Raw genomic sequence first — 144,179 nt, forward strand, 5'->3', positions numbered from 1 at the left:
GAGGTTTTAAGCGCATGGATGAGGCCAAGGGAAAAGGGAAAATTGCATGACCCAATGACCTACAAACTCTTAACCCCTGGCCTGAGTCCTGGACTCCTCCCCGTGAGTGCTCAAAAAAAGCCTGAGTCAAACATTACGTTTGGACTTTGTCTCTGTGACCCTTACACGTGTTGTCACTCCAGGTGCTTGCTGTTACCCTTCATTTCAATACACCTAAGGGAGTGAGGGAAGGACAGTGGGGGAGAGATGAGAGCTACTGAGGATGGATAGTCTTGTTGATTAAAATTAAACACACCCCCTAGGAATTTTTTTGCTGATTCTCATTATTTCTTCTTCTTTTTTTTTTTTTTTACCCCATTCCTCCAATCCTTCCTGTATATGCTGACGAAGGGAGAGGTGGTGAACGAGTGAGAGACATGTTGACAAGAGGGTGCTAAGTGGATTTGAGTTATGGGCAGTTGGGCGATGTGTTTGTTTAACCATCTGGTAGCAACTCCCTCTCTTTTGTGATGGAGTGCCTGAGGAAGGAAAGAGTCCAGTCCTAATATGGGTGCATACATAAGGCATACAGTGTTGATTTGACAAGGTCAAGCTAAAGGAGAATAGCTTACCTGAGAGATCCATCGTACTTGAGATTAGCTCATCCTAAGTACAACATTTGGGCAATTGTTCACTGGAAATCACATCCAGCTGTTACATTGTTGCTCATTGTGTTGTGATAATGAAGCTGATATTGTTTCATCTTATCAGTCTGTGAAATATTATCTTGAAGACAACTAGCAAAGCAGGACCCACCACAAAACTACCAGTGACTAATTTTTGCAAGTGTGTATTTTAAATCAACATAAAGACAGAGTTTGAGTTTTAAGTATTGTGTACTCCTGCAACGGTGTAATAATGATTACTAAGTACAGGTTAACAGTTACCTCAAATGTTATTCATCATTCAGTATACTCCAAAACAGAACTGTTCTGTATTAGAATCCAATATATTTTGTTTACAGTGTGGGATTTTAGGTTAATGGATACATCATATTAAGGAGAAGAGCAAATAAAGTGCATATGTCAATACAATGAGATGATAGCTCCTCAAGAAAGACATCAGTGCAAGAGACAACCTTTAATATGGTCATGTTTTAAGAACAGACTCAGACTAGCACAGTAATGCACACATACACCCAATAGGAAGCTTTTGTCTCTTCTCTTGTCTCTTTACACTGCGTGATGAGTGAGTTGTGTCTTTTGCACACGCTAACGAGAGTACTTTTCTGAAGACACTTGAGCCTAAAGGTTCCACTCAAGAGAGCATTGCCTGGTCATCTCTTTAAAAAATGTCAAACAATTTAGTAATAAAGGCTGGTAACACGAACTAGAGATACAAATTGACTTTCTGCGTCTGAAAAATTGCACAAGTACAGAAATGCACTGATTCTTTCTAATAGCCAGCAGTTAGAGACTCCTGTGGTTTAAAAAAAAAATCAGGTTGCGTGGAAGTCTGTGGAAAAAGTGGCCCTCCTTTTCCTTTCCTTTGAGCAACATGGGGTTTATTTTGTAAATTATGGTCCCCATTAGTCAAAAAGGAGGATAAAGCAGGGTATTCTATACTGTATACTTTACAAGTATATATGCAGTGAGCATGTAAAGTCACTTGGTTTCTGATTCACATTGTTACCTTGCTCATCACCTCTGGTTGCAAACTATGAGGATGGCAAAAATACTCAGCTCATGGCTTCATAATATCACTTAACTGTCATGGTGGTCAGAGCAGAAAAATGTTCATCAAACTCATATATCATTTTGTTATTGTTTTTTATTCTAATAAACAATTGAATCTACAAAAGTAATTTTAGTTTACTCCAAACGCTTTTCTAGATATCCAGGAATCACTGAGTCAAGCAACTGCCAACATCACATCAACAAAAATTCAACTGGCTGCACCAAAGCTACGTCCACACTAATGCGTTTTCATTTGAAAACGCATCATTTTCTCTCCGTTTTGGCCTCCCGTCCACACTGAGACTGCGTTTTTGCGCTCTGGAAAATGCATACATTTGAAAACGGTGCTTTCGCGTCGCAGTGTGGACAGCATAAATGCAGACTTTCTAAAACCATGATGCATGTTAGTCATATGATGCAGTCATGTGACCAATTAAACATTATACAGCAGTTATTTTAATTGTTTGTTTTGACAGCCCTATTAAAGATTAGTCTGTAGATGCTCCAGATAGCTTTTCTTCAAATTCTTTAACTCTTACTCACTTTTGCAACTTTGTACTTTTGTGTTACTCGCAACAACAACTTCACCTCATTGTTAGTCCATTTAAAAAACTCGGCGCCTTTCCTCAACATTTTGCCGCAACGTTTTAAAGAGCCGCAAAGTAAATAAGTTGCAGACAGAAATGAGGCAGGTTGAATCTTCTTGGGTTTCACGCATGTGCAGCACTGGAACGTAAGCGTTTTCGGCCGTTTCAATGTGGACGCACAATTCTGTGAAAACGACTGAAAACGATAGTGTGGAGGCGGAGCGTTTTCAGACGAAAACACCATTTTCAAATCTATCCGGGCTAGTGTGGACGTAGCCCAAAAATGGTCAGGCATCTTGAGATCAAAGGTAACAATTTAGTCTAGTGTTCAGAATAGAAATCATTAAAAAATTTCAACTGTCAAAGGATATATAAGGTATGTGTTCAGCTAAAATTTATGCTGAATTACGATACTCATTTGCAGGAAAATATCGAGCCATTTTTGTCTCCTCCAGCTGACAAACAATTTCACATAGCTCCTTCCTTTACTAACAGCTTAAGGAGTTATTGTTTATAACAGCCTTTTTTGCGCCACGGACCGGTTTATGCCCGACAATATTTTCACAGACCAGCCTTTAAGGTGTCGCGGATAAATACAACAAAATAAAACTAGTACTGGTACCGAAAAAAAGAAGATTTATTCATAACACACATGAAAAGACCCAGGGAAACCGATTTAACAATTAAAACGATAACAAAATAATGCAGAAAACCGATAAAACCCCCGAAAACCATACATTTCACACCTGAGCCTCAACTCTCGCGGCCCGGTACCAAACGACTCACGGACCGGTACCAGTCCAAGGCCCGGGGTTTGGGGACCGCTGGTTTATAACACTGAACAACACTTTAGGGGAAATTCAGATTACATTAAAGATCCCGTTTTAATTACAGTTTCGTATTAAGCAGTTATCATAAATGTTAACCTGTCCTCCACACACATTAGCAATAGCCATTTAGCTATTAGCAGTTAAAATAGCTTTTTTCACAATTTTAGGTAGCTGCTGAGGTTGACACTCAAAAAAATAAGGGAGCTGCCTTTTTTCTAGAATAGAGCCACAGCCCCTTAGATTATGTATGCATGACATTTCCAGCGAAAGCACCAGATCCTAGGTTTCTTCTTATTGAGTCCATTGCACTTATGGACTGCATGCATTTGTAACTCTCTTTTTGTAGTGGCCATTGCTCATCTTCAGCAATTACAGTTGAGGTGTAGGTAACCAAATTAGGCACCACTTACTGAAGCGGTGACATGGAGCTCTGAGGTAATTACTCTGCCTTTTAATAACGCGCCCAGGAAACTCGCTTTTCTAATCTCAGCATCTTGAATTATTAAGCAGCTGTTTCCCCCTTGTTGTTGCTAGATCACTTTCTCTCATGAGCAGACTGTCCAGTGCTACTAGACAGGCACAAGGAGTTCTGTAAGACATTTCACACATAAATGGGCGACCGTGGATCAGGGGGTTGGGAATCGCATCTGTAACCGGAAGGTCGCCGATTCGATCCCTGGGCTCTCTGTCCTGGTTGTTGTGTCCCTGGGCAAGACACTTTACCCTACTTGCCTACTGGTGTTGGCCAGAGGGGCCGATGGTGCGATATGGCAGCCTCGCTTCTGTCAGTCTGCCCCAGGGCAGCTGTGGCTACAACTGTAGCTTCCCTCCACCAGTGTATGAATATGAGAGTGAATGAATAGTGGTATTGTAAAGTGCTTTGGGTGCCTTGAAAAGCGCTATATAAATCCAATCCATTATTATTATAAATGCTGACAAAAATAACATGAATATTTAAAAAAAAGTTATTTTAAAATGAGCACAGATTGAACTATTACTAAACCTGTTTCCACCACTTTCCAAGACTGAGCAGTTAAATTTGATTTTATATCCAACTGACCCATTTTTCATTTATTTATTGAGCTATTATTATGCTTTCTGTTAGAAACATATTTGTATGGGGTCACAAATTAGTGTTTTAATTGCTATTAAGAATCACATTTTACAAAAAAAGTGCATGCCCATGCTACAGTATTGTTTGGCCTCGGTCGTGCTCTTGACAAACTGATGTACTTAGTATTAAAAATGTTCTAAAATGTCACAATGTAAAAATGCTAACATATTCTAAAATTGGATCATTTTGTCCACTTCTAGTTGCTTGCTATGCACAATTAAACTAGGTTTTGTGGATATAAATGTGGTTTTATTGTTGTGAAATTAAAATGATTTGATTCTTTCATAAGTTTTGTAAGTGCATTAAGGCTACAACCACATAATTTTAGCCTGTTAGCCAGATGCCAAGGAATGTGATGGTACTATAATGTCTTGTGCATAATTCAACTTTTGTGGATATAAATGAGATGCTATTGTTGTGAAACAGAAATGATAAGATGCTTTTATTAGGTGTTGCAACAGGTCATTTTAGCCTGTTGCTAGGTGGTTGCTAGAAAACATGATGACATCATAATATCCAGTATAGATAAAAGCCTTCAGGGGCCTCAAATGTACCAGTCTGCCAAGCTTTGTTGCGTAGCTCCTGATGGTCTAGGAGGAATTTTTGGAAAGAAACAAACACAAGGATTTTGTGTATTACCATAAGAGAAATAAATAAATATGTGTATCTTCACAGTTTGATGAATACGTTTGAGCTGATCATAACGGCAGTATAATGTAGAAATATGTACAATAATATGGCGTATTTTCAGGCAGCTGCAGAAGTGTTCCTGCAAAAATGAGCCTGCAAAAGTGTTGAAAGGCAAATTATGCATTTTTTATTAGCTAGATGGTAATAGCTAGCTGGATGGTTTTAGCTACTGGAAGCAGCTAGATGGTCTTTTGGTGGAAGCAATCAAAGCAGTAAAATTACAGGTGACATACATTTTACTCAATTCATCTGCGATCTTTAAAGATAAGCTTGCAAGCCAACCAAAGTTTACCTTTAGACTTTAGCTTTTTAGTCAACATACTGTAGAATACAGGCAACTACTTTTTTATACAATTTATGAAAATATATATATTATCCTAACCAACACCAGCTATGTGCTACATAATATGAGCATCAATAAGAAGTTAAGAAATGAACTGATGTGGTATGTTCAGATGGTTTTGTTAGCATGTTTTTCTATTAAACCTGCTCTGCAGTGATGTCAAAGTCCGGCAGTGTGGACTCAAGAAAACCACCGCCGGTTAAAAGTTTGCTATTTTGTTCCAAAAGGAAAACAGCCCAGTGGGCAAGACCTTTTTCTCCTCTTTTCACTTTCCACTAACACTAGTGACACAAAAGCTAATAAAAACTGTATCATGTCTACAGAGAGAGCAGCGGCAAATTAGTTAGTGTTGGCAATCACAAAGCATCGACCCTCTGCGAAGTCCAAGAGTTTGGATCGATGAAAGTCATTCTCTAACGGGGAAAGCTGGAAGTTTAAAATCCTGATTTCTGCTTTAGCACCTCATTCTGTTTTTCACCTCCTCCATCTTTGAGAAATGTCAAGAGAACAATAACTGTATAAAAGGTCAGCGGCGTACTAACAGACCCTTCCAAGCTTTCATTACATTTGCTGTTGGCTATAGCAGAGGCGCTTGGGCAACAGTGCTGACATTTGGTTTGTTTTTACACCATGTTGAGTCTCACACAGTTGTAGCTCCTAATAATGTCAGAGGGAAAGATCTTGGGGCAGCTTGGTTGTGTTTACGGCTACTGTGCAGGGATAGAAATAGCATTATAATTCATATCGCAAGGCTCGCATTGACAACACAATCAATATTCAAGGGATTGCTTTTAAAGTCAGAGGAAATACCTTTTCTAGATTACATTTTTGCCTTTCTTTCTCTTGCATGAAGATTGCTGCATGATTATTAAAATACATGTTTTATCTGGAAGACTGAACTGTAAAGGATCACTATATATTTCAACATTCCAGTTTTTTGGTGGTCTTCTTTTCTTTGTGTTGGTCTACTGGTGAAAAGTTGGTACTGTTCAACCTTTATTTTGCAATTACTGTGATAAAAGTGATATATAATGATTTGTGGTAGCCAACTTCTGAAGCAGGAAACATATTCAAAAATCAGATGCATACCTAAGGATGAAGATATCCATGTGGTGAACAGAAAATAGGGGGCCTTCTGTAATTTATCACCTACTGTGACCATATGAAGACATCAAACCCTAGTGAGGCCGAAACCATCACAAAAGGGTCAGCGGCTAGGTGAAGCTCAAAAAGAAAGAAAGACGAGATGAGATTATCTCCATGTCCATCCATCTCTGTTTGAGATTGTCACACTCCATAAATTAAGCTCAAGTTATGTTTTCATACTCGGTCCTTCCAGTCACCCGCTGTTTGCCTTTCGTCTCTTTCCACATTACCCACAATGCCAAAAGAAGAAAACAGGCACAAACATTTCTTCCCTTGAACACGTAATTCAGCACTGAGATGATCTTTGCGCCTCAGCTGATCAAGTGACTGCGTCAAATCACAGCACAAGTTAATAAAGTTTAGGCTGCTGCGTGTAAATTGTCAGTTTGCCTTGGCTGGGTGCTCAGAGGTTATGGGGGGAAAAAAACACAGGCGGGTGACTTAGTTGACACTCCTTTCAGGTCAGAGGTTAATGAATGATTATTTCTCTTTCCCAGCAGGCGTTACCCACTCTCCTGTGGCCAGGAGGGTGAAAGGAACTCAATTTAGGCAAGGTAAATCTTGGGAGGGAGATAATGTGCTGTGATTTAATCAGGACTGAACTAATTGCTGTAGACAAGGAAAACATAACCAAGAGGAATTGGTTTATTGATCCCTGTTTAAAAAAGAAAGAAAAATCACTGACCCGCAGAGGATTCAGTGGGTGCTGATCCATTTAAGGGCTTTAATGGCCAGTGATTACAGGCCATTATCAGTGAAAGTCAAACCTTTGTAACTGTAAATAATTCACAAGATGGACTGACAAAATGCTTCATTAACAGGACTGAAAGTAACTGTTCAGAACGGGGACGTTTTTGAAAAATAAAAACCTTTTTAATATTTTATTTTTCCTTTTACCCCACTGATGTAACAGCTTTGAAACACATTATTGTGTGAAACTGTCCGTGTGTTTGACCTGAGCTCAAATCACTCCTCACAACTCCTGACCCAGAACCCTGCTCACGGAAAACTGCCGAAGCAAAATGAGAGGAGAGACAGAGTTCAAGCTAGATTTGATTTCACTTCTGGGCCAGGTGTGGGCTTTGTACTTGCCACGAACCATACCAGGGCTCTAACCTTCACATGTAGCGCTCTATTATTTATACCCACCTCTAGAGGCTGCATGAAAATATAACTGCTAATGCCTAACTCAGAAATCGAAGAGATCTCCAGCTCTTTCTCCACATCTGCTGTCTAAATGTCAAAAGTATCCGGATGCTTATCAGTGTTGGTATAACATTAGAGGTACTGCAAGGTGTGGAACAATTTTTTGACCCTTTTGTAGAAAATTAATGAGATAGTACAAAACAAATCACAGTTACAGATACAGGATGCATTTTGAAATCCCGTTATTTGCATTCCAACATTTCCAAAACTTGTTTCTTAATTTGTTCACAGTTGAAACCCAAGATGCACAAGTTAACTAAGTCTGTGGGACAGTGCTTCAAAAAAATAGCCGGATGCTGTGTAGGCGATTGTGTCACCGCCAAAATGAGAGCAGCTTTGATGAACTGACAGCAGAACATGAACCTCTGATTTTCAATGAAATGCGGTAACAAAATTCATAAACTTTTTGTTAACACCCCTCTTATCCTTTAACATTTTTTTAGTGCTCACTCAGTAATTTTTTTTTAATGGAAGTGCACTGGAGCTTACTCTGTGCCACCAGGCTTACCACTGGTAAGCCTGTTTATTAATATGAACCTGCTGTTTCACCAGATGGTTTGTATCTGTTTTATCTGGTTAGGTGTCATTTAGTAGTGTGAAGAGTGGTTCCAGAAGCAGCAAGCCCAGGCAGAGTCCCAAGTAAATGGTTACAACATTCAGATAAGCTATCCCGAACTTCAATGTTTGTTATAAATATGACTTTGGACCAGATTCAGTTGGAATGATTTTTTTTTTTTACATATTTAGCTGTAAAATTCAATTCATGTGTAAATGTGTCTTGGAGTAGATTTACAGGTACAAAAAGCAAGACGTGGAATTTATCTCCATAAATATAATCTGCATCTGCTTATTGAATCATTGATGAGCTCAGAAAATTTGCAGAAAACATAAGCATATCCACTCCACTGGCCTCACTTTAAAATTTCAGCAGCAGCTCAAACTTTTGTCTGAAGTGGAGCAGAGGAGCTTCATTTCTCACATTGGCTGTGGACAGTTGTCCTTTGGGTTAATGGCTCACTGAAGGCCTGAATCAAACCCAGATGAAAGCAACCTAAAGGGCCCTCATTTTTCCCCATTAATCTTCCTTGTTTTCTTTAAGGTGATCTTTTCACCCTGTTTTTAAGTACCTGTCTGTTTTGCAGAAGGGGGCTCGTCCAGGGTCTAAGGGGCCAACTGGAGGCCTGTCCGATCCCCATCCCCTACTCTCGAAGCAGTCCCAGGAGCTCAGAATCAGGCCCCCAGGTTTAATGGCTTTTGTAATGGCAAATTATAAGCCGCTACAAGGGTAAGATTAATTGAAGGGTGGTCTCAGGCCATTGCTTGGCTCGGGCTACAGTGTAACCTGAGACGTTAGCGTCGCACAAAAAAATGCAGGCGGCTGTCCTGTTGGCCAAAGGCATCGCATACTCGTGAACTCTCATGACATGACGTTTTACCGGCGTCTATATTTTGATTGCCCAGCGGGGCCAAAAAAAAAAAATCATTATCATTTGTAAAATTAAGCAATTGTTTTGTCAGGTTTTTCAGCACCACAATCATTCCTTTGCTAATAGACTTGCTGTGAGTCAGTAACCACTTACTTCACTCCCAGGATATGCGGTTACAATACTCAGTGTTACAATTTGGTCCCGGAAAGCACAAAACTAAAGATCCAAATCATCTCTATTACAGTAAGAGTTGTGATTTAGATTGCAATATATGAGGGAGTAAAAGGGAAAAACAACTACAGGATCAATTTGTCAGAATAACCACAACGGGTCCCGAGACTGTTCTCATTAGTCTCAAAGGGATATGAAACACAGCTCATGCTTTGAGTAAAGCAACAAAGAGACCAAGGCCGGAGCATTAAGTAGATAATGATTCCCAACACAACAGTCAGAGCACACAAGGACTCTTATTTTCCCTCTTTTTTATCCTCATGTTTTTCTTGGACAATAGTTCATGACCACAACTAAATGAGTTTATGATTATCTATAATAAAACACTAACTAAGGAAATAAAATGTCAAGGTAATTACAGTTGCAGTGTTTGGTAAAGAATACTGCAAACCAGAATATTATCATGCGCTGGATACTGCAGAATAAGCTTTGCACAGTAAAAGCTACTGAGTTCTAAGATTATTTCTCTTAGGAGTGATTTCAGCAGGATTACAGGCCTGCCAGAACACATTATGTTAGCTTAAGCCTACTGTTGAGATATTTATCATTTCACTAGATGTGACTTTGTTTTACTGCATGGTTTTGAACATTTCCTGTAGCTAACATGTATGATATTTTCTAATTAACTGGAATGTGTACTTTATTGCTTTTTCTGTTATATCTACAAGTAGAGTTTCAAGTTCAAATAATGTATAATTTTCGACTTATAGTCCTTTAACAAAGGGAAATCTGAAAAAATGTTCTTTGGACTGATTTTCCAGGTTTGTCAATCTTTTGGTTAGTCAAGCTAATGAATTGCCCCGTGGTGGACATGAAGAAAAACATCTCTGCATGATAGCCACTAAAACAGTGTGAATTTCACCTCTTTCACACCTCTACACCACACTCACATCCTTAAGCAGGGTGCAAAGAAATGCAACTAGCTCAAAATGGACCAACAGTTCAAACATGTCAATGCTTATGCACTCCGCCTGTCCACGTGGATAAAATTTTTGTTTTGCTTTTAGGTAAAAAGGACATGGATTCTTGGTAGCGTAGTGCTCCGAACAGCATTTGACCTCTTTCAAGAATGCAATGGAACAGGAGGAAGAAAAAGAGAGAGAGAGAAATGCAAACGAAATGGGAGGCCCAAGCGCCCTGCTCATATCTCATCTCTATTAACGGGTTTACGGGTGACCCCAGGGATCCTCGTAAAAGTTTACGTGGAGGTTTCAGTTAGAGTTCCCTTTAAAAGAATGAAAGAAATTGGTTAGTTTATGGTTAGCCTTCAGAATTTTATGGCATGTTTTACTTAAGTTCCCATTTTTAAAGATCCTGGTTCCAATTAGCGAAGCAGAAGTGCAGAAGGCTAAACTGAGCTCCTCTCTTCTCCCAGGGTAAAAGTGAAAAAAAAGGAAAAGAAAAAAAAATTAAGAAAAATTTAAAGGTGTGTTGAACTGACAGTAGATCATAGAGGACACATTCAGGTTAAGGGCAGGAGGGTGACGATGGGGTTTGAAGATCAATGTTATCTAGTTTTTGCCAAAATAGAAACACTTTTCTAACACATGAGAAGATGCGTAGATCCTGCAGCATCCTGAAGACGGTCTCGGGGTGAAAAGCTTTAACTTTAAACTAGTCATCTTGTTAATAATGTTAGTTTTATTATCCTACAACACATACATGTTTCATTAAAAATGCTTGCATCTGAATTTCCCAAAATCCTTTGAACTAACATGAAAACTGTCACAATTTCATCACCAGACAGGGTGAATCATACAAAACCTTTCCCATAAACAACCCGTGTCTGTCAACCAGTAACTTAAGGAAATGGGTGGATTGTGTTTATGGGCAAAGAGAAAAACAGCAAAGAGAAAAAGTAATACATGCAGATGAATGATGGAACATGACACAATAATCAGTCATTAATCCAGCAGAGGGCTTTCCAGGTAACATGCGTCCAGTCAAAAGGTCACTCTGTACTCTAGTATCCTCTCTTAACCACCAGCACACCACTTCCATCATCACTGCTGCCACCAGAGTGTGTTTATAACTCCACAAACAAACTGTCACACAATGGTGGTGGTCGCATAAAAAGGCTGTTTAACAGGTCAAACACACCATCTCTCCTTCTTGTTGCAGGCCTTCCTCTCTTTAACGTTGTCTCCCTTCTTCTGAAGCATTTTTGAACTCTTTGATGAACAGCAGCCAGATCATAGGCTGCATATGAGACAACAAGGCTGAATAACTGTTGTTTGGTGTTGAGGCCATAAGGCTGAGGCATGTCAACTTTCATGTCACCTTAATTATTCTGACTGCCATATTTATATTTTGTTAAAAAACTTAATTTTCTCATAATCTCTATCCTTACAAAATTTTACTTCAACAATCATCAGTCAAAATGATCATTTTCAAATACTGAATATAATAGGGGCAGGGTGTGTGTAAAATACTAAACATCATTAAATATTTCAGAAGCATTTGAACATGCATTTTAGAATAAGGTTCCCTGAAATATAATCCCAAAGACAAAACAGGTAAGTACAAGCTAACAGATTCAAAAGCAATCAGTTGTAAATTAGTGTATATGCAACGATAATGGCAAAAAATACACACGCATGCACATACATCCTGCAGGTCTCCTGTGTGCGTTTTGGCAATGTTTTAGGAAGGAACTATACCCATAACACAGTGGCTGTTTCCTGCCTACAGAAGCCCTAATATGCTACAGGGCAGCTAAGTCACCAAGCAAGCAGCGGATGTCTTTACAAGACAAGACACTTGAATAATTAAATTGTTTAAACATTAAAGCTTATTAAAGCAAGACATTTGTGTGCGTTTGTTTACACAGAGATTTGGACCCAGCAAAAGTCAAACGCCAAAGAATAATGTCGAGAGAAGTCCAAATACCAAACGATTAAACAACATAACACATAGCAAGCCAGCTAAGCCAGCTTGTACCCAATGCCTATGATGTTTACAATGATTTTTTTTTTTTTTACTTGAAGACCCATAGTTGGTATTTTGTGATACAGCACTTCAAAGCAGTATCCACCACTTGGGAGTTGTTATTGCTCAATCCAAGTTAAAAAGTGCTGTAAGAGGCACTTAGAACAACGATGACAATCCAATTTTCTCTAACACACACAGGTATAGCATAGGAATAATCTTTAAGCTGTAATCTTTAAGCTGTAATCTTTAAGCTGTAATCTTTAAGCGGTAAATTAGCTACATTATGCATTTTTAGGATATTGAGATATTTAAGATATTACTGAATGAAGATCATAAGGAAATAAATATCCAAATTATTAATCAATTTATGTCTCTTATAGAGAAAGCAAAATTCAATGAAAATTCTTTTTAAGTTCAGGCTCATGTGGTAATAACAATCACAGGAACAATGTGTTGACTACAACTTCATCAGTGTTTACAAATGCTGATTTTTAGTGTTCATGCATATTGTAATACAGAGATCCTCCAACAGCACACTGTTTTGATACCTTAACTTGTTTCGATATTTTTAACATTCAAGCAATGCAGTTGTTGTCTTTCTTTGTCTGCATGAGACATATCTCAGCTTGATTTCTGGGTTTTAGGTGATGATTATATTCCTGTCTACCACAACCCAGATGGGAAGCAACAGTTCTGGATGAGCCATAGGCTTGCAGTCAGAGTCCAAGTGCTGCCTGGCCAGAACAGTTACCACTAAATCCAAACTGGAACCCAGAGAGAAATGCAATTCAAGCTGTATGGCCAGACACAGAGGACAGCTGGCTGCTAGTCCGGTGCATTTGTCCCTCTCACCAAAGAGCCTGTTGACGCAAACCTCATTCACACTACAAAAAAATCACTTGGATGCGGTCAGCGATGATTGTCGTTGATTTATTTCATGTGTGACACTGTCATGTCTGGAGTTTGTAACGTAAAAAATTGCACTGTAATTTACATCCTGTATTTAATGATCACATTGAGGCACAACAGTGATCCTGTAAGAACAGGCTGGAGAAAATGACAAGTTTTCAGAACATATTTTTCCCTACACATTCTTTCTGAAAAAATCACAGCAGTGGGATAATAAATCTTACTATAATAACTTTATAATAACTAAAATTTGCGATACCTGAAAAACTGTTGATTTGTAATGGCTATAGTAAGCACTTGCAAATTTATTGCAAATTAATTTTTTGAAACATAGAGGTAAATGTGAAACTGTATTAACAAGATTGCAGTGTATTTCTTTTCAGTCAACTCTAAACTAAATTTGTACATAAATACAATACACACAATAGCAAAATATTTAGTAACATCCAAAGTTTGAAAAATAGAATTTGAGCTACCTTATCTAACATGGTTTAATGATGTGTGTTTTGGGTAAGACTCCTGCCATGGAAAATTGAAGCTCACTGCAGTGCCAGAAGGTATACTAGGTTTTCTGGACATTAAATAAATAAAGAACCAAAACTGAAGAGGCATTTTTGTTCAGGGGCAGACATGTTCATGGCTGTGAGGGATTTAAAGAAAAAAACCCTAGAAAGATTCACAGTAAGAGGTGGAAAACAATAGGCACATCAATAGAAATCAAAAGATAGCAAGTGAAAGAGAAACTATAGTGGAAAAAAAGATGTCGAGGAGGGAAAAAAAAGTCAAAAGAAAGGAAGCGAGGCCTGGCTTTATTATATCCTAATATGCCTTCCATACTCAGCCAGTGAGCAGAAGAGTGCCGAGACATAATTATATCCCCTCCCCAGGCCGTCTCCCTGTATTAGCGTCTCCTCTAGTTCACTGGCTACGACAGAGACAAATGAGAGAGTTTTTCCAGTAGATCATTCTCATCCGTTACTGCCAGTTCCGTGTGATAGATTGTCGGAGCTAAAGCGGGGCAATAGATCAAGGCGTAAAAGAGACTCGCTAGCGTACCCCAGTGGAGCGCAGCTTTACAGATCATCGCCCGTCTAATGCACACTTGGGTTAAGAGTCAGATCCCGTTAGATGTAGCAGCCTCTTTCCCAGCCTTCCTGCACTTCCCTTGTACCATTATATGCTACCACCTTTTCTCCTCATTAATCTAGAATAAACGGCTGCAAATGTTCCATCCCACCCCAGTATGTCACAGATACCAGTGGCAATATGATGTTAAAGTGCACTGCTTAGGTGAAATTATCAGAAGCCTTCCTGATATTCAAATCCTAAACTGGGGTTTGAGAAATGATTGTTTTACAAGTTTTTTTTCTGTATGTTTTTGATCAAAGCAGTCACACTTGATTTGTTTGTATGACTAAAAATGCCAAGTTTTAAGTTCTGTTATAGGCATGGATTGGTTCTTATGTGCCACCTCCATTGTAGACATTGTAGACTATTCTGATCAGGAAGCCCTTTTTTCAGTCATCTTTCTGACATTCACTGATGAGTGTAGGAGGTAGATGCTGGTAGATGATACAACCACATGACCTCAAACCAGAAGACAAGAATCTGTATCCTGGCTGGGAAAGCATGTATTTATTGATTTATTTTAACATCCATGCTACTGTTTTTGTATTTTTCTTTGCATTTTGACTATTTCTGACAAAACTTTGTTAGGTTTAGACACCAAAACTATTTGGGTGAGTTTAGGATAAAACCTTTTGTACAAACTATTCTCATCTGCAAATAACTGGCCACCATGGTTACACATCCTTGGTTACCGTGGTAATGTGAAACACTGACAACACCCAACACGTCTGACCTCAGATGCATTGCATCTATTGCAAACGTTTAGTAAATGATAATGAACTCTATTTGGATGCCCTGCACAGTAAAAAGGTATAATAACGATGCACTGAGGTTTCCACTGATGGATTTTTGCTAATGAGTTAGCAAAAATATTTTATTTGCTTACTATTTATTTACATACATGAAAGTAGCTTAAATAAACAGGAGAAATAAAGAACCAGGAAAATGTTATGACTTAATAAATCCTCGTAATTTGAGCTGATGAATGATTCATTGCTGTATGTGGTTACTGATCTATGCTGGAAGTAAGAAATGAAATCCTCGTCTCATTTGTCTGCCTTCTATGTGCAGAGCCGTGAATATGCATGTCTGTGCTATTGGGTTTAGCAGTGTTGTGGTGAAAGCACTACTTGAAAGCAGAGCAATAGTAAATTGAAACAAACAGCCATTTGTTACAAGGACCAGAATTCACATCATGAAAGGCCATAACTGCTCTTGGGCACAACAGGCAGCTGTCAATTAAACCAGTTGGTAATCCACATCTGCCCTGTGCATGTCAAAGCATTCAGCCTAAGCCTAACAGAAAGTAACAGTGCTCCGTGTGCATCTGTCACTGACACTGATGCTGGATTTTAACCAAAGAATTTAACAAGGAATCAGTTTTTAGTCTGAAATGCATTTAAAAGAACCTGTCTGAAATTAAATAGAAAAAAACATTTTTACACACATATAGCAGGCAGGCTAAAAGAGAGGCTATTGCTTTGAACCTATGAATGCAGCCAATTCACAGCCCTGAAAGAAAAACATTGGTTTATTTTTATTATACATGATTTATGAGGTTTTTCTGTCTAATGCAAGTAAAATATTAGTATCAATGCTGATAATATTAATCCATTCTCAAAGACCGAGTCGACAGTTTCAGATAACACACCCAGTGTATATTATGTACATCTCACTTATCACGAGAAAACTGGAAAGTTCTAGATCCTTATAGATCTTGAAACACTATAGTCCGAGTATCACCACTTAAAACTGTGTTTATGCTGTATGAAGGGATACAGGCATAGTAACTGAATAGAGTACTGAGTTAAACATGTAGTATATACTCACATTTTATAGAAATTTTGTGGTAATTATAATTACAGACATTACAAAACAAGCAGCTATCACAGCTACAGTATTCGGCTCATGTCTCAATCAGTGGTAGTGAAAAGACATCCCTAAATAGCACAATGCTTCTTTATATGCTGCAAGTAACACAGCAAATTAGCAGGGCTGCACAACATTACAGATTTCAATTAATTCTGATCAGCACAGATGTTGCATCACTCTCACACAAGGCAGGCTCATTTTTATGTAAATTGAAGCTGTTAGACCAAGGGATAGTTGGAAACTGTGAAATGGACAAAACAATGCCAATAGAAGCTTGCAGGTAATTTACAATATGATACTCAAGCCTTTGTTAAATGCTTTTAATTGTGTGTTTAGTAAACTACCACTGAAAATGTATACAGGACAACTTATCAACAAGATGGTTAATTAGAAGAGAAGTATTCAATTAGGCTCTATGCAGTATTTCACTGTTTTGTTCCTATACATACTAATAGGGACACTTAAAAGACAAGCCTTCCCATTCAGACTAAAAATAAGACAAGTGTTACGGTAATTCAAGACAGGGATGTCCACTGATGCCATTCAGTTCCTGACAGAAGCATAGACAGGAACCCTGAGAGCTCATAAAGGTCAAAGTGTGTCTGACTTTCCTCACCCAAACAGGATGTGTTTAAAGAAGGATGAGGACTTCTATAAACTTGAGCCGCTTTTTCTGTAAAATGTGTCAAAGGACTCATTTTTCTTGTCTTCATGGAGGTGTGGGAACCAAGGCTGCTATGATGACAGCCAAAGTGGCATGGGTTGACTGGCTGAAGTCACACCATTGTTCACTTTGATAAATCATTTAGTTGGTTATGACCTCTCCAGACTACCCTTCCGTCTATGACTTTGATGTATGAAAGTGTGAATAACAGACGGAGGATAGCTCTTTGTTTTCTTTTGACAGTTTCCTTGTCAGACATTGAAAATTGAATTTGAATACCCCTGAGATTGAAAAGCCTTAAAAAATAAAGCTGATTAAAAGATGCAAATGTGGCACGTTGGCATTATGAACCTCACCAAACCTTCCTAGACAAAGCTTAATGTTTTTATTTATTTATTTAACTTGACTTAGAAGCCATATTAAAGCAACAACAGGTTGAGACAAAACGTAATGTTTATAATTTTTTGGACTTGCTCCTATGGCCTGATTCAGAACAGAGGTTATCAAAAAAGAAGACAAAATCAGTTTTAATTGAACAAAATTGGATAAATTAAGTATATTTTGATAATTGTGCTATCAATTTAACCCAAACAATTAGACACAGCTGCCAAAAATGGCAGGCTCCAGACACATAATTTATTCATGTAACTTGCATCACTCCTACACATAGCAAAGGACAGTAGCCTCTTGCTGTGTTGTCTTTGTGTCCCATCTTTTTCTACTATCTTGACTAGCAGTGAGATTCACCACAACAGGTGTAGAGGGCAAAGGGGGTCATAGCTTTCACATTTGGCTTGCTAAAGACTGGCGACACAAAACCTGTAGTAAGAAAAGAATCCAAGACACTAAAGCGTGTGATTTATCACCTCTGCCAGAGTCCTGCCAAGACTGCATGAAAAACGGCCAGTAAGGTTAAAAAACACAGTCTGCTGTCAATATTTTAATCTCACTGTGTCCACAGTGTGTCATGCTGAGCTTTGCACAAGAAATCCAGAAATGCCAGCTATGGCCATAAATATTAACTTTTGCTCTGTATATAGTTACTGTGTGGATGGAAATTCTGCAACATATTTAACAGAAAAGATGGACAGTATTACGTAAGTATTAAAACGGGTATTAACATTATTAGTAAGTGAACAACTAAGCTTACTGATAGATTTACAGTGTAATAGGGGAAAAAGAAAAAGCGGTACATTGCATATTTTTATATTATGTATAGCTTATATTATTAAAGTTAGATGATTTAACCTCAGTAGAGAAGTAAAATAGGTAGTAGCCCCTAAATCAAACATCGGTCAAGGTTCTGGTCTGCACTTAAGCGGTAGTGGTGGGCAGATTGATCCAAGTATCGATAATATCGATACCAACGTTTGTATTGATATTGAACAATACGAGTGTAAGAAGATCAATACTTTAGTTTCTGTTTCTCTCCTCTATCATCAAAGAGGCAACCTAGTGCCGCTGCTTTCATAACACAGAGCAGCCACAGTTCGGTCCTCCCTCCTTTTGGTGTGTTTTGATGTTTTACTGTCAAAAAGTCTAAATTATGCTAAGATCTTATAATATGTTTATCTTACTGAAACATTATTTAAATGAAAATATTTACTGGAATTGAAACAAATATACTGAATATAATATAGCTCATATTTGTTTGAATATAATTATTCTTTTGTAATAACTGTGAAAGTGATATTGTATGATTACTAAATTTAAACTACAAGTAGATGTGCTATAGACTTAAAGATTTTAGTATTTCTGTCCTTGGTTTAACTAATTAATAGTCCAAAGGGAAAATCCCCTAAACACTTAAAGGTCATGAAAATTAATTCAGATTTAGCAATTTGATGCATCCACATTGATTATTAAAAAGTATTGGTATCGGTATCAGTATCAGCAATAGTGGCCCTGCATTTACTTGGTATCGGATCAATACCAAGTCTTGCAGTATTATACACCACTATTAGGGGGGTAAAGTAAGGAAAATCTCTTCTTTAACCACATTGAATTGCACAGATTGCAACTTAACCGCAACTGACACACTGAACTGGAAGAAAACCTCTTTAACCTTATGTATAATAATTAGTACTGATTTACAGATTGATGCAGCTTGTAGACCCCTCCCCCCCCCGGACATTAGCCCACATAGAATACAGACATGCACGTGTTCACATTGGCAAGTGAATTATCTTGGCTGCTAAAATGATGAACCTTCAACCACAAAATGACACTGAAAGATTCATTTGCACACTGTCTGCCAACTGAACACACACACACACATAAGTCTGGACCTCTTCAACATCCCCTGCAGCTATTGAACGTCAACTATTCTCCCATCAGTTGTGGTTGGAAGTGGTGGTTGTCTTAGTATTTATGTATTATTACTGTGGGGGGTGGTAAGTGTACAAGAAGGCACAGCCCACCAAATAACTTCAGGCTGCCCCCATGGAATAACACACCCCTCACTACCCACACACGCGCGCACATGCATAAATATACACATCCCAATGCTGCCACCCTTGCCCCCATCCCCAAAACGGTGGCATACGGCTGTCATCGCCCAAAACAAGATGTCGTGTCAAGGCAGGAAAATTACACAATAACGAGCCCCACTTGAGATTAGGCTAATGAGAAAATCAAAACACAATTTAATTCTTGTCAGCGTCTTCAAATTACCTCTCATAGTAGCATACTGATTAAGAGAAGTCTGCCACTCAGCCTGCTGCCCACTATAAATAACCCCAGGGCTTTTTGGACCATGTTCGGCTTTCTTCAGTGCAGGAAATATTAAATGCAGACACACACAAACATCTCCTGGGCTCCACATATAACAATCACGGCTCTGTGCTATTTCTGAGTTACTTTAATTAATATTTTCAGCATTAACAAGAGCAGCTTTGATAAAGTAGGATATCAGTGGAGTATGTTTACACTATTCATAGTTTCACTTACAGAACACTTTATAGAACTGTAGCAGGAGCCAGGTAATCTGTTTCAAGCCATACATAAATATTTATAATACCATACCCCAATTTCATAAAATGAAACAGAAAGCTATGCAAACTGCAGGTTTATATAATAAACCGTCTTTAGTACTTCAGTGACTAAAACAGGTAAAGTCTCAGCCAGACCTCTAGTTTAGTTACAAATATCTTTCCTCTTAGGCTGATGTGAGAATAAAGTGTGCTTGCAAGCAGTGCTATGACAGCAGGTCAGCCACCTGTCAAGAATGATTAAGGTTTAACTCTATTTTGCTTTGCTTTGTCTTCCTTAACCTGCTACTGCTGGTGTAGGAGAAAGAAAATGCTGAAGTGGTCAACAACTTTTAAGCAATGGGACTTTTATTTTTATTGCACAAAAGGACATGAGTGCAATGGTGAAATGCAAACCATGACAGAAACAACTGAAACAAAACTTCAGCTCTTTGCATGCTTCTGCACAGAGAGCATGCTAATGCAAAGGTAGCGAAAAACCAAGAGTGATGCCAAAGCTGAGTGTTTGCAGACCATGGCCCAGCAGCAGTACTTGATCTTCAGCAGTTTTAACAAAGGCAACACTGTAGCTTTTATTTTTAGCTGTACAACTTCCTACAGTAGAATCATTGTAGCGAATACTTTGAATTCTGGTTTTGTTTTGTGTTGTATTATTAGTTTTTGCCTTCATATGTAAACACTAAAGGGATGATCATATGTGTGGCCTCATTAGGATAAGGATTTGTGCTGTGCTTGGACCTGTAGCCTCAGGTTTATATTTTTCATAATTATGGCAATTGGTATGATATGGTAATATGGTATGGTAATATATGCTAATTATGCGATTGTGTTTCCAGTTATTTTATAGAGTAACGTGAACGTAATGTGCTGTAACAAATTACTTTCTTAAGTAATTAAATCACAACCAGCTGGTTGAAATGGCAGGAAGCTTTCTGTAGCTAGCAACAAAAATTTTAATTTTCTCATTCAACTGCCTAGAATGCTAGTTAGCCATTAGCTGCAGAGTGTCTTTCTTACCATCGATTTTAATGCAAATGATCGAGTTGACTAATAAACATGAACTTCACAAACTTTTATGAAGTTTGTGAACTAGACAACTTTTTGTACAAGTCAGTCAAGTCACCTTTGATAATGAACACTCAATTTTTTAATGATCTTCCCCTGAAGCCTTCCTCTCTCCCTCCCTCCCTCCCTCCCAGAGAGCTTTTTACCAACACTGCATCTGCAGTTTGCTTTCTGTTCCGATGTCATGATGGTAATTAACTGGCAAAATGTAAGCTACAGCATGTCAAGATATGGCCATATCACTATTCCCAAACAACCTGCAAGCATATGGCACCAAATGTTACATTTCCCTAATAGCCCCTGAGAGTAGCAGCGCTGCCATCATAAAGAAAAAGGAAGGTTGTTGTGGGATGGCAGCAGTGTCAAGGGCTCATGAGTCGAGCTGAAAGCTGTCAATTCATTCTGCCAATGTTATGAGGTTATAGGACTCAAAGCTTGAAGCTATTCAGCTTTCACAAATTAGAGACAGTTTAAATCACACTACACTGTATAATTAATTACGATATTCTTCATTAGCAGCACAAGTGTCTACTTCAGTGTGCTGGAGCACTGCCTTCAGGCTTGTAGCACAGATTTCTGGGCTCCATACATTAGCAATCTCTGTGGGTCTGCTTCCTTTCTTGAGCCTTGTTTATCACACATTTTTACAAAATACTTGAGCCAATAACTGCACCCATAAATGACAGTGTTATTAAGGTAGAGACTAAATAAACGGTTTATCCTACATTTACACAAAAACAAAAAAATAAAATAAATCATGTGCTAAAGTCTAGATACTTTGTAATTTCACCTTCCTTTTTGAAACAGTATAGTGGGTATGGGCACAATACCCATAAGTATACCCATAGGTAATGTGCTAAAGAAAATGTTACTGTCCAGATGTTGATTGTTTCCACTGTACACACTGAAAACTGAAGGAACATTTATATATGGCTTTGAAAAAATGTTGCCTGCATTGGCCAAAAATTTAAATACAGCCTATTGGTAAGGCTATATGTAACAGAATTTAACAAAGTAAGAGTGAAAAATACAACCACTAGCTTTTTACCCTCTAAATTATTATTATTAGAGATTGTTATGGGTTCAGGTTTGTTTTTTGTTTTTTTGTTTTTTCTTGTGTTTGTTTTTGTTTTTGTCTTTTGTATGGAAGCCCATTACTGCCACAAAAAAATAAAATAAAATAAAGTATCTGTAGCTCGAAATTTCGAGTTATTTTCTCAAAATTTTGACTTCTTAACCCAAAATTTCGAGAAAAGCAGCTTGAAATTCTGACTTACTGTTCACAAAATTTTGAGTTAATAACTCGAAATTTCTAGTTAGCACTGCCAATCAGGAATCTGGGTGAATGACGTAATTTCCCAGTTACCCGGAAGTAGTAAATGAACAAATTGCTGATTATTTTCAGCGTGGCTTCACAAATGATGAAATCCTTGTGTTATTAGCTGAATCACATCAGCATAACGTACTCTCGAAAGCGCCAATTTGTTGCGATCCGGTTTTGAGTGTGCATTCTGAGCTAATAAGTTGAAATTTCAAGAAAATAACTCAAAATTTTGAGTTATGGATACTTTTTTCTTTTTTTAAGTGGCAGAAATGGGCTTCCATTGAGATTGCTGTGAACTTGTTAATACCAAGCATGTCATGTTAGCTTAGGGCTACAGTTACTTCAATGTCAATGTTTTGTTTCTAATAACTTTTGGTAATCATTTCTTGAGCTCTCTTTGTGTTAAATCCTCATTAACAGGTGATGGACCTGCCCCTTCTGTGGTTGCTGATTAGATATAAAAACATAAAAAACAAAATTAATTTTTCATTTTTCTAGTCAGGCAATGCTGTTGCCAATTCCACCTTTCGCATGTTCACCCAAACCAACACATGGTTGTTAGCCATCGTTTGGCTAATTCATTATCTTATCATGTATTGAACGTGGTCAAAATGTATTTTATAGGAATCTAGGAAGTCAATGCTAATGTCATGGAAAATTATGAATTATTTACAAAATGTTTTCTAAGTGTACTTAATAACAAACAGATTTTTTGTGTCAAATTTAATACATAAAACTAAAGGTATTTTAGTTGAAAGTATGTTTTGTACACAGTGGTTTAAGAGTACTTATTACCCAGCCCAACTGCAAATCATGCTATGAAATGTGTGGTAAATCCTTTTGAACCCAAACCATTAATGTTTCACAAATTTAATGAAGCATCATTAAAAATTAACAGTGAGTGAGGAGAAAAAGCCTAAATCAGTGTTATGTAGCTACTTAACATCACTGCATTTTTAAAACTGTCTTAAGGCAGTTTTGACGATTTAGCAAACTGTCTTAACACTATTTTGGCTCTGCTTTTATTCCCCCTATTTTCATGGGAAAATACAACACAAAAAATGATTCGATTATGTTGCTTTAATTACTGTTGATGCAAATCTATGAAATTTCAATTTTTTTTTCTACAGGGAGAAAAAAACAATAACAGCAGCGCAGGAGTAAATGGCTTGCTTAGATAGCTGTTTATCTGACCTTCTTATGGAATTTAGGATAAAAGTCTGTATGCTTAACAGATCAAACTGTTTCACCATCAGGACAGACCTGTCACACTGCCAAATAGAGTGACCGGGCTCATGATTCTCTCTTCTGCTTACATCTTTCACTGGTTCACCAAGACTTTGATTGCCAACATTGAGCAGCCAAGCGGCTAACGGCATTTCCACCTCTTTACGTGCTCCGCTGCTCTTCTCGTTGCTGTTCTTGCAGAGCCATATGGCTTGCGGACACGCTCCCCATTTTTCAGATAATTTCTCAAGCGAGAGGACAGGACCCAAACACAAGAAAGATGTACACCCAGCACAATCTCACTCCCCCAATTCCTATTGCACATGGTCTGGAGAACGGAGCAGTCACTATTGGCTTGTCAGTGTGTCTATGGAGTGATTTTTAACTGATATTGAATTTGAAAGTAACTCACAGTAGTTTTCAAAGAACTTAAATTTCAACATATAGGAAAACAATAAACCAGAATTTATTCAGATGAAAGTATTATGTAGCTTTTATAAAATAAACTTATTGTAGTATTTTTTTATGGCTAGTATCATAGTTTTTGGCCAAAAAATTACACTTTTAACCACTTCTACTGAAATCGTACACTTAGCATAACATAGATATTTGTGTTCTAGCTGCCATTACCAAAATCTTAATCGGGCTGTCTGTGCTGCTGGAAAATTAATTACACTGAGAAAAGTTGAAAAAAATGTGGCTTAGGTTTGTATGCTAAAAATTTATGGTCCATTTTAGCTCATTGCTATGGGATTGCTGGTTGCATGAATAATTTATGCTTTTATAGACATATATGCAATCTAATGGTTGTGAAATAAAAATTATGCCATGCTTTTGTAAAATGTTTTATGTGCATAAATGTGAAAAAAAGAAATGTTTATTTTAGCCTGTTGCTAGGTGATTGGTTAACAATGGGATAATGTCATAGCATCTGTGTCTTATGATCTTGGAGGAGTTTGTGGGCAAAGAAGCAAACAAACAAACAAACACACATTAATTCTGTATATTCTAGTCAAATATTTTAGCTAATATCCATTAAATAAGTTTTTCAGATGTTTATCAATTCATGCTGGCTATCCGCTATACTAATTTATAATAGTAAGATTAGCATTTAGAATTTTTGATCACTTTTATTACTGTTACTGTTTATGCTTTTTTTCTGCCACTTTCAGATATAAATGGTAAATGGTAAAATGTTTAGCAATGTGTAATTCATTTTGGTTTACCATTTAAATAAAGTATATGTTTAGGCTATTTTTTTTTTATTAGTTTCTGCTTTCTTGTTTAGTTGCTAACTAGTCTGTTGTTCCACCTAGCATGTAGTGGGATATTGTTCTTTTCAGATTGTAACTTGTGGTTTTAGCCTGGTTACACAACACTTTTTATGTATCCACAAAATCCCTATAATATTTTTTTTGTTGCAAGTGCCGACTTACATGGTGGAAGAAGACTCCTGTGAGATGTGAGATTTTTTTTCAAGAAGTGCTAAAACTTGAAATAAATTTTATCACAGTGTATTTGTGTATTTCCAGTGTAAATACACTTTTTCAATCATTTATAACCAGTAAATATAAGTTTTATAATAAGCTTTTTAAAAACCCAAGTTGATCTATTAGTACTAGTACTAGATCGCTGTAATATCTTTATTATGATGTCTGCTTTGGAGCACGTTCATTGAAATACAAGCGTAGAAAAACTGTTAGCATCGGTAATACTCCAAATTATCCACGCTTCCTATGTTTCATTTTCTTCATCCATCCTTTCTGCTGCACATTCCTTAAATAGCTCAATCCTCTCCAACCCTCAAAGAGCTTTGCTGCTGAAAGAGTTAAGACTTCCTCTCCTGGCGTCCTGATGTTGGCAATGCATGACAGCGCCAGTTGACAACTCCGGCTATGGATGACAGATGACAGCAGAGAAGGGAGTGGTCTGGTGTGTGTGGCGGTGGGGTGATTATGAAGATAAGGTGTCCATGGGAGATCTGTGAACACCACACTACACACACACCAACACATCGCCACAACCGAGACATTAGCTCAAACACATGCAGACATGCTGGTGCATTCAGTCTTGTACGCGCACACACAAACATACATGCATGCACAGTCACACATATGCACGTTCCTCCCAGGCACCATCCCATCTATTTGACACAGTAATTACAGCACACACTGATTCCAATGATGGATGAACTCCCAGTCTGGGATGAGCAGCTTCTCCTTTCTCCCGATCTTGCCTCTGTTTCTCCCCCACGTTCTTCTCCCTCTGTCTCACCACAACCCCCAGCCATGTTCAACACACAGCTTTAATACCTTTAATGTTGCCGTAGGAGGCTGTGAAAGATAGTACATGAAAACATATAAGAGCATCTTTGCTCTTATGAAGAGCTTAGTAAAATCAATAATTGTCACTGTCAGTGCATCATTTAACTAGGATGCTTTATAGGAAGCATTAATTCTTATTTAGAGTTAACTTTTTTCTCTGCCATGACCACACTTTAATGTGATGCTAAACATGAAATTGTTCTATTTTAGTTTTATTCTGTTTTTAAACGTTTCGTTACTTTGTCTTATGGAAAACAATTAGAAATGTCTCCTTATGTCTGCTTTTGCAATGCATATCACATCCTGAATATAAATGAGAACCTCAGTGAGAAGGATTAGTCTACAAGTACATTAGCCTAGTTTCTCTTTCTTGCTGCCCCACCCCTTCGTTATAGTGTAAAAAATGAGAGCCCGATAGAGTCTGTATGGTATTCATGCCAGACTGGCATAGCAGCAGATGCTTGCTGGCATTTAATTGAGTTGTTAATGCAGCACACAAAAGGAAAGACAGTGATTCAATTTGGCTCTTTGCTTTTCAACCGACTGTCCTTTTTGTTTCATTAAGGGGGCAGAGGACCAACTGGGCAGGGGCCCAGGGAGCCTTACTAAGAGAGAAAGGTGATGCCTGTCCAACACTGGACATTACAATGACAAATATATCTCTGAGTTGTGTCCCAGATCTTTTAACATTCAGGCTCTATCAGAAAGGGATATCCTGGTCTTTTTAAAATCTGGGATGGAGACAACTGAGCATTATGTTGATTTAAAATTAGCACAGCAACTTTTACATCTGTAAAAGCAAAATTGCTAAAAAAGACATTGAAACATAAGAAAAGGTTTATTTGTGTGCATAAAGTATACATCAAACCTTACTCATGTCTGACGCTTGTTAATTTCACAAGATAATCTTGGTGAGAGGATCATTTCATACATGCTGGGAATAAACTGTCTAAACTGAATAAATAATAAAGAAAGTACCAGCAACCAAATCTGGCTCTTATTCTGTTCAAGCTAGTAAATGTCTGTTACCTTCTTATGTTCATTAAGTACGAAGTAAACAACAATGTAGAAAGTTTCTTACCATCTTTACCTGATCCCAGAGGTTTTACTGATTACCGATGACCCCCCTTTATTTGTTATTGTACTATCTTATCTCACATTTAATTATTCTGGTCTTTTAAGCACTGGGTAGATAAGGTTATTATTGCTATTATTGTAATTGAGCAGCAATGGTGCAGGAAGGGAGGGGAGCAGGTTGAAAGTGGGTAGGTTGGAGAAAAGGAGGGTTGTCGCCTCAGGCTGAGACAGAAGCGACGCTATAAGAAAGGTTCGTCCTGCCCATCCACATAGCACGGCCAGGGAACCAGCCACCCCTGATGCATCAAAACCTGTCAGAGAGAGAACAGACACAGCGAGGTCAAAACAAACGGGATGGGCGACCTTCTCAATGCCTGCTGATGTCTTTTTCATTAATCGCCGAGGGGAGCATTGAGGGAGGGATGGGGGTTGCCGATCCGGTTGACTGGCCCAGCGAATTGGCCTGAAATGCAAGGCAATTGAGGATAATGTCATTGCCCACACAAATTAATGCAAGTGCCATAATATAGTAAATGTTGTTATTAATATGGAAGAGGTTCTGGGAGGAATTAGCTAATCTCCTCATGCATTTTATGATCTATGTAAATGTAGCAAGAGGTTGTAACTAAAAGGATGATTAAACTGTCAAATGTTGGATATGAAATTAGGGCCTGTGCTGGAATCCTCAGTCTAACTGTAAGCCTGAGCTCTTTTATCAACTACTGATGACTGTAAGAGTTGTAATATTTGAATTGTACAAAATGATTTAGCAGAGTGTGAACTCTTGTATATCCTCTTTGTAATATTTTTAACATAATTTACACGCAAATACAAATAAATGAGGACAATAGCAAGATTAACCCTTTTTATTTATTGAAATATTTGCTTTTTCTTACAAGGTAGCGACTATTTTGGCTAACTGTAGGCTAATAATTGATATCTGATAATTCACCAATCAACAGCAGCCTTGCATTAGTAGCAACAGTTTTTACATTCCATTGTTTTTCGATTTCCATAACGAGAAATCCATTTGCACAGCACCACAGAGTTGAAGGTAATTAGACTAACAATCTTTTTTAAAAACATGAATAAAGATGTCCTTATTTACAATATGCACCAACGTTTTCCTGTAAATTTTTTAACTATTTCTCCTTGTTAACTCCCTCATTTCCACCCCAGAATGAAGCCAAATCATCTACTGGTCATTTATCGGAATCTTTTGGGAATAACTTGGCATCGCCTGCAGCCATAACTGTTTAACTGTTCATACAGCTTCGCATGAATCACTGCCACACAATGGTCTGCCGACCCTCATATAACTGAAGCCTTTTCCGCCCAGAAATATTGCAAATGACTGGGGAAAGGCAAAGCTTCCAGAGAGGATGTGAACATGGGCCGTGGGCACATTGTTGGCCTTGAGTCTCACCACGCTACAGTCTTCCAGGGCTTTTAGAGTAAAGGGGGCCAGTAGTCTACTTCTGCAGTTTCCTGTTCGCATGGCTTTTAGACCTACAAGACATCAGGGAACTGGCCACTGTGAAAGAATATTCACGGGAGGCGAGTAAATCCCTTCTTGACGTCAGGGATGTGTTTGGTTTGCGTGACGTGTTGAGGGCTGAGAAATAGGCAGAAATGAATTGGTTACTCTTCCGTCAGTATGACTCAGCGGCGTCTTTTTACTGTTAGGGAGCCTGTTAGTCACTTGTTTCCTTTCGACCACAAGGCCAAATAAATAATGTGCCATATTGCAAAAGCAACAACAATAATAAAACCGATAACTTTCATTAGTTGTGCAGAAGTGGAATTCTTAAATGCTTTGTAACATATGAGTTTTGTCTATAGTAATACCATGAAATAAAGAAATAAAGGATAACCCAGGAGGCCTCACATAAAAAAAGTGAGAAACTCAAACTTAATCTAAGACAGTCTGAGTTTTGTTTTTTGTTTTGTTTTTTTAAGTTATGTTATGAAAAAAAATCTTATAAGAGCAGAGAATAAAAATATACTAAATATAAGGATTTTTTCCTCTTTTACATTTGAACTAAAAAGAGCAGCTTTTCTTGATATCCAGGGTCTCCCTTACTTATGCCAGCATTGCATAAATCTCGGAACAATCGTGATCACATCAGGAAAGGAAGACATTTTCTTGCACTGCATCCTTGTCATGTTTGCACATTGGCATGACCCGCTATTGTTGTAATGGGGCAGAATGGAGCTCTTTGATGCGATAAGTGATTTACTGACCAGGACGACATAAACAAATGGTTCATTGAGGACTTTGGGCAGGAAGTGCCCTCCAACTTCAAACAGGGGCTCCACAAAACAATAGCCTAAGGTCAATTTCTCGCTTACCACATTATTTTCTGTCGCTGAGCTAGGTGGCACAAATGACTGGATTGGACTCTTAGTAAAACAACTACAGTTTTCACAATGTGTTTGTGCCTATTTTAAGAATCCATTATCTGTATTACTACTGTTTCTTAAGTCTTCATTTGAATTAACAGGGCTGCTTTTTTAATGTTAACTGAATTTAAACAAAAATGTGTTGTTTAAACAGAGCTTGAATGACCTGGTGACATAAGGTTTATTCTATCATCATCAACTATAAATGTAATTATTTGTAACTGTAAGTTATGGCCTAAAAAAATCATACTACTATTATTATATGGTCTTTCGACTACTATTCAACTGTCAACTATCGAAAATGTGTTCATCTTACTGCTGTAAAGAGGACACTGATGACTGTAATTTAAAGATAACACAGAGACAAAAGAGCAGAACTTATCAACTAAGAATACTTCTTTTTCCACTTATCTGAAAATCCTGTATGCATGGAATTCACTCTTAAAATCTAGAGCTTGTATGGCACAGTCATTCTAATGGTGCTGGAAGGTAATTGAGTTACTTTATGGGTACAGTACAAGTCACTGGCTGATATCCTGTAAGCCAATGGCACGTAAAAAGGAAGCACACACTTTTTTAATAACAAAGTGATACTGCTGATACTTTGGAGTTCACATTAATGAGAAAAAATAATAATAAAGCAATTAAATCAAACACACCTGACTTTTATTCATTGCTGAAGATTTTTGCTAAGATGATCTTAAGATACTTCCCTGAAACCCTTGACATTTCACGTGTAAACTAATGCTCATAAATCAAACTGTATCACTAATGTCTGTTTTATCTGGGGTCTGTACCTCTCACACAGACGTATGCCACTGATGGTGCTCACAGTGGAGGGTTGGACACTGGGGGTTGCACTTTAAATCAGCATCCCATTGGATTGTGAGATCCCATTGGAAGTGAGGAGTAATCATTCATTAACTCCTCTGACCCCCCTCCATCCCCCAATGGTTGGGCAAGGGGTGTAGATCAACCCCACTTTCTGTAATCCTCTCTACAGCTGGGTCAAGCCAATTGACAATGCACATAATGACCTTAAATGGATTAGCTGGCCAAACACGCCCTAGAGTTCCTTTTCAATTATGAAGTGAAGCAGTTTATAATATAGGGCCCAGTGTGAATAACAGAGTCCAGAAGACCCCTGGGGATTACGTGTGTGTGTGTGTGTGTGCGTGCGTGCGTGCGTGCGTGTGTGTGTGTGTGTGTGTGTGTGTGTGTGTGTGTGTGTGTGTGTGTGTGTGTGTAAAAGAGACAGAGAGGAGCAGGCCTTCTTGATTGCAACCTTCGGGACAGGCAGGGACTCACTTGGAAACGTGTTTTATAATGGGAGAGTACAGATGAAGGCTGAGCGAGAGGGAGCTGGTGTGTCAGCATGTGTGTGTGTGTGTGTGTGTGTGTGTGTGTGTGTGTGTGTGTGTGTGTGTGTGTGTGTGTGTGTGTGTGTGTGTGCGCGCGCGCCTGGGGGTCTCAGACGTGTCATCTCTCAATAAGCTCCCTGAGGTATAGACTTTATTGTCACATTGAAGAGCCTGACAGACAAGTTAATCAATCTAGCAGTTTGTTGTTGCACATCTCCCTTGTTGCCCCACTTGACACACATACACACACACATATGGTGTGTTCTAGCTTCAGTTGTTAAACAGCAGGTGGAAATTATCTTCTTGTTATCTCAGCCTTTTTTCACAAATCTGAAAACAACAGTCTGGACAAAAAAATAAAAAATGAAGAAAAGAGCCTCTCTCCTCTTCTCACAGGAAGGAGTGGGAAGTAGTTTAGGACAGAAATTATGGAAAGCAAGAGCTCACAGGTTTGTAGCACATTAAAAATTTTTGTAGTATCCATTTGTCGGCACAGAAGAGGAGCACTGGACAAAGGAGAACCATGCAGACAAGCCTGGATGACTGGTCAGTTGGGCTATAGCTGGGGTTTTGACAAACAAAAAAATACATAATACTTCAGCCATGAAAGCAGTCATTCAGTGAGTTTTTCCTCATTATATAAAAACCTTAAAATAAAGTTAATTATTTTTCATTAAGGATCCATTAAATCAATTTGGGATGGATGGATGTTAGTGTTGCTGTTGTTGATGTTTACTTAATATAATGCAAAAGCAATTTTTTTCAATTTAAAGAAGAGATACTCATAATTTTTAAATAATACTTTAAACTTAAGTAATCCGCTTAATCTTTTTCTTAATGTGTGACTTGCTATGAGGGCATTGGGTAAATCAGCAGGTATTTTCTGATTTATAAGTGTGAGTAAGAGTTTAGAGTTTATAATCATACAGTGTCTTCAGTGTTGTTAGCTTGTGATAGTACTTTTGGATGAACTACTGTCAAGTTTGACATTGTCCACAAAGTGATTGAAAAAATTGGTGAATCATTTAAAGCATGCTAATCAAAAACACTTCCTTGTATTTTCAAATGCTCATAAAGGAGCACATATCAAACAGTATTTGGCTATATGGAGAAAGCAAAAAAAAGAGAGGGGAGTATATTGTTTTTCAACTTTTAAATAATATCACTCAATATTTTCATGCTATTTGCAGCTGAATCAGAAATTGAAAAATCAGACTAGGCTGCAGTGCTTTGGCTCTCTACAAAAGTCCATAAAATTCATTCATTTCTTTCTGGTTCTTAAGCACATCTGTGTGTGTACTGTCATGAGTGTGCGTGTGCGTGCATGCATTGTACGTCTGCACATCTCCTTTGCTGCACGTTCAAGTGTTACATGATCTAAGTGGTTTATGAAGCACAGTGTAGCGTTGACCGCAGCACTGTGCTGCATTGTGACAGCTTTGATTAATTTGATAATGATGACCTATTGTGGCACTTTATGCTAAGGTAAGCACAGCTGTCTGCCCGGGTCAAGAGGAGTAGGAAGAGGTCAGGGTGTAAGAGAGTTAACTTTGTTAATGGAGACATAGCCGAAGAGGAGACAGACCAAGGACAGGGATCAATGAAATAGTCTTTTAATGAAAGGGACAGTAACCTTTAAAGGGAGGTCATCATAAGTCATCACACCAGCACTGTCAATGATTCCAGTTTGTCTTTCATTCAGCTAAAATTTTCCTTCTTTTTTCAAGTGTGCTATTCTGTACGTTTATTCTTTTATTCCTTTCTTGGATCTGTCTGCGTTTTTCTTCTTAATAAATTGGCAGTTTTTATATTCGATAAATTAGGAAACAAAATGCACAACTTTAAATAAGAAAATCTACAAGTTTATTTCAAAACAAGAAAAATAAAAAGTTATGTGTTTCTTTTATTATTAATGTAATTGTTTATTTACTTATTTTGTGTAGACACAGTTCCTGAGCTTGAGTGGAAAGTTACCATTTCCCGTTGAACTGTAGCTCAAGCTGTGAGGCTTTTTTGCTCTTCCTCACTTTCTTGACTGGAAGGAGACGAGACACCGGATAGCTATCCGGGCCGGACAGTGAGTCACCCTTTTCCAGCTTCAACTGGAACTTGAACCTTTAATCCAGAGGATCTCAGAATCCGGAGAGTTGCAGATTCCTTATCATTTACATTAATCTCAGGAATTTGCACCATGCTATGAAGACACAGGCTCCACTTACTTAACTGACACAAAATAGGGCAACAGCTATGATGATACTTGACTGGTTTTAGCTTCACAACCGTATCATGCACCTGGTTGTAAATAATAATGTAATAAGATTGACAGGGGAAACACATGTCAGCCATAATGACATTTAATTTGTCAACATATAATTAATATAATTTTAGGCTCAGTTTGTTTGTTTTTGTTTTTTTCATCAGATTTAGACCCAAAAATATAATCAATACAAATATATATATATATATATATATATATATATATATATATATATATATATATATATATATATATATAAAATTGCCTTTTACATTATTTGTGAAACAATAGTGTGGATGTCATTTGAGTTTATACATAATCCAACCTCGATTCAAGTAACAAAGCTACTCAAGTATAATGACCTCTATACTAAAGATCTGCAGCTATCACCTTCAACTAAAAGTTCAACCTCATCTCTTGCCAAGTCCTTTGAAGTGATACTTACAAAATAAAAAACTCCAACTTGGACATAAACCATGCCAGGCCCAGTACCAATGCTGAAATTAATACCTGTTCCAAAGCTAACCCCTGAAAAGACTATTGCTCGTGCTTAAACCCTGAACACCGCTTACTGAACTCTGTAGGGTTCACCGTGAAAGAAATCGGCTATCAGAAAGACTAATTGTAAATAAATCTTTTGCCTGCATTTGTGGAAAAATCTGGATAAAAACGACAGTGAAGGAAATCCAATCTGTCCGTTGGAAACGCTGCATCAAGGTAATTCAAGACAACACAGCAGCTGTAAGGATGACATAGATCGTTTCAAAATACCTTTTTCCACATCTCGATATCAGACTGCTGCGGCTGCGGGAGATTTCTTTACCAGGAACCAAAGAAAGGGGGAGCTTCTTTTCTGAAACTCTGTTCTTTTGATCACAACCATATTGAGTGGAGCAGAAGTCGTTTGTGGGATTTATCTCTGAGTTACTGCATTACTTCAGACTTCACTGTCTAGCACAAATCACTTTGTAACATGGATTATTGTAACAAAACCAAACCACTGTGTAACAGCAAGAAAAATCAACGTATCTTTTAGAAACTAATCCTGAGTGCATCTGTTATTCTAGACGTAAAAGTGACATTCAAACTTTGTTCATCCACAAGTGTTAATTGCTATATTAAGGCTACAGACTGTAGACTGTTTTATGACCTGATTACATGTTCTTCTCTGTGACACAACACACTCAGCCAGGAATGTTAAGTCAGTCTCAGTTTGTGAAGGGAAAAGGGCGGTCAGGAGGTTAAGGTTTCCCAGAATAGTGGAGCTTTGTAAACGGCATGTACCAGCTCCAGCGGGTTAAGTGTTTGCTAATGGCGGGGATGATCCTTTCCTTGCAGCAGGTATTACCTGTCATTACAAACATGCATGCCTGTTACATGTGAAATATTTGCTTGCTGTTTGCAGACTCTGTGTTGTTACTATTACATAAACAGTATCAGGTGCTTTATCGGACATGCTAGTATTTTAAATAACTGAAATTACAAATCACAATTCCATTTTTGCTTTGCTTTATTTATTAATATATAATGGAAATGGGGCCATGGATTAATTGGTAAAACCAGTAATAGTTCTGATGGTAGTTGTAAAACTACTTATTTACAATTATTTTGCAGTTATCCAAATCAGAAGTGATTTTTAATAATAATATAGAATACAATAGTATATTTTCAATCTGGCGAGGCTTAATATTAAAAATGACAGATGCATATGTTTACATATCTAAGTGTGAATATTTTCAGTTCTTTTGATGTTATGAACTGTGGGTGAGAAACAGAGGATGTTTTTTTCTCAAATGTAGGAAGACGGGCAGTGCACTGCTTCTATTATTGTCTTTTAAAATAAATTTGGTCAGAGTCCCCTGACTCATCAGAAACGAGTACAAATACAGCTATGGGGTAAGTAAATTGGCATCCCGTATCTTACCCATTTCTGGTCTGGTCCATATGCTTAACCTACTACATCAAGAAAATGCTGTAAAAAATACAAGCAGTTTTATATAGTAACAAACTATTCTTTGTACACAGCTATATACTGTAAATGCTAATGTGTCTAAGGACAGAACATTGACAGCTACAGTCATAATAATATATAATGCAGTATTGTGCTTGTGTTTACTGCAAAGAGTAAAGTTTAAAAAATGCATTTAGAACAATGTTAAACATGGTTTTTAGTCATTGCATAGGATCCCCACAGAACAATGCCATAGTTCTTTACATTTATTGTCATGGTTGGCTGTGTGGCAGGCGGGCAAGCAGGAGTGGTGGATCCAAAATGCAGGACTCAGACACAGAAATTCAACTTAAAGCGCAGCTTTAATGCTGGAAAACCTCTTACTAACTAAACTCACCAAAAGACAAACAAAAACGCTGGTGGACTAAAACACTGAAGCACAAAACACTGAACTGGAAACAAAACACTGGCAACACGGAGGCAAAACACACACAGCTTGTTGAGGGTACGACGCAACACTGACTCAGAGAAACACAGGGACTAAATACACTGGGAAGTAACGAGGAGAATGAGACACAGAAGGAGAGCACAGCTGGGGGAAATTAGAACTGACGAGACAAGCAAAGCAGGACACATTCACATAAGACACGGACCTTCAAAGTAAAACAGGAAGGATCACACAGAGACGCGAACTTGACACAGTGGAGACAGCAACTAAGAAACACAGAGACATAAACCATAAGGCAGAGGACTCTAAGAACCGAGAGACACAGAGGGGAAATCAAACATGCAGACACAGACTTACACAGAACAGAGGGGACATAGAGAAACATGAAGGGCAAGGGATCGAAACTAGAAACTCACACCAAGTACAATAATACAAAAATCACAAAGAACTAAAACGCTGGGTCAGGAGACCCAGGACCCTGACATTTATACTGTGTGCTGGTGGGTATGCATTCCTTTGCAGTCATGAGTAAGCAAGCTGGCTATTAGCTATACTGCTTATTACATTTTGTTTATGTTTTGTTTGACAAAAATATTATCCAAACAATATATTGTTTTTACACAGCTGATCTACATCTCATGTGCTATAGTGTAGGCTAAGGCAGAGGTATACATGCAGTACTATATATTAACCTTTAAGGTTTAGCAACAGGCCATCATGATCAAAGCTTCAGAAACACTTACCTTCCAGTTATTGTTCACCTTCAGGTGATGCTAATGTTGAATGAAACAAGATTTTTCTAATGGCAACAGAGATCAGATTAGAGATTGCTCAATGAAATTCACTAGCTAGCAATGATGATCAAAAAAAAAAAAGAAGTCAGGCATAGTAGGCAGGTTAAACTTTACTTTACTGAATTAACCATTATCAGTGAGAGGGAAGAATACCATTGGTTGGCAAAACGATTACCTAGGCAACTGGATCTTGAAACATCCACTTGCAACTAACCATCAGCTACAAAGTGATCCAATTTTATGTGGGTGCCCTTTAAATGTATAGTACAGAGGGTAGAGAAGGAAAAGCTCATGTCAACGTGTCAGCTCAAGTATGAAAAAAAGCTAAATTAAGCTTTTTTGCTGAGGATGTGTGGACTAAGTTCACAAGTTGTGTTTTTATGCATCTACAGTATTGCATTCTGCTATAATAAAGTTGGTTTGTGGATAATACAATAGGGAAACAAAAATAGTATATTGACAGTTAAAAGGCTGAGAGTATTATACTTTGCTCTTTTTCTTTACAGCAACAGGCTGTCTTATAGATTAGTTTAGGGATACTGTAAGTTAATAGTTTTGCAATGCTTGCAAATCTCTTTGCAATTTTATTGTAATTTAATCAAGAAATTCTTGAAAGTGCAGGACTAATTAACTAAGAATTTCTTTTGCTGTTAGGTCAGTGGACTTATGGAACAATCTGTATTGTCAACAAAAAATCAAAATGCTTACAACTCATGAAAGCCTTTTGATTATAAAAAGACAGACTGTTAGGGACACAATAAGGGCAAAAATAAGTTTTTAAAAAAATGTTATTATTAATGATATTGGGGAAAAAAAGTTGAAATTTAGCAAAGAAAAGTTGAATTTTGATCTAGAGACTTTATTGTTATTGCTAATTTAGAGAATCAAGTCATAAAAAGTCATAAAAATGTCAAAATAGTATGTCAAATTTAATTTCAAAATTGTGATATAAGATTTATTTAATTTTTTGATAATTCTCAAAAAGAACAACAAACAGAAAAGGATCCTTCTAATATTTTTTTCCTTAATGTGGTCCTAATGCTCGGCTGTACAAGACCATTATCAGTAATCGCTTTTACTGGCTGTGAGCCTGCGCCTTGTTTTGTGTCTGTTCCATTAACTTTTCCGTTCCCAGACATATTGTTGTTACTGAAATGTGCTCTAAATGATATACAGTTCATGAATACAGGTAAAAATAAATATTTGCAGTTTAATAAACATGTGATTTAGGTAGTAGTTAATGTGTGTAATTGTATTTATTTGATTTAGTATATCCACTAAAATGGATCAAGTCAAAGCAGAGATAGACATTGGGAACATCAGGCTCGTTTGGTAGATTTCAACTGTCACATGTTTTTATTTAGCAGCAGTAGGGGTGATTCTGTGGAAGCAATCTAAGTTTAGAAACAAACTGTGTCACCAGGCACGGACCAAATCACTTAACATTTATCATTTGGGTTACAGTCTCATTTATCCTCAGCCTCTGAGACCACAAATGGAGATTCCTAAATTATACCAGAACCAAGGAACCTCCTGAAAGTTATGACGGTCATTGAGAAAGCAGGTTAAATCCAAGATAGAGGGCCAACCTTAAATACAAAGCAGCAGGAGATGGAAGAGTTGGCTTTCAAAGGGAGATATATGGCCAGTACAAGGCCAGGATCAGTTGCTTTGGGAACTTAAAACCTCGGATGACAGTGAGAGCCATTTATAATATTAAGATGAATAGTCTCATCCTGGCACCAGCCAGAGTGGTTGGAGTGTGTCTCATTTGATGCAAATGAACCAAATCGCTGTGTGTTTAGGGGCTATTTAAAAGCAAATCACAGGTTTAAAGTAAGGGGGCTGAAGAATACGTCAGAGAAAAGAAAGGAAGGCATAACCTAAGTTGAGTTTGATGTCCAGTCTTATCAGTGTTTCTTGGTAGTTATCCATGTTGTTGATTTTAGCTTACAGGCTTAATCCTTTACTATTTAAGAGGTATGACAGTGTCTGCCTCACCTCATTTTAGGAGTATACCACTGTGGCAGGTAAAACCTCCCAAATCAATAGCACATATGGTCCACATTACAGTGGGAAAGGCCTCCAAAAAACCTTTTTCTCTCAGAGTGGCTCACAACGATGACAGACGTGTTCTGATTCCACATATGTTGAAATGTAGAAAGCGTTACATGGCCTCTTTGATACAGGATGATTTATAGGGCCTTGACACAGTTGCAAATGTCTTTGGAGAGGGCACGAGGAGGCCTGCTCTGCAAGTGGATAGTGTCGATCAAATCACATTCGAGACTAGAAAAAAATGGTTTGCAGTTCCATTAAAAGTTGTTTTTTGTCTCTTGTTAGTTCACTGTCATCAAATGCAGAGTTCTTCCCTTTTTAGATTAAAAAAATTAGGAGGAAAGAGAGCCTATAACACAGCCACCTTATGGATATTCAATGCCTTCAAACTGACAATGCCATCTGGAGGAAATAAGGATTTTAATTGAACTTCTCTCAGTATTCTTGTTGTGCACAGATTTCATGCTCCAATTAGAGAGGGTTGAGGCAGATACAGTCAGAGGAAAAAGAAACCCAGCAGACAAAGCTCAGTGAAATCTGCCCAGTATGCATCAACAGCCCAGCCAAAGTGCTCTGCATTACAAAATGAGGTTGGCTGGGGTCACTGTCTTGTGAGGTATAATTATATCGTAAAACTAAGCCTTCTTGCTTCAACATAATGGTAGATAAACAGAGTCTGATTTGTGACACTTCTCAAGTTCGAATCCCAACTGATGCAGCTAACTCAATTAGCAAATGGGGGATCAGGCAGCCCCTTAATACAATCCGTATTAAGGGGCTGCCTGATCCCCCATTTGCTAATTGAGTTAGCTGCATCGGTGGGGATGAGCGAACGTGTTCCCAAAAATTAATTACCTATCAAATTTCTTGTGGTCATCAAAGTACCCTAGGCTAATGGCACAGCTAAATCCACATTCAACAAAGCACTCGTGTTCCATTAGAAATGTCAGTCATTTGCTTGACAGAGTAGTACAGTAATCTTTGCTGTTGACTCACGCCCTTCAAAAAGGCCCTAGCATGCAAATTAGGTCTTTAGCTTTGTCTTTGGGAAGCAATAATTTGGTTTAGAAGGCATACATAAATATTTGAGTGCAAACTCTTGGTCATTCAGAACACCTTCAAACAAAACAGGAGGGCAATTAATTATGTACAGTTAGACCTGACAAGCCGCCAACTCCCAGAAGGACATAAGTGACAGCATGCAAGCAGAAGCTTAATGTCATTTTGCATCTCCATTACGCTGTGCTTTATTTAATAATACCTCAAACTTGTGCACCACTGACAATCAGCTGCATTGAAGTTATTGCATGCCACACCCACTGATTACTTTACTGGCTTTATTTGACATGTTGTTCAAAAGTCAGCAAAGAGGTTTTACAAGGTTAAATGTACTGCTAAACAGAAGTTTCCTTTATTAGCTGGTAGCCACATTTAAATGATTGTTTTTAACTCTTGTTGCTAAGTGTCTCCTTCTAAAGAAATGTGAAATCTGCATTATCTACCTGTAATTAACATATAATTAACATAAAACATGTGATTATAAGTCCTAAAACCCTGATACTGTTAGCATCTCTTTAGTGTGCCATCTGTGACTTCAGCACTCCAAACGTTACAGTGTGATCCACTGCAAAAATTCTAATCAAAAATGAAATTATTTATATAGCACACATGCTCTGGAAACAGTGGATTTAAGAAAACAGTCAGCAGAAAAGGGTGTGGGTGTGGGGATAAGCAGTTATTTTCTTTTTATATCTTTACAGATCCATTGCCAAGACGATGATGAGTTCACAGTGCAAATGTCCTACTTAAAAAATCCAAATATATGGATCATTCTCACGTGAGAAGAGATGCTGTAGTTTAAAAAAGCAAAACAAAAACATCAATGCTCTTTGAAAGAACCTGCTTTCTTATCACACTATTTAAATTATTATACCTTTATGTAACAATTGCTGTTTAAGTTACAGCTCCAGTCTGAGGAGAAAAAGGCTAAAGGTCACATACAACTGCTTTTCAGTCAAGGGTGCAGTACACAGGTATGGTATGGCAATCGTGTGATAGTAACATGAGCCTTAAGACTAAATTTGCCATGAAGGCTGAAGAATGTGAGTCCGGGCACTGCACTGCGCTGAACTGAGTTTTCAATCAGCGGGTGCATTCATGGATCCCATCAGAGTCCAGCTGATGGATAAAATCATGATAAAGGCATTTTTTTTAATAGTCTCCAATTATTACCGGTTCATTGTGATCTCAACATTCATTTCTTTAACTAACAAAAACTGTTTAGTTTTTGAACTTTTTGCATTTTCTCATCTACTGTAGCAACTTGCAGTTAATTCATTTAACATACAAAAACATACAAATCCATAAAAATGGAGGATTACACAAAGATAATACCATGTATATGTAATATAACAGTTAAACATAAGAAAACTGAAGCAAATTCACCGGGATAGAGATCATAGAACAGTAAGAACATTTAACCCTCATACAAGTCACAGTTTACTGTAACCTTCTTTTATTGGATCTCTAAACTCGACTGGCCTTTGAGCCACAAGCACTTTGGTCAACATCGGAATTCATATCAACATCAGACAAGTGAAGGGGACAAAACTAAAGCCTAGAGCTGTGAACACAATACAGTGCTCACGCTGGCAGGTTGTTTGTTTACATGTGGCCTGAGATAATTAGCTCAGAAGTAATGACTCCTCTCTGATGACAGCCGCTGAAACCTGATCCCCCTGTGCGACATGCTCTCCCCGTCACTCTCCCCTGCCCAACAACTGCAGTGGGGTTATTTTTTGCCTTGGCTGCTAGCTCTGCTAGCCTGGCGCCAGCTCCTGGGATCCAGTGAGCTAAGGGGGTTGACAGGGCCACCGCTGCCATTCGCCCCTTAACCTCCCATGCTTTGCCAATGCCAAACAGCACCCGGAATCCAACATGGAAATCACTATCATTGCATTCCCCGTGCACAAAAATGAATGACTGTTGTGCGAATTCCCCAACATTTATGGTTTCAGTGAACAAAGCAAAGAGCTTTATGAGATGTACACACATTTCAGACAATTTTTTGGATGGTGATATGACTTATTTCTGTCTTATTTGTCAGAAACTATATTTATATTATTTTAGTATATTTTTGCCTATGATTTACAGTCCCTTTATTTGTCTTCTCAGTGCTGCACAGTGTTTAATGCACATCTCTGTGTTCTATTTGTAGACTATAAAAGATGGAAAATATGATATCAGCTATCTACCATCTTGGGGTGGCTGTAGCTCAGGAGAGAGAGCAGGTAATCTACTGATTGGAAGGTCCCTGGCTCCTCCAGTCTGCATGCCAAGTATCCTTGGACAAGATACTAACCCCAAGTCTCCGGTGGAGAGTATGACTGGAGCTAGGAAGCATTAAAAAAAGCTTAGAAGAAAGTGCATGTGCTAATGTGGCATGTTGTATAGAGTGCTTTGAGTACACTGGGAGAGTAGAAAAGCACTTTAGAAGAATAAGTCAATTTGGTGTTTTGAACCTGGATGTGATGAGCAAGGGCTGCGTGTAGCTCTGAAACTGATGACACCTCACGCTCAATGAAAAACAACTTGCGATGAACAAATCATTAACTAGTGACCATACTCTGGATAATCAGCCTTTTTAACCCTAATAAATCCCATAATTGATAGTTGTTTTTATTAAATATCACCTGAAACTCACATAAAAAAAAACCTATGAGATCCTATGAGATCAGCAGAATCTGATGACAATAAATGTAAAGACAACAAAGAAAACTTTAACATGCATGACAGAAAAGAACGCAGTTAGTGATAGTATTTTGTTTGTTTTACAGTGCTTACAGGACTGTTAAGAAACATTGTCAAAAAAAAAAAACAGTTGTAGAAAACAGTAAAAATCAGATAAGACAAAATATGCCACAAAATCCCAATTGATAACAAATATTATTGACAATTATTGACATCAGTGTGTTCAATACAATACATTTCATTCTCAAAATCACAAACTTAACCATATAATATATCACCAATATATCACCAATCCTAAGCAGTAAAGTACATAACTAAAACAATGAAACTTTAGAGTGCCCCAAAACATAGAAAACACAAGTTTTTTTAGCCTCTTAGTCAGGTTGCAGGTTGAAATTTCATGGCAGTTTAACTGTTCTTAATTTAAGCTTTTTGGAATGATCGCTTGTTTCAGAGCTTTTGTTGCAATGACAAAACCACATAGAAATCGCTCATATTCCAGAGGGCAGCACACTGGGACAGGGCTTAATGAAGGCCACGTGGCTTGAGCTTCCTTTAATCTAAAGCAAACAAGCACAACATGGCAGCCGTGCCACCCTGTCGTACTGCAGCTTTAGAGAAAAAACAATGATTTTCCCTGAGCAGCTTCAGAGCTTTGCTGCCAGGCAAGTGCAAAGGCTCCACAATCCACTGCACTTGTAGAGGGTGAGGAACCTGGCCAGCTCCAAGTCACTGAGTCAACAAGCAGGAGACACATTTAGGGACCCTGCAGTCTTCATGTTTCCTTTTCAAAACCTCTAACTGCTTAAAGCAGGGCTTCCCAACAAATTTGAAACTTTGAAACTTCCACTGTAATCTAAATTTGGAAACTGTTACACGAGGAGTTTAGATGACTCAAACAACAAGGAATGGCATTGCTCAAGCAGTTAAAAAGCAGCATGCCGCAGACATATGCCTTTCTTTTGAAGATGATCCCATGTCTCTGGTTGTCAGTTGTTTTTTGGTTCCTTGAAAATATGTTCTTCACACAAGTTAAATAGAAGGGCACAGCAACCAAAAATACATGAATCAACTTTCTAGTGTTGAAATGAAGAGGTGAAATGCAGTGCAGGTGTATTTCAGGAGCGTTTTTCAAACAATGTATAATCCACTTGAACATTAGGAAAATAGATACAGATATTTGTACCATGTGTCTCTTTAGAGTGCAACCCATGCCCTCTATCTTTAAAGTAACTCACTGATATATTTTTATATTTCCTGTCACATGATCATATATGGGGTTCTAAATGTCTAACTTTTATTTGTGGTCACAACATCACTACAAAATAATTTATGCCAGATGATTTATGTGGTTAATCACCCCAAGTCATAATCTACTGTAGAAACTGGCACATGGCAGGGATGTTCAGCAAGTATCTCTTTTCCTCTCAAAGGTTTAGACGTTACATCCTTACTCTTGAAAGGCAGACACTAACATTTAAAAGGCCTAAAGGACTGAAGGGTTGCCACTTGTGACCTCCAAATGGTATTCATTCCTTGTCGGTCTTGTGTGTGAAACATTTCTGTTGACACCCTGCAATGTGGCGTTGATGAGTTAATCTAGCAGCTGAGTGTGTCCTTTAACTACACCCGGCCCCCTGTAGATTTTCAGAAGAAAAACACCCCTTATCTCTACGGGAGAGGGGGAAAACAAAGGTCCCGGTGGCCGTAAATTCACAGGATACCAGTGTAAGTACGACAGCGTAGCCTTCTTTGTATAAGAAGAACCTTATCATGATTCTAAATTGAAATAGTCTCTGACCCTACTCAAGGAGAATAAGCACTATAAAAATCATGTGCAGCTTTAATAATTAAAAGACATCCGCTCTGCAAGCAAGAGTACAAATGCAAGTAAAAGCTATACTAAAAATCTCATGTTTTAGATTAACAAACATGGTTTTCAAAAATTCACAATTGGAATTTCTCTGTCACTCTTGAACCTCATTCCCTCAGCCTGTAGGTCCCAGTGGATTCAACAGGTCTGGGTAGCTTTACTTTAACCATTCTGGATGTGGTCCAAGGTTGCCTGAGATCAGGACAACAAAAATAGGCTTAGAGTATGCTCAGCCCTGAGTCTGAAATCCACACTAAGGCTCACTGCCTTATTGTATCTGTGGGCCGCTCTGCGGATATCGCTTACTTCTCCGAAGCATCTTGTAACCTGTGCTTATTAGACAGCCTTAATAAGGACATCTGACAGCTGAGGCAAGTTCTTCTCGAACCATACCAATGTAAGTTCTAACATAGTGTCAAGGAGGCTGCTTTGACATCATTGATTGCATGACTGAAGATCTTTCCATTGGCAGAAGTATTATCACCAAAACAGGTTTAATAATGTTGTTCTTGGTTAAAATAAGAATGTAAAATCCTAATGCCATTACAAAACAAATCAAAGCTTAAATTTAAACTGTTATTCCCACAGTCCAAATCCTGAGTCTAAACAGAGGAATATGTTGAATCTCATTATAATCCACAACACTTTTCCATTAAAACAAAGTTACATCTACATGAAGAGCCATAATTATATGAAGTTAAAGTAAAACTTGTGGGAAAGTCCAGTTCATCCTCAGCAGGGCTACTGCTCCCAAGGGAGGGAGAGGTTGCAAGCAAGCTGGATCTAAAGGTGGTAATGACCAGTGTATTCTTTCACAGTGACAGCTCCTCTGACATTTTGGAATTTATCTTTTGCAGCAGATTTTCATGGGCTTAAGACAGCAACCTGTTTTCCTTATGGTATATCTTATTTATTTGTATGGGCAGAAACAGCTGTAAACGGAGACCCAAGTGGGGGAAAAGCAGCACATTTGTTTGTGCTTTGACACATCACAGCTACAAGAATGTGCAGCATCCTCCCAAGGTCCTCTGCAACTGCCACTGTTTTTCTTTACAAGGAAATTGATTTGTTTATGTCAAGCCAAAGATGCTGTAAACTCCTGAAGCCTGCAGGGTTTCTTACTGACAGTTTGACACCTCCAAGGCAAAGGTGAATGGCAACTGTGGCGCTATCAACAGCCCTAGCTTATTAGCTCGTTGCTTTGACACTAGACCCTGAAGGCTTATTATAAGGGATGAGTAATGTGAGCCAGAATAAATCAATCCAGCGCTGTCTTATAAAATTCTGTTAAATCAGTGTGATGTCTTAAAATGCAAATTATGCACACAATGCAAGACAACTGAAAGAAAACCAGGAGAGGCAAGTGGGGAATATTAATGTTGAATCCAGGATGGCTTAATATAGAAAATAGCAACACAAAGGAACTAGGCTGACTAAACACCAATACAAACAAAACAAAAAAAGCATAAATGCACATTTTAGATAAAAAGATAAAAAGAACATTATACTTTTTATTGCGAGATTTACCACTACATTTTGTTATGAAGCATAACGTACAATTAGGTTACTTTATCGTTGCAGCTGTACTGAATGTTATAAGTGATAATTTACATTTTAAGAGTTTACTCAGTTAAAAAGTAATTTTATTAATATTGTGATATTTTTCATGTTCTGTATTAGCACTTATTAATCTTCTTGTTTCCATGTATTTCAGGTTTTATAGCAATGATGGCCAAATGCCAGAAAGTAAAGACGGCTTATTTCTGTTGCAGCCCAGTTGTTCTTGTCTTTAACACACAGACACTCAAGACACAACTTGAGCCCATTTGTTATCTGTTGCCGCCGCACAAGTTATTTAGCCTGTCAGCAGAATGATAAACTCTCCCTCTGCCATGGGTGTCACTTTGACAGCTAGCTCTTGCATTAGCCAATAAACCTATAAGGTGGATGGGAATGAAGAGTTTCATCTCCAAAATAAGACTTCAGCCCCTCTGACAAGTGACAGCTGCACTCACAGAATGATCAATAAGAGAAAATGAAAAGTAATTATTGTAGTTTTTGGAGACTACAAGGTTATCTAAGCCCTAGGATTTGAATAAATGTTATCAGTTTACAGACTGGAGCTGACTCAGTAACCATCAACATAGATATACTGCAGTAAGTCTCTTTAAATATTTCTATAAATTCTTTGGATTACTGTGAAATGCAGTGAGCTGTGTTCAAGTTCTGGGTTTTGTACACAGAGAAGACTTTGTGCCTGGTACTGCCATTAATCACAGTTAACTTGACATTATAGGACTTCTTTATTGGAGGTTAGAGTTGGACGTGGGGTCAGAGGAAGGTCAAGGCAACAAGTTGTGTCTTTACTTGTGCATATTTAAAAAAAAAGTTAACTAAAACTCTCCATTTATTTTAAATTGCCTGTACAATCGAGTAGATTGTAAGGTGAAAATATAATGATGTTTATTAGACTTGTGTTTGTGTTTTGGCATGCAGCTATAGCACCAAAATTCCTAGTTACAAGACAGGGTTGTCAGTGTCCTCATCACTCAATAAAACTATAATGGGATGTTTTGACAGTGACCAATTACTTAGATGTCCCACTCTTTCATGACCCTGTCTTGATGAGGTGATTTTTGGGATCCTGGGGCCATGCTTTTAGCCCAGGGAGTAAGTGGTGCGTTACTCTTCATGGTAGCTGAGTGTGGAAATTGCCACCTCTGATTGATTAGCTTCCTGTCACCAAGAGGTTATGAATGAACTGGCCTTCTTCAAGCTCCTCGGGATGTCCTCACAAGCAAGAAACTAAAGTTACTACAGTTTAGCTCTCTCTGATTTCTCACAGTGGGAATCTATAGAGAACTGGCAGGCCAGGAAGTGACAGCAGGAGTAGGTAGAATGAGAACTATTTTAAATTTCAGTTATCCTTAGATTTAAAGCAATTTAGTCTAGATTATTCTAAAATTAAATCTCCTCTATAAGTCATGTGTCTTCTGCCTGGTCCTTTATTTATTTATTAGTAGTAGTAGTAAATAATGTTAAACATGTAAATTATTTTATATCAACCAGGAAAATCAACATTTATTTTTTGGGGGAGGATTTCCCTCCATAATTTTAAAACAACAAGCCAGCACAGAAGACTAACTACCTCACATGTGGTACAAAGTTGTCTAATAAAGTTTGAGGAATGACTTATGACTGTGCTATGTTCAGCTGTTGCTTTGCTTTAAAAATGTGTAGAATGCCCTCTCTGTTCCTGTAGGCACTTTGAATAAAAGTGTCCATCAGATGGCTAACACTCTAAGGAATAGTTAAGCTCACATATGTGGAAACGAGTTGGACCGAGTTGTCTCTACTTGGCAAGATGTCACAGTCCTGCGCTGTACATTTGCTGTGACCCCAATTCTGGCTGCTGCTTTGCTTTCCATGCATTCTGTGGTGCTGCTGCTGCTGCTGCTGTTGCTGCTGCTTTCCCCCAGCTGGCAGCTCAGGCTGGGACAGACACCAAGCTGAGGTCTGACCCCTGCTGACAGAAATGAGGTTTGTATTTAAGACCTGTTGCTGGGGTATTGCATTTAACATTAGCTTCTGGTCTAACTCCAGCCGGTTAGACACAGTTTGCCTGATCCAGCATGAAGTGCTAAATTGGTTATTGCTTTGAAAAATGTTGACACGAGGTGAGGAATTAAAAAAAAGAAGAAGGCATGCAGGAGCTAATGCAAGCACATCACAGCTCTGAGCATATGTGTATTTGAGAGATGGAGGTCAAGTTTTAAGCCTTGTGCACATGGGCAAGCTATACTAATGTCTACATATTCACCCTTTGTGCATACGTGTTATGCTGTGAGTGTATGTGTTCACATTTGTTTGTTTGTGCACAAGCATGCATTTGAATATGTTGCTATGGTGTCAAAACAGTAAGAGAAGTTGTTGCTGACTGATCAGCCACCTGCTGGAGACATTGGAGGCCCCATAGGGACAAGAAGAGGGAACAAGACTTGGAACAGAGGAAAATGAGGAGATACGGAGACAAAAGAGAAAAGAATACTAATCCACAAGCTGAGGAACACATCTCCTTTATAATCACTCAGTTAAATGTCACATTATGGCAGTAAGCTAATGCAATGGGGTGAATACAAAATTGGACTACTAGTGTAGCTGACATTTTCCCCCCAGCTGCTACATTCAAGCATCAAACACACTCTGTAATGTGCCTGCCAAGTGTTAAAGATTGTTTGTTTTTTTTATGCCATGTCTCTGCCAAATGCAGCACGCGTCATCATTGTGTTACTGGAAATCATCTAATTTACAAGTCAAAAATTATATGTGGAATAAAATTTTCAAGATTTACACTTTAGGGAAAAGCTATACATCTCAAATTTTCACGATAGTCAAAATTTAAAGGAATCGGGAGTATTTATGGTAAGATACATACAACACTATTGTTCTATACCATGTTCAAAATCACAAAGCTGTCAGAGACATTTTATAGTTCCATTAAAGCGTAAATGTAACCACCAAATCATAACAATAGTCACCTGAAGTTATGTTTGCATTGTAAATATCCTACAGTAATAGAAAGAATACCCCATCAATCAGACCCAAACCCTTTTTGAGCAAGCACTTGGCAACAGTGGTAAGGAAAAACTCCCTGTTAACAGGAAGAAACCTCCGGCAGAACCAGGCTCAGGGAAGGGCAGCGATTTACTGTGGCCACTTGAGGGTGATATCTGGTCCTGCACAGAGGACCAGTTCAGCTTGGAGGGTGCGATAAGGAAAAGAGTGCATCCCCACACATATATGGCAAGTAGAAATGGAGAGCATGCATAACATAACATAATCATGTTAAACTAAACACTGAACCAGTCAAACATTTTAAAGGTTTAAAGCATCCTAAATTAATTTTGTGCGTTTTTTCCTGATACAAGTTTTATGTATTTTAATTGTTTTGGGGTTGGTTTTTTTTTTGTTTGTTTTTTTGCTTTTTCTCTAGTATCACCAGCAGGTTTTATTTTTCCTCACAAAATATAAAATACACAATCTGGAGATAATATAAAAGAATATTCCTCATTTACTAAAGCTATAAGTGCTATGGTCATCTGTAAGCAAATGCAGGAAATCTATATGACTGGATATTCTTAACTGCCATTAAAATGACCAAAATAAATCTGCTAAAATCATCAGAGCATTTTAAATGGCTTTATGGGGAAAATTCAGGTCGATATTTACTTTAGTTCTTACATGAGGACAGTATTTCTGTTTTGCACCTGTGCACCTGAAAGAATGAAAGCATGTCGCACTTGTCTTTACAAATAGACATGAGCTTCAGCTGAAGAATGATTTGTCCTTTCAAGCCATGCCAGTGTATGTGCTATTAAATACATGTCCTTTATATTCGTCTCAAACTATGACATGAATTACAACCATGTTCCCAACAACTACACAACAAGCTTAGTAAAAAGCTCTTGTCACATTTCACAATGTGCCACTAGTATGTTGTACTGCAAGGTGGAATCAATTATACAACCACAATAGAAATGTTTCTTATCTTAAAGAATTTTTTAATTAATGCTACACAGTATTTAATGTAACATGTATATGTCATATATTGAGTCTTGTGTATTTACCTCAGTGTGCTTTAAAGACTGTTTAAGATTACAGTTTCATTTAAGCAATTAGGTTTAGCAGCCTGAAAACTTGTGATTCAAATGTGTTTGTGCAGAAGCAGTAGGGTTATTAAAGTAAAACATGCTCATCTACTGTCAGATTTTTAAAAACAGCTGTTGTTTCCCTTTACCAGGTCACATTCATGACTTCTGCTTCAGATTTCTGTGAACAGATCTTCTCATCATATTTATGAAAATACTAGTAATGTAAAAGCACAGTGCTGAATCCGGCCATGTGTGGGAGAAGAGTTCTTTAATGGTGTGATTCAGTTATGGTTTGATCCTATGCCATCTGGTGACAGCCTACTGAGCTTTCAGCAGCATTTGGCCTAAGTCCACATCCTTACTTCCATCGTACCGATAATGCTCACTGTCTATTTATACAGTGCGAGCAAATGGCCATAGCAGGTTTCGGCACATGGCATTAACAAGCAAAGATGTCTGAACAATGGAACCCAAGGATATGAAGTGCTATGTGGTGGTGAAAGGCAGCTCAGGGGGATGTTTGAGATAACTCAGTGTTATAAAGTATGCACTTCCTCACTATTGAGTGGGGGATGATTTTCATGTGTGTCTGTTCCTAATTTACCCCAGAGACTGGGCATAACTGGGGCAGTGTGCATAGTACCCCCCGATTTTTTGCCCACCTGGGGTTTGAACACAAGCCAGACCACCTTCGGTCTTCGACACGCATTGTTCACTGCTGTATTGCGACAGACCCTGTTTTACTACGGCTGGACTGGGACATCTGGTCTTACAGCGGCTGCCACCTGTTTCTGAGGAAGGATCGTTCACAAAACTGGGATCCATGATATGCCCATTTGTTGGCTGCATTAGTTGCAGCACATCATGTGATGTGACAGACTAAGCTCTGTACTCAGTGCTATCTCAGATTTCCCATTAAAGATGAACAGAAAGAATGAGTGAGGGGGTGAGGGGCAGTTAGGTTTTTCCATTTCATATAATACGTCACACTGTACTCACATGGGACCTGATATGGAAACATAACAGAGATTGCTCTGTCTGCTTTTTTAATTGTAATACTGCAAATGTGAGGTCAGGCCAAATCAGCTCAGCTTGAGCCAATGTGTGCACCAAGTAAAAACTCTGTGTCTTTTTCTGAAAGAATGGAGACTGTTCTTTCTATAGTACAGATAAATAGAAGATAAATAGTGTTGCTGGACACCTGCTGTTATAAAGCTCAATCTGTTTGAAAATGTGTCTGTGTGCAACCCTGCTGCATTTTGAAGCCTTTATTGATAAGACCTTGTTTAACAACCAAACTCACTTAAACCTGGATAAAACCATTGGAGTGCAAACATTACGTAGTTCCATGCAATCATTTAGGATTATGCCACACATGTAAGTTGCAGGAAAATAGTTAAAATTTACAAAATCAATGTAAGCCAGTCATTAACAGGACCTACAAACATCCTGACTAATTAAATGTATTATAATAACTAAGTCAAAATGACAATTTTTTTAATTACTAGAGTTAAAATATAAACATTATATTTAAAATACAAAAGTTATGGCCACATGTCCATTGTACCTACTGTATTAAAAAGTGCAAAGACCCAGGCCCACATGCACTTTTACTCAGGGCAAAGCAGATGCAGTCCCAGATATTGGCAGGCACATGAACGTCTGCACCAAATTCTTCCAGGGAAACAGTGAGGCTTTCTCAACTCGGTGAAGAGATGTAGTTTGTTCAGCATGGGTCTGCCACTGGGCCTCCTACTGGTAGGACATGCCTGATTACTGTTCCTGTATTCCTTGTAACTTATGTGCAGTTTTTGTGTGTAAGCAAAAGTGTGTGTGTTTTCTCATTGTGAGACTCCTCACTGGTAAAGTGAGTTTGATGGGAGCTGTAGGGGGTAAGTAAAGGAAAACACATCTAACTTCCTCCCTGTAAGTAAAAGGCACACTCTCAGGGAAAACGACAGACTCAGAGTGTGTTTCCCATCGGGGGGTAAAAACAATGAAGAGCAAGAGTTTCTTCACACCCGTGTTGTTAATTAGCTTCCCAATGGTGCTCGGAAACTTTTCGCCTCACCTCACTCAGCAGGGAGGAGAAGGGGAAATGTCTTTCAATTCACAGGAAGGTCTGAACTTCAAAAGTTATTGCAAATCAGTCAAGTGTCAGCTCTCGCACTCTGTTGTTGGTCAAGAGCTGGAACAAAGTAAACTTATAAAAAAGAAAATCAGTGGCCACGTCAATCACTGAATCAGGACACTGACATGACAGTGAATGTAAATGTTTGATACACATTACACTTTAAAAGGGTAAAAATAAAAACAAAAGACAAGCATTTTCCATTTGTCAATTAAGGGAAGCCACATATTAAATTTTATAAAGCACATAATTTGGTTTATTGTTGTGCGTTTCATGTGTAATTCTATGCTTTATGCAGGTACCCATGCACTCATGTCCAAACGTTGATTTGCTTCACCATTAGCCTAACTATACTCTCATTCAAGTACTGTATGAATTCATAACAAGGTCCATTTTTCCTCATTGTCTCCCTCCCCATTGACTAGGCCTTTTGAAACTCTCTGGAGTGTCCCAGCATGTTTGTGATTGCTCACAATCCCTCTGCTCATTGTTTTTGGCAGAGGAACTGCTCTGAGATTCAGATATCATCATTCAGGCAGGCAGATAGGACATCAAGACACTTCCTCCCAGGAGTCTGGAGAGCACAGTGAAGACGAATGTGAGCTGTGTTTGTCGGACAAAATTTGATAAAGAGTCTGTGTGTCAGTGATAGCAAAATGCCTTCCAAGTGAATCCGCTTGCTACATTTACCGACTCTGCAGCCTGCTCCCTGTGATTTATTTGAAATCTTGGTCTGATATAGTCACACAGCACAAAACTATATAAAATAAAATTTATGTTGAATAAATATGAAAATATGTATTTAATTATCTTCTGATTTTCTTTTTACTGTGTATATTCACATTTCCATATTTGCCTTTGTAATATTGTGTCAAAAAAGAAACAATAGAACATATCAGACATCCAAAAGTTTCTTAGCATTCCATGCATATATAAATACTTAGCAGGCTACAGAGAACCAAAGTTCAGGGCTTAAACACATACTTTGAACTGAAACTTGTCCTATGTTTGATTTTTGAATACTTGTTTTGATGTCACTGTCTGGTAATGCTGAGCCCTTCATGTATTATGTGAGTTCTGGTTCCTGTTTAATTTTAATGGAGTTTTTATGTCTGTTTGGATTACTTTACTGTTCTAGTGTTTTTACTGAGCTTCAGTTCCTACTTAGAATCGATCATGTATTCTTGTGCTTTGAGTTTCAGGAGTGTTTCCTATCTTTGTCCCATCTGCCTCACCTGTGTGCTTGCTGCCTTTCGGTTACATCACTGGAGTTAGTTGTCTTTTATTCCTGTTTTATATTCAAGGTTAGTTTTCTTTTATTTCTGATGATGGTTTTTCTTCCTTATTTGTGATTCTTTGCCCTCCCCTAATTAATTTCACATGCTGTTGATTGGTCTCGCTTGTCCTCTGCTCCCAGCTGTGCCTCATCTTCTTATAATGACTTCCCAGTCTATTTCTTGTCTCACCTTCCTATTTGTCTAGACCCTGTCTAGACAGGAAATTTAGAGTTTATAAACCCTGCGATGAGGAAAACTTAGGGGTTTCTGTTAGTTTGCAGGAGTTTACATCTTTATGACCAAACTACCAGTTAGACATTAACTAGACCACTTTTATAATTAACAAGTTATCAGTGCAAGACAGCAATTATATCATGTAGATATCAGCTCAGAATCAAGCTCTGAAAAGTACTTGCACAGTACATTATTGTAGCAATAACCATTTAAAAAAAGAGAAATAAGACACTGATGATTAGTCATTTGTTGCAAAGTAATCAATTACTGATGGATTGTGAACGTCTTTCAGATTCAACTTTCTTTTCTTTTTAATTTTTTTTTTTACAAACTAAAATTAGTTTAAAGTGAGGTTTTGAATACAGGCTTCAGACAATCTGTGTACTGTTCATACTCTGAAACATCTAAACATGAACATTTTTAAACAGATGTGTAAAAAAAGTCTGACATAATTTCCACTGGAAGTCAGTTTTACTCCGTCTCACCAAAACACTTCTGTTATTAAACCGTCTTATCTGTTTGATTTATATTTTAATCCACAGTTGCTGTAGTTTGTCCCTGTCAAGTTACAGCTGGAAAACTGCATTTCAGATATTTGATATTAAATATCAAATAATTTTCTTACCTTGATATATATTGATGAAAATTAAAGTTAGGCAAATAATGAAAAAAGTGGACAATACTGAATAAGGATTTATTTTAAGACCATTTTGGTTTTAAAATACATATGGTACACCCTGACTCATTTATATTCTTTTGGGCTTGATCAGAGCTTTTTTTTCCCTTTCCCCCCCTTTCTTTCTTCCCCCCACTGCTCATGCATGCATTTAACTCATGGATAAACTCAGTGAATGAATTAACTCTGATTAGCCTTTCTGGAAGTAAAAACTCAGAGCTCCTCATTTCAAAGTTTCTTGAACCTGTTTTCTGGAACAGGGCCCTGTTTTGTTTTTTTTGTCTTTGTGTTCCTTTTCTGTTAGTTTGTTAGATGTATTGAGTTTATTTAAATGTTCTTTTTTGGTATTGGATTATCCTGTCAGTTTTGTGCAGCACCTTTTTAAAATGTATTTATTTATTTTAAATAAAGCTCCTTTGTTTTTTGTTTTTTTGGCAATTAGGTCCTCCTTCCAGAACACCATGACCAAAAACATGCAAAAACAGGAAAAAGTCACAGAAATGAGGAATTGGTGGAAGTCTTCAGTACTAAGACACTTTGTTAGGAAATAAAATGGAAATTGAGAGTATGTGGACAGGTGAATAATGTACAGGAATGTACTCACATTCTCTAAGACTCAGGGTTTATTAAGTCACATTTTAATTATGCACTCATGCAACACTTTTATTTCTAAGCACATTATCTACTACACATCCATGGCCAGTTAACCTCCTATGCATGTCTTTGGACTGCAAGCAAAGGTCATGCAAACTCCATTCAGAATGGTCCCAGCAAGAGACTGAACCAGGAAACATCTTGCTGTGAAGAAACAGTTCTAACAGAGAGCACACCATGCAACCTTTAACAAGCTTATCAACAACCGGTGTGGAAGAAAACTAGTGGCAAACAGATGAAAGGGTGGAAATGGAACTAGATAATGTTCAAAGCAAACAGGGATTACAAAATAAAACAGGGAACGCCCAACAAACCAAAACATGACAGCAGTAACTGTGGTACCATCTTGTGAGTGAACACCCTAGTAACCTTTCTCTCAGTCTCACAGTAGCAAGCTTACTGGGTCTCCAAAACTTTGAACATGGCACAAGTCTGAAGAGCGCAGTATCAAATTAATGAGTAGTCCCAATATTCCCACTGCACATGGATGTCATGCAAGTTGCTTAGCTCAATTAAAAACATGACTTTTGAAGAAAATTTTAGATAACAACAAAGACATACTTACATTTTAGCCTGTTTCTCATTTGCAAGAACAGTAAAGGATTTGTCTGTCTTTATATCCCTCAGTGCAACACACAAGTACTGACAGACTCAAGTTCCACAGTGACAAAAACTAAACATTCAGAGCTTGCAGTAATGAAGTACAGCAAGGATAACACTCATTGCTCAGTACTTTGGGACATACTGTACCTCTATTCATCACTCTTGTTATGTTGGGCTTATATGTAAGAGAACATGTGCTGAATGAGTATTTGTACATGCACGAGCCTGCAATTACAGATGCATGTGTATGAATATTAGTTTGAAGCAATTCAGGCAGCTGCAGTACATCTGTATTGCTTGCTCAAGTTCAATCAAATCATCCAATAGTAGTTTTACATTTTTTTCTTTAAAACTGCAGCTAAATTGGATCAACTGTCCCTTTAAATCAGACAGTTCACATTCATTTTTCTGCACGTTCTATATTGATCAAAGGCTTGTCTGGAACTTTATTGCATCTCTGCTTATTGCATTTCTTCATTTTATTTCGTTCCATATCAACATTTGGCCCAATGTACAGAGGGACTGTTTTGTGGAAGGATTCATCAGATGGGAATCCAAATCAATTTGTCAGGTCATGTTTGACCGACTCATTACTGGCGGTTCGATTAAAAAGCGGAGTGAGCTCAGGTGACTGACAAGGCAGCTGAAGCCATTATGCAGAGATTTGGGATCACGTCCCAGCGTTAGATTGCTATTCCTATCCAGAGGCCTCCTAAAGTCATCCATCATAAGGAATTTCATTTTGTTTCTTAATGTGGGCTACGTGTTGTTTTGCAAGCCACAGAAATGATCAGAATTTGGCCAGAACAGACTGTAGAGAGAGCGTGCTCAGTTATTGTTATCATCAACAATTATTGTCTTTCATTGATTTGGCAGGAAGAGAGTGACTGGCTGTGTTTAAAATGGAGGCGTGTTTCCCGCAACGGTGCCAACACTGGGCAAGATCAAATACTCAAGTCTGTTTCTTTTGCCAAGGACTGCAATTAAAGCACATTCCACTCCAGGTTTTAAATGTCTCCAATATTTCCTTTTAAACAATTGTGGAAACAGTTTGGATTATTAACATGTGTGTCCACTCAGTCTAGCTTATAAAAAAACTGTTCAGCTTTGATGAGTGGTCTAATACATTATCGTATTTGTCTAGAAACACATTCCTTTGAAAATTAGTATTTTGTTTCATTTTTGGTCAAAGATCCAGATGCAAAAAGATTTCAAACTCACTATTTTACATTCTAAAGTTCATACAAAGAAGAAAGTAATAGATTTTTTTTTTTTGTAATGATATTTCATTTCTAATCACTTATTTAAAAGCTTCTTACAAAGCTGGCCCATTCTTCACCCTCTCTTATTTGATATAAAAAGTCCACAACTCCACACCTGTTAGTATTTATTCGCAACAGAAATTTTATACAACTAAGTGGTGCTATGTATATACACAGTGAAGCAAAGGAGGAAATAAAGTCCCGGGTCTGAGATTATCTTCTCTGTGAAATATTAGCAGGAAACCCCCAGGATTAATAATTGCCCAAATGATTAATTGCACTCACTGATGGCTGCTTACAAAAACAGATATGTTAATTTCCAATGGGCCATATCATTGGACTGACTCTAATGCCTGCCATGCGTGGAGCAGTCCTCTGTCAACATGTTTTAGGATGTCTGAATGTGGATGATATTCCACTGGATTCAAATTTGTAGTCACTGTTAAAAAAGAATGATAATAAGTGACACTTCCATTTGGATATACTGCGTGTTTTTGAGTGTTTGAAATCTGATTGTGTGTTTCTTTCATAAAAATTTTATACACCCCCCTTATAAACTCTATATTTAAATTAAATTAGTTTTCTGCTGCATATTTGGTGATTTTACACTTGTGATATGAACTGTAGTCAGACCCCAGGTTTGGCATATTTAAGCTCAATAAAATAATAGTCACCTGCACCAAATGAACTGGAGTTGACCAAATTTGACGTCTGATTACGAGCCAGTCCATTTCACGCAATATCAAGGACACATATAGAGGGTATTCAAAACCAAAGGTCTTCACTGTGAGTGAAGATAAAATTTGCCAAAGTAACCCACAGAGAAATCAGAATGAAAGTGTTTGAATTTTGGACATGAATGCAAAAGGGAAAGGTTGATATTGTGTTGCCTGGTGGATTTATTAACATACTGGAAAAAGGATCTGACATTTGTTTTGTTACACAAGTGTTTTGCACCTGCTGTGTAAGGTAAAATATGTCAGGTAACGGTGGGTGTACAGCAACTTATTTTTAGTTAATTATATGGAACTCTTTCCAGTAGCAGAAAACTCAATTTTATGATGTTTATTTGAGAGAAAATCATTATATCATCATATCATATAATCATCTTAATGCAGTTTAAGGGAAAATGTAAAACATGAATTAAAATTGCAAAGAAAATCAATGATTCACCAAACTAAGATGCACCAGTCAGCCTGACACACTAGTGGTGTATCAGGTGTGAATACATGTAGAACTTTAGTTGTACAATGTGTGGCTTTTTCTCATTTAGACAGTATAGTTAAATGTTCGCAATCACATTAGTGTTAAAATGTGATTATTGTGACTTTATAGGCTGACCTTCTCTTGAGCTTCACTTCATGGCTTTAAGACGTGTTTATTAAGATGACGAATGGCTCACAGCCAAACCAGCTGTAATTATCACCATTACTATGTTTATATTTCTACCAGAATCCTGGGCTCCGACTAAGATCTTGGTCACAGGCTCTTAAGTATTTGATACCCAACATCATGGTGTGTTTATGATACCGCCACAGCCTTTATTACTGTCTCAGCTATCATAACAGTTGGGAGACTTGCTGGGGGCAGAAAATGGAAGGCAAGGCTTTTAGATTACACATATGCATGGTGATAGATGTAATCCTTCTCTCCCGCACTTACCCTCTGTTTGCTATCCCCCCCACATAGCCCTTAATAGCGACGAATCCCCTTCAAGGCTGTGAACCCAAGCGGCGCTCCAGTCTGCCTTCATGCTTGTTGACTTCAGAAGGTTCTGATGTCATAATGAAGGGGGCTGGTGCTTTGATATGGTTCCTTGGGAATTTCATGCTCCCTGTGTTTCGAACGGACTTAGATGCTCAGCTGGCAGGTACAGTAGAAATAGGAGTTTTATTGCCTCTGCCTGAGGGGATTACCAGCTACCCCTAAGGCAAGGATGGAGCCGGCAGCATCAAGCGCCTTCTCTCTCTCCAGCCTTCAAGCTGCATTTCTCACGCCATCTAATCTGAAAGTGCAGCTCAAATCCTACTAATCTCCTCCAAATACAATGGAATCCAGGGTGGTATACCATTTACTACCCTAGAGGTCTGTTCAAATACTTAATTGATTCATTGTGCCATAGGGAGATGAAATATTTTGGAACTGAAAAACAGTCAGAAGTGTTTCTTGAGGCAAAACGATACACTATTTTCCAATTATGAAACATTCTAGAGTGTCCTCTATGTAGCGGTACAATCAAAGAGAGGCAAACGAGAAAATTACACAAAAAGACTGTGTTTTGCTAAATGCAATAGCAGGCTAGTGCACAATGGGATATGATGTCTGCACTTGCCAGAAACCATTTGCAAGATGTTGAGGGTTTAGAAGAAAACGGGGTGAAACAGGGAGAGGATGAATATGTATTTGTTTTTAGCAGAGAGACACATGTTCAGTGTCTGTCTCTCAGCATAGATCTTTATTGCATCAAACAGGCTGTTGGTTGTCAGAACAATAGCAGGAACAAAGCCTAAGTTATTTCCTCCAATAACTTAGGCTGTAATGATGTAATGTAGTTTGCCATCAGCTAGTGGGGAGTAGCAATCAGTTGGGATATATGGCATTCCTGCATGATTCCTGGAGCAAATCGTCAGTGCACAGCCGCACTTGACAGGGGTACAAATTTATCATTTGCTTTACGATATCCCCCAAATCAATTCAGAATGCCTTTAAAGGGGGCCGCAGGGAAGCAGTGTAAAGACACATGTGAGTCGTCTGTTCACCAGCAGGCTCCCCATGGAATATAAATCCTGGGCTTCCACAGCGGAACAGGCCTGAAGTGGAAGCAGACTTACTTATACTTATAAAGAGTAGTTTTCCATCTTTGGTAATGGCAACTTTTGCTAAAGCGCAAAACTGGAAGTAATAAGCAGAACTTTTCAAACAGAAGAAAATACCTTCTTTGTACTGCATTATCATAATACTCAAACCTACTGTTTAAATTTGTTTTTCATGTTTACTTAGCTTTTCAGAAAAAATCTGGGAAACAGGAAGTCAAGCATTTTATGTTCCTGGCTGCATGATCTGCAGTCTGTTTGAAATAAACTCTAGAATAGCTGGCTGCTTGAACAGTGATAGTCATAATTTCTGAAAGAAAAGAAAGAATGAAGTTTACAGCTGAATAAGGTGAACTGAGCCTTACTGGCATTTGTGAGGATTAAGGGGCACTACAAAGTGTATATACAAAGTTGTATACTTTACATGCAGTAGTCAAATGCTAGAGGCAGTTCTGACAAAGCAGCTATTAACAGCATTGGTGAAAACAGTTATGCTCAGAGGAGTTTTAGGAACAAATCAGTGCTAATTCTAACAGAAATATTTTTTTTGAATTGGTCATTAAGTAAAAAAGTCCAAACCTCCACCCATGGGCAAGAAATCGTAGGTGCTTCGAGCCAGTCCTGGAAAATATCTGAATGACTGATGATAACAAGAAATCATTACCAAAGGCTAAGACCTTGAGCCAACAGCTGCAAAAGTTCCTATAGAGCTGAATTACATTTGTAAGCTATTTTGAGTTGTCATGCTTCATGAGTGGTAAGTGCTAAAACACATACTTGCATTGTTTTATCTTGGCTTTTGAAAGTAGTCGTCTGTGATTCTTAGCAGTAGAGGCAAAATAGTGAAATGATTATGGGCTTAAAGAATATAGATTAAGGTTATGCTGAAAAAGAATAGCTTTGAGCAGCTCATTTAAAAAGAAAAAACTGGAAAGTAGATCATTTTTAAAACTGTGCAGTTAAAATTAAAGTTCTTATTAGTGAGCTATGAACACAAGCTATTAAAAGAAATGCGTAAACTTAATTTTGAGGTCTTGCAAAGTGTGAACTTCCACAGCAGTGCATATTATATAGGCAAGTGGTGTAATATCAGCTACATCCTTGTTTGTGAACAATTACGATAATAAGATCGACAACACAGGATCCATTTGGGAATATAAGCAAATTTCTTTTTAATCTCTCTTTTATTAAACAACAAATCAGTGCTGTGTTATGCTTATTTACCTCCCAAAGACTCAACCACAACTGGCAAGGGACATTTGCATGCTTGCTGTGATATTTTTTAAAGGGGGAAAAAAATCACAATATAGCTAAATGCATTTCTCATCTTTCAGAGCAATAACAAGATTATGTGATGGATAGGTCTCTTGGGAAACCATTTCAATGCAGGCAATTACAAATAGTCGCTTCCCCGCATGCTGCTCAGACAACACAGTGTCAGATGACAATTTCATTAGCTAAGATTAGAGGAGGATTGTAGAAGTTACAGGGCATTATTGCACTTTTCTGCCTGAAAGATCTGTCGTATAGTGTTTGACAAGCTTTGGCAGATGTATGAAGAGAGTTGGGGAGTTGGAAGAAATCCTAAAAGATGACAGATTGTGTCCTGAACTAAGCATTATAGTCATCTTACTAGCCTAATGAGGTTCTTATGGTCATGGGAATGATGGAAAAAGTTGCAGACTTTAAACATTAGCGAATTTAAAATAACCTGTTTACTTTTAGAAATTCACTCCAGCTAACATTTAACATGATTATAGTGTTTTTGTGTCCTTGCACTACTTTAGAAAAAAGTGCAATGAGCTAGTGTTTCTTTTCAGTAACATGTAATGACAAAGACAATGACAAAGACCATTCTCATATGATTACATTACCGCATTTTCGAATGGTTTCTATTAGTCTACAATCTCCCCGTCCTTCTTTCTCTCTGGTCTCTTGTCAAAGACAGGATGGTGCAAAATTAAATGTCATCAGAGGATCAGCGCACTGTTTGATCTGCTCGGCATGGCACAGCTAAGTAATTGATGAAAGCTTGATTGGGGTGATAACTACCCTTGGCAGCAGTCTTAAGAATCAGCATACTTTTTAGTGTTCTGCAGCACTGATGAGCTTGTAAGAAAGGACTGTCCTGAATTTAAAAGTAAAGGAAGGTCTATTGAACAAAAATAAAACAAATACCAAACAAATGTTCTATGAAACTAAACAACCAAAGCTTTTTTGAATTCATTATTTATTTATTTGCTTTGCCCTAAATGCCAAAATATAGGTTTCACTGAGCTGTCATCAAGCTTGGAACTGCTGATAGGGGACTGACTGTATTTACATTGTGTTTATTCAGTCTAAGGCATCTTAAAAGGGTTTATTGCAGGGGTCTGAAATACAAAAAACTTACATCCAAAATGAAGGGTTTTAGTTGTGGTGTCAGTGATTGGTCCTTCATGCTGGGAAAGGGCACAAATGATCTAGAACTGAAACTCAATAGCCTCTAATCAGTGAAAGCAATTCATCAAGAGTGCAGAAGAACACAAGGTCTATGATATGGCAAGATGAAAAAGTAGTTTTCCATCTTTGTTTTCAGCGCTCAATTCAGAAAAAAAGGATATATATGTAAAAAATAAAGTGTTGTTATGTTGCACATATGTTAAATAGCGTGGCGCTCGTGACTCAAGAGTTGGCAGTTCGTCTTGTAATCGGAAGGTTGTCGGTTCGAGCCCCGGCTCGGACAGTCTCGGTCGTTGTGTCCTTGGGCAAGACACTACACTACACCTACTGGTGTTGGCCAGAGGAGCCGCTTCTGTCAGTCTGCCCCAGTGCAGCTGTGGCTACAACTGTACCTTGCCTCCACCAGTGTGTGAATGAATAGTGGAATTGTAAAGCGCTTTGGGGGCCCTGAAAAGCACTATATAAATGCAATCCGTTATTATTAAATAGCTGTAGAATATATATTTAATTTTTTTAAATGTGCGTAATGCAAAAAGAAATGTAATTTCTAGAAAATAAACTCTCAAAAGTCTCAACTTTTAACCAGAACTTGTATACTGAAATGCAAAGTGAACCTACTACTCTATTTTCGAGCTCTCAATTTAATATTCTTTAACTCTGCTGAAGTAGCGTTGAATGATTCCAAGTTTAAAATAATGAATGAATGAAAGTGGTAAATAATATAAAAGTTAGATTTGATGCAACTTGACTGTTGAGTCATGTCATGACTATATAAGAATGTCCCATCCCTCTGATGCCCTAGGATTTAACTACAGAGATCAATAGGCCATACAATGGCCTCATTATTTCATTATTTTTTGCCATGTTTAAAAAGAACATCTTCCACCGTAACATTATTTGACTGAAAATAAGGTGAAAAAAAAACTCTTGGGGGTGCAATGTAAAGGGTAAAGTGGAATAATAAGAGAAAACATTTCAGAATACTGCATGAAAGGTCACTGAAAGGTTTGATGTGCAGTGAAATAAAGATAATAAGCTTTCATGGCCTATATTTCACCTATGAGAGGTTTTAGAATGACATATTAGTCCTCTCTAACAAAAGAGGAAGTCGTGTTGTATTTTAAAGTCATTTTCAAGATATTTTTACTTGAGTTTTGTCCATGGAAGTGGTCATGCATCGTCCATCTTTACAGTCTATAGTTACAAACATTCAAACTGAAATCAGCCAGCGCACATAACTTTTTCCTCCAAAGCATTTTATATCCGACTGATCCCGGGTCAAATATGAAGTTCCTGATTGTGAAGCCCAGAAACAACTGGCATTCATTAATATAGCCGAGAGCAAACTGTCCCTGGAAAGATAAATGAGCAACTGAGTGCTTTGCTTGGGATCAAGTGAAGTTTGAGCGTGAGATGCGTCTTTCAGCACAGGCTCTGGCTCGTTGCTTGGACACCTTGTTGGGACTGCATGCCATCGGATGGATGCTGCAGCCGCAAACTCAAAAAAAACAATGAACAGCAGACCAAATGATGACAGAGTGTTTGTCTTTGATCTGACGATACAAGTTTTCTCTGCTGCCTGTCTCTAATGGTAGATGAAGTTTAATTTTAAACCAGTGAAACTTACTCAAGCAGAAGTTGATACTGAGTGATTATCCAAATATCAGGACAGAATTTACTGACCGGTTTGCAAACATTTTTTGCAGATTTTTTTTGTCTGTTCCTAATCAAAGTTGACCCCCTTAGCTCAAAATTGAAGTTGTTCTACTTTGTTTAAGCAAAGACAAAAAATGAGTAGTGCATTTAACATTGGCTACATGGGAAGACCTGAGTGCAAAATGGCAACTCCCACAGGTTAAAGAACGAAAGTGAAACAAGTAATTCCTCTGAAGCCCCATATGCACTCTTAACTGCTCTTAAATGAATGCCTGCTTGTGAACATTTCAGTTCACCAAGTTTAAAATTTGCTGATTCAACAGTAATTCAGGAAGGCCTGAAATGCTGACATGCCCGAAAATGGTTAAGTGGCCCTTCAGACTGTGTCATTTCTAAATGCTTTAATGGTGAGCACACAATAACAACAGTAACACTGTCACAGACACTCACCTCTTTTATAGAGCTCACTTTGGCCCCTGGAAGGATTGATGTGTTACCATAGCAACACTGACCCTTAAAGTCTCATTGCAACCGGACCCCAATGCCAGATTTATGAGTGTTTTCAGCTTGTTACAGCAGATTTATCTTCTCAATAAAAAAGAACAACAATCTGCAGAAATCATTAAGAGGAGTCTGTTGGAAACTCTGGCTTAAAGGCAAAGGTGCGCTAGAAGAGGCTGAATAATAATGTTGATTTGATAAATTACAAACACTTTAAACACTTGACAAGTTTAGGAAAAAAAACTCTTAACATGCATTTTGTTTTTGTGAATGTATGAAAACCAACAAATGGTGCAAATGGGAAGAGTTTAAGAAAACCACAGTTGTTTCTGTCTTGGATGCAGTCTTCACTTTTTTTAAATTCAAAATTGTCTCTGTTTTCTCTCTGTCCATTGTGCAGACAATGGAACAACCTTTACAACACATGTAACAACATAACTGTAATGTGAACTTAGTACAGCATTACTACGTTACCAAATGATGTCATGTGATTATATTAATGTTACTTTGTAGCAGGTTACACACAGTGCTAATCAAAATGGACGAAATCTGATAATATCCCTAAAAACATTAACTTGTATATAAACCTTGTGTATAAAAATAGAACTTTCATTGATGGTTTCAATTCTGTGAGACTGACCAATAGCAGCCAGATATCCAGCCAGTCAGATTTTTTTATTTCATACTGCTCAGGAAAGAATGTTGCTCGTGTAGCTGTGAAGTGAAATATTACACACACTTCTTTATTGGGAAGCAATGGGTGTTCTATTGTCTCTCTTATTTTGAAAAGGCAAGATTTTATCATTCTATAATTGCCCAAGGTTACATCTTTGCCAGTTTTTCCTTATTTGATCTATGGATGGTCACAATGACCATTGTAACAAAAATATTAACTGAATCTGGCTTTAAAACTAAGAATGGGTTACTATGAGTGACCTCCTGAAACAATTAACCTCACCTGACCAGCATTCAACTTCAGGTTAGGACTTAAAATGTTACCTCCAGGAAGATTTTCAAAAAATACTAAAATAGAAGAATTATATAAAAAAATAGCTGACAGGTTCTCATAGCTCATGGAAGACGAAACAACATTAAAACAAGTGTTATTATGGATTACATAAGTACTGTACACTTTAAGATAATAATCCAGTACTGACTAACCCAAATCTCATTTTACTGTAAGTTAACAGGGACATTTGTTTCTTCATCGTGTAGACTTTGAAGAGATTAATGTTCTCATTTTCCTTTCCTGAAATAGTCTTGCCTTTGTCACATATGTGATGAGGCAGAAATTCCCGTGATGCCCTTTGGTCCCTCGAATGTTACTCAAGACTCCTCAAAGAATTTGAATGGAAGTCAGTGAGGAATGATATGTAGCCATGGATGAGGTCATTAGCATGGTGTACTGATAAAGACAGATGACACAAGGAAAGTGGTGATGAGGACCTGGAAGGGCAGCAAGCAGTCAGGAGCAAACTGAGTGAGGATGACTAGACTTTGGTATTTTAAGCGCGATGTCTTCATTCCTTTCTGCCAATGTGAGTGATCTTCTTTCATTCAGTAGGAAGCTGCATGACCCTGTAGAGGCAGTGCAGCTGACTGGCCTTTCTTCAGGGCAGCCAGCAGTGCATCCCTTAAGCAGGCTTGACCGACCTACAGTCACATACTCTGCGGTCAAGCCCTGGGCACGGGGATTTGAGATGTGACAGCATAATCAATTTCCATGATTCATGATCATCTTGAAAAGAGGGTGCACTGAGCGACTGGGCAGCTGAAAGAGGAGAGCAGAAGGGGAATGCTGACAACAGAGCCAGTTCACTGACATGTACAGCAGTAGAGAGAATCTCTGCTTCTGGCTGTGCTGGTTGTTAGCTAGAGATATTCTCTTCCCACTGAATGTTCTCTAAAATTGAGACCTTAAGGTGAACTATAGAAAAGACGAGCACTCTTGAACTTACAGTAATTCAGATCCAGAGTCATGAACATGTCTCTGTGATTGTGTTACTTGAGCTAACTGCAAAAACAATTTTTTTTAACAAATAATGCATAAAATTGAACATAGTGTCTGAAAAATTAAGACAGGATCGACTCCTTTGGCTTCAAGACAAAGTCTGCTTGTATGGAACTCTGTGAAAAAATAAACTTACTGACCTGATTCGCTTCTCTGATGAGTTTATGGTCTCAGTATATGTGTATATAAAGTGGGAATGTGTTGTCTTGTGGCTAGAAAGTGTGATACACTTGTTAATACTTTTACGTACAGTATTTTCAGGTACAAATTGGACAAGAATGAGACAGAAAACGGGCTTTCCCTTGTCTGATGTGAGAGATGTGAGTCCTCTCCTCTGCAGCAGTAAGGGCTTTACATCTGTAAAGGCAAGTCAGGTCCTTAGTTTTAAAAAAAAATATTTCATATTTATAGTTATGAACCATGCTATCCCTATAAAACCATGGCTTTAAAACCATGGAAGTTGTTCTGTCAGCTGAATTATTTAAACAGGAAGGAAAAGTCTGTTTAACAGATATATTAATCCATCAGTTCCAAAAGGCAAGAAACGTTTGAGCTTTACAAACACTGCCCTTTCTTAGCTCCTGACATATCATTAATTAATTCAATGACTTTTTAAAATTCTAGTTGCAGCGAATAAGTTATCCACGTTAAATGTCTAAAATGAAATATGTCAGTTTTTTGTATTACATTTTTTGGCCTTGCACTATTTTCCATTCGCTCTCTACAGTTCACTGATAACTCAAGGTCAACACCCCCAGTCTCTGTGAATGACTCTAACAGCTGAAAAGCTGTGCAGATGTGAGGTTTCGTCGCTGTGGATAATGTCACAGACTCGTAAACGCCATCTTCAGATGAAATAAAAAAGAATCTATCGTCACTCCCTTGCACTCTCAACGAGATTCATCTTTGACCTTCTCGGCTCTAAGAAATGCCTCAAATTGAAATACAGACAAGGACAAAAATCACGCTCTCCTCATAATGCCAGAAATTCTATTTTCTTCTCATAAAATGTAGTGTTGTTGAAATCAAATTTTGACAAAAAACTCTTTGGAAAGTATTGTATTTTAAATAAATATTTTTCCCTCTCTTTGATGTACCTCATTTGACCTTAAAATAATGTTTGTTCCAATAGAAATCACTGCTGTAATCTTAGTCTGACACATGATCGGACACTAATGTGAAAATTGCAATCTTGAAAAAAGTCAAAAAGTAAAAATAAAGCCGTAAATAAGAAGCTGGTTAGTCACCTTCGGTCTTGTGTCAAGCTCCCTGCTCATTTGTTTGTCAAGCTCTCAAGGTCACAGACCCTGGCCCGTTAGCAGACCATGGCTGCCCGTGCACTATACATGGAAAGGGCTGATGGCAGTGTGTAGGAAGAGGGTGTGCAGAGAGAGCTCACAACTCAAGAATTGATATGTCTGACTCTCAAAGGCCAGCAGGAGATTGGCCTCCTGTGCCCAGACAACCGCTGACCCCTGTGGAGACAGCCCCGCGTCAAGTTGCTGCCGGGTCCCTTTGAAAACACCTCGGCCCTGCTTGAGTGATTGGCCAGATGGGCTACAGTGCCATCCAGCAACCCCCCACCGTGCCAGGCATGGGGTGCGAGAGGCATGAGTGGGTAGCATGGCAGCCTCCCCCAACTTCCATATTCTAGTCATCTTGTCTGCAGTATCACCACCTTATGCCTTAAAACAACAAGAGGCTGTAATTTACAGAATACCAAAGATCGGTCTTTCCCTTCACATTACTCATATTCACACATATTTGCTTTCTGACACACTTTAAAAAAAACCCACACAACTGTGAAGATTGCCCCATTATACACCCTTTGTAAGATTGAGAAAAATCAGGAAATTAGCTAATAAGCAATTATGCTTTTGAACCTGTTTGATGTTTCAATGCATACTTTTCAATTTGCATTTATATATCACACCATCAGGTAGATTATTGGCATAAAAAATTTGAACTCAGGATTAGTATGATGCATATTAACTAGGTATAATTTCTGTAAGTATGAGTATAATGGAGTGGACCTTAAAATGAATACAGTATATGGAAAGGAAGGAACAGGCAGTTTATATTTCTTTCTCAGAACTACGCATGTGTTTAACACTAGTAAATGCAGCCAACACAGCTAAAGTAAAAAGTGGAGACAGATGTAATGGATAAGGCATGTGTTACGTTCGATGTTGGACATATACAAACATACACCATATGAAATCATATTTGCTGGCAGACATGTACACAGAAGGGTATATTCACAAGATGCATATGTTTCCTACATGCTTCAGTCTCACATCAAGTGGTAGTTCCATTAATTTTTAAGTTCTTAGATCAAGTAAAGTTTATCAAATGTAAATGCACTAGTTTACACAAATTATTATCTCAAAGTTCTTTTAGCTTCCTTTTTGATGTATGATTAATCTCCTCGGTTATCTGGGGGATTTTTTTTTAAACACTAGAAAAAAAAATCATCAAGACAGTACAACAGGTGGACACAATAAAGTGTCTGTGCATGTTTCATAAGATATGGTGTGTTAAAGTTGAGTAACATACCACAACAATTTCACAATATAAAAAACTGTCAAAATATTTTGCAAACCTTTTTATTTTTTTCCTGCTTTTGTTTATTCAGCATTCCACCTCAATTTTACTGGGTTATCTAATAAACATGTTTAACAGTGTTGCTTAATTTGGTTTTCAGATTAAAAAATGCTAACTGAAGAAAAATTGAGCAACACCACTCACAATCTGCTATTACCACAGGGTGCGGTGGAGTTTTTCAGCCATTTCACACCACATGTTTATGCGCTTCAAACATCAAAACCCCACACCTGCAGCAAATCAACCTGCATATCTATACAAATTGAAGCATCATGACTTTTAAAGTATAAAACTCCAGGCGGGCCAAATGGCCTGAAGTTATCAATAACAGCTGAATAAATGAAATATGCTACCTTCCCTTAAGTGGGATTTTTATTGATTTATTTAGACCTGATAACAAGAGTCGTAAAGCCATTTTGAGGCACCCTCCCCTCCGTGCGGCCCTGCCACCCTTCCTGCGCTGTCAGACCACAGGTTCAAAACACTTACTGCTGCTGCTTCTGCTCAAGCAGCAGTGGAACGTTTTTGCCAGGGTTGTAAATCTCCGTGCCAGATATTTTCTTTGATTCTTTTTTTTTGTAGCCCCCCCCCCCCCCCCCCTTCCTCTACCTCTCTCTTCATATACATCACTGCATTTCTGTTGCACACGACTGTGCAAAGCCTCAGAGGCTTATTTGGCTGCAGCAAAAAGAGTGGAGCGGGGGTAGGGGTGGGTTAAAATGAGGAAAAGTAATTTTATATTATGGATACAAATTTGCTCACATTTTGTCTCCATTTAATGTTTTGGCTGCACACTTGCCTCAGTGAAAGCCAGAGCAATCCCCTTAGAATTTGACATTTCCAGTCCATATGCTTTGTTTCACATGGCCTTTTTTATTGTTATTAATTAGGCCATCTGGTCTTGGTCTAAGTCAGTTTCAGGTCAAACACAACTTTCACTTAACATCAACAGAAAGGGATTTCTTTTCTTACTGCATATTGTTCAGGGAACATGTAAAAATATAAAGGTGTGATAATAAATATGCAAAACTAATAATCCCATATATTATCATGTCTACAACTGGGATAAGCCTGTTTTTAATCTTTTAAATAATTATTATATTTCTTCGTGGCCATAGTCACAGTAATTAGTTTAAATGTGTATTTAAAAATGTCATAGTTTTGGGGTAAAGTGAGAAAACCCAAATTCCCACTTGTCACAGTTGTGACATACAGTAGTGATTCTTTTCCTGGACCACAGACTGTTTATATGTCCTCAGACTGGGCTTGCCTTGCCTTGCCTTGCCTTGCCTTGCCTTGCCTTGCCTTGCCTAGTTTTAAGTCTTCTTGGTGTTTTGAAACTGCATGTGACACTGGTCAAATTAATTTCTATCTAATGGATAGGATTTTCATATTTTTGCACTTTTCAGACAAACAAAACTGCTTGATTAGGTTAAGGGTAAGATCAGGGGTTTGGTAAAGTACACTCTTTCATAAGTGGAACCACATGTTAGAAGACCAGCTTCTCTTATCTGCTATAAGAGATGACACCAGTAGAGAACGTTTAGCTATGGTCTCGCGAGAGGCGTCAACTAAAGTATACTGGACTGTATGTGAAAAACACCCTAATTGTCATCCTGTGCATTGAAATGTGATGTTAGGGTATCCACGCCTTAAAATGCTAGTCATATTATTCACTTTGTTCTGGTTTTGTATGTTTTAAACTAGTAATATAACTTAAACCCTTAACAACAGCTGTACTGGTGCTGCTCTTGCATGTAGCTTTTTTTTTATTATTATTATTTTATTATTTACTATTTGATTCTGAATTTTTTCACCAGATGGAAAGTGTTCCAGGCAAAGGAAAAAAGTCCACAAGACACCAAAATCACATGCAACCCTTGTTTGCTCAGCCAGCTGCACCTCTATGAAGGCAACAGAAATGTGAAACAGTTAACAACAGCTTGACAAAGGTCATAAATGAAGTCAAGGTGTTAAGCAGGTGCAGGGAAAAGAGAGTGGGTGGAATAAAAAGTAAGTGATGGGAAGGTCTGAGAAAAAACAGGGGATGAAGAGATGTTTCACCGGACAAACTTCGACCTCTTACTCCTTTCTGGACGGTCTTGTAATAAATTGCAGATCATTAAGAGTTTGGACACCTCTTGGCCCTCACTTCAAAAGAGCTCAGACGTTCTGCCTGTTAGTTTCAGATTTGGCATGAAGGATGGGCAGGTTATGATGCAGTTGCCTCTCCATAGCTCCACATCTGGTTGGCAGCACCTTGGCTGAAATTGAGACTTTGTCTCCTAAGGTTTTCTCATGACATCTTTATGATCACTTGCTGTTACCCATTGCAACACCCACTGGTGCTCTGGCCATACCTTTCACAATAAACCTCACAACCCAAACCCCCAACCGTCTCCCACTCATCCATGGTTCCCAACTCCAGAGGTCTAGTGAGTTCTAACATTAATGAAAACCATTTGTAGCATCTTCTGATTCCAGGTCTCTGCAAAAGATGCTGTTAAGTAGAACCTTGCAGACTTGCTTGGTATAGAGTTGTGAGCAGCAGAAAAGCTAACCTGCGCACCTTGTCTACATTACTACAATGGAGGCCTTTTATGTTGCTTTCCGATCAATGAATCTATCTCGCCTATACTGATTTACTGGTTGGCCTGGAAGTGCCCCCTAAAACCTTCCACCCCCTTTGGTTCTCAATTTCTTGCACAAGTCGAAAAGAGCATAAAATAAGAGAATGGTGTGCAGTTTTTTGTTGTTTGAGGGGTTGCTCTGACCTGTGCACCTGCCCCCACTGTCACCTTCTCTCCAAAGAACCCTTGGCATGGACACAGATCTTGTTGTTGGCTTTGAACAGGTGCAGAGTGGAAACTGTGAGGCAAAGAAGGTACATTAATTACACGGCAGGCCGAATCACACGGCTTTGTTGCTGTGTTAATCTGCCAAGAACTTTGAAGGCTAGGACAAGTGAATTCACCCTGGGAATGAAAGTTTTCATCCTGCACTCAACTGCCATCATCAAAGGTTGATTACACTGAACACACACACTCACATAATCATTACCATGAACTGGTCTCTTAAAGACCTTTAAGTGAGCTATCGGACAGCTTTTGTGTGTATTTTATGTATACATATTTTTAAACACAAAGATGCGCACACAGACAAATAAATGCATTTTCATTCCAGTTTAACAAGAAAAATTAGACAATTAAAACATGTCACTTGGTCATTGTCTACTGTCTGGACATCTTCACTGTTTTGCATTTCTTCCTGGCTGAAGAATTGTCAATTCAGTTTTATTTCATTGGTAGAGAGGGAAATCAGTCAAAACTCAAAGTTTTTATATTTTATGGTAAAGATCCTACAATAATACAGAGAAAACCCTAACAATCAGACAAACCCCTATGAACAATCACTTGGAGAAAGTTGGAAGGAAAATCGCCCATTCAACAGGAAGAAACCTCTGGCAAAACCAGGTTCAGTGCGGGGCAGACCATCTGCTGTAATTGAGGCATCATGGAAACCCCCATAGGCCCATTGTAGTGTAACTAAGGAAGGATTCAGGATCACCTGATATCTGTTTAATCAGAAAGGAAAGTTTCAAGCCTAATCTTAAATGTAGACAGGCTGTCTGTCTTCCAAAACCAAACTGGAAGCTGGTTCCACAGAGGACAGTACTAAAAGCTGAAGGCTCTTCTTCCCATTCTGTATCCTCGGAACAACAAGTAAGAACCGTTTGAGAGAGAAGTGCTCTAAAAGTGTGCTATGGTACTGTGAAGTTTTGAAGATGAGACCAGGTCTAATTATCCAAGAATACGACTTGGTATTTAAGAAAGTGTATTACATATATTCATAAGGTACAGCACGGTGTGACTGGTTAACTGTGGATATCGACACGCAGAGTAAAAACATTAAGAAAAGGTTGTGTATTAGTAAGACAGCTGGTTAAATTTAGTAACCTTTCTCAGAGATACTAATCAGAAAAATGCTGGTGCAGTCTGCACCTGTTCAGCTTGCTTATCAAGGTATTATCTTTCCTGTCAAAGTAATCCCACTATAAGGGGATTCTTTGCTAAATAAATTATTAATTACTTCACACGCACATCACAGAAATTCTCTAAATTATTCATGCTGGCAAGGTATGTAACAGGAAATCTTGTTACACTGATAAATCACTGAAGCTTGTTTACTTGCTAATGCTAGCTCTATTTCCACAGGTGGCAGACAGTAACTGAATAGTAACTCAGAGCAGTTAAAATAGAGCTAGCAGCCGCTTGTCTAACTTGCTGGTCTCCCATGAGTTTCTCATCAAAGACTAGAGGTTTATCCACAATACACAACGCACAACAACAGCTGCTGGCCTCTCAGTTTGACAAGCTCAAGCCACTGTTAACAGACATGGACACATAAATGAAATTGAGACATGTTACAGATTATAGTGATACTGAAGCTACCAGCAGAGTTATGCCTGCTTCCAGAGACAATAGTCAGCAATTAAAGATCTTTAAGTTTTAAGAAGACTTTTCACCACATAGCCAACTACACAACGCAAAAATGAAAACTACTACAAAGGGACTGTAAAGTAATCGTTACACTCGCTAAGACTGCAGCCTGACTGCTCATCTATTTGTTACCTGTTTAAGTTCAGGGTTTGTCTGCTGACCTGGGGTCAGCACTCTCTCAGCTTTAACGTCACTCTGGCTAGATTATTGTTAGCCTGCTGTCTGTGCAGATACTTGCAAAAAGCTGAAGCTTTATTAGCAGCAAAATGCAGTTCTTTCTTTTTTTGCAAGTGAAACCTCTAAGTGTAATCAATAGGCATGCAGACTAACAATTCCAAGGAACTGAACAACTTAATTCCCATCCTTACATACAGTACATACACAGTCAGTGGCATTCTGTCAAAAATGTGCTTCAGTGATTAAGCATCTTAACAAATCTAGCATCTATGAGAAACTCTGAATGTTATAGGTTTAATCAGCTCTTTTGCCAACACTCACACTTAATTTTACATTCATGTTTTAATTCTCCCAGTACACATTGACAGTTTACCATGTCATACTCTGGTAAGACTTGTCAGACTGCATGCCAAATATTGGCTGGTCCGTAGCAGTACTCAACCGCTATTTTTGAATAGATACAGGGGAAACGGCTACAAAAAACAATGTTCCAGAGTCTGACGAAAAGCCACAGACTGAGTAGCAGGTATATTCTTGCCTCGACATCAACCTTTGTTGTAATGTTCACGTCGCATTTTAATTATGCTGCGAAACACTCGGACGTGTTGCCATGCTAAGGACCATGTACATCAGGAGGTACTAAATTGTAATGGAAAGCCAGTCGATCCGAGTTGAGTCGCAGTGAGCCGATTCGAGTTGGTACTAATGGAAAAGGGCCTAGAGTCTGTGTTTCTGAGCCCATGCCCAACTGATTTTTTTTTTTTTCCAGAGTTCCTCACAGGACAGCCACAGCAAACATGCTTTATAGCCTGTGATGCTGGATATTAAATAGTATATAAGAATTTAAATTACCTCACTTTTAAACAGATGCAGCAATGAAATCAATCCATTTAACAATCATAGGGAACATTTCTTTTTGCAGATTTTAGCAATAACTGGTTGCACTTAGAAGAATTATGCAAAACTAAATAAATAATTAAACATTTGGCTTTCTGCATCAAAGTGTGGGGGATTCAAGACAATTCAAGATCCCTTTATATTGTGCAAATAACATGATAAAATCTTTTGATCTGTCTTCTGTCAACCAAAACATTGGTGCTAGCTTCCACAGTGAAACTGGTTTGATGGAGGAGTATTTTAGGTCCAAATTCTTGCAGAGTGACTTCATTCAAAAGTCTTTCTATTTCTTGTTTTTTGTCGTTAGGATTTCCAAAACTGAATTCAGAAAATAATCAGAAAAATCTGCAGAACTTCCTTCTATTTTTTGTCCCAATACCAGAACAGAAAATGTCAGAAACATAAGGGAGTTGGGTGGTCACTGCTTTGTGGGTTAGGTTAGCCAGGGGGAAATGACATGTGACAGACAGATTCATTGTGGTGAACTAGGCCTAGCTGAACTCCTGGTGGCATCCACTCAGGGCAATGTCCACACAAGGTCTGTCACTGGGGGACAATGAAATAGGCCCTGTTGCAAGACAGATCCTTTTCCAGCAGTCCCTGCAAGTCCTTGGGGCATGGTGCCATCGCCCGGGGCACAGAGCATCTGACTGTCAAGCACATGGCTGTGTTGATAGGTTGTCGAGGCCAGAGAGCTGCATGCATTCAGGCGTACTGGAGCATTTACAAGCACAGAGAAATGCAAGCGCACATATATATGCACATATAAATTCCAATTTTATTTCAGTTAAACCAGAAAGAGAACACTGAAGAGAAGAGGAAAAAGGAGGGAGGGAAACAAATGCTGAGGGGGGACTGGGGGCACCCCCTTTTGCTCTGACAGGAGAAATAAATCATTGCAATTATGGGCCGGCCCAAGTAAATGGGGACAGGTCAGCCTTATCATTCCCAAGTTCAAGGTGTTTCCTGCTCATCTGAGCCAGCCAGGCCTTGATGCCAACAGATCCATGGCTAATGACAAAGATCTAAATGTGCCATCAATGCTTGTGAAATACTTGGAACAGGAAGAGAGCTCTTTTTCACATCCTGACAGGCATTTTAATGTCGACTAGATGTTGATGCAGCAATTCTGTAGAAGCAGAGCAACAGTATGAACATTTAGATATTAATTTTACACGATTGAAATAAATTAACAAACAACAAAAAAAACAACAAACGACAAAAAAAGAATTCAAAGGTTTTTTTAAGCTGCTGTAGTTTATGAAAAAATGGTTACATTCTAAAATTTAAATGGATCCAAGGATGATCTGCAAGTGTTAAGATTCACGGTTAAATTACACAGTTTGGGTTTACAGTTCCATACAGTTTGTGCATGCACATATTTTGTTTCTTGAAAAAAATGACGAAAAAAAAAGAATGGGGAGAAAAAGATACAGATTGTGGGAGGTGAACTGGTGCCTCGCCAGTCCCTGTAACTATACTTCAGCAGTCAACACAGACTAAAATTTAAACAGACGACACCCTGCTCTAAAACAAATCAGACCTCTCTTTTGACTCCTCAGTGCCAGAGTGTGTGTGCGACCTGGGTAACATCACTAATGTGCAGCCATCTCTTTAATCCTTTGTTTCTTCACCTCTTTCAGTCTTTCAACACCACCATCTGACTATTTTGCTTTTATCCCTTTTCATTCTTGTTTTCCCCCGTTTTTTCTCTCTTGTGGGTGAAAGTATAGGAGAGCACAGGACAGGGGGAAATTGGTGTAATGAATTTAGGGCGCTCATGCTTGCTGAGGCGAGCCTCCCTTGGCTGCTCGTAGCCATTAATCTTCCGCACTCTGTCAGAGCAAAATGTGCCCACAATAGGCAAAGGGGGAGCTCAAATTGACTACCAATTACGCGGCTGTGAATAAAGGATATGGAGAGAGGAGGGAGGGTACAATATGGTTCAGCGGTAACGTTTATTTTAACCCTGCAAGCGTCACAAGACCATAAAGGCCTTGAGATAGTGTGTCTTTGTGTGTATCTCTGTGTGTGTGTCTGCACAAGAGTAAAGACGCTTTCTGAGGACCTTGCTCAACGATCTCAAAACCTTGGGTCTGAGTTGTGTAACTGTTGGCAGGGATTTATTTTTTTTTGCACTCATATTACATAGAACACTGTGTTTTTAATTAGTATTAGTATTGTTTGGTATTGTTTAGCCAAATATCTCAGAAAGAGGTCAAAATGTTTTATGGTAGCAAAGAAAATACCTATATAAATCTATATAAAACCTATAAATCCAGCACTGTCCCATCAATACCTGATTTATTAAACAACGAGCTTGTGCTCTCTCCTGGTGACAGTTGGGCCATTGCAGTTATCAAAGTAAATGATTCATAGTAAATGGATTGGTTCTTATATAGCGCTTTTCTACTTAACACGAGCATTTAGGGCGTTTAATATATAAAGTCTTTTTTATGTATTGGAAAAGGCTATTTTGCTTTGCTTTGTTTTGATCGGAGTTAATACAAAAAAGGATGCCTGATGTAAATGATGTGAGTCACTCCTTATGTCATTTCACTACATTTCAACTACAAATCAATTTTCTTGATTTTTGTCTCACGTGATATCAGAAACTGGCTTCACACTCAAAGTGTACTTGATGGCATTTTCTTTGTGTGAGGGGTCATAAATTTTAAGCAAATTACAATCGCTTAAAAAGAAGATAAAGCAATGTAGTTTTCCAGTTGCATCAAAAAGCATTTCTGCAGTACTCCAAGGTACCCGTAGGAGGTGCTGCATTATATCATAAAATGTTTTGTTTTATGATTATATATACAAAAATTCTGAGCTCCACTGATTTAGCTTTCTTTTGCACTGTAATAAAATGAACACACTTGATCAAGTAATGTACAGAAATAAAAAAGATTTACAATATATACTATTAATGATTCTAGATACATGATATATATTATTACAACTAATCATATCATGTAGCTGTAATAAAATACGCTAAAAGATTACAATTTTACTCTTGTTGTTTATAAAATAGTGCTACTTTTAGAAAAGAGCCCATATAATTCAAAACCATGCATTTTAACTTAAGGACTCTTTTAGCAATGCAATCCAGCTTAAAAACGCATTACTCAGTTGATTTCATTAAAGCTTACAGTGTCGATGACACATATTATTTGGTGTTTTGCTCATATTTTGACAGTGTGTGTATATGGATAAAAATGCCATTTGTGCAGGGCCTATGAAAATGTTTTGGGGGGGTTTCAGTCTTGAAGTCTTGCTTAACACCTTTAAAACTCACACTTATTGTTTTAAAGACACCTATAATAACACTAAGTCCAGCTGAGGTAAGGCAGTGTAATTTAGATATACTTGTTCAGGGAAATTCAGTTGTTAGTATGATTGCAGCACTGCTGGTTGTGATTATTTGAGGACCATGTTTATTGTATTACCCACAAGAATATGACAAGAACTAATAAGTTCCTTAATCGTATCTGATGTCATTCAAGCCTAATTTCACTATTGGAGACAAGGGCCAGTTTGCTTGGAAACCACCTCCCTCTTAATAAGACCATTACACGAAGGGTGTGCTTAGCATGTGGCTGGGAAGAAAAAAAAAACTTGACTGAACACTGAAAGATAAATCAAATGCTTTAATGAAGTTTGACTTTCATGATTAGGGAATTTAGGCCCAAGTTGCTCTGAAGTTATGCAAAGTTTATAATTCCAAGAAAAACTTTCACAGCTAAAATAATACATTTCAAAGCTGATTGCTGTTGGAGTTTCACTCTCCTGTGTTTTGTGAATTTTAACAGGACATGTGTTGAAAGGGAGGAAGGAATGAAACGTAGAGTCTGCAAAGCACGATTGGAATGCATTATTCCTGATGAATATATACACAGCATTATCACCCAGTTGTGCAAGAAAGTTGTTTCTTTAATATAATAAATCCATTGCGGGCTGCTGAGTTAGTCATTGTGTCACTGTTGTTACTTTAACTTCTTTTGAAGCAGATGGTCTAAACATTTTCTCAGCATACTGATTTGTTTCTGCTATTGATGCCAGTCAGTTGAAACATCTCAACACATGAAAAACAGTCCAAACTGTTACTGAAATACCTCTACCTGCACATTAAAAAGATGTGAAAAAAAATGTGAAAATGTAAACAGACTGTCATCACATGTCAGACGCAGTCCAGGAACTGATCATTTAGACTTGGCATGTATTCGTTTAAGGCCAAAGCTCATTTGTGTTGTCTTTTCTCTTTTACCTTCTTTCCACTCGTCAGTGAATTTGCGCCAAAAACCTCGTAGACATGTAAACTTCAGTACATGTCTCTGTGGACGCACTGCAGAATGCGTCCTGGCCTGTCAGGGGGGCAGATGGACGATGTTGTTCTGGGTGGGATGAAAGAGGCGTGAAGGAGTTTCAGTCAGCCAACTGCTCAGGGTCATGTAAGGGTTGTGCGCTCTGCTTGAAAGAGAGAGGCAGGGTGACTTAAGACATCAACAACAGAATCTTAACAACCCTCCATCAAACACACACGTCCATGTGTGCACTAACACAAACATTATCAACAAAACAAACACACTGATTGACGGAACAAGTAAAGTGTCACTGGGAAAATGTCCTTGCTGGGTATCTTGGTTTTTTTTCTTCTTTTTTTTGCTATTGGGTCTGTTTAGTACAGCAGATATCACTTGTCAGTCAAACTATTGACAGGTCTGTGGTATCATTTCAATCATTCCTGAAACACAAATATATTAAAGAAGCTACAGCAAATGCCATTTCTATGATTCTGGAATTGTAGAATGAGATGTGAGGTCTTGATCTGTGTAGCAACTTGATGTGAATCAAACAAAAAACAGCCTATAAAACACCTTTAAAGTATCAGTAACAATCAAAAAATTGAGCTACTGGAATGCCACATTATTCCTGCACCTCTGTAGTGCCAGTGTATAATACTGTGCAATGCTGCTATCTTCTTATTTATTGGTGTTCTGAAAGGTATTTGATACATACCAAAACAGATGAACATCAGTTATGCTCAGTAAGTAAACCAAAAATCTAAATAATATATTTTTTGACAGACTTAACAGGAAAATGACCTTTGGGTAGATAGTTGTGCAATTAGCTACAATAGAACAATAGGAAATTCCTGTTTGTCCAAAAACTATGTCTATATCAGTGGAGTCGTATTTTCCAGATTTTTACAGTGCACTTGGGGGTTGCAAAGGTATTATGAATCTGTTATTATGGCTACAATAACAAGAATAATATCCATACTGAAAAATCCTGTATTCTTTTTAAATGAAATTACTGCCCCCATGTTCTCTTGTTAAACAATAGCAGCACATAAAAGAAAAAAAAGCAAAGGCCACTGAACTTTTCCACTTGTTATCTGTGTAAGAATAACAACACGAAAGTTTTCTTCCACTCTTTGTATGATGGAGATTATACACGTCTGAAGGATATTTTTTAACCCTTATTTAACCAGGAAGTAAAACTTTTAAGCTAGCATGTTTTTCTATAGTTGGAGAAACTGGACGTCCCAAAGAAAACCAGTGCAATCAGAAGAGTAGGGAAGTAGTAAGGGGTTTACCTGGGTTTAAGCCTAGGCTCAAACTCTACCCACTGCAAATTTGCTCCTGTTAAGTCTTCTAAAATCGAAACTTCACGTTGCCTGAACGTGGATGACACTGTGTCAGTTAAATGCTGATTAGTTTTTTATTCATTTTTAGCCGAAACACAATAGGTGGGGACAGTGGAGTTCACCAGGAATGGAAGAATCATAAAAGATCAAAAAGTACAGTATGAAAAGTACAGACACTGGCTGCAGTTGGTGTTTTTTTGTTTTTGTTTCATGTTAGCTCTTTCTGTCTTGTAACTTTGCTCTCCTCTGTGGCCAGCTGATGAACCAACAACAAAACAGGCATGCGCTGAACAATACACCAATTATGCCACATATTTGGGATACTGCCCCCATCTGACAACAGACAATCCATGCAGGTAGGCGGGTGAAGCTACCTACAGACTGCCAATACACTACTGTACCACTGATGAACTATAATTTCCCCATGAGACTAAACCCCCATAATCGCATGTATATATCAAAGTGAATGTTGGAGTTAATGCTGTAGTATAAATGCTTATATTTCACAGACATTACACCTGAGATTTTATGTATAGGAGCAGACTGCATTTTTATTCCTCAGGACTATGCTGAGAAAGTGTAAACTTCTTCTTCTAAATATAATGACTAAAGTTTAATAATAGTCATATATATTTTCATGGAAGCAATTTAAGTATCTACTTATTGAACAATTTACTGTTTTGTTTGGTATCCCTCAAATGAACAATATTTATTCAGTACATTTTAGAACTGCATTATAGATAAATGCCATTTCAAGAAAACAGGTTTGGTAGTTTTCATGGTTTATTTTACATTTTCAGCACCACCTGCAAGACATTCACTCACTTAAACCCCTGGCAGATGCCTGGTGTGACCACAACTTTCTCTTGTTGCCTATTTTACTACAAAGCTACTCAAAACTACAACTCATAACCTTTCAGACTGACATTTTATCTGCCTTCTGAAACCTGCACTCCTGCAGTTCATATGGGGAACACAATATGAAGGCTGCAAGGAGAAAGTCTCACTGCTGTGTTGCTACACCCTCTCACCCTGACACAGAGTGGGAGATATCAATCTTTCACTAATTCCTTCAAGTGTGAAAGGGTCCTTGTGGTGTCAGCCAAAGGGGGAAGATGGTCCTGGCCAGAGGGATTGAATGAGGGGAGGGCAAAGAGGAGGATGGGAGGAGAAGGGCCCCCTCACCACAGAGACCCTTCTTTTGGGGTCCCCACCTCAACCCTGCGGCTGACACCCTTGGACGGCTGACCAGATGGCGGCAGCATTAACCCAACAAAGGCGATCTAATTAGGGGTACAATAGAGAGAAAGAGAGGGGGTGGCAGTGTCCTGATGGACGGCACGCCACAGGAACAGCCAGGCAAGCCGCCTGAGACCAAAGCAAGTCAATACCATACCTACAACCCCCAACCCTACGCACACACTCACCATTAACACACACTTGCTTACACCCCCCTGGCAGTAATATAGGAGCCTATGACTTTATTACCCCTCATTAACACAAATTAGACCACTTGAGCCTCCCTGAATGGCGATGACAAATTGAATTAAGCGTTTGGAAACAAGTCAATCCCCACCCCTGGCCAGGCTGTGACCATATTGCATTAACATTCATTGAAGGGTGTTTGTGTGTGTGTGTGTGTGTGTGTGTGTGTGTGTGTGTGTGTGTGTGTGTGTGTGTGTGTGTGTGTGTGTGTGTGAGGCTATAAAAAAGTGCTATTATTTAGAGGTAGGTGGAGTTTTAGAGGCTGTGAATGGTTAAATTCCTTTGGAAATGATATGGATCCTCTTGGCTGTGGTTTGCTAAGTCAGGCAAGTTAAGGGGAGAATAAAAAAGAAGGAAACAGATGGTTTGAATAGAGAATTCAGCCAGCAAGCTAGACACGTTTTATTTGGGAATTACAGCTATTTATTTAAACGAGAAGGCCAGAAAATACTAAACTTTTGAGGCAAAAGACTTATGTTGCTTTCTTTGTTTTTCTTTTTTGTGTTGACTAATTTTCATTCTGCACTATCATGTACTGGCCATTTTCATTTGACATATTGTAGCTACATCTGTTGATAACAGAAATCTTACCAGCATTTTGTCAAGAAAAGTCTAGTTTACCACTGATATTCATGTTATATGTAGCATGCAGATACAATCTTTCAAAGATATAATATCCAGCAGTAAAATCAAATTACTACATACATTGTCTTTGGTTATTGTTATTTTGACATCAATATGTGCAAATGTGCAGATCATATTTAGATGTAAGGACATAAACATGAACAATAATTTCTTAAGTGGTTGAGTTGATTATATTACAAAATCTCTTTTTATTGAATATTTAAACCAAACTTTCATTGTGTTTAGAAAGCAGATAATATATTTAACCCATAACTTCTTAAATATGTAAAGCTTTAAAGTGAAATGTTAAAGAAAAATAATGAGAAAAAAAAAACAGGTCATGCATTTTTCGTTGATCATTACATTTTCTAAAAAAAACCAGGCAGCAATCTTATAATCATCTCAGTAATCAATCCTCATTAAGGAGAAAACAACAGTTCTGTGTGCAAAGGTGAACTCAAAATTCATTTAAAGATTTCACATTTTTATTCATAATGAATATAAATTATACCTTTATAGTGTGGCAAAAATGGACAAAAACAATAACAGTAGATGTTTCTTAAAAGTGGTGTTACATTGTTTGCTATGATGTTTTTGGGGTTTTTTTTGTTTTTGTTGTTTTTTTTTAATCAAACTCATTTGTATTGTTGAGTCTTCTAAATATGCAGTATTAAGCTGTGATTGTTAGACAGATGACTGTGAGTGTTTTTGTGACCTTACTTGTGTGAATGAGCAATTCTTCACTGCTCCTGTTGTTTTATTACAATTAGCTACTCGTGTTCGTTGTCATTTCAGCAATCATTTCATTTTCCCTGCAAACATTTGTCTCCCCTAAGATTTTGCTGACACCTTGTGGCAAACACACAGATCACAGTTTTCTGTGACAGCGTCAGACTGAGAAGTCTAAATGACTTTAAAACATGGAGTGTAGTTGTGCTAATTGAGTAATAACAGGTAAATCACACAAATTTACAACTCAAGTACTTTTTCACTCATCAGTATGATTTAATTTATTGAGTTTTAGTTATTTAAGTTGGTATTTAGTAACAACAATAAAAGATATTTTAAACATATCTCTTGATACTCAACAAGTGACATGTCTGTAGATGACTACTGCTTTGTAATTTGAAATGTTTTCCAAAGTACGCAGTATACACTGAGCTCCTCTCTCTCACACACTCTGTGGTCCAACTTTGCTTGGTGCTCTCAGATGTCAGGATTTGGCAGGAGAACAAAATGATTCAAATCCTGGTTTATATTACAGACAGCTGTTATATTTAAAACAATCACTGATATAGATTTTAATGAGCTGCTTCTCGAACCACTGTGAGCTGTCTCTAAAAACATCACTCTTTGCCATTTCTAAGTATTTTTCCTGTTAATTCCATTAGCCTTCTATATTGTTATATTACTGTGAATTCAGACTAGATACCAAAGTAGAGATCAAGACTATTTTGTTTTCTTGGGCTTTCATTACTACTAATTTCACTTCTGCTTAACTTAAAGAATACAGACAAACATCTAGGAATACTCAGTGGTGTCAAGAATCTGGAATAATTAAAACTCGTCCTCAGGTGGCTAGGAGTTTGACAGGGACAGTATATGAAAAAGGGTCCCAACAATGAAGACAAATACACATACCTAATATACAGTATTATAACACAAAATAAAATATGTCCTATGAAATGTAGTTGCTCTAATTGTGCCCCAAATACTGCATTAGTCCAACAGTTGTACACGGTGCTCTTTGTCTTTTTCTTTTTTTCCCGTAGACAGTAAGTTCCATTTAATTTCAATATGATCCAACACCAGATGGAGCCAGAGGTTTAGAATACAACTTGGACTTGACCTGAAAGGCCAGTAACCATCTAATAAACAAACACACCTGGATCACACAGTTATAATTCTCTGATGACATAATCACATTGAAATGATGCTTTTATGCTATGATCTTGTGTTTTCATACAAAAACTGTTTTCAAGATTCATCAGAGAGATATTGTAAAGCTTTGTTTCGAACAGTTTTATTATGCACCAAGCAGCCTGCTCAAACTCAAAAAGACAAAACCATATCAAGCCAGTCTTTGTTGATTGACCTGTAAAACTCAATGCAGCTTGTGAATCTGGTGAAAGCAGTGTTACTGTAAAAAAAACACCACCTCATGATAATATTTAACAATTGAACTAAATATTTCAACAAACAAGCTTTATTCATCTCATACACAATCATACAGAGTACAACATGCAGTGAAATGTTTTGTGTCCGAGCCACAGACGTACCCGGGGCTTGGGTTGTTTTGGGTTTTTTTCTAGCATGGGGGGTCTAGCCAGGACCCTTACTGGCTATTGGGTGGGAATTGAACTTACGACCCCCACCCCAAAGGTGTCTCTTACTCTTACTATCCAGCAGCTATTTAGGATTGTGTTATACATAGAAAACTCTTGAGCAAAATATTAAATGAAGACAGCCATATGAATATCTAGACGTAGATGGAAAATGTTTGGCTGTGATCTGCAGCTGAATAGCTAAATTTAAACACCTAAATTGCAATGGTACAGATGGCACATTGTGACTGGCTATTATTACCAACCAAAACTCCCCTGTGTGATTAAAATAAATGAACTAAGAATAACAATGTTGCAATGGTTTGTTTTGTTTTCTGTATACTGAAGCTGGGTGGAGAATGCAGCTATTAACAGTGCCATGGTCTGACATTTGTTTCCCTCTGGGAAAATACTTATACTGGAAATAATTAAGCTAATATATTATCTTCATAATGAATAATAACAGAACTGTACTTCATTTCTCAAAAACAAAATAATTTTGAGCACATTGAAATGCTTAGTAGGTCAAGTTACAGTTTGTATCCATGGCTCAATCCATTATTGTTTGGAAACTGTACACTACCACACTTTTTTATATAAATAATCCAAGAGGATGAAAAATAATTTTACAAAATAACATATTTTTAAAATATAAGTGTTGTTTTTAATACTTGGGATGAAAATTATTTGTATTCAGTGACTGCCTGAAGTCTGGAACCCAAATACTGCATTTACCCAGTCAAGGTGCTTTGTCACACTTTTCCTGCAGCAGGTTCCCTGGTTTGTTTGTTTACGCTTTGCCTGCAGTTTTGTATTTAGTAAAGGAATAGAAACTATACTGTTTTGGCTGAGATCATGTGATTTACCTGGTCACTGAAAACATCCAATTTCTTTACCCTTGGGATGCGTTTGCAGTGTGCTTTGGATCTTTATCCATTTGTACCATTAATTGCTGTCCAGTTAGTTTTGTAGCATTCAGCTGGATGATCTGAGGAGAGAGCATGGCCCTGCACACTTAGAATCCCTCCTTCTACTTCTATCAGCAGTTACATCATCAATAAACACTAGTGACTCAGTTCCACTGGCAGCTATACACGTCGATGCCATAACACATGGCCTCAGCGTGTTTGACAAATGATGTGGTATACTTATTTGGACATATGAAATTTGGATTATCTTGTGCCAGATAAATTAAATTTTGTTTTTACAGAATGTACTAGATTGTTGAATTTGACCACTCTTGAAGTTTTTGCTATCTCACTGACATGTTAATTTTAGTTTTGCAGCCTGTTCATAACCTCCTTCGCCTGTATCAGCATCTCTTTGTCCTCATATTGAGTTCCAGCTGACCTTTGACCCTTTGGTTATAAAATATCATCACTTCATTATTTTATTTACTTAGACAACTGTGTGAAATTGAGTCATGAATAGAATGACTTATTTCTTATGTTGTTGTCAAAAACATGTTGGGTTAGTGTACAGAATGTTTTGACATTTAATGTTTCATTACTAAAATGCATCTTTAATTCCAAGGAGGGTTTGTGCTAAATTTGAAGTAATGCTATTAATGACTACTAGTGTTTTGCATAATGATTTTTACTGTCACACGACAAGCATATTATATGTTACTTTACATGTACAGCAAATTTTTCTGTCAAACAATATTCTCAGATTATTCTTTTATTTACATTGTTCACATATTGTCAGTAAGTTAAGATATGTACAGTAATGTAACAGAGAGAGTGTTCATGACTTTATGCTGTGATGTCTGTGGTGCTCTAACTTAGAAATCTTTATTTCCACCAAATGAGGTAGTGCATTCTTAGAATGTGATCCACAAATCTCTGCAAAAAATGAATATTATGATTATCTGCATGTGTGGCATTGATCAGCTCATGGTTGAAAATATTCACCAGCCATTTCTCCTGTGACTTAGTAATATCACAATGAAAATAGTTAAGGTTTGTGTGTGTGTGTGTGTGTGTGGGGGGGGGGAGGGGGGGGGGGGTTAGTGAGCAATATCTCTCCTACTGAAAACTGATGCTGTCCTTCATAATCACCTGTAGTGAAGTAAGAAAAACATGGTACTGTTTTATTATGTGGAGGACGTAAAAAGTCAATTTCTCAGAGACTTATAAATAACCCCTAACCCCACCAAACTTGTAATTTCCCTGTAAAATCCACATTAAGTTCTTTCAAAATAACTTCCAGATTTATCTTTGATCCTAAAACATTCAGAACGTTTCCCTAAACCCAGCTGCTCTAAAGGAGAACATCAAGCCACATGTGTATGTCTTCAATAACTTTATCTAAAGAAGCTGTAGCACACAATGTTTGCTTTCAGGGATCTCACGAGGCTTGAGCTTCACAAATGCACCACCCCTTCCAGCCTTCAGGTTGTGTTGTTTCTTCAACATCCAGCTCTCTGGCTGAATTGTAGAGGTCTTGTTTGACTTTATATTTGCCTGGTATCCACCTGGAAGTGGTACAAAAGCACAGTTGTGCAGGAAGCTTCTGCAATTTCCTCCCTCTTGCGTCACAAACGCATTACTGTGCCTCTCACCCAAACCACAACCACATGGGACGCAGTGCAGCACTGGAATTTTCCCACTGACAAAAACACATTAACTGTGTAGGGCCATGAGCTGACTGTGCCAAATGGTTGCTGTGATCACTTCAATGAATTAGGCCCTTTTTGTTTATTACTGTCACTTTATTACCTATATTTAATTCGGATTATCTCCAGAGGTATTTATGTTTTTTATATTTATGTTGGTTTTCCTTGTTATCATCTATTTGGAAATTTGGAAATTTGGAGTCAGAATCTGATAATGATTCTGTACACTGATTTGTTGCAAAATCCATGATTTGGACTTTTTAAATATGTAGATAAGGTCCATAATAGATCATCCATCCAAAAAAATAATCTTTTAATTCTGTGCATTTACCCATTACCCCGCAGCTTTCTCACTGACTCACAGCTGGGTCATCTTTGGTTTCAGGTATCTACAGTGCATACTGCATCATGTGACTTCCCAGCAAAGCTGAAACTTCAGAGAAATACAGCACCCATTTTCCCAGGATACAGATTTACATTTTGATCAAACCTCAAGTAACTTCAGTTCAGTTCAGGTTTATTAGTCTCAAATCACAACAGCTGTCACCTGAAGGCGCTTTATGCTGCAAGGTTAAGACCCTACTGTAATTTGAAGAAGACGATCCCTTGTGAGTAAACGCTTTGTGCTGGCGGGACAGGGAAAGAAGTGGAAGGGGAGAGAAAAAAGAAAGGGGAGAGCGTACGAAGACATAACAAAATACAACCCAGGGAAGAGACAAAATGTAAGGATATGTTGCATCAGTATGGTAAAAGGACTGGTTCTTATATAGCGCTTCTACTCTGAGCACTCTTGTTTCATTCACCCATTTACACAAGCACTTCTTTCTATGCAAGTGCTTTCTATATAACATTCACACACATATTCATACACATTTATACTCCGATGGATGCATTGGAGAGCAACTTGGCGTTAATATCTTACCCAAGGATATTTGGCATGGAGACAGATGGGGATCAAACCACCAACCTTGCGATTAGTAGTTGAGCTGTGCTACTTCCTGAACTACAGCCAGTATAGAAACAGATGGGGTGTAAAAAGGGTGAGTAGAAAATAAGTGTTCAGTGTGTCAAAAGGTATAACAGGAAGTTCCGCAGCAATCTGACAGTGAAGGTTATTGCATAGGGTTCAGAGGGCTTTGCAGTTGTCTTGTAGGTTTCAAAGTAGATTTTCTGTTCAGGTATAAATTGAGGAAAAGGGAAAGTTTACAGTCACCTGATCCAGTCTGAACTATAAACTTTATCAAAAAGAAGAGCTTTGAGTCTAAACTAGAGAGAGCATCTGTCTCCTGAATCCAAACTGGGAGCAGGAGAGGGACCTGACAGCGAAAGGCTCTGCCTCCCATTCTACTTTAAGAAATTCTATGAACCACAAGTAAGCCGTCAGTTTGAAAGTTAAGTGCTCTGTCAGAGTGATGGTATTATAGGGCCTGATTATTCAAGACTTTATATTTGAGGAGAAGGAGTTCAATTCTAGATGTAGAGGCTGAGCCTACGCTTGAAGCCACTGAGGTGTTTGTTAACGGGGGTGACGCAATGTCACTGGTATGCATGAATTAATTAAACAGTCCAATAACTCCAATAGTACTTATCTTGTTTGGTCTTTATTCCAATTTTTAACATAACAGCGCAGCGGTCACAAACTGTTTGCCTTCTTGCGATTAATAACACACCTGATGCTGATTATGTGCGTCTACCATAAATACCCCATACGAAAACAGAAAAAGGTGACCTCTGGCAGCAACATAAGGTATTAACCCAAAAATGGCTCCTACATTTAACAGGGAACCAGTGAAGAGAAGCCATTTTAAGAAATATAGGACCTCTCTTACTCATCTCTGTTAAAATTCTCACTGCAGCACTTTGGATTAACTGAACTTTTTTTTTCAGATAGCTGTTGTTTGGTTCCACCTACAGAGAAATTAATCTTGCAAGTTTCCCTAAAACCTATAGCAGCCTTTTCATCACTTTCAACCAGAAACAATATGAAATGAGTGGAAAACAGACCGCCCTCTGGCAGTTTTAATTCACTGCATTATTAAATAAAAGAAGATAGAAAACAGATCAATTTACCACTTGGACGGTGATCAATGCAGCAACACAATCGCATAAAAACAACCCTGGGCCATTTTTAATGATCATTTTGTCAACGCAAATTAAACAGATGTGAATGAAGACAAATTGCATTGCATAAAAGAACCTTTTTTCTTTCTCGAACTTCACTTTGAGCACTTGAGCACTAGCCAAACTGTGCAATATCTGCAAATAGTATGTACAGTAGGATTTTTATGATGCAGAAATCGACAGTTTTTTTAAAGTAAAGACAGCTATTGAGTGCTTTCATGTGACTTACAACAGTCATAATGGTATCATATGTTATCACTTGTTTTCAGATAAGTCTAGTAAATAGTATTAATTTTCCATTAAGGTATATCTACATTGAAAGGCAGTCAACTTCTTGAAAAGTACTTTGAAACTGTCCTTAACTTCTATTTTACACTAAAATAAAGAAGCATGTGATAGATACACGCATTCATTAAACATTTACGTTACACTTGGCCAGCAAAAACTCCAGTTTATCTGTGACACATCACCCCATGTCTCTGAAGTATTAAAGCTGACATTTTTGGAGTACTAGCATTTCCAATGGCATGTCAGAGTGCAAACAGTAGAAAGCATATTAATGAATCGTTGTCCCTGGCCAGTTTGAGTATCATATTCTATTTTTAGCAGATTTTAAAGCACGTTTTTTCATTTAGGCAATGCACCAAATTAAACACTGACAAATGCACTTTAGTGGTTTGCAGTGCTTCAGCAAACAGATTTTGAAAGCATTGTAATCATATATTTGGTATTTACAGCAAGGTTCTAATCCACTGACAACAATTATAGTGCAAAAAGAGATAAAGCATATGACCGAAGACTGAAATCGTCGCACCTTGCACTCACCAGGTTAGTTTTATATATATTGAAGGAATCCATTTCCTTTATTTTATTTTTGAGGTTTATTTTTATTTTTAGGTTCATTTGGTAATTCTTTCTGGTTTCATTTAGATCTGTCTCTAAATGCAATTTTCAATCTTTTGATTATAATATTTAACATTAAAGGGCACCGAATATCCAATAGGCAATAATATGAAGGATAAAGATGGTATCCTCTTTTACCTCACTCTATGGAATGACTTTCACGCTTGGCTGCTGTCCAATTTTATCTCCAGGAGTTGCTAGGCGACAGGATCATCCTCATTGCAAGGGTATTCTGGAAAATGATGGAACCAATAAATGAATTTATTGGTTATTATCTGCCTTCAACATTGCTATCACATGGGTCAGCGACATCAAAACATGCTATGTAAATGGACAATTTTAGTATAGCAACGTTAGTGCACAGTAAGTCTGTTTAATCAGAAAGTTGTCTGTGCAGCCACCTTGATTAGATTAGATAGAACTTTATTAATCCCTCGGGTGGGTTCCTCTGGGTTGTGATGTTGTGTTGTCTGAATTAACACATTGTTTAAGTCACATTAAGACCAACTGAAGAGTATTAGCTTAGTTTATATCAGCTGCTAAAATGTTATAACTTGGTGACAAGTACTCCGAGATACCACCAGAGTCATAACCAGAGATGGGCAGTAACGCGTTACTTGTTACTTGTAACGCGTTACTGTAATCCGATTACTTTTTTCAAGTAACGCGTAAAGTAAGGGATTACTATTGCAAAAACGGTAATTAGATTACCGTTACTTTCCCGTAGGAACGCTGCGTTACTGCGTTACTAAAACCGTGATTTTTTTTGCGAGAATGTCTCATGACAGTGACATAAGCAAGTGCAACATTCCTGGCAACAGATCAACAATGGATAATATATGGAGTGCGGGAGAGAGTATGAGCGCGCAGCGTTTGAAGCTTGGAAGTACTGACCTTATTTTGAGTTTGATTCCATAAAAAGTGACAAAAACATTAGCATCCGTTGTGCGTGGGAAGAAAACTTTTTACAGCGAAAAAAACCCCTAAACTTCCAAGCAAGCACCGAGTGCATTACGACGTAATGGGAAATTCACAGAGAAACTCGCGGATTCTTCCACTGACCGCTGCGGCACACCTGCACCAGGGCAAACCTCCGCCTACGCCACTCCTGCTTTACAGGTGAAAATAGAGCAACAGGACCGCTAGTCTGTGACTTTATTTATTTTCTGCTGTGTTTTACTTGCATCTATTTGAAAGAGTGAGTGTAAACACACACAAAAAAATATTTTAGTGCTGGAATGTGCAGAAAATAAGTTTAAATGTTAAACTAATTTATTCAAGTCAGAGAATGTTGCATATAATTAAAATTTTGCTTGATGCATAAAGTTAAAAGATTAAAACTAACAAAACAAGTTTTAAAAAGGATCTTTTCCATTTGATTACATTTTGTATGATGGATTATGCAGAAAAAGTAGAATTGGGCTGAAAGATCTATCGCTTTATCACCTATTCAGGTTGTAAATCGTGATTTTAAAAAGTAACTAAGTAACTAAGTAACTAAGTAATTAATTACGTTTGAAAATAAGTAATCAGTAAAGTAACGGGATTACTTTTTTGGGGAAGAAATCAGTAATTAGTTACTGATTACTTTTTTCAAGTAACGACCAACACTGGTCATAACGCTTCCTTGTTTCTTTATTCAGTCAAGTCCTTCCCTAAAAGATCTTTAATGTCCTTAATCTCATCAGAAACCTAATTTGTCTTTCATTGGTTTGCTTACTAACATTTTTTATTGTGTATTTAGTGCTGACTGCAAATGCAATTTGGTCAAATTTTACTTCATTTATCAGATTATTTAATTTTATAGAGAAAGTAGTTATTGATGAGAAGAGGAGAATTTCTGCAGTCTGGTGTTAAACAGGCAGCCTAACTAAACTCAAACACAAATGTGCCATGTATGTGACTTGAACAACTACAGACCACTTCAAAGACATTTAATTGGCCATACAAACTTCCCACTGAAACCTGCTGACCTGAATTCAATGATTCAGAAGTGGTATAATGACAGCACTGAGGCAGCACTACACCAGAGAACAAATAACAAAACACTATTAAGCCACTGCAGTTAAGCTGCCCATGAAATCTAGATAAATCCAACCAAAAGAAAATAATAAAAAAATGAATGCTCTGGTAGGAGAAAAACATGACTATTGTTTGAATCTTTTGAAAAGGTTTTTCTCAGATACTTAATTGATAAGGTATGGCAGCATGTTTGCTCCTTCTGACACATCAAGTAGCTTTGATTATCTCCTCTGATAGAGGGCTTAGTGGGATGCATTTAATATTGGAACAGTTTAAAAGATACTCCTACACCGCTGCAGTCTATAACTGCAATGTGAGGAGTGAATGGTAGCAGATATTATTTGAAGTCTGGATGTCATTTATTAGTCAGTCAGCACAAAAGCAAATATCTAAATACCACCATTTTATCATAAGCAGACAGGAAAATACTTGTTTCAAAAGCCAACCATTTTTTAAATACAGCACACTCTTAAAAAATGCACATTGCCTGAATAAATACTAGTATTATTTATTGTTCTTTTGTTCTGCAGATCCATGCACCAGAGACTTAGAGGATTATTTCAACTGACAGTACATCTGCACCCGTGAAACAGCCACTGAGCTGTAAGCTGATCATGCTGAGAAAGAAACTTAATAACCTGTCCACCTCACTTAAACAGCAATGAGTTTTGATTTTAGATAAATCCTTTGTGAAATTTTAATTACAGCATCAAAGCTGTAATCTGCCCTTCAGTGGGACAGAGCTGGAATGAAGTCCAGTGAATAGCCACTGTCGAGATGTTGACAGAGAGTTCACCAACACCATGCATGCCATTATGATTTTTCCACATCAGCAGCTTTAAAGAACACAGAATATAGAAAGTGTCACAAAAAATGTATGAATATTTTTGTAATACCCTTTATCACCACATGAGGTGGCAATCTGTTTAAAAAAATACACAATTTACAATTTATTTTAAGGATCTTGTTTCCAGTTTTAAAATCAAAGCCGCATCAAATCACTAATAAACCATTAAATATAAAGGCTAAAGGTGTTTTCTTTACCTCAATGTATGGAATGACTTTCATGCTCAACTGCTGTTCAATTTTATCTCCATGAGTTGCTAGGCAACAGGAGCATCCTTGTTGCCTTGTACCCATAAATGGATTCTGTAGATCTGTAACTTATTATTCCACATTGTTGTGATATGGGTCAACGAAAGAGAAGACTGCTATGCAAATGGGCCATCAGGCCATTTAGCCGTGACATCTGAGTGTTTGCTTTGTCCTGCCTGGAGAAGCACATATGCTGCCTTGCCCCTGTATAAATTAGTGAGTGGGTACGCAAGCAAAGGTCTTACATTATAATGCCATTTTTTCAGTTGATCTTATTAGAAAATAAAACATCAAATAAAATTTTAAGAGAATTCTTAAGATTCTAATTTCTAAACAATAAATAAATAAAAAATACACTAATTTACAATGGCAAAATGAATTCATTTTACAATTTACTTATTTACTCTTCATTTAATTTATTATATACTTCTGAGTAATTGAAATTCTGTTAAAATGGATCACTGTTTTGCCCTGCAATACACTAGCAATCTGTCCAGAGAGTAAATTGTCTTTTGCCCAGTAAAAACTGGATATGGTTCATGACATGTCACATGTCATCATGACATGTTCGGGACTTACAATCGCCTAGAGTGCATGAGAAAATCTAATATTTGACACTTCAAGTCAAAACAAAACCACATCTATCTAGATCAGGCTCCAAGCAGGGTCAGTTGTGCCATACATAAATAATTTTCATTAAAAACTGAAAATTGTCATTTTCATAATATACAAAATCTATATATCAGTGCTCATTATTAAAATGTTATCTGCATCATTAACACGAAGGCAGCTGCAGATAAGAAATAAAAATGGCACAAACCTAAACACTGATAATACTAGATAAAGTCACTTCTGTCTTAGTAGGTGCAACTACTGGATTGGCTACAGACATTTTTTTCGTGCACTGAATGCTGAAGGTTGCATCTCATCCCATCTAAGAGGACTTAGATGGTACATCAGACTAAGAAGTGTTGGGAACCACTAATCTCCTGTAACTACATCTCTTTAAACAGGAGACCTTCTATGTAGCGACCATGATGAGAAGCAATGTGAGTTAATGACTCTTCTAAATCACATTAACAGCAAAGACAAACTGCTGCTGCAGAGCATTAGCTAAATCTTCATCACATGCCAGATCCAGTCGCCTCATTCTCAGTGAATGGTACTCTAAGTCAACACCTGCAAAATATCTTTGCCTTTTAATTAAAACATTTCTCTCACTCATCTTTCATATTTAAACAAAGAATATGTAGTCACTGGCCAGATGTTGCTGTTTCACATCTGATCGCTATATTCCATAACCCACCCCACCAAAAAAAAACAGCCAACTAAGGCGAATTATATGATCATGAAAGATACATATCTCATAAATGGTGGAACTAACTAGATTATATGGGCCCTCTCTGCAGAGCAGCTAATGGAAGCTGCAGTGTAGTGGAAATAAGACCTGTTAGCTTACTGTGTTTGCCTGAAATGCTAGCCCGCCAGGCTTTTTCACCACTGTTCTCACTGAGATAAATCCCTGTTGCACTTAGTAGTCATCCATTTTTAATGCCACAGCCTCAGCTGGAGATACATAAAGACAGAGGAGGAGAAGACAGAGGAGGGAAAGCAGGGACGGGGGGAGGGAGGAACTGCCAAGAAGTGGCTGACACCAGACGAATGCTTCAGGCTAATATATGTTTGTATGCTTAGCATCAGCAGCAATTAAGAGTGTCTAAGGTTGTTTGCCTGGTGAGACAGACAAAAGACAGTAGGGCGATTCATGAAGTCATCATGATTTTAGTACATTTCCATCATTTATAGAACATCTGTAACAAACCAAGCTGCTGGAGTAAATCAGAAGCACTCACAGCTGCACAACTGTGTACAGCCATGATTTCTTTTCCAACAAACAAGAAGCAAGGCAGCAAGGCTTCCTGCCTGTTTTTGAGCCACATAATATGTCTGCAGCAGCCATTCCACAGATGGCAAGCAGAGAAGGCTGGGAGGGCCAGCTATTCAATCCACTTCAGCACAAACATGATCTGTTTGAATGGTGAGGCATAAGCCAAGACATTCTTGTGTGGGAAGACCTCCCTAAACAACTGTGAGCAACCCATGGCAGTGTGTTTGCCTTTCAGAAACAAATCTTTAAGATATGAGAGCAACAGATCGGTCTGAATTCATCCAAAAAGCAAAGGTTAAGTGTGGTAAAATGCAAAGTAGTAAATGTAACCTAAGCAGGGCATATGTGATCCACACACAGGCTCTGTGTTAACTCATGAGTGAGACAGTCAGCTAGCTGGCCAATTAGGCCAAGCAAAGCCATTTCTTTGTTTCTAGTCGACCCCCTCCACCCCCCACCCCCGGCTTGGTTTAATGTAGTTTAGGAATCACTAAATCAGTAATCTGAAACTTAAACAAAAACCTTTGTGTTTAGAAAAGGGTAAACCAATTAGAGAACACAACCACATAGGTCCAAATATTTCATACGTTTTTATTTCTCTAGTGTATTTATATGTTGTTATTCTGCACAGCAGCATACAGGAAATTGTGGTAAAATATAAATAACAAAGTTCAACAGTGTTTCTTTTTCTCTTATTCATTTAATCCAAAAAACCTCTGTTAAAAGTGGCAAATTTTGTCAGCTTTTTTTCAATATCCGCTCTCTTGCACACTCTCAAGAATGCAACATTGAACAACTAAATTTTAAAAAGTATGGGTATATCACTATTTACAGACAGTCTCACCTTTTGGTGAGCAATGCTATAGCTTTTTGGAAACTTACTTCCATTATGTTAAATGCAACAAAATGAAAATACAATTATGTTATACAAAGATCAAAAATACCTATCAAAACCCTTATTATAAATGGCAGCACTATATCAATAAACTGCTGTTGACATTTTTACGTGTAAGTACAAAATCCTGTTGAGGTAGTGCCCTCTGAAGTCACTTGTAATGTTAAAATACTGAATAAACATCACTTTATACACAATACAGCAAATCTTTCTCTTTTTTTTCTTCAATTCAATTGTATTCCTTTGGTAAACAAAACTGTCAGAAATGTGCAGTCCTGCAAGTGACACTTTCAATCATACATTCACAACATTTTTGCATCTTTTTTGGGATTCTTCAGAAATGTAATAATGGGATAACATGTTGTTTGCGAACATTCATTTGCCATTTTCTTCACCCCGACACAGAATGAAAGGTAAATGGGACTTACTTAGTTTCATAATGCAAAGCAGACATGCTTATGAGACTCTGTGGTGAATACATTGTGAGGGCAAACCAAACCATAAACACCATAAAGAACGAGAGAACTGACAGAGAAAAGAAATCCAGTGTGTCACCCTTATTTGGGAATGTAAACATAAAACATATTGAATAATATTTCTCATTAAATGTAAAATCGGGTAACTGTCTCATCACACATGATTAGAACAGAGGTTTGGCTTTACAACGACTGATCAGAACGTTCCCCAGAGAATATGAGCCCTAAACAGAGGCCACATTGTCTTTTTTTTTCTTCTTTTTCTTCCTGCCTTGCAGATTGAATGTCAACTTTTACAGCAAGTTGGAAAATATGTTGTGGAGTTTTTAGGCAGGCAGATGGGATCAAAGAGTTCCTCCTCCAGTCAGACTCACACAAGTATTCACTAATGACACATTCTTGAGCTTCTTTAATGGCAAACATAACTTTGGTTTCTAAGACGTGAAAGAAAATCGAGGCAAGCTTAGCTCACCATACAAAAATACTTGGTAGAAAAAGGCTATGACATTCATCCCCTTTGCCAATGTCAGTGTGTTCCCTACATGACCAAAATACTTTTTATTTATTTTTTTTGTATTTATTCACACTTTGTGATTATTGATACATATGTGTATGTATACCCACACTCAAAATAACTACAGACTATAAAGAAAAATAAATCCGATGTATAAAGCATAAAATTATTCTATGTGGATAAAGGAACTATAAAAATATAAGAGATCTTAAGAGAAACAAAAAAGATAAAATCAATATGTTTATGAAACTGGGATAAAGGCTAGAGCCGAAATCAAAACAGTCATCTGGAAATTGTTCAGTGCAATTTATTTTACTTTATAGTCTTGTTTGTTTAAAATATTTTCATCCTCTTACCACCCACAGCCCTCCCACCCTTTAATGGTCGCTGGGATGGCTGGTCTTTTGACAGTGGACAATATTTTATCGTATGAGCATTGTCCCCGTTGGCACTGCAAAGGGGGCAGGTATAAGCCCTCAGAATCGGGCACACAACCCTGCCGTCCGGAGTCTTCAGGACGTGGGAGCCGTACACCTCCTCGGGCGCTCCGTTATTTCGGCAGAAGACGCAGATTTTCGGCTCCTGTTTGGTTCTGGAAGCGGGTTTGCGCATCTTCTTCTCCATGCCGAACATATCGAACCCAGTGAAGTTCCCACCAAAACCCACCTCCCGCTCCGGCAGCTGGACGCCGAGCTGATTTTGGAAGGGGCTCAGTATCGAGAAACGCTCTTTCAAGTCCAGGATGGAAGCTGGTGGGGGGCTCCCGGACGGGCAGCAACAATCCAGGTGCCCGCTTTCTCCAACGGCACCCGCGATTATGCACGGACACGCCGGGGAATCGTCCAAGCCCAGAGTCGCTTTCAGGGACTCGGTGATGGAGTTGGGATTTTGGGGCATGCTGAGCTTGTTATTCTTCGTAACCAAAGTCGTCAGCCCAAGATAGTCGTTCCAGAAATTAAAAGTATAGTCATATGGGCTGCGCGCATTCAGATAGTTCTGATTGAGAAAATCCATGGCCACTTCTGCTCCTTCGCTTGCCGTAAAAAGGCGAAACAGACAGAGTAATCCGTAGAGTCTTTATAGCCAGAGTTCTCTTCCAGGTATGGCTCATGTGCAGCGATGTGGTCTCCAGTGTTCCTGTTATGTTTGAGCGTCCTGCAAACAGGCTTTCTTGTTATAAGTACCAAGAGGGCGGGGCGCTCTCCCTTGAAAACCAAGTTCCTGATCAGGTCGAAAGCAGGCTCGCTGTTTTCAAAGCTACAGTTAGACAGATTTGTTTTCTTGCAGGCTGGCGCTTTCTCTTCTATCAATCATTATTCTGCAATTAAGGCATACGGCGACTTTCATTAAAAATAGCTTGTTAATACTTAATGATTTGAACAAGTGCGCAAAGAAAATATTTCGTGCAAAAGCCTTACTGTAGGTAATTACATCATTTCAGCGCCAGTACTAATCAATTACGACTCGGAGTTTCGTTCCCCTTCGTACTAAAAATTACAATCCCGCGTGTTTTGTTGATCAGTATCGTTAATCAGTTTGTATGAATACCATCAACGCCAACTCGGCTTTTCACACAACTTAACCCATTGTGAGCCAAGAGCATGGGCCCTTTGTTTCTTGCAGAAGCCATCCTCCTACAGTCCATGGGAGAAATAGCCTAGGCTGATGCGTGCTGTTATGTTAAAACTGAATCCCATGTTTCCACATTGTCAGGTTTTACAGTTCCAGGACAAACTCACATGCAGTGGTTGATTTAAAATCATTTGATGAGTGGTTCATAATAATCCTATATTTTGTGTTTTTCGTCACTAAAGTATTTTCTACTTGCTCACAACCCTTTCTATCTGATAACATGGTTTGGCAGAGGGAGAATGTATTGTCAGTTTGTATGTTGTATAAATAGAAAATAAGTTCTGCAGAAAATGTCTAACCTCCAGATCAAAACCCGTTTACTTGCAAGATTTTAAAATGAAAGAAAATGTTTAGTAGATTAAAAAGAATCTTTTGTTGCTCGAAAACAACACATCATTTCACAGTCATGCTGTAAACACAACATGCAGACCAGTTTATCAACAGGGGGCAGCAACATGCAATTGCAGGTCAGTTCATATGAACCAAAAGACCTTTTGCCCCCTACTTCTCTCCCCAGTATGAATGACAGTACCAAACAAATACTATAATGATGGCTACTGGCTGGAAGATGACAGTCACCAATTATATTTCACTAAATCCAGATGCATTCATGTAGTCTGAATCCAGTGAGGCAGCTATGGTTAAGTTCAGAGAGCAACTAAACAATTGCACAACTAAACAATTTGGTCAGTTTGGGGGATTTTTCTACATTTATTTTTTTCATTTAGCCAAATAAAGCACATTACTTAGATGTTGGCTTATGAATGACCTGTGGAACAACTGTGACAATATAAATGGCAAATGTTATTATGAAAATGTTATTTATGTTGTATCATTTTGTATTAATTTACCAAAGTTGTCATTATTATTATTGGTAGTAGTAGTTTTGTTATGTTTAAAGGTAGTTTAATTAAGCCATTTATTCAAGCTTTCAATTGGCCAATGCTGTGTAGAATTCATCTTGGAAATAACAATGAACTTTGAAGAAGGCAATTGTCTGAGTGGTACATAAAATACAGACATTAACATTATAACAGCGGTATTGCTTTCCAAGAGAACAGTGGTTCCCAAAAGCATTTCCTAATGCTTTTTTTCTGCTTGTTTTACTTTAACCACAAAAAAAAATTTTGTTCTTTTAACCCCAAAAATTCAAATGGCATCGCCTGCAGAGAGGTAAAGACAGAAGTATATGAATGACCAAACCAATGGGTAACCATGAGGTAACTCACTGATGCGTGAACCCCCATTTTGAAGCTTTGACGTTAACATTTCAGCCATTACCACCATCATGGATTTTTGAAGCCTCAAGTGACCAAGTGAGGGTCGAATGCTAAGTTGTGTGTATGAATACTGCATGGGTGCATCATCCATACAGAGATATCTGCCACAGTAGTTGTAACATCTATTGTAACATATGAAAGTAAATAATGCAGAACTCCTTTCACAAATACTGGAGCGCAGTTTTTGGATAGGCTCTTACTACAGTTTACCAAACAGCAGTTCATATTGTTTGTTAGATAATTACATTAAAATGCTCCACAAGGCACACATGGCAAAAGAGTAAAAGGTTTGATTCAGTGATTTGAAGTGTACAGGGTGAAGTGTAAAGAACATCTATTGGTCTAGTCTGGACATATCTGTCACTCAAACTAGGCATGCTCCTAATAATGCAAAATTTGAGCCCAAAAAATAACACCAGAAATCAATTCTTGTTAAAGTTGGGAATATAGAACATGGGATTCTGTGGGGACTGATTCATTTTGTGAGCCAACTTCAATGAGCCATTTGAGAAACATCTGGGTCAGTGTGCACTGGCTTAATTTTTCAGCCCTGGACCTTTGAAGTTAAGTTTGTTTTGTTTTTCTGAGCATTGCTGGTTCTGTGTTTTCATGTTTATTCAAGTCATATTGAGTTTTATCTTGAGGTATATGATCATTTTAGCTGTAATATCAAAAACCTCAGTTATTACAAATCTATAGACCTCTAACAATGCTGCAAGTATGTTTTGCAAAACACAAACACACTTTAAAAGGTGTGACACAGCACCAGTAGTTTCTTATCATACTATTTGTGTGTATTTGGAAAGCTCACCGCATGTGTAAGCTGGTAGTTGGAGTTTTTCTTGCTATTTATGTTGTGAGAGACTTGCTATGACTCTGTAGGAATTCTGCCAAATAGCAGCACATTATGTTTCCTTTCCATCAGTAACATAAATTATCTAGATCTTACTCTTGAGGTAAAATCCAGAGTAAATATGAGGCAGCTGTCCTAAACAGTCCACTCACTGCAGGCCTCTGATCCTGTGATGAAGTGGGCAGCTCAGGAATGTGGAAGCAGCCCTCTTGAAACAACGATAACACGAATGACTGGTGTTCTAATTAAAACTTCCAGGGGGAGGCTACAGGAACTCACTGACTTGGAAGGTTCACATCTATTTTTAAGGGATATAATAAGAATGCACTACCTAAGGAGACAGGCGTGTTAGGAGCAGAAAAAAGGCACAGTTCAATGAGCTGCAGTATTTTAGAGGCCATTTTTTCACTGTTCTATGTGTTCAGCAACTTCAGTTGAAATAGTATCGACTCCTCATTGAATTTTCAGTCCCGAGCTCCCATTCAGCTGGAGCTGGATATGAATTTTATCATGAAGCATTAATAATGTATTTAATTGCCAATTCTTTTTTTACAAGTCGGGGCAGACTGTGTAAGCAGATTCCTGTGTTGCTGCAGTGTAACTGAAATATTCATGGGCGCATTATTCCTTAATTTTGTTGTGACTAAGAGGGATTAATACTCATCCATTAAATAAAGCTAATTCTATGGGTGCCTCAAGGTTGCTTGAGTGTATTGGAGAAGCAAGTGAGATTAGCAGTGGAATGATGCATCACTTCAGCAGGGTGGCTACGGCTGTAAATTGATTTAGGAATCACACTGACTAAGTGATTGTTGTGTAAGAGTTTTTTCACTTGACAGGGAGAAACACATGGATCATCAGGAAAAGCGGGGGCTGTCTGAGGAAGACACTTTGTTTTAATGATCAGATCATATTTCCTGCACAGGCTCATTAGCAATATGAGGCTCAGTCTGTCAGTTTTTTTACTTTTTCATTTATTTTTACTGTGTGTGTGTGTGTGTTCACTTTGAGTATGTAATCCAGCTCAAACAAGCATTTTGCTGAATTTGGGGAATATGATCATGTCTGATTCATAGGACATTAAAGTGCATATCTTCCACCGATGATGCTGTGCTATAATCCAGCCTTTTATTTTAGCAAACAGAACAAGATTGGTCACATTTGGAGCGCAGTTCATATTTGCCACGATGAATGAATGATTGATGACATTGTGGAATGCCTTAAAAAAAATAAAACTCTCGCCTTTTTTCCCCTGTTGCATCTGCTCATACAGCCAGTAATAATTTAAATGTGTCACTGGGGCGTATTTTGAATCTGATACGATGTCTAAAACATTGTAAGATAAATCACAGAACACATATTTCTGTGAACTGTGGCTGTCTGTTAATGCGTTGTTGTCTGATGTTTGGTGTTGTTTTGTTTTTGGTTTTGGTTTTTTTGAAGAAAGTTTCTGCAGTGGCCTTGAAAAGTGAATATGGAGGGGGAGGATTACATGAAGCATTCACACGAGGAAAGCTTTCGGCATATTCCTACTCCACTGCTAGGAGCAGCTGCAGCTATAGATAAATCATTGCAATGCCTTGCTCAAAGATACTTAAGACGCAGATATTCCCTCCAGCTCTATTTAAAGTGATAATCCAGGTCTCTGCACAACCAAAAAGTCCCAGTAATACTCTTGTAAAAATGTTCGTCTAGTCTTCATGTTTAGAGAGCAAGATATTGATCACTGAAACAATACATAATAGGTTTGCAGGAATTGCTGAAAAATCCAGTTTGCCATATTGATTGCTGTAATGAAGATAAATGCTGAATCACTCAGTATGAAAATGGCTTGTGCACTTGCAACATGCATTCTTTTTGTTGTTGTTGTACCAAAAACACCCTGTTTGCCTTAGACCCACAGATTACCATGTGTTTTCATTCATAGCCATTAGAGGTTTGTTTGTGATTATGCAAATGAGAAAACATGCAGGAAATTTAATCAGTGCGCAAATTTGATTTCATATGAAAGATTGCTGGAGGGTAGGGGGCTCGATCGTATAATACTGAGCAGCAAAATTATGCTCAATATTTGTTTTCACAGTGGGCCTCCACTCGGACACGCCATACCTTTATAGGCTTAAGGTTTGTCTTGGTTCAGAGGCTTGAAGTTAACAGCCCTGTGTAAGGTTTGATTATCCTTTGTTCTCCCCAGAGATGCTGAATGAAAACTGCAGTTAATGGGAAGCATTTCCATATCGGCAAAGCACAGCAGCTTGTGTTTTTGCATTTTTATTATTGTTGCGTCTCCTGAACCAAATATCTAAGTGCTCGGGTTTCTTTTGTTCCCCTGCTGAACAGCAAGAAAATGGGCTTCTTATAATTGCACATAAACTCAGAGGATGCCATTGTGTTTTTGTGTGTGCCACTGTAGATAACTGGTGATTAAACTAAATGTTACTCCAGAAGCATGAAAGAATTGAAACTAATAAAGCATGTCAGTCAATAAGGGAGGTCGGTCTGTTTATAAAGCTCTGAGATGTAAAACAAACAAATGGCATTCAGCTTTTGAAAGAGGCTGGCTTGATTTAGTAATTTTATGACCTTCAGTTTCAAGGTAATTACATGGATGTTATTAAATGTCATTCAAAACCATCTCTAAAAACTCCCAGAACTACTTGGCAGTTTTACATGGACACAGTGTGACCTTGTACCGATCCAGATGTATATAAGAGACTTTTGGGTAACACATGAGGTCTCCTGCAATAACTATTCCAACAAATATAATTCAGAATATGCACCTCAAAGCCAAATCTATCCAGGATTCCCCTGGAGATATGAAGCCAATTGCACAACTTTTTAGCAGATAAATTGTGTGCCTTTCAGTGTGCAGGGCAATAGCTCAAAATACAGGTTTGTGAGGCGTATGGTCTCAGGAGACAGTCCTTCCCAAGAAAACCCAAACATCATGTTTTGTACAAGCTGTTATTGTGGAAAAAAGAAAAAAGAAAAAAGGAGCCAGCGTTTCATAGTTGATGTGTAACACAATAAAATTCTCTATTTCCTCTCAAAGCTTAATGTCTTTACCTAAACATAGTTTTGCACCAACTTCAGTTTCTAGGTCAAATGTCAGGCGTGTTTATACCCTCTCTTGTTTCTGGAGACATTTCATGAATTGTTTTTGGAACACTCACATGGGAGTGTGACTGCTTGCAAACACATACACAAGCAGCTAAGGTAACCATGGAAAGCAACTGTTTTTATTATACTATTTCCTTGTCTACTTGGAGGATGGATGTAGGTGTAGCGTAGCACCTGCACAGACAAGCCTGTTGTTCACCCTTTGATGGAATTTATGTCATTGGACACAAGTGAACCGTACTGTCAGGATGGAGTGTTTAGCCCACATGGATTTGGCACCTTCCGAACATAGACCCAGTGCTATATTAATCAACAGGGAATGAAGAGCCACCCCAGGATGGTCCTGAGAAGGACTGCACTGGATCTGGTCGAATTGCAAGCATTGTCTTTATAAGAGTGATCAGTTGGTGCCTGAACATGACATAACCATGCCCACTGTTTTTCAGGAGTAACACTGGCATGATAACATGGGAATAAAAGATATATAATTAGTTAGAGGACTTACTAGGTCTAAAAAGTCTTAGGGACTAGTTCTTCTTCTAATACATAATTCTAATAACATATTACATAATTGCATTGCCCAAAATGTTAGATCCAGTGTTTTGGAAACTGATCCAATGACATTAAGCACACTAAGGAATAAAGGTAAAATTAAATTAGATGGCCAGACAGTTCCATTGCTTTAATTGCTTTATTTTCTTAATGCCACTCTGGTTGTTTTCTTTTCTTATCTAAACCTCATATAACTATGGATTTTTGTTACCTGTAAAGTATGCACATCACTGTTTTTGCGACACACAATAACAATCTTGTCTGCACAATTGTCAGATATTATAAAAACCTCCACAAAAAGCTAGTATGTCCAAATATCCATCCCTATTATGTCACTGCTTTACTGACTTGATTTTTTTCCTACTAAAAACACATACAGTAATACATGTAATAGCAAAATGGTAATGATAAGGTAATAAGGAATAATAAAATAGTTAATATAACATGTTGAGAGTAGGGCAAGTGTTAAATGGTTCTCTGTATCAAACAGCATTATAAATAAGCATTCTGCAGCAATAGACTTTAGTTCTATGTGAGATCCTGGAAAGCTGCGAATTACAGCAAAGGTTGCAGACAGAAAAAAATAAAAGAGCTACTGATCTAAATTTCAGATTCTCCTACATTTCTCCTACATTTCAGGTAAACAGCACAAGCCTCAGTGTTCTGAGTCTAAGGTGCTGAGCTGTATTTGTACTTGCTTAATAAAAACCTTCTGTAAAATGGTTCAAAAATGACAAGGTTTTTCCTTATATCAGAATTTACTTATATGGGCAGTATCTTAATGACCCTGAATGTCTGGTTTGGTTGAGTGTACAATCATATCCCAGTGCGAATACTCTTCATCCAAAGCTGGGTATTTTGACTTGTCAAGGAAATTGACGTACTGTAATCCTAAACTCTTTAAAAAGAAGCTGAAAGATCTATAGACGAATTGGATAATAAATGAACTGCAACTACTTCTTTCATTCTAACATCACCTTTTCAAATGCCAAGTTGAAAACCCACTGACCTATGTAAAACTGAGGCTGTTAAGTGTGATGCGATGACTCACTTAAAGCTCTCCACAGGAGTTGTACACAGCTTAGTATTTAGTACCTGTTTTATTCAGAAGTATATATTTTCATAGTATTAAACAGCTTTTTTTTCCACTGCCGTGATTTCACATCTGAAGGAAGAATGCGAAATATAACCTGATGATGTTTAGTGGTGATACTAAAACATTTTTTAAGTACATTAAAGGTTGTACTGTTAGAAAAACAGATGGCATCACTCCTTTATGCTTAATGTTGATACAATCTAATATGCAGATATGATAGAGAAAAGAAAAATCTCCACAAATCATCTATTTGTTTTGCAAAATCTCAACATGATCTGATATCACAGGGATCCCAACTGTTCTTCAATCACAAGATCATATTTTACGGTGGCCCTGAGAGGCCAAACGGAGTGCAACTTAAGAAAACACCAGCAATAAGAAAAACACTGCAAAAGCACACAAAAGACAACAGAAATAGGAAAAACGACAACTGAAATAGGAAAAAACTGATTTCCAAAAGCACAAGGGAAGTGTTTCTGGAGAGACAATAACCCGACAGAGCAGTTGCAAGAACCCAAAAAATGGTAGGTGTGTTATCATGATTCACATAATACTGATGACAGATTTTTAGGCTAATAGTTAGGCTAAAACACTTACCTCTCATCTTTTCTTTTCTCACAAAACCGATAGATCCTCCACTTCTTTTAAGTCTCTCCCAGTGCAATTCTTAGCATATTTTGGTTCCTGCAACTGGTCCGTCGGGTTATTGTCTCCCCAGAAACACTTCCCTTGTGCTTTTCGTAATCGTTTTTTTTTTTTTCCAATTTCCGTTGTCGTTTTTCCTATCTCTGTTTTGTTTTTTCCTATTTCCGCTGTCGGTTTTCCTATTTCCGATGTGTTTTGTGTGCTTTTGTAGCGTTTTTCTTATTGCTGGTGTTTTCTTAAGTTGCAGTGTGTTTGGCCTCTCAGGGCCACCGTAATATGTGCATTCTTTTTGAGAAAAAGACCCCACCACACAGACACAAACATCAGCTTGATGCACATCTACATTAGATAATTAAAGAAATAAGATGGAATACAATTAAAACCCTCTGTGAATTAATCAGTGTTTTAACTATTTATAATTTGTTGTTGAAAATACATTTTAAAAGCAAGGTCTTTTGCATAAACTGCAGGATATGTATTGCAACAAGGATGTAAATTTTTTAATAGAAATGTTGCCGATAAACTAAAATGATGTAATCTTACATATCTTAACATTTCTGCTCTTTATGAGGATGAGCTTTAGTTCTCTTGTGTTGTACAAGGATAAGCATTGTACAATCTCACAGAAATGCACGGGTAACAGGTTCAAACTGACACCCTGTGAATTTCAAGAGCACATCATACACCTCTAAAGATTGCTGTGGTGAGGCAGCAAAACAACAGCCGAATAGAGAGCACAGAGCCATAATGGAATCCATTCCAAAGTCTTAGTGACAAAAATATGTGAAGCATATTTCAAAGGAAATAAAAGTAGTTGGAATCTTGGAACATAAACATGAAATTTAGTAAGGAACAACTTAGTAAAAATAAACTTCATTCATCCACATCTTAACTGTCAATCCAATTCAGGGTCTCAAGTAGAGGGATACTAGAGTATATTCAACTATTTATTCACACATTCACAGCTGTGGTCAATTTAGAATCACTAGTTAACCTAACATCGAATTATTGCTAAAAAGGTGTTGTTCAAAGAGATAGGTGTAACGAGAACATTGGAGCTGAACCATGTTGGCACACAGAATATCAACAACACACTAGTGGGAAATAGTTTGACAGACTTGCCATGTTAACGAGTACAACCTCAAAAAAGTTCTCATTGCATGTTATAGGAGCAAAAGTGGGTGTGAACAGCTGCTACAGAGTCAGGACACTCACTGAACACCAGACTGTGGCTGTGCTGAGAATTTCTATTTAATGCAGCACTTCAGGAGATGATGTCATTCCTATTATCATGTTGTTTTTTAGACTTTAAAATACAAATACTGTAGTTTTATATAAAAAACAGTGAATATTCGGCAACAATGCTATCTGCCTTTCACCTTTGAGCAATGGCTGATTTGTTTGTAGGTTATGAATACATGTGTATTTGTCAAATGTATTTGTTTACTGTCTTGAAGTAATATTAGGACTTTAGACATCTTAACGGAGGTCGAAATAGGACTGCTGTTTCTTTACGTTGGAAAGGAGTATGTTGAGGTGGCTTAGACATCTGATTAAGATGCCTTCTGGGTGGCTTCCACTGGACATTTTCTGGCCAAGTCCAGCTGGTAGTAAACCCCCTGGGTAGACCCAGAACATGTTGGAGAGATAATATATCTCATCTGGCCTGGCGATCCCCCAGAAGGAGCTCAGGAGAGGGATGTCTGGACTTACTTTCTTAGCCTCCTGCCACAATGCGCCAGCCTCAGAGAAAAAAAACAATGAATAAATAAACATTGTTTTTTTTCTCTTGCATTTTGAATTACTGGCACACTGGAAAAGTTTTCTTCTATGACAATAAACCAAATTAAGTTAAGTAAGCTGAAAACATTTTTAGCCACTGCCATATTCTAAGAAAAGAAACTGGTTTAATTTTCTTGGCTAAAAAGCTCCACAAAAGCTTATTTGATTAGCAGACTAGTAATGCAGCCAAAAGTACAACAGACTGACTTCAATTTAGTATCATTTTGAGAATATTGCTATTTTGGAGCAGATGGTGTTACCAGTTTGAATCTTTAGTTGTGTGAGCTGAAGGAAACATAAACACGCCATAATTGCAGTTTTCAGCTTAGAATTTATTAATTCAGCAAATATCTTTGAAAGTTTTATTGATGCAGTGATCCTTGACAGAAGCTCATCATTATGTTGCCTCATTCCCACATGTCACTTTGTCTTTTTGTTTATGCTCTTGCAGCTTCTCTGTAATAACAAAGACTTTATCAGGATTCACTGTGAGACCGCAAACGGAGCATGATACTAATTGACTGCCTGCCATCATATCCCATCTGCAGGAATAGAAAGTCATATTTAATGCCTTGATTAAAATCTAATCCCTCCATGTGAGTCGGAGATGAAAGTAATTTTCATGTAATGGAGACTATTAATATTTAGATATAGAAAGGAAACCAGATCTCAGATTTGCAATCAGCTGGAGGATGCTAAATTATATTTGAGGCTACCAGTGAGCTGGAAACCAAAGCCTGCGATGCAAATAAGTCTGATTCCATTCCAATTAACATTTTATTTTCTTCCTCTACTCATAAATATATGCTTTTCATACATATCTCTGTCTGTGCCTACATATATTTCAAACATATAAGTATCAGCTATCTTAAAATTGAATTTATCTGCAGGATGATAGTAAAACATGAGCTCTTCTTATCACAATAGGTTATTAGACTTCCATGCCATCATCCTCTCTCTGCCTCTGACTGACTCTTGTCTGCTTTAAGCCAAGGATTGTTTTAATGCTGTAAGCCCTTACTTCTAAGCCCTTACTTCTAACGACTGAAGACCTTCATTTTACAGTAAAAGTTTTAGTAGCATGCTTCCAGTCATACGAGAACTTCACTGGCCTTTACAGAGCATCAGTGTTGGAGCAAATCCCTGCAGCCAACATCCAACATTTAGTGGAAAGTCTGAAACTAGAAGAATGGAGCCTGTTAAAGCAGATTATGTGCATGGCTTTTGAATAAAATAGCCAAAAATCACATATGCAGCTATTGCTTGACTTTGGAACATGTGCTTTGGTGTGAAGTACCATGGCACGAGTTTGGAACATTTGTAGCTCAGTTTAAATGAATCTTATTTTATAGACTTCAGTTGATAGTTAGTGCTTAGTGTTAGCTTACCCCCATTGGTTACAATCTAACTGCTTCTTAGCTCAGGTTTCCTATTAAACAGAGATGCATTGAGGTACTACTAAACAAATTAGATTATCTTGAAAAAATGAAAAAATAAACAACAGAACTGTGAGCTGATGCAATATTTAGCAAAGATGGTATCTGAAAATGTGGCTCAAGTTATAGGGGACATATTTAATCTTTGTGAGATGCTGGGTTTACCTTTTGAGATGTTTTGCATTTGGCATTTTAGGCTTGAAACAGGCAGTGCTCCACATCAGTTCACATAAAAAACAGGTTAATCTATGACTCATTCTCTGACATGATGGCTTGTTACAGGGGCACTGGTGTGATATCGCCACGTCTGGCATCGTTAGTTGCCTTCACGAGCGTGTCCCCTTTCTCATTAACGTCAACAGAATCATTAGTGCACTTGCAATCCAAGTGATTGATTTGTCTTTGTGTTAGCATGTTGTGCCTGGGATGTGCTGGTACATGAACTGTTAGCAGGCCTTTTTTGTGCGCATGGTGAGCAGATAATATCTGTGTTCACTGATCTGTGTGAAACTTAGAGGTCACTTGACTCTGTCTGGCATTTCCCCAGGAAGATACCTCACTTCCATGTATTCTCCACTCACCTGTCAAAGTCATGAAGGAGTGAATGCCAGATAACTGGACAGTTCACTCAAAAGAGCAGCCCAAGAAAGGTTTCTACAGGCAGCTTGGATCATTAAAGCTCATGCACAGCACTGACAGAGAAGAGAAAAATGCAGCAAAGTGCTCATGGTGAGATTTAAAGATTTGAAAAAAATTGAAAAAAACATGTTAGCTATACAGTTTATTTTTTTATATCATAACATAGACTTCTTTAACCATTGTCGCCATGGTTGATTTCAGTGGCGTTCTCGTGTTTTGGGGTGGCTTTGTTTGATGATTTAGACATGAATGACAATCGAAATAATAATTATCCATTTATTTAACGAGTTGTTTATTTAACATTTTACAGACCATTCCCAATCATTCTGAATGTCAAAACTACATTCCCACATCTTTGGTTCTTTCCATCCTTGTGTAGAGCACTGAACCACGTTTGTCCAAATGGCTGGTAACAAACTGCCAGCTTTGTGTGCTTGTATGAACAAGAGAGAACAGATTCTTTCTTAGAAGTAAAATTCTTTTTTTGGTTCTTGCTCTGTTCCACCAAGTTCACAGTAAGCCATGACAACATGCACAATACAAAACCCTGGAACTTTTTATATGTTATATATATTATATATATATATATACCAAGTTTTTGCAGAATGTCACATCTGGTGAAAGCTGCTGGCGCACAAGGTGTCCTCTGGCATTAGTGTTGTAGTCATGACCACTGTGACAGGTTTGGATTTTGGTTATGTTTATCTTTCTAGTCAGTTGTCTATTTTATTTTGCTTTTATTGTTCTCCGTGCACTCCTGTTGGTTTCACTTCCAACCTTTCCAAGTTTCCCCTCCATATTTTTTCTGCCACACATGTTCCCAATCAGTTTTTCATTCTCTCTAGTATATACAATCATGTTTCCAGGCAGTTTGCCTTGGGTTTTTTTGTTTTGTTTTTAGTAGTTATGCTTCTCAGACATTTTATTTTATTTTTATTATTTAAGTTCTCTTTCCTAGTTCATATTCGTTTTTTGTTTTTTTAAAATCTGTTTTTATTTAAGTTTCAGTCTTCCCACTCTTAATTAAAATATCTTCTCTAACAGACCATTTTGTTTTTTAAAAAGACATACTTTTAGGCTGTATCCCAATTCAGGGTCTGCAGCCTTAAAGTACACAGCCTCAACGATCCTCAAGGGCCGCGTACTTAAAGACCGCTAAGGCCGGAAGTGCGAGGCTTGTGAAACGGGACGGTCTAGCCTCCGTTGCGCTGCCCAAGTTGCCTAGCAACCATGATACTAACAGCTGGAAACGTTACATACAGCATTGTTTGACAGAAATGAAGGAGAAAATCAAATAAAATCAAAGAAATGTTTGTTTGTTTCTACATGAGCTTCTCTGTAAGATTAAGGTCAGCTATTGAACGGCGTATATTTTAAAGTAAAGGCTTTAAAACCAAGTTTGTACAAACGTCACTAATGTCACATAACTTTGCCGACATGTGGCCAACAGTAATGTTTTAATGATCTTCGTTATTAAACATTTGCACATAAATAAGTGACATAATATTCAGTACTTACTTAAAGTTTACTCTTCGGGCGACCCTCGTCCGCCGTTTTTTTCGGCAAAATTATCCACACCCATTGCCGCGCTATGCATTCTGGGATATGTTGGGTCACGAAGTCTACACCGCCACGTCCTTAAAATTCAGGGAAATGAAGGACGCATTTGAGGGCCGCATTTCGAGCAGCCTTCGAATTGGGACAGCCTTCGTCGCGTCGCTGTGACGTAATCGGCCTTAAAATGCGGCCTTTAAGGCTGCAGACCCTGAATTGGGATACAGCCTTAGTCTTACTTAGAGTAAGACACAATTGGTCAAGCCACTCCATGATCTTTCCCAATGCAGTTAATTTTTTTTCCCTGCAAGCTCTACAGTTGTTGCATGTCTATATATGTTATCTGCATGTATATCACTTCAGTTGTACTTTACTTCACTTGTCTTGTTTCTGATTAGTTTCAGCTGTGTTACCCTTGTGTTTCCTCCCTGATTGTCCTCTGTGTCTGTGTGTATTAAAACCCTCAGTGTGTGTCTCTTTGTTGTTGCATTGTACTGTGAAGTCAGACTGCTTGCTTCCAGCTTGTTCCTAGTGTTTTCCAAGTATTCCAGGTGTTCTATTTATGCTGTTTTCTGTTCTGTTCTGTTTAGTTTAGCCTAAATGAATGGTTTGCTTTTTTTGGTTCAAAAAGCAAGCCGTCTGTGCATTTGGGTCTTCACTGCATCCCACTCAATCTTAACAACTTTTCTTTTGCCTGCTATTAGCCTCCCTCTTATGCCTCACTGATTGACCTTCTTTGCATGACCTCAAGCCACATATTAAAGTTTTTGGATCTTGGACTTACTACATCTGCCTCATTTCTCTATTATGATTTTTTTATTTCTGAAACCATTGCAATGATAGTAAGATTAACTTGTCACAACTTGTCAAAGTTGAGTGTCTGATTAACACATCTTCATGTCTCATTTGAACATACTGGGTAAAATTTTCTGGTAATATCATGAAAGGTAATTTTCAAATAAAAGCCACTATCTTTTCTGAAACCTAACTTGGGAGGCAGTGAGAGTAAATTCAAGCAGCAAGTGATAACACAAAGCACATGAAACTCACTACTTCATTGTCTTTCTCAATGTCTGCTTCAAAGGGAATTATTGTCTGTTGAACTGTAACTGAAATGTAAACAAACGGGCTTATCAAAATCAATGCCACCTTTCAGGTAATTTCATCATCTGAGTATTTAAACAAACAAAAAAAAAAATGACACGTCAGATAAAATGTTGCCTTCTAAAAGACACACAGGATAATTTAATTGAAACTGCCCGACCAATCCATAAACACAGAAACCGATTTAATTAAGTTTGAAGAAGCTTTCAACACATATTCAGCAAAAAAGATTTTAAGACTCAACTGAATGACCTGATCATTATTTGCAGTAGGACCCTCTTGTCATCTCCAATGCAGCCATATTTTCCAGTTGAGAAGATTTCAAAGGGTCTATACCAAGCTCCTGCCTCTCCAGTGGAACCACCTGTCCACCAAAACCAAATCCCTAAACCTCAAAGTTCACTGTTGGGGGTTTCATCAACCCAGCAAGCCATTTCACATTCTATTGGCTCCACTGATGTTGATAAAGCCGCAGAGATGACAGACTTGTTAAGTACAATTCAGTCATAGCAGCCTTAAATGGGTTTTAATAGAAATTGCATAAGAATGTGGTCAGAAGACTAAAACCTCAAGCATGAGGTTTCATAGGAATCGCAGTGATCTTTAATAGCCATGTCAGAAAGCCGATAATATTAACAGCCTCTGTGGTTCGCTGACAAGGTAGGGGGATGAGAGAAGTTGAGCTGATATGAGGACTTATCCTACACACATAAATTCATAGGCATTTATTAGAAGATTGATATTGAAATCAGGACTAAAACTATACATTCATAAAGAATTATGCACCAAATTAAAGTGGTTTTAAATTAATGGGCTCAGTACTTACACAGTAGTCACAAACAACCCAAGAAACAGATTGTTGCTGTAATTATAGTAACAAATTCTTTGTCCTCTGAAGACACCTTGTCTTGAGATCTAGCATCTTTAGAGAAGCCACTAGAATAAAATAATAGCACTTAATTTTCCACAAGATATGTAAAAATAGATACGTGCAAGCTTACTGTTGAGCTGTGATTACATTTTATATTAACACTTGTAGATGTGTGTAAAAAACAGTGTGCCATTTTTAACACATTTTGAGCATTTTTTGTTGTTCTACTTAAAAAATAAAATAAAATATATATATATATATATATATATATATATATATATATATATATATATATATATATATATATATATATATATATATATATATGCGTGACTAAGATGGTGAGCAATGTGCCACCAGTTTTACTATGATAGGTCTGATACCTGTGCAAGCTTTAAAAATGCAATCTGCAAGTTTGTCCATGAGCAAATAGAGAGGTGGCAGATCTACAGACGGGACTGGGAAGATGATTACCAATGGCTACTGCCTAAAGAATGTAAAAACATAACTGAATGGGATGAAGGAGAGCAGTCCAGCCACTTGCAACCCTCCAAAGAATAAGAGGTTTGTGAATAAAAGCTAATGGGTGGACACCTTGCATAGAATTGTTTGCACTAGGGCAAACCCCTTTTGACTGTTTAAAAGCTGCCAAGGGGACTGTTGAAAATTTTGGCGAGAAGAATATTTTAATAAATTATATGAGATAAAAAATGCTATGATCTGCAGTATTCAATAATTGCTAATTGTGCAATTATTTCATTAAAAATTAATTAACTAAAAAAACTGTTCAGTTGTGTTTCATGTTTTGTTGTTTGTAGGCATGTAGCTGATACTGTCAAAGCTTTTGGCCCTTTTCTTTCCCCATTCATGGCTAAGTTGTTGTAGAGAGTATTTAAATCTGTGTCTGGAGACTAAAGAGACTGCTCCACAATGAAAACTGGAGAGAGCATAAACCTAATGTGTGCCTTTATTCAGTAGTCTGCACCTCTAAGTCTGAGGCCACAGTTCTCAGTACACTAGTGGGAGAATTTAAGAGAAGGAGTTGGAAAAGCTTAGGTACATTGGTGTGATGTTAACATTTTATGGATTTCATCACACTTGACATATGCAATCAATTTAAATTAAGTATGAATTGATTCAATCTTGAGGGTCAAAGGTCAAAGGTTTGTCTGTCCCTTTCTTGTGAGGATAATTTATTTGAAACACAGAGAATTTCATGATATCTGGCATAAACGGTCACTTTTATTCGCATATGACTGATAAAAGAAAGTTATTTAAGTATCAAAGCAAGTATCTCACAAGAAAGAAAACAAAATTATGGCCAAGAGGGGAGTGCACTTAAATTCTCACAAGTTTCTCACCTCAACAACACTCTTTAATAAAATTAGAGATTTACACCTTTCAAATCTCCTAGGTTATGATTGAAGTAAAAACATTTTTTTCTAACTATTGTCTAATGATGTGTGTGAACCGTGATTATGAGCATGGACAGATACAATAGCAAGATGCAGCTTGACAAGCAGGCATACTGAAATAATACATTTAGACGACCAAGTTCGATTGAAGCGTGTGCTGGTTTTTCAGCAGTTAAAATAAACAGTTAAGGTTTGCAGTCCAGTGTCTTTGCAAGAAACCCAGCAGTCGATGAAAAAATACAAATCCTCACATATATTAGCTGTTGCTGTTTAGGTTTTTTTTGTTTGTTTGTTTTTTTAACTCAGTACTTACTCATTAAACTGTCAGAACCTCACTGTTTTCTGTTAACGTCTGAGATTCTGTCAGTGGTTCTTTTTTCTGTTTGTGCAGTCTCCCTCATTGTTGCTGTTTATTAGTTGCTCAGCAGTACCTCAGGGCTTCCTGTGTTTATTGATTGCTTTATTGCTTTGTTTACGTTTAAACACTTTCTTTTTTCCCATGCAAGCTGCTCAGGGAAATCACAGTATGCACAGTTCAGCTGTACAGAACCCTGCGGAAGGGAAATACAATGTGCACTCGTGCACCAGGTGGAGATGTCAAAATCAATATAGTTTCATTCGCTCCAATCATTCACCCCCCTACCCCCATCTTTTCCGCTACATCACCTAGCATTTTAGTTATGGCAAGAAATATTAAATGCATCTCAAAAGACATTTTCCCATTTAAAAAAAATAAATAAAAATGAACAGCTAGAATAAAGGCTTTTTATAAACTGGATATGAGATGAATTATGAGGCTGTATTAGTGACACAGAACAAGAAGGTTATTTGTTTATTAATTTATTTAATTTTATACCACAGTGTACAGTTTCAGCCATCCTCTGGAATATTTCATGATTATTCTGTCTGTGCAGTCCTGCAGAAAAGGTCATCTGACACACGGGAATCCAGTGTATCACAGGTCTACCATGTTTACCTCACCACGTTTTACCTACAGTCCCTCTCTTTTGGTCCCTTGGATACTAAAGACACATCCTAGTAGCACAGAGTGTGGGTGTTATGAGTTTGCTTAGCTGTCCTGTCTATAGGCTTAACTTACCCTGAGTTTCCTCTTTGTCATTTGGCTGGTCTTTCATTTGTTGTGCCACCAGTTCTCCCTTCTGTGAAGTGATTATTGTTAAACAAGTCTTTCAAAGTCAAGAAAGAGAATCTGAAAATGGCTGGGCATGCCTGAATGGTTGATTCCCACTAATCCCTTGACTGAACTGCCCCTTCCTATGCACTTGTTGTATAGTTGTGCATGCACAGATTCGGCACCATAAGGTCGCATTTGTTTGGCTGGCTGGATCACCACAGAGAACTAATCCTGTGGAATTAGTCCATTCTGCGACCACCTCTTGACCAGGAGGCATTGGCCATTAAAATGGTTAGAAAAGGAATGTCTGAGTACTTTACAAAGATTTTTTTCCCCAATAAGGTAAAGGTAGCCCACAGAGTGAGTTACAGTTCCTACAACTCAGCTTGAAGCCCCATGTGGCAGACTCCATTCTCCACATTGATTGTGCCTATTAAACATTTAGCGAGCCTAATTACTGCATGTGCAGACTACATCCGCAAAGCTGTGATAAGATTTTTTTTTTCCCCAAAACGGTGCAGCTGGGCCAGATTTGCTTTTATTTTGTCCATCGGAATTCTCATTAGCTACAGAGATAATCATGCTTTGTGATCAAGAACATTAAAACTACCACGTGTAGTTCAACAGCCATAAATTCAGTACATTAAAAGCTTGTCTACATTTAGCACAAGGAAATACAAATCCCAAAGCCCTATCCTTCCTTTCTTTTTCATGATAAATGTTATCCAGATGCCGCATTAGATTACTCCTCTTTTTCAAATTGAGACCCATTTCAACCAAACGTTATCTCAGCTAGTTGAGTGATCTTGACAGAAGCAATTTCCTAGTTCTAATTGAAAGATTTCTTCACTGGTACAATTTGCTAAATAACAGGCAGAGCACACTGCGGCACCAGATGTGTCCTAGAGTTTGTATTCGAAGACAACTCAGAAGCTTGGCAAATAGGTGGTGAATTTTTAATTGTATCTGCAGGTAGCAATGTAACAAATGTGTAGATCAACGATTCATGAACTAAAAAACAAGTAACAATAACAAGTAAACCTTCATTGGAATGACAAGACCTGTTTGTAAGTATTCCGTGCCATCTAAACTATTTAACAGCATAATGTGGTTTAGTACTGTTTCATAATATAATATGAAGCACGATATCTCCACCAAGAACACTGTGGGAAAATTTTAAATTGTAGCTCTAAAAATATTGAAAATTAACTACTCTGTAGTTTTGTCTGGTGTTCCCCTGGATAATTTTCTTCTTCTTCCAAAACTTTCTTAATTTTTGCATGCTGCATCCTATTACAGAACTGGTCTGTTGCTTTTGCCCTTTTTGGCAGGGTGACACTGTTTGTCACCCTGCCAGAAAGCAGAGCCCTTTTTGGCAAAGGGACGGGACAACTCTGTATCTTCGCCAGAAGTACTCTAATGTTTACAATGTCATAATTTTTACAACCACAAGAGATTCTCATCAAATTAACATGAATTCAATGTGTCAAAGGCAAGTTTTTGCAAAATTCATGTTTCATTAATTCAGTAAAACGCATATCCCACATATCCTGCAATTCATGGATATCCCAAATATTAAAAATGTGCTTATAAAAAGAATATAGAGGAAAACTAGGACAGAATTTAAACCTAATTCTCATGCCAAACCAGACCAGCGTGTGTTATTTGAGCTGCTACTCCATCAAAAAATTAAAACTTACAATTTAAATGTTTGGTATTTCCCCTATAAAAAACCTGAATAGGGAATATTCATCTACACAGTCACTCGTGTGGCTGTCATATGTGGTTACAAAATATTGCAACTGCAGTTAACTTTTAAACTTTTCGCCCCCATGTGAATGTCACACTGTAAAATGTTTTGGAATATAGTAAAGAACCCTTCACTTAAGGAAACATTCAACTCTATCCCTGCTTTGCATCGTCATAATGGTGTTGCAGTCTGTTTGGCCCATCTGTTGTTTCTGCTTGCAATGAAAGGCAGGTGGTCAGCTGCTAATGTGCCCCAGCTTTGGACCACCATTCATTTCAGCCCACTCAATCTCTACACGGTGATCAAAAGAAACTTGGCTGCTAAATATACAAGCTCATACATATGCATGGAATGGCTAAACAGTCTCCGCTGGCACCCATTAGTTGTACAGTCACACTGAGGGGGTCAATTTGGAAAATTTGCATGTGTACATAAGCAGATTAATCACGAGTGACAGTGGAGGGAAGGCTGTGGTCAAAAAAACCACATGGGAGCCAAGATGGTCTGTGACCTATATGTACCTGGTAGATTGCTGGCCTGGTTACATTATGAGATTCAAATGATTAAAATGACCCAGTTTCCTCCCGGCTGTGTGCCATGAACAAAAAAAGTATTTTCTCAGAAAAAGAAAATTGGCATTTTAGACTCCAAAGTGTGAAAAAACTGAGAAAGGTACCACTTTGTGTCAGGCATGAATATTTTACATCATGCAGAAAAGACTTTTGTGCTATTTCTGAGAACAAAACAATCAATAAGAAACATTTTCAAAAATCCTTGTGATTGATTGTTTACTTCATTGCAGAAACTTAAAGCTCAAAGGCTTCATTGACCATGCTGTATTTTTCTTTCAATAAAATTATCTATTGAGCAAGTGTCATCTATTGATGCTGTGACCAGTTTTTTCATGCATTTAACATTAGAAAGAATATAAATCAAGGTTTTATTTCATTTCTTTGTGAACTGAACACTTCTGGTGGAAGAAATAACCTTAATGCCAAAGCTATCTGGAGGACATTTGAGCCAAATAACAATTTCATGATTGAAATTTTGGTGCACTTGCAGATTTGCCTGGTAATAGTTGATGTTACTCATGTGGACAATTTGTGCCACCAGCTGTTTATCTTGATAAAGCAACTCCTCGTATGCAAATAGTGATAGTGGACACAACCTTTTATTCACAGAACAGAACCCAAGGCATCCAAATACCACATAGAAAAACTAGTTTGAGATGATATTTTTAAAGGCTTTTCTACAAATGTTAAACATGCAGAAGTGTGCATATGAGTACAGGCACTCACTACAGCAACATAAATACATCAGTCTCATAGATCGTTTGTGCCATTTTGCAAGCAGCACATGCTTCATCATTCATATCTATGGCTGTCATGGAAAAAAAAATTATCAGTGCCTATTTACAGTCTAGTACAGATGGACTCTGGCTTGGATGTCCAATTTACCTGTAGCTGTGAGAGTCCCCAAGTGAGCAAGACTAAAATTAGAAACAGCATATCACCAAGCACCACAGGTATCAATCACACATCTGTCACGGACAGAAAGAGTTGAGGCGGAGGAAAAAACAGGGGAGAAAATGAGAGCGTGAGGGTGACAGAGCGATGAGGGCTGTCCATCTCCTTTAATGTTGAGTCCTGGTGCCTGATACTGTATGCTGACACAGTGCTGCAAAAGCCTGTTGTTGTATTAGGCAGGTATACGGCATAATTTTAATTTTAAGGTCAGATCATGGTATTTTATTAAAAAGTTAAATGGGTATGTGCACTGATGAGCAAATATTAATCTAATAATGGTTGCTGTTAAACAAAAAATCATTTTATTTTAACATTTATTAAATTTCCCCAAAGGTAATATTTTTATGATGCTAAAATTTAGATTTTATCTGAAATATTTTGATCCCTTGAAATCCAGCTTTTCACCTTTTTTCGTTCCTAAAAGCACAGTGTGTGACGTTATTGTTGTGTATATTTTGCTCTTTATTGGCACAATGTGAAGTGATTGTAACCTTTCTCTTTCTCTATTTGAAGTTTATGTTCACTTTGGTTGCCTTGCTTGAGTGGCCCTTTCTGTGACTCCTCCGCAGCTTGAACTGAGTACAGCATAATTCCATTACCTTAGAAATTATGTTTGCTAGTATGTAATAATGACTGGCTCTCATCACAAAATTACACCATGCACTGCACGAAAACACAAAAACAAAAACTGATCTGGTTTAAGATTTATATTTTCCTAGTGACAAAGTGAGAACGCAAGTTAAGACAGCACTGGCAAAAGGTAAACTAGCCAATTAAGACCTCAGTCACACAGGCCTAAAGCTTGGTTGGCAAGCACTCAGCACCCTCAACTCAACAGGGAAAAATATGTATTATGACTATGCAGTTGGCTAGTGGTTGCTGGGGATTGCTTGCAATCACTAGGTGAAATAGTTTGCATGGAAAACACCGATTTGTCTCCAAACTCTTGCTAACCACAAGCAGAAAGTAAAACCTGAAAACATTTTTACACGATTCAAACATTCTCCTTTTCTTCGATGGATGGATGGAAGAAAAGAAGAATGTTTGTCTTTAAAGTTAAAGTTGCACCTTTTGACATTTGTTCCCTTGTTGTTCCCTTATTCCACTTCAAGAGTAATTGGCAAGTGTTTGCAGACATGCATATTTCATGCAAACAATGTGCAACCATGGCAATATTATCATAATCATAACAAGTTTTCTGGTGCAGCACCATACAACTCTTTGCAAACAATTTAATCTTGTAACTGACAGCAACTTGCAGCAATCACTTGCAGCACAGATTAATAAATATTTTTCCCAGTGACCTGTAGTTGCTATCGAGGTGACTCAGAATTTTGCAATGGATTTCATAGTGATTGCCAGCATCCTCCAACAACAACTCATCAACAGGTCAGAGAATAAACAGTTTTCCTTAGTAACTGGTTATTGTGAGGGGTCACCAACCAGTCTCTAGGCCTGTGTAGCTGGAGCTTAACATGAGGGAATATAAATATATAAAGAAACACTTCCATTACCCACTATTGGGAAACACAGTGCATCTGCAAATGCTAAAACATTATTTCTTTATACACTTAAGATGTGTGACATGACTGAATTTACAATTACACACATGAAAACTTTTTTACTGTATTACTTTTGATTTCATGAATATTTTTATGAACAACAGGCGAATAATTTCATATGACCAATAACACCAATTCCTGGTAAAGACATAGGAACACAATGAATGTATGGGTAATGCTGGAAGAATAGTAGCACTAGAAGAAAATCACAATGGGCTGATGTCAAGGCTGAAAAGTCAGAGTTAAAGATATGTCAGCCTAATCAAACAAAGGCCCTTTATTTCTTTTGTTACTTGAACTGCACAGGCATAGACACTGGGAAGTGCATACTAGACAAGTAAAAACCTGTGAGAAATATTTTAATACATGATTGCCTCGGGTTGAATTTCTCCTGGAAAAGAAGCATTTCATTGCCTTGCCTGGAGTTGGTGATTAGGAAAAGACCCTGATAATGTATGAAATGCAGGTGTGTTTCTTTGACACAAGTAATCCCGAGTTTTATTGGTCCTGCAGTCCCCCTCAAAGGCCCATGGCCACTTGAAATTCTTTACTGCAAAAACTCTACAGCTTTTGAAGCCTCTTTAGCAGGGCGGAGGAGGAGCCGGACCTCTATTTAGCCTGATTTCCTGTCTTTAAAAAGGATGAATGACCAGCTTTAGGCCATTGAGAGTGCCCTCACCTATAGCACTCTGTTTGATCTCAGCATCATGGCTGCAAACAGGTTGAAAAAGAGAGGGCCCTTAATGTCAAGGCCATTCTTAATGAGTCTCAGTGGACAGGACCAACCGCAGCCCCCCTACAAAAATGTAATCCGTCTTTAGACCAATGACTTCCTGAATGTACCCATGTCTGCTTTCTTATCAGTCACTACTACAGTACCTGACTGCAGAAATATCAATCACTTGAAATAGAATATAAAATATTCAAGACATATCTTTTATGTTGTTAGTTAATTCCATATTATGACAGTTTCATTTTCAATAATCTGGTTAATTTTACTAGCAAATCTTTATAACCTTAACGCTCTCATTGTTATTGTTATGGATAGTGTAAAGTCATCTTATGGTGTTAATGCTATCTGCTGCTGGAGCTTCAGTGAGAAATCGAATCAAGGCTTTATCAGTTTAAAGTCAGCCACAGCAGCTTGACTGACAAAATGCACAGCGATAAGCAGAGGATGGATTGAAACGACTTTGGATTGACTCCTTTTATGCACTGCATGGAAAATCACAGAAAAAGTGTGCAATTTCACTAATCATATCTCTAAAGTTGTCATTTGCATATGTTAATAAAGCAATTCCAAAGCCTGGAGAAGAGAAAGACTAGGAATTAATTTTAAATCTTGAGCTCTCGTGCACAGCGGCACACTGCAGATTTCAGCAGTGAGCATTAGGAACCGGCGTTGCTAATGACAGCAACAACAAGGACTATTTACGCCGACTTCACTGTTTAGTGGCAGCTCGGCTTTGTTTGAGTCTCTCCTGAAATCTTCCACAGTGCAAGGTAGCCCCTTTGTGTCACCGTATTCCCTTAGCTCCGTTCCACCCCTTTGTTTGCTTTGGTGCAGTTTCCGTGGAGACTGAGCCCATGGCCCCCAGTAAGAGGCCCACACTACTGACAGGCAAGAGTGGGAGGTTGGGTTGAGTGAGGGTGTTGTGGGTGGAAGCAGAGAGAGACACCACTAGTGAGACATGCTTAACACACAATGATGTACAAGCACACGTGTGTGAATACATATAAAACCTCTCTATCATTACATATGCAGGCACACAGACGCATGCAGGCCATCAGTTATCAAATGGTAATGGCATTTTTTCAGCCTGATTACTATGAATTCTGTGAGTGTGGATGTGTAGGTGACAAAATGCCTTTGTGATATCACTGTGAGCTTTTTCTGTACCTTAACACAGCATGTGACAGCTCAGAAATGCTTCTTCCTTCCAGCTTCATTCTTCTCTGCATCACCACAACACTACCTTCCATTCAGGTCAAGTTAAAAAAATATCATAGGAATTCACAGTGCTTACACTTTGAAATGTTAACTACCACCTGCCATTGCTGCAGGCACTCCACACCTCAGACATGTTTTACTTAGACATGTTTACTCATTTCATACATGCCTGATTTAACCTCTTATTCAAGCGCTTGAGGCAGAAAACCCCCTAATACCATTTAATCACTGATGTTGTCCAGCAAACCCTGGACATCAAAGAGATGTTGAAAGTTGATCGTGTTGTGCAACATCACTCTATTATGCCTCCCATCCCCCTTCTTATTCCCCCTCCTATTTATCCTCCTCTCCATTACCTGGTCTCTGGGCAAGGTTCTTATATTGCACCCTGCTGATTGACTTGCAGCCATGTTGTCACATCTCCTAACCCTTTGTCAGACTTTAATCATCTGCTCCAGGCTGCCCCCACCCAAACACACACACACACACACACACACACACACACACACACACACACACACACACACACACACACACACGCACGCACAACTGCTGCTAAAGGCAAGAAATTGCTGTAGGTGCAGCTTGTTGGAGAGGTTGCCATTTATTTCAATGAAGGTTTAAGAAACGCGCTGTGTGGCCAATTGTGTGTGCACATATGTGTCTGTCTCTGCATGTATTGGTAGGCTGTGTGTTTGGTAGTCCACAGCTTGCTAGCATGCTCTTTATGTTGTGCAGCAGGTGACCAGAATACTGATTGCCTCTGGGTCTCCCTGCACCACCAACATGTCCTTTTTCGTGCCGCTCAGAAGAAACACGGATTTTATTTAATATAAGAAAATACCAAGTGAATGACATCAAAAGAAATTATTCCATGAAATTAGTTTCAGTTTTAATGAATAAAAACTTTAGAGGGTTACAGTATATGTTAGCTCAAAATTTAAAACAAATGTTTAAAAAGGCAGAATAACATCTGAAAAGAACCAGTCTGAGTGTTTAAGGCAATATTTTGCCAATGTCTGTGTCACCGGAGCTGAGATTGATCTCAGTGAGGTCCCAGCCATTTCCATCACATACTAATTGGTGGCACAAATCAAATAAAAGGCCTGGATGTGACTATAATACATGAGAGCAGGAGAAGAATCCTAAATGATAAATCAAGAAGAAACTGGGGCCCATGAAATCACTGCCTGCAGTTAGTTTGCATATTGACCACCCAGGTGAAACTTTTATACTAGATGAAATCACCATTATATAATTATATAATCTTGCTTTTTTCAGTGTTGATTATGTTAAATGACCAATTTGGAATGGGCAGAAGTATCAGAAAATCACAGAAGCTGTGCTATGGGTAATTTGAATTGATATGCAGGACTTTATCCACTGTAGCGCAAGTTGATTTGATATCAACAGATATCAACTTAGATTTAAAATCCTTGCTAATCCTTCATATAGTATTTCAAGTCTAGATCATTGAAAGAGTGTAGCTCATGTTTTGTTTGTTTTATTTGTTTTCATTCATTTAATTTGGTACCAATTAATTTCAGAGACAGGTTTCCCGACTTATATTTTTGCTTTGAAAAGGAATAATGGCTTATGACTGCAAATCATCTGTGGTGTGATTGAAATGAAAACGCTGCTGCAGTCAGCCTAAAGCACTGGCAACAAAGACCCTATAAAATATTTGTTTTTTCCTTCTCAGTTCTATTTATCTCTAGTCTAACAGGAGAACAAAACAAACGGTTGTTGCTAGTCTTTTCTTATTTTAAAGGATAAAAGACAAACTAATGCTAATTCAGAACGTAACTACTGATTATTCACACTATTTATTTGGTTCCTGTTTTCAATTCCCACACGTCCTGTATTCAGAAGGGTTATCTAAATGCTAATGTCTCAATGAATCAAAATAAAGGCACAGTTGGCTTCACAAACGAGAACACCTTCTTTGTTATCACAGAGATGGTGGTCGGGGTGGGGAGGATGTGAGAGTTTTATTGAAGGATTTGGAACATAAAATGGATGTCTTCTACAATCCCATGTGCAATTTCCTTACTGTACGCAGGAACTGGCACAAAAGGCATGTCATTTAGATTTCTGATAGGGTAAGTCGAGTCCTTGCACTCCTGGACACCATGTTGAAATGTTCAATTTGTGTCATGAGCCCTCTAGTATCCCCATGTTGCTGTGGATTAGGCATCAGAGATAGCATTGTATCATGTGTCACAAGGACAGAAGAGATGCTGGATATAGAATGTGAGTGTATTTGAGGTCGGGCTGAGAGAGCATGATTGAGTTAAATGACATTCAGGTTTATTGCACATATACTTCATGAAAATGTGGATTCCCCTTTCATTTGCACCATTTTTATCTTCCATTTCTTCCTCCGGTACCTCAACCTGACAATGAAAATCACTCTTTCTTCCTTTTTATTGCAGTCTTTGTTCAGAGTATCATCACAGCGCAGATAAACTGCTTTCTACTGCTCTTTCCCCTTCTCCTCTACCTGTTCTTCCACTCACTTCTCAATATGTGGTTGATCAGTCCTGGAAATCACCTTGCTACAAATAAATACCCCTGAGGAATTTGTGGTTCTTCTGAAGTCAGCAAGACAAGCGAGTGAAAGCCCTCCTCTGTGCCCTCCCACCCACTCCGGGTTGTATAACACTTTTCTGCTGGAATCTAACCTTCAGTGCATTCCAGTTTTTGTCAAGTGTTAGCAACAGCAGCTTTGGACCCTTTAACCTATTTTTCCAGACTAATTACTGTACAGTTGCAAGCTCCCAGCTCCCACTTACAGTAAAGGTAAGTGTGATCATACAGAACCAAAAGCCATGGTTACATAATGGAAAACAGTCCCATCACAACTGCAAGATATGGAGACACCATCAATATTGAAGAAATGAGTAAACAACCTGCAGCCTGTGCAATGGAAAGTTAAACATGCCCAGGATATCTTTTCTGGTCTGGCTTCACTTACCATAGCATCAGCAACCCAAGCGGACCTGCTAAGGTGCTTAATATCTTGAAAAGTCAGACCAATGTTTCTTCGTCTCGCTATGGGTACATTAACACAAACAAGGTGGCAGTGGTGAGTGATAAGCTGCAAACATTGGCAGGTCTACTTTTTTTATCAGCAAAAGTGCAAACTATAACATTAGAAAAACACATTATACAGGCTATAAGCAGTACATTTACTGAAGCCCACAGCAGTAGTGGATGAATATATATGCAGCGCCTTTGTGGGTGCCAACTGCCCCAAAAAACCAAAATGGCGCCAGCCCTATTTTTAAGAGCAAGTTCAAGAGCAGTCCTTGTCTGCTCTGCCGCACTGTGCATCTCCCAGTAAAAACAAACATACTCTCACGGAACTGCAGTCTAACTATCTCTGTCTACAGCCCGGTGATTCAAAAGCCCTCTGTCCTGTACAAAAACTGCCCTTTGACAGCACCTAACTTTGATAGCTTAGCCACTAACTGGCTTGCAGGGCAGAGATTTAATGGCTAGTCTGAGCTACACTAGCCGACCTCTCTATTTGCACAGTTCTTTCATGTGTGGGATGGATTATCCATGCAGTCCCTAATAAATGTCCCGGTAGATGCGAGGCTGCTTGGCATGTCGAACCACACATTCTATTCTTCATCCAGCATTTGTTGCAAGTCAGCCAATGTCTACATGATGTGCCATCCCCTAAACTCCACAGAAGGAGGGTGTTTCTACTTGTTGGTTTTATTTTAGCTTTTTTAACTCAAAGTAACTGCATTTACAGATACATTATTTTATGTATTTTCCTCAACTTTTTGTTCCACTATTCATCAGAGAAAGTCTGAAGACATATGGTGGACAATTTTACATACTGAAAGAATTGGTAGAACTTTAAAGAACTTCAAAAAATAAAAATAAAATGCCAGGAAATATTATGAGTCATCTGGTTTTTCCCTGTCTGTCCAAAAAGAAAGAAAGAAAAAGAAACATAATTAAAACCATTCCGCCAGCTTGACTACAAATCTTATACCATGTCAAGAAGTAGAATCCACAAAGCTTATGTGTCCTATATTAGATTGTTTTGGACGAAACGAGGAGAGTACAGGCTACCCAGAAGATCATTGTTTGTGTCCTATTTTGCACTTCTGCTCACTCACTAAATTGTTTCTTTTGCACCCTTTTTTTTAAAAAACTTTTGCTTTCAGTCACTGATTAGATTAAGACATTAAAAAGTACTTGGTTAGGTTTAGTAGATCATTTAGGTTGAAATGTAAGCCTTCATCATTCTTCAAGCTGACAAACCACACATTCAAAATGTGACTCCAAGGGATTTTTTTAATGTCTCTACGTGTGGTGAACTATGAACACCAATGTGTGCCTGTGCATTTCTGTGAGATGCCAGTTGCTTTGTTAGAACAGCACTATATAACACCCCTGAAATGACAATGGGCTGTTATATGAAAATTATCAAAACACCAAATTTGGAAATGGATTTTAAAGAATTTTTCTCATCCTTCCAAAAGAGAATTCAAAGAATGCTTGAACAACACTGTAATAAATCCCAAGTTCTATTGTTTATGCACCAATCTGTATACATAACTTAAATGTATTTTGATGGGGTTTTTTTTTGTTTGTTTGTTTTTTTGCCTGTCCCGTTTGGCTCTTTTGCCATCAGAATTGTTGTCTAAAGGCAAAGAAAGATGCCCAACGGATTTACTTTACCAAATTGACCATCCCAGCCTTGCCGTAATGGTCCATTTGATTCACCTTTTATTGTTTATTTTATTTTCATTTACTGAATACGGGACAGACTTGACTGGGGGAAAGAAGGGGAGAAAGAAAGAGGGAAAGAGAAACAGCTGAGAAGAGGGACGGGGGAGAAGGGCAAAAAACAAAAACCAACAGAATGAGCAGAAAAAAAAGAAAAGAAAAAAAAAAGAAATAAAAAATGCATATATCGATCACCTGGGTCACCTGCTGAGAAAGAAAAAAGAAAACAAGCAGAAGAGAACAAGAGTAATAGAATAAACAACATCACAATGATATATGGGAATATGACAGTAAATACTAAATGTTAAACATTATTGTGCAGCACATAAGATCAACAGAACACAGTGTGCTTTGAGGTAGGAGCCAAAAAGGGTGTAGTTTGTGGGTGTGATCACCCGTGTGTACACCTGTGAGCATGGACGCGCTTGTTTTTTGTTTTTAAAAGGTTCCTTCATGTAATGATCTGCTAGAGGGTGTGGGGGGGCCACAGCCCCGTCCTCCAGGGCATGAAGCAGGTATGGAGGAGATCAAAACTCCAGACATCCAGAGGCCCCCAGAACACAATGTATTTTGATGTTAATGTACACTAGTGAACTGTGTTTTGGTTCCAGTGTAATGGGATCATGATAAATGCAATACATCTAAAAGTTTGACCACTAAAACGTTTGAGCTCATTTATTGTTACTGCAAGGGACTGAACAAATATACATACTCGGAAAGAAACTGTAACATACAAAATGTATGAGGTTTCTGCAGTAGTTTTTTATGTCCCTTTACTGTTGTGCTGCAATGCAAAGGTGTTGTTAGATTGTACTTTACAACCATGAGGCAGCACAATATGGTCACAACACACTGATACAATGCTGCATTGATGCATGCCTCTCGCACTGCTGAAACTGCAGGTTTTACTGAGAAAAGAATTCCTGCAGTGTGGGCATATTTTATCCCCCAGAATGTTTAAGTCATGAGACAGATCCTCAGTACAGACGAGTTGTGCAGGCGTCTTTTTCTCTTTGTGTCTCTCTCTGTCCCTCCCCTGTTTCTTTCTTTTTTTCCCTCACACTGCATTCTTTCTTTGTCTCAGACCTCTCCCGCCTACACCTATCAGCTGAGGGTATCAAAACATTCCATAAACAATTCAGTTTTAATGTATTACAAAACATTAGCAGAGGGATAACTCCAGTTATATAAGCGCTTAGACAATCATGGGAAAAAGCAGTGTCTCGGCCAAATGCATATTCGGTGAGGTCTAGGTTTAGTAACATTTCTCAGATGCTCAAGCAGAAATAATTACATTTGCTGATTTATTTTAGGGGCTAGAACAAGGGAGCTTTTAGCATGGGTAAGTTTTGAATTGCAGCTCTGTGGAAAATGCAATAAAAGAATAAGGCATGACAATGAGATGTAGCATTTCATTGTCATAAAAATGCAGAGGATTTGTAAGTGCATGTAATCAAAGCTGTTGTTTTTAGATGGAGATGAATTAAAAAGTAGAGACACTCCATTGCCAATCAGAGTGTCAAATGACATAACACGAATAAGAGTTTTCATAGAGGGCATAAACAATGGTGCTGGCCAATCCAATTTGATCAACTCTGTCCTGAAGTTGGGATATTTTTGCAAGATCTCTGGTGGTCTGTTAGTTAGACAGTACACCACTATGGCTTGACATCTCTTGTATACAGCCATTCCAGGAAAGATCTACTTTTAAATATTACATATACTACCTGGTCACCTCTTTCCTAATTGTACTGCACAATACCCATCTTCCTGAAGGCTGAGATACCTCTGCTGCTTAATGGAGCAGAGAGAGGCACCCATGAATAAAACACAGCCAGGCGGAAGGAATCGTTCTTTCTAGAAGGTGTTCACACGGATCGTGCACAGGAATGCGGCACATAATGATGAATCGGAAGCTCCAGAGCAAGGCTTTTTTGTTAACTTCACTTACTGTAATGTAAAAGCTTTTCATCTCACAATAATCAGTGGGAGGAAGAGTTTCTGCTTTACGAACAAGGAGGAGCTGTGTTTGTTTGTTTGTTTTTTCAGTTAAAGTTGCACTTTGTTCCACTGCAGAGTATCGGGAGTTTAGGAGAAGCAACAGTCATGCTTAAGTACACAACCTTCTAGTGCTGCTTGGCTTAACATTCCACATTTTGTGTACCTAGTGTACATTGTTATTCTATTTTGTTTGTATAGTATTATTGTTATTAAGTCATACATTATCTATTTATTCCTGTCTTGTCTTTGATAATTTTTACTGAATTATTACATTTTACTTCATAAATAGGTTAAACAAAAAAAAAATGTAACTACCATATCAAAATCATGACAAAGAAAGCAAATGAAATAGAAGATTAAAACATAAAAATGTTTGTCAATATTTGCTTGGGCATCATTTAGACAAAATGATGGCTGTAATATTACAAGAAACTGTGGTATTTGTGGTTGCTATAGCAACATGGTGTACAAATGTCAAACTTAAACCCAGATTTAACTTAAGACATGACTAAATTAACCCTCTACTGCATGACTTTTTAATTTTGGGGGAAAAAATATTTCTCCCTATTTTGGGGGAGCTTTAGGGTCCCTAATAATATATCAATCATAAAATTTGACCCCCCCCAACAGATATTGGTTTGTTGCTTCACTGTGCAACAAGGGTAGTAAAATGCCAAGTTATTCTTTAATAAGTTGTATTAGTACAACAAGGATGAACAAATAAATAAACAACAAATAAACAATGTAAACATTTCACAAAACAATAAAACACCAAAATACGTCCAACATTTGAACACACACACACACACACACACACACACACACACACACACACACATATTGTGTTTCCATCACTTTTGGGGACATTACATTAACTTACATGAATTTCCTGGAGACTTATCCTGACTCTACCCATCACAAGTCCCTGCCTGAACCTTACCCTAACCCTGACTCAAGCCTTCACCCTAAAATTGAATGATTTATCATGCAATTTGTCCCCATAAAGTAGGCGAGACCTCACAATGTGAGTGTGTAAACAAATTTGTGTCCCCACAACAATAATACATGACCACACACACTGACACCCACATAGCAATATTGGTATGGCAGGGATCAGGCCCACACAATATGCTTACACATGACCCACATACCGCAAAGAATGACGGCCCTTTCATGGCCTAGACCTGGTTTGCCAGAGGTGACCCACACATGGGCCAGCACAAGGCCAGTTTCAGACACCCTGGTTGTCCTGTGCTGGCCAATGTGTGGATTACCTCTGGCAAACCTGATCTGGGCCACCAAAGGGCCGTTATTCATTGCGGTATGTGGGCCATCTGTAGGTGGTGTGCAGCCACGGGCCAGTTGTAGACACACTGCTGGCCCTGTGCTGGCCCAGAACAGTTTCAGCTCTGGCCCCAGATGTCAGCATAATGTGTACCTTAATCAAGCCATGCAATAACAACATGTGCCGGAACATGCAAAACAGTGCAAAAGTAACATGCCGAAACTGTGTTCAGACAGTGAATGGACTGATTTTTATATAGCGCTTTTCTACTCTCCCAGATTACTCAAAGTGCCGGCTTGATACCAGATCCTGGCCAGACCTGCTTGCTATGTGGGCACTAACACACACAAAGACACAGTTACTTTACCAACTGACCCCTGAGCTCCTAAGTGTCCCTCAAGGGCGATCGTGGCTCAAGAGTTGGGAGTTCGCCTTGTAATCGGAAGGTTGCCGGTTCGAGCCCCGACTTGGACAGTCTCGGTCGTTGTGTCCTTGGGCAAGACACTTCACCCATTGCCTACTGGTGGTGGTCAGAGGGCCCGGTGGCGCCAGTGTCCGGCAGCCTCGCCTCTGTCAGTGCGCCCCAGGGTGGCTGTGGCTACAATGTAGCTTGCCATCACCAGTGTGTGAATGTGTGCGTGAATGGGTGGATGACTGGATATGTAAAGCGCTTTGGGGTCCTTAGGGACTAGTAAAGCGCTATATAAATACAGGCCATTTCAAACCTCATTCAGGGATCCACTCCTCTACTTCACTGTCACTCCCTGAAAGCTCACTGTCCTTACTTTCTGAGGACAGAAAGTGCACATTCCCTTGGTTTCCTTGCATAAAAGGTTTTTACATCCATGTCCTGTAATTATGAATAGATTGTAAAGTAAAAAACATTGACTATGATCATATAAATGCACACAAACACATCTCTACACACATATGCAAATGCATTATATTGCCTGAAAAAATTGGGCTAACTGCGCAGTGTTGCCTTTAACAGTTTTTTAACAGTTTTACTCTATAAATAAATTTTAAAAAGTAGAACAAACAATCAAATATGCTTCTTAACATATTCATGCACATACAGGCATTTTTAATATACATTTATTTCACTATAAACATGTAAAATAGTGATCTTTATCTTGCCTCCTAATGGAGATGTCTCTCATGTAGTGCAGCTTGCAGAAAGGGGTCCTGCCCCCCCCCCCCCAAATGAAAGTCACACTACCTTCAACTCATCATTTTACTGGAAAGAAATGTGCCTGGTAGCATTATTTGAAAAAAATAAGTTTGTTTTTTTTGAAGGGCCAGTGTAAGGCATGAAAATGTGGTTTGTTGCCTCAGCGCAACGCTATGCAGTAGAGGGTTAAACCCAGCTGGAATTTACAAGTCTTTTTGTAGTTTAGAAATCCTAACACATACTAACCACCATAATTGTATTAAATGATTGTTAACAGGTTATAACTGTATTAATCACCTAACCAACTAGTTTACCAACCTAAATAACACAACTAACCTAATTTAATATGTTAATATTTAATGACTTGTTCAGAGAAGGTATAGGTTGCATTTTTTTGAAAATGAAATTTGTTTGAAAGCAACTCAAAAATATGTTGTACATGAATTGACACAAAGTTTGGGACAGACATTCATGCTCCCAAGAGGATGAATCAATCAATTATCCATCCTTGACATTAATTGATGAGAATACTGATTGTTCACTCCCTGGATTTTATTTATTGATTGTTCAGTGTGAAATATCAAGTAGCTAGATGACAGAACTTTGTAAAGGAAATGGAAAAGGCACTGTATTTGTGGGGAACTTTTTATCAGTGGCGTTCAAATGTATTACTTAAAATTAGAGTCATATGCATTCATCATTTATATGAGCTTTGTTTAAAAGTTTCTTTATTCAAACAGTCAGTTTTTCACTACTTTAATGAGCATTACAGCCTCTCACATTCCACTTGAGTGATTATGCACTCAGCTCAGCCTTGCTTGGTTCATACTAATCGAATGGAGGTACTCGAGCAGAAATATTTAAATTTGCCATTGGTATGATTATAACATACAAATGAAAGACTGCAGCATTAGAGCAAGTTATTTCTTAAGAGTTTATTTCTTCCTTTTCTTGTTACTCCTTCTTAGGTGGCCAGCGATCCACCACTTACCCCCTGGACAACTGCTGAGCCGCAGATATTTAATTAGAGCTCATTAAAAGTCTGTCATGAAAGAAATGTGGCTCCTTGCCACTGCCTCTTAGATCCAGGGAGTCTATTTGGCTGAACTCTACAACAGGTCTTCATTTCTCTGCTTAATCCAGTACATCTATACCACTGACAGCTGCTCTTTGTTCAGCTTTCATTCAGGTTTGGTTTCAAACTCTAGAAGAAGGGCAGGAGGAGGGCTCTTATGGGAAATGTGGGGTTGCAACAATACTGCTGCTTTTCCTGAACCTGATTGTTTGCTTTTCTGAAGTGTCCACTGGATAAGAGGGTGGTCTCCTTAAAAAAAAAAAAAAAGAAAAACATAAAAGGGATGATTCTTGAGTTCAGCAGACATGCACAATGATTTGGTTTCCAGGATTGACTAGTCCTTATCTCCTGTCCACAGGTAGAAGTAGACAATAGAAAGTGCCTGATACACAAATTGGCATCTAGATCTGTGTACTCATGACAAATTACCATCCCTACTTTTAATCGGTATAATTTTTGATCGAAACTGCTTATCGTATTCAGCAGACTGGTTCATTTTACAGTGTAAGACAGAGAGTCAACACACTGCACAACGTCCCCCACCCTGTTATTTCACAGCCCTTGCCACCCACAACCCCTCTGCGTGCTCAACAGGCCATGACAGTGCTCACAGAGCCAATCCAGGCGTGACACTATTGTAGCTGAATGTGTCCGGATGAGTTTGTCCGGGCATGTATGCCGGGCATAAATGGTGTGTGTGCATTAGTAGCCCAGGAGTTAGGCTCATCCTGGAAACAGGATCATGACAGGGCCCATATGTCGATGTCAGGGAAAGGTGGAGTTACACTCATTTCTATTGTTCAGATAGAGTGACACAATAACTATGCTGCTGCTGGTAGGAGATTAAAAAGAGAAACCCTCATACAATGTGTTTTTAATGTATTGGAGAGCTATGTGTTCTTGAAGAATTGGACAGAACCAAGGGACAGATAGGAAACTGGAAAAAACAATTTTCATTTGTTCTAAACTGAATGATGGTTGAAAATAAATGATATAATAAAGGTCTTATGAAACAGAGGATGACAAAAGATTTTGTTGGAAATGGTTGCTATTTTTAACATTTTTTTTGCCAGTTTTGAGGATTTCCTCCTGAGCATTTACCCCTAACTTATTTTGCTATCGCCTTCATTAAGGTATACAGTATATAGCTGCAGGTTATAACCTAACCACTAAATTGCTGTTCATAACTGAACTGACTGATTGGTCACAACGCATCAACCCCATATGACTCTTTGTTTGTGCCCTGTAAGTATTCAATCTACCTCTATAATTAATTTTAAAAAAGAAAAAAATATTTAGGTATTTCTTTTTCCTTCTTTATAGTTTAAGGGCAGAGAGAAAATTGTATTTTGAAGGTCAGCCCACAGTTTTCACTGTTTTTGGTCCAAAGCTGCATGATTAATTGGATTTTTAATTATGTTCCCATTTCAGTGATTGTTGTCAATGCAATGATTGGCTGGAAAAGGCAGCATACCTACTGTTTTGTTAGCAGTGACGGAATTGTCGAGCCCCACAAGATTTTTCTGCTGGCAGAAATAATGACATTTGTTTGAGAGATTAAAGGGGATCAAGAACACCAAGTGACCAAGCTCTCAAGGTAATTATTCACCTTTTCACAAAATATATAAACACTACTTCAGTTTTTTTTTATTTATGAATATTTATGTCCATCTGGTGGTTTGCTGCATTTGAAATTATACAGACAAAACACCCCAACAAGATTAAAACGTCTTCTAAATTAACAGGATGGTGCATTACTTATGGTCTCTTTATAGTTAATGCACCAGATGGACAACTCTGACCCATAACAAACTTGTACATTTGATTTTGCATCTGCTGTATGCACAAGACACAAGTTCCTCAGTTTGTATGGGAAAAATATTGTAGCTTTCGCAGAAAGGTACAATATTTTTCTTTTTTTACTTTTCCCACAATGCAATCACAATTAACAAGCAGAGAGGGGATGAGTTTATTTTCACGAATACTGCCAAACTAAACTTTCAATGTCTTAATAAATCTAGAGTTTTCATATATAAAGTAATAACCATTTCTCCTCTTTCAGTCGCCAAACAGGAAAAGCGATCTTTCCTGCTTCATGACTGGGGAGTGACAGCGTACTCTTTCCATAATTTGTCTCACTTGGTCGGCTTTGGAAGGCACCTCTTGTGGTGGCCAAGACTGAATGTCAGCAGGTGTTTACTTTAGTCCCCGTTTATTGCTGACTCTCTCGACTTAGTGCCAAACGGTGGCCCTTTGCTACATCACTTGCCTGCTGTCTTTGCATAACATATTTCACACATTGGTGTTCCCATTATGATCTGCCAAAGCCCCACTGTTGTCCCATTGAAGAGTTTAAACACACAGACCATTAGGCTTGTCTGTATTTACACAAGCACATTTTGCACATCTACTCACAAACCTTCTGGCCTTGTGTGAGAGAGCAGTCCAGCAACAGAAAGATTGCATATTTGATCTCTGTGACAAGTTCTTATAATTCCACCAAATTCTGTCTTGAGTCAACATTAAAAAAAATAAATAAATGAAAGAAGGCAAAGCTTGATTTACCCGTTGGTCTTTCCTAACACGTGATATTGGGTTAACTGTTTAATGATTTATTTATTTTATTTTTAGATTTAGGTTTCATTTTCATTACTCACAGGATCTAGAATGAGTGGTAATGGTAATGAGTGTAATAATTAATAATGATTTAATTGTTTATTTAATAAATGGCCTAACATTGGAAAACATACCTTGTAACATGCAACTTGTGCCATGTTTCCTTTTTTTCTTTTCCAACCAGCTTTCTAAAATCCAAATATGTTCAATCTTCACAGCACAATACAAAAAAAATGGAGCTTTAAAGGACAAACTAGAGTAAGATTTGTTGCTGTTGTTTGAGAATATTAATATTAATATTGATACTAATGTAAAGATTTAAACATTCAGTTGGGTTTGGTAAATATCAAAAGATATTCCTAAATAAGAAATGTTTTTAAACATGCAAGCATACAACATATTTACATTTCAAAAGTGACACGCAGGCACCCAGTGCCCAACAATGCTGTTCAGTACAACAAAGACAAATAATGTATGCTAAAAAAGTTTATTGCAGTCTGGCATCTAATCATGTGATAAATGGTCAAATTCAATGACTGTGAGAACAGCCTGTGAGCACTGTAAAGCTCTGTCCCACAAATCAATTCCAGAATATATAATGTTATACTTCAAAAGTTACTTCCTTCTATAGACTTTATATTGAAGCAGGATTTAGCAACTGCAACATCGTCAGTTGATTTGCGATGAATTGTTTTAAAGCCTTGAGTTCAGCATTTGGCACAGCACTAACTTTCAATACAGACTTCACAAATAAAGACTGCATGTGACTCAGAAATTGAGACCTTTCATTAAGTTGTGATTTGTTACTTAAAAGGTAGCAAAGTTGCCCTAAAATATTTGTTACAGAGCATAATGCTCACAAACCTACTGTCAATTAAAAAATACCTAAAATTAGCAACAGGACCATAAACTACGGTGGCCCTGAGAGGCCAAACGGACTGCAACTTGGGAAAACACCAGCAATTAGAAAAACACTGCAAAAGCACACAAAACACAACGGAAATAGTCCATCCATCCTTCCATCCATCCATCCATCCATTCGCTTCCGCTTATCCTTTTCAGGGTCGCGGGGGGGGGGGGGCGCGCTGGAGCCTATCCCAGCTGTCATAGGGCGAAAGGCGGGGTACACCCTGGACAGGTCACCAGTCTGTTGCAGGGCCAACACACAGGGACAGACAACCATTCACACTCACATTCACACCTAGTGGCAATTTGGATTATCCAATTAACCTATCCCCACAAGCTGCATGTCTTTGGACTGTGGGAGGAAGCCGGAGTACCCGGAGGGAACCCACGCAAACACGGGGAGAACATGCAAACTCCACACAGAAAGACCCCGGCCTGATGGTGGAATTGAACTCAGGACCTTCTTGCTGTGCGGCAACAGTGCTAACCACCGTGCCACCGTGCTGCCACAACGGAAATAGGAAAAAAAACCAGGAACCAAAATATGCTAAGAATTGCACTGGGAGAGACTTAAAAGAAGTGGAGGATCTATCGGTTTTGTGAGGAAAGAAAAGATGAGAGGTAAGTGTGTTAGCCTAACTATTAGCCTAAAAATCAGTTTTAAAATTAATCATGATAAAACACACCTACTATGTTTTGGGTTCTTGCAACTGGTCCGTCGGGTTATTGTCTCCCCAGAAACACTTCCCTTGTGCTTTTGGAAATATGTTTCTTCCTATTTCCGTTGTCGTTTTTCCTATTTCCATTGTGTTTTGTGTGCTTTTGCAGCGTTTTTCTTATTGCTGGTGTTTTCTTAAGTTGCAGTCCGTTTGGCCTCTCAGGGCCACCGTAATAAATCAATAAGAAAACGGTTATTGAGGGAATAAATGAAGGGAGATTTTTATATAAACCTTTACATAAGCCTGCAATTAGAGCCATCACCCCCTGCTGGCCATCAGAAAAGCTGCTGACTTTTGGTCATTACAAGTCAGAGGGCTTGACTAAACTTGAGCTTAATTTAAAAGTAGGCTGAGGCTTAAATGCTTAAGAAGAAAATTAATTTCATTTAGTATAGATATACTTTTACTAAAGTTTTATTCAGTCTTACCAGTTAAGTGTTATTAATTTGCGAAAACCAGTGTTCCTTAAAGAAAATATTTGTGCTTTGTCAAATGTAAGTAATTGTTAAATAAAAGATTATTGAACTTACAATTGCCTCTTTCTCAATGAAAACTTCAGAAGGTGTAGAGAAAGTCTATTTGTTTTTCAAGTTAAGATAAAGGTTGCCATTTGGGTTTAAAAGAGGTTTTGCTGTATACGCTTGTTTTTCAGATAGGATCAGTGCTGATTAACATAATCATTTTCAGCTCTTTGGTAAAGCGCTTTGATGCTTCATGATTGAAGAGTTCAATTTCAAGTAGGCTTTGTTGTTGCACAAGAGAGCTGCGCTATCTTTCATTGAGATGGAGGCTTGTCTTGAACATTAAGAGCAATAATCCATCCTGTTTTGATGCTTTTTGGTCTAAAATGGTTGTTTTTCATAACTCACAACAATTAAATCTACAACAAACCTAATAAAGCTTTTAGATACTGTTTTAAACAGTTTAGCACAGAATCTCTGAAGGAAAACTTATTAAAAAAACAAGTTTGAGTAAATTCAAGAAGGTTTTGCATAGAAAATTGGCACCAAATCCCCAAATTTGGTGCAGCGCATGATGTGTAAAAGCCAAATTGTGATATATTGTGAGCAAAGTTCATTCTCCATCTGCCGATTTACAGATCACATTTTACCAGACTCATAATGTGAAGATATTAAGCATTAAAATAGATGTATGTGCGGTTCAAATGTGCCCAAAAATTAAGGTTAATAGGTTACGATCTGCGCACATTGCATTCACTGTGCTTGTTGCTTGCTAAAGGTTGCCTAAAATACCTAACAGAATGACAAGTCCCATGTTGATGCTGTATCTGAATGCCACTCAAGCAAGTGGAGTAGTTTCCCTGCTTAGCTTCAGCCTCATATCTTTAAAATAAAATATGCATTCACAAGTTATTTCATTAGGTTCACCTGCTTGATAATGCAAATATTGAATTAGCCAGCCAGTCAGTGTGATATAAGAACATGGCAAAGGATCAGTCTGTTCGTGTCAGACAGAAACTATTGATCTACTGGGATTTTTACGGCACAGCCATCACTAGGGTTTACAGAGAATGGTAGCAGTTCTCTGCCTGAAAATGCTTTGCTGATGCCAAAGGTCAGAGAAGAATTGTCAGACTACTGTGAGCTGATAGTAAGCTGATATTAAGGCAAGAGTAGCTCACATAACCACTCATGACAAATCTTCAAGTAAATGGTCTACAGTGACAGAAGCAGGGTGCCATTCCTGTCAGTTAAAAATAGTAAACTGAGATATGTGGAGAAGTTGTCATTTACTGAAGTATGATGTAATACTGCTTTTATCTCTGTTTGGGTTTTTCTCTCTTTCTTTCTTTAAAGCCACCTACTATCTGTATCAAGCCAAAAAGAACTGCGCACAATGCAGCCCCCCCTTTTATTTATGTATTTATTTTATTCTATTTTTGTTTGTTTGTTTTTTTTGGGTGGGTTTTGTTTTTTGGTTTGTTTTTTTTTTTCTTTTTGTTTGTTTGTTGTTGTTTTTTTTGCCTTGTTCACATGATAGTACTTTTTTGTATGTGCCCATAGATTACACGTTTTCCTGCATGCCAAGTTTCACAATGGCAGTGTTTGTAATCGCAATTCGAGTTATATTTTTCTGTACTTTTGTCATATTGGAAAATTATAAATAAAGTTGTCAAAAAAAATAGTGAACTGAGGCTCGAATTTGTGCATGCTCACCAAAATTGGACATTAGAAAACTGGAAAACATTGCCTGAGTCTTAATTTATGCTGCAACATAAAGCGTCCTGGATCCATTCTGCTTTGTATCAACTGTTCAGGCTGGGGATGGTAGCGATGCAATGGTGTGGAGTGTGTTGTGGTCTGAATGTGAACCAAAATCTACGAAGAATGTTTCCAGTACCTTGAGGAATCTATACTATAGAGAGTTAAGGCAGTTCTCAAGGCAAAAGACAATCAAAGTTGGTTAAACAAAGGTGTAACTAATGAGGTGGTTGATAAGTTTACGTTAGATCCATCCATTTTTGTCTGCTTATCGAATTCAGGGTCATGGGGTGGCTTAAGCCTATCCCACCTGTCAAAGGGCAAGCCACCAATTTGTTGCACAAAGAGACAGACAACCATCATTCTGTGGTCGATTTAAAATCACCAGTTAATGTAATGGCGTCGTTGGACTGGAAGGTGTTGCCAGAGAGAGCCCACACAGACACTGGGAGATCATGCAAACTCCACTGTAAAGGGACCCAGATGGAAAGGTCTTGCTCTGAGGTGACAGTGCTAACCATCACACCACCATGCCAGCTCCATGTTAGATCAAAATGTCAAAATTTATGTGGAATGTCAGAATTAAATTAAAGTTCAGAACGATTTGTTGTAGCAAAAACTAAGATGACTAAGATGTTGCTACTTGTTTTGTAAGAGCATGTCCACGATGTCACCTGGATATTACAAATTTGAAATAATACATGCATGATGTCACTGATCTGGATCTGTCTTTACATGACCATCAGTTAATAAGTATTTTTTTAAAAGATTGCTATTTGAATTCTTGTTTTGCAAGATTGAGAATGAGAGTCATGTGAGTTTTCTTTCTTCAGCCTCCTAATCAAATGCAAATTCCCAAATGGCTGAAATTGAAAAAAAGAATTAGAAGTTTAATAGAAGTTTATGAAAAGACTCCAAAACAATAATTACATGGGTCTGAACTTTTCAGTTTATTCTGATATGTGATTATGTTGTTATCAGAACTGTAGCACCAGAAAAAAAGTCAGGCAAATAAAGAGGAAAGTGAAGAGGAGGCGAGTGCTCTAAATGTGAGAGGTACTTCAAAGTTTTCTGGTTTCCTGGAGTTGAGCAAGTTTGCCTCATAATACAGTCACGAGGGAAGGGGTGAGGATTGTAGTGCTCTTTTTTTTTCTGTTTTAGAGAGCTGTAATTTGTTTGAAATACCACATAAACACTTGAACAACTGGAAATTTAATATGAGCAGTGATCACTATCGTGTCTCAACAGATAAAGAGAAGTGTCTTCAACAGAAAAATAAATATATAAAGAGAGAGGACAGCACTCCAGTGCTGGACTCGCTGTCTGACTGAAAGGGAATCTCCGGGAAGTACAGAACAAAAAGAAAACAGCATGACCAATAAATGATGAGGCCAAAAGGGGAAAAAAAAATATTTGTGAATTTTAAAGTGAACCGAGGTCAAACCTTCAAACTACAATACAGTGCTGAGGTTAATCCCTAAGGGGGAATAAAGTCTTACGGAGTCCATGTAAATTTTACCATTTTAAATTGCCTCCTGTTGATTTGATCCAGACTCCCTCTGTGCTCTTCTGCTGTTGTCTCCCCCTTCACTGAATAACTCGCATTCCCCAGTCGCTGCATTGCCTCGTATTATGTAGCATGAGCACAAGCGAAGGCCTGGCAGTGCATGAATAGGGTCAGTTAGATTTCAAACCTCTCCCGATGAAAAGAGCCTTGGCTGCGGTTGGAGACACTGGAGCTGCTCCCGGCAGCTCCACAAAGACTAGCTTTCAAAAAAGAAATGAGATGAGGGAAGGGTTAGAGGGCTTTTTTTTTTCTTTTTACCTCATCTTCCATACAACCAAAATGAAGGCTTGTTGGAGAGTAAGAGAAAGAGTGGTGAGCAGACATGAAGTGTTAGTGCCAGAAAGAGGCACAAAGAGGAAGAGAAGATGGGTATATTGCTGTAAGAGGAAAGAAAGTAAAGAAAGGTAATCACAGGAAAGAAAGTGTAGAGCCAGTAATAACTTTTTTTAAAAAGATGTTTTAAAGAGATACATAGGTACATATTTGTCTTTTTACCGTATGAGTATGAATATTGAGACTGATGTCTGAGCAGTCACAACCACCAAAGCAATGCTGGTACCATTTTATTTATGAATGTTTTTCCAAATGTGAAAATCTCTACTATAATCACAAACTCAAGGTACCCTGGTTTTCTCAAACCACAGTAGAGCCCGACGGCTGCAGATCCTCACCAACCTCTCTCTGTGGTTATTTCTGCTTACCTGTTATTAACTGTAGATTCAGGACAGGAGCTAGACTAAAAATATCCAAAACTTCCAACAACAGTACAAATGCTTTGAATGAATTGTTAATATATATTATTAGTGCACATATGCACAGACATATGCTTCATTTGTTTTAATCGAGTCTTGCATAACTATGAAGAAGATATGAAAATAGTTGGCTAAGGTTAGGGAAACATGACCTTTGGTATAATACAGTATAAAAGATTTAAAACATCTAACCACACACCACACAGCATCAGAGTTCTAAAGAAATAGAAGTAAAAAAAAATAAATCAAAGTGTCCACTTTGATCAGGGGCTATGTTTTATTATTTGTGGAAGCACATGGATCAATCTTAATCCTAAAAGAGATTCTTAGCCAAGCTTTTTTTTCCCCCTCAATTAAGACTTTAATGTTTCAACAATGCCAAACAAAGGTATAGGTTTTCAGGCTTGTCATGGAAGAATTCCACTGGCCCACACAAAACCCTGACCTCAACCACATCTAACAACTTGGGATGAACTGGAATACCGACTGCATGCAAGGCCTTATCTCCTGTCATCAGACGCCAGCTTCACCAGTGCGCTTGTGGTCAAATGGGAGAAAATCCCTGCAAACAGTTCCCAAAATCTGACAGAAAGCCGTTCCAAGCCGAGAGGCTCTTAATGCTGAATATTACTGTAATGACCATCATTTTGGAATTGGATGGCAAGTAAGTACTTTTAGGCTCATTGTGTGAATGAAAAGCAGTTGAAGACAGATTACTTTTAAAGAGAAACCAAGAATAGCAAAGACATGAAGGGGAAGGAAGAAAAAGACAGGCAGTCACAAAGAAGTGAGATGATGAGAGTGCCAAAGTGAGTCCAAAAGATGGGAAAGGGTATTACAAGAAAAAAAGATGGGGAAGATTCAAAGAGAAAGGGGAAAAAAAGTCTACTGACATGGGAGATGAGAAGAGGGAAACAGACAGAGAAAGTGAGTGGTGTATTGAGAAGGAAAAAGGGGATTTAAAAGAGATGGAGAGATGGGATGGAAAAAAGGTGATGTGGTAAATGGAGCAGGAGACATAGAAGTGTGGAGAGAGAGAGACTTGACAATAGCAAGTAAAAGGAAGGGAACAGAGTATGAAGGGGGAGAAGGGCTGACGACATGTAAAAGGAAAGTAGAGAGAGAGAAAGAGAGAGAGCGGTCGGTACGAACTAAATAACAGGGCTGAGTGAGCGAGTGAGAGGAGAGGCTTCGCTGCGTGTCTGAGAAACCCTGCTGTAAAATGCCAGCTCACACAAAAGAACAGGTGTTTGGCGGTTTAAGGTTTCAGGCAGAGGGAACTGATGGGATAACAGGGATGTTGACATTCACAGACGACAAAAGAGGCCCTGTTCATGGACGTTATGTTGTTTTAAGGGGGGAAAAAATGCATAAAAGATTAAGGCATTATGAGCCATATGATGATGACAGCTATGAAATGTTATTCACTGGGTATCTTGCGGTAGATCTTTATTACAATCTGACAAATCCTGACATACAGGGATCTTATATAAGCATGCAGGAAGCACAAAAAGACTAATTTGTGTCATGTGTAGGAACTGTGACTTAATAAATTTGCTTTTGCCGGCTCAAGTTCAAAACTGTAGTTTCTGGATTGACATTAAGCTGTCTTTAAAAGGTATTGCTTTCTTTCTAGGTGATAGCTGAATAATCTCAGGTCTAAAGGGAAATTCAATACCTTGAATGTACAACCCCCGAGAGGGACAAATTACTATTTTAAGTGTCACATGTTGACAGGTAAGGGGCCCAGCCTTCACAGCTCATTTATTGCAGCTCTTTGTCAAATGTTATTGTCCATTTGCAAGCCAAGGCCACTGCATGCTCTTGCATCTGCTACTGATGTGCATGGTAATGGCTGTTTGTAGACTTCTTTCTTTATAATTATGATAATACTGGTACAGTATAATAAATCAGAGGGTGGAGTTAAGTGCTTCACATGATGCGACAATGGCATTGATTTGAAGCGTTCAACACTATTAGTCATGAGCTCACATTCTGCTTTTACCTTTTGCAAACTCACCACAGCTTCCATTACAGAGTTGAATGTCAACCTCATCAATAATAAAATATACATCCATATATACATCCATCCATTAATGAAGAGGATGGACCAGAGCGTGATTTTTCTCAATAATGTCAAGTTCGGATTTGATCTTTACCTTCATAGCTTTATGTTTGTCTCCATCTGTTCGCAGTGGCCTGAAACGGAGCTTAATGTCAGGAAGCTAAGATATTTCATTGAAAGATCCTTCATGTCTTTGCAGGTAATGAAATATATCGTGGCATAGCCATGCCAATTTTAAAGTTAAGATTGCTTGATAAATGAGAGTAAATTCCATAGTTCTTTTTCAAAGTAAAAAAGCATAATTTTATGTAAAAATCGATGACTGTATATGGCATTTGATTGGTTAGTCATGCACTTGTCTTATTTTTCTCTCATATGTAGGATTTTGGAAAAACCCCAGATTATCGATTGCTCACCCAACAACCACAGTCTGGTTCCAGTTTCACCAAAGATATTTGGACTGGTTATTTTCCAGTATTCTATCAGATTGTAAAAAGAGAAGATACCCTAAGTCCACCTATTGAATAGAATTGAATAGCTGTTATCAGCCCCGTACATATGGTGAGTAGGCATCCTCCTCCATCTATTATAAACACTTATGAGGCTTTTATCACCTCATTCTGTGGTGACTCGGCTTTCCTGAATGGAAATAATGGGTGGAGCTTTTCCTTTAAAACAGCATCAAAAGTCTGCACGAGGAGGGTGCAAGGATGGAAGTGGGCTAAGTCATGTGACTGGTGAAACACGAGTG

The 144,179-nt window shown here is 38.1% G+C and overlaps 1 protein-coding gene and 1 long non-coding RNA gene across 3 annotated transcripts; both read right to left on the reverse strand.

Annotated features, from left to right (window-relative positions):
* Positions 1-26,918: 26,918 nt before the first annotated feature.
* On the reverse strand, positions 26,919-105,623 carry LOC147338200 (uncharacterized). 2 transcript variants are annotated; one of them, XR_015125046.1, is made up of 4 exons: positions 105,525-105,623; positions 89,643-89,736; positions 78,048-78,247; positions 26,919-27,111 (listed from the first exon to the last, which is right to left on the reverse strand). It is a non-coding gene; the product is annotated as an uncharacterized LOC147338200 (long non-coding RNA). The 2 variants fall into 2 exon arrangements; XR_015125045.1 differs by lacking the exon at positions 26,919-27,111 and adding an exon at positions 74,619-74,912.
* Positions 95,081-97,589, reverse strand: nanos1 (nanos homolog 1). The gene has a single exon (XM_086259152.1). The coding sequence runs from the start codon at positions 97,406-97,408 to the stop codon at positions 96,728-96,730; it is 681 nt and encodes a 226-aa protein (XP_086115278.1). The 5' UTR covers positions 97,409-97,589; the 3' UTR covers positions 95,081-96,727.
* Positions 105,624-144,179: the final 38,556 nt, after the last annotated feature.

Source organism: Aulonocara sp. 'chitande type north' Nkhata Bay, linkage group LG2 (genome assembly GCF_057382095.1).
Source record: "Aulonocara sp. 'chitande type north' Nkhata Bay isolate Kocher_YH1m ecotype deep benthic linkage group LG2, A_spYH_male_GT1.1, whole genome shotgun sequence".
Lineage (NCBI taxonomy): Eukaryota > Metazoa > Chordata > Actinopteri > Cichliformes > Cichlidae > Aulonocara > Aulonocara sp. 'chitande type north' Nkhata Bay.

Excerpts from the sequence above, each read along its gene's own strand:
- nanos1 (XM_086259152.1), bottom strand. The coding sequence starts at position 97,408 with ATGGATTTTCTCAATCAGAACTATCTGAATGCGCGCAGCCCATATGAC.